Source organism: Amblyomma maculatum, chromosome 5 (genome assembly GCF_055883805.1).
Source record: "Amblyomma maculatum isolate TAMU_Amacu chromosome 5, ASM5588380v1, whole genome shotgun sequence".
Classification (NCBI taxonomy): domain Eukaryota; kingdom Metazoa; phylum Arthropoda; class Arachnida; order Ixodida; family Ixodidae; genus Amblyomma; species Amblyomma maculatum.
In genome coordinates, this window is record NC_139348.1 from 7,074,378 (window position 1) to 7,211,629 (window position 137,252).

Sequence of the window (137,252 nt, forward strand, 5' to 3'; positions counted from 1 at the left end):
TTCGAGCTCCTTTTCCCGTTTTAAAGTAGCCCATAGACGACGGTTCCAGTTTCGCTTTCTAGCTGCGTTTTCGTTTTAATGTAGCCCATAGACGGCGGTTCCAATTTCGCTTTCGAGCTGCTTTTCCCGTTTTAAAGTAGCCCATAGACGACGGTTCCAGTCTCGCTTTTCAGCTGCTTTTGCCGTTTTAAAGTAGCCCATTGACGACGGTTCCAGTCTCGCTTTCGAGCTGCTTTTCCCGTTTTAAAGTACCCCATATACGACGGTTCCAGTCTCCCTTTCGAGCTGCTTTTCCCGCTTTAACGTAGCCCATAGACGACGGTTCCAGTTTCGCTTTCGAGCTCCTTTTCCCGTTTTAAAGTAGCCCATAGACGACGGTTCCAGTTTCGCTTTCTAGCTGCGTTTTCGTTTTAAAGTAGCCCATAGACGGCGGTTCCAATTTCGCTTTCGAGCTGCTTTTCCCGTTTTAAAGTAGCCCATGGACGACGGTTTCAGTTTCGCCTTCGAGTTGCTTTTCCTGTTTTAAAGTAGCCCATGGACGACGGTTCCAGTTTCGCTTTCGAGCTGCTTTTCCTGTTTTAAAGTAGCCCATGGACGATGGTTTCAGTTTCGCCTTTGAGCTGCTTTTCCTGTTTTAAAGTAGCCCATGGACGACGGTTCCAGTCTCGCCTTCGAGCTGTTTTTCCCGTTTTAAATTAGCCCATGGACGATGGTTTCAGTTTCGCCTTCGAGCTGCTTTTCCTGTTAAATTAGCCCATGGACGACGGTTCCAGTTGCACTTTCGAGCTCCTTTTCCTGTTTTAAAGTATCCCATGGACGACTGTTCCAGTTGCGCTTTCGAGCTGCTTTGCCTGTTTTAAAGTAGCCCATGGACGACGGTTCCAGTTGCGCTTTCGAGCTGCTTTGCCTGTTTTAAAGAAGCCCATGGACGATGGTTTCAGTCTCGCTTTCGAGCTGCTTTTCCTGTTTTAAAGTAGCCCATAGACGACGGTTCCAGTCTCGCTTTCGAGCTGGTTTTCCTGTTTTAAAGTAGCCCATAGACGACGGTTCCAGTTTCGCTTTCGAGCTGCTTTTCCCGTTTTAAAGTAGCCCATGGACGACGGTTTCAGTTTCGCCTTCGAGCTGCTTTTCCTGTTTTAAAGTAGTCCATGGACGACGGTTCCAGTTGAGCTTTCAAGCTGCTTTTCCTGTTTTAAAGTATCCCATGGACGACGGTTCCAGTCGCGCTTTCGAGCTGCTTTGCCTGTTTTAAAGTAGCCCATGGACGATGGTTCCAGTCTCGCTTTCGAGCTGCTTTGCCTGTTTTAAAGTAGCCCATGGACGACGGTTCGAGTCTCGCTTTCGAGCTGCTTTTCCTGTTTTAAACTAGCCCATGGACGACGGTTCCAGTTTCGCTTTCGAGCTGCTTTTCCTGTTTTAAAGTAGCCCATGGACGACGGTTTCAGTTTCGCCTTCGAGCTTCTTTTCCTGTTTTAAAGTAGCCCATGGACGATGGTTTCAGTTTCGCCTTCGAGCTGCTTTTCCTGTTTTAAAGTAGCCCATGGATGACGGTTCCAGTCTCGCTTTCGAGCTGCTTTTCCTGTTTTAAAGTAGCCCATGGACGACGGTACCAGTCTCGCTTTCGAGCTGCTTTTCCAGCTTTAAATTAGCCCATGGACGACGGTTCCTGTCTTGTTTTCGAGCTGCTTTTCCCGCTTTAAAGTAGCCCATAGACGACGGTTCCAGTCTCGCTTTCGAGATGCTTTTCCCGTTTTAAAGTAGCCCATAGACGACGGTTCCAGTTTTGCTTTCGAGCTCCTTTTCCCGTTTTAAAGTAGCCCATGGACGACGGTACCAGTCTCGCTTTCGAGCTGCTTTTCCTGCTTTAAATTAGCCCATGGACGACGGTTCCTGTCTCGTTTTCGAGCTGCTTTTCCCGCTTTAAAGTAGCCCATAGACGACGGTTCCAGTCTCGCTTTCGAGATGCTTTTCCCGTTTTAAAGTAGCCCATAGACGACGGTTCCAGTTTCGCTTTCGAGCTCCTTTTCCCGTTTTAAAGTAGCCCATAGACGACGGTTCCAGTTTCGCTTTCTAGCTGCGTTTTCGTTTTAAAGTAGCCCATAGATGGCGGTTCCAATTTCGCTTTCGAGCTGCTTTTCCCGTTTTAAAGTAGCCCATAGACGACGGTTCCAGTCTCGCTTTTCAGCTGCTTTTCCTGTTTTAAAGTAGCCCATGGATGACGGTTCCAGTCTCGCTTTCGAGCTGCTTTTCCTGTTTTAAAGTAGCCCATGGACGACGGTACCAGTCTCGCTTTCGAGCTGCTTTTCCAGCTTTAAATTAGCCCATGGACGACGGTTCCTGTCTTGTTTTCGAGCTGCTTTTCCTGCTTTAAATTAGCCCATGGACGACGGTTCCTGTCTCGTTTTCGAGCTGCTTTTCCCGCTTTAAAGTAGCCCATAGACGACGGTTCCAGTCTCGCTTTCGAGATGCTTTTCCTGTTTTAAAGTAGCCCATGGACGACGGTTCCAGTCTCGCTTTCAAGCTGCTTTTCCTGTTTTAAAGTAGCCCATGGACGACGGTTCCAGTTTCGCTTTCGAGCTGCGTTTTCCGTTTTAAAGTAGCCCATGGACGACGGCTCCAGTTTCACTTTCGAGCTGCTTTTCCCGTTTTAAAGTAGCCCATGGACGACGGTTTCAGTTTCGCCTTCGAGCGTCTTTTCCTGTTTTAAAGTAGCCCATGGACGACGGTTTCAGTTTCGCCTTCGACCTGCTTTTCCTGTTTTAAAGTAGCCCATGGACGACGGTTCCAGTTTCGCTTTCGAGCTGCTTTTCCTGTTTTAAAGTAGCCCATGGACGACGGTTTCAGTTTCACCTTCGAGCTGCTTCTCCTGTTTTAAAGTAGCCCATGGACGACGGTTTCGGTTTCGCCTTCGAGCTTCTTTTCCCGTTTCAAAGTCGCCCATGGACGATGGTTTCAGTTTCGCCTTCGAGCTGCTTTTCCTGTTTTAAAGTAGCCCATGGACGATGGTTTCAGTTTCGCCTTCGAGCTGCTTTTCCTGTTTTAAAGTAGCCCATGGACGACGGTTCCAGTTTCGCTTTCAAGCTGGTTTTCCCGTTTTTAAGTAGCCATAGACGACGGTTCCAGTTTTGCTTTCGAGCTGCGTTTTCCGTTTTAAATTAGCCCATAGACGACGGTTCCAGTTTCGCTTTCAAGCTGCTTTTCCCGTTTTAAAGTAGACCATGGACGATGGTTTCAGTTTCGCCTTCGAGCTGCTTTTCCTGTTTTAAAGTAGATCATGGACGACGGTTTCAGTTTCGCCTTCGAACTGCTTTTCCTGTTTTAAAGTAGCCCATGGACGACGGTTCCAGTTTCGCTTTTGAGCTGCTTTTCCCGTTTTAAAGTAGCCCATAGACGACAGTTCCAGTTTCGCTTTCGAGCTGCGTTTCCGTTTTAAAGTAGCCCATGGACGCCGGCTTCAGTTCCGCCTTCGAGCTGCTTTTCATGTTTTAAAGTAGCCCATGGGCGATGGTTGAGTTTCGCGTTCGAGCTGCTTTTCCTGTTTTAAAGTAGCCATGGACGAAGGTTTCAGTTTTGCTTTCGAGCTGCGTTTTCCGTTTTAAAGTAGCCCATAGAGGACGGTTCCAGTTTCGCTTTCGAGCTGCTTTTCCCGTTTTAACGTAGCCCATAGAGGACGGTTCCAGTTTCGCTTTCGAGCTGCTTTTCCCGTTTTAAAGTAGCCCATAGACGACGGTTCCAGTTCCGCTTTCGAGCTGCGTTTTCCGTTTTAAAGTAGCCCATAGACGACGGTTCCAGTTTCGCTTTCGAGCTGCGTTTCCCGTTTTAAAGTAGCCCATGGACGACGGTTTCAGTTTCGCCTTCGAGCTGCTTTTCCTGTTTTAAAGTAGCCCACGGACGACGGTTTCAGTTTCGCTTTCGAGCTGCTTTTCCTGTTTTAAGGTAGCCCATTGACGACGGTTCAAGTCTCGCTTTCGAGCCGCTTTTCCCGTTTTAAATTAGCCCATAGACGGCGGTTTCAGTCTCGCTTTCGAGCTGCTGTTCCCATTTTAAATAGGCCATAGATGACGGTTCCAGTCTCGCTTTCGAGCTGCTTTTCCTGTTTTAAAGTAGCCCATAGACGACGGTTCCAGTCTCACTTTCGAGCTGCTTTTCCTGTTTTAAAGTAGCCCATAGACGACGGTTCCAGTCTCGCTTTTCAGCTGCTTATGCCGTTTTAAAGTAGCCCATAGACGACGGCTCCAGTCTCGCGTTCGAGCTGCTTTTCCCGTTTTAAAGTACCCCATATACGACGGTTCCAGTCTCCCTTTCGAGCTGCTTTTCCCGTTTTAACGTAGCCCATAGACGACGGTTCCAGTTTCGCTTTCGAGCTGCTTTTCCCGTTTTAAAGTAGCCCGTAGACGACGGTTCCAGTTTCGCTTTCGAGCTGCGTTTTCCGTTTTAAAGTAGCCCATAGACGACGGCTCCTGTTTCGCTTTCGAGCTGCTTTTCCCGCTTTAAAGTAGCCCATGGACGACGGTTTCAGTTTCGCCTTCGAGCTGCTTTTCCTGTTTTAAAGTAGCCCATGGACGACGGTTTCAGTTTCGCCTTCGAGCTGCTTTTCCTGTTTTAAAGTAGCCCATGGACGACGGTTCCAGTTTCGCTTTCGAGCTGCTTTTCCTGTTTTAAAGTAGCCCATGGACGACGGTTTCAGTTTCACCTTCGAGCTGGTTCTCCTGTTTTAAAGTAGCCCATGGACGACGGTTTCGGTTTCGCCTTCGAGCTTCTTTTCCCGTTTTAAAGTCGCCCATGGACGATGGTTTCAGTTTCGCCTTCGAGCTGCTTTTCCTGTTTTAAAGTAGCCCACGGACGACGGTTCCAGTCTCGCCTACGAGCTGTTTTTCCCGTTTTAAATTAGCCCCTGGACGATGGTTTCAGTTTCGCCTTCGAGCTGCTTTTCCTGTTAAATTAGCCCATGGACGACGGTTCCAGTTGCACTTTCGAGCTGCTTTTCCTGTTTTAAAGTATCCCATGGACAACGGTTCCAGTTGCGCTTTCGAGCTGCTTTGCCTGTTTTAAAGTATCCCATGGACGACGGTTCCAGTTGCGCTTTCGAGCTGCTTTGCCTGTTTTAAAGAAGCCCATGGACGATGGTTTCAGTCTCGCTTTCGAGCTGCTTTTCCTGTTTTAAAGTAGCCCATAGACGACAGTTCCAGTCTCGCTTTCGAGCTGGTTTTCCTGATTTAAATTAGCCCATAGACGACGGTTCCAGTCTCGCTTTCGAGATGCTTTTCCCGTTTTAAAGTAGCCCATAGACGACGGTTCCAGTTTCGCTTTCGAGCTGCTTTTCCCGTTTTAAAGTAGCCCATGGACGACGGTTTCAGTTTCGCCTTCGAGCTGCTTTTCCTGTTTTAAAGTAGCCCATGGACGACGGTTCCAGTTGAGCTTTCAAGCTGCTTTTCCTGTTTTAAAGTATCCCATGGACGACGGTTCCAGTTGCGCTTTCGAGCTGCTTTGCCTGTTTTAAAGTAGCCCATGGACGATGGTTCCAGTCTCGCTTTCGAGCTGCTTTGCCTGTTTTAAAGTAGCCCATGGACGACGGTTCCAGTCTCGCTTTCGAGCTGCTTTTCCTGTTTTAAAGTAGCCCATGGACGACGGTTCCAGTTTCGCCTTCGAGCTGCTTTTCCTGTTTTAAAGTAGCCCATGGACGATGGTTTCAGTTTCGCCTTCGAGCTGCTTTTCCTGTTTTAAAGTAGCCCATGGACGACGGTTCCAGTCTCGCTTTCGAGCTGCTTTTCCTGTTTTAAAGTAGCCCATGGACGACGGTACCAGTCTCGCTTTCGAGCTGCTTTTCCTGCTTTAAATTAGCCCATGGGCGACGGTTCCTGTCTTGTTTTCGAGCTGCTTTCCCCGCTTTAAAGTAGCCCATAGACGACGGTTCCAGTCTCGCTTTCGAGATGCTTTTCCCGTTTTAAAGTAGCCCATAGACGACGGTTCCAGTTTCGCTTTCGAACTCCTTTTCCCGTTTTAAAGTAGCCCATGGACGACGGTACCAGTCTCGCTTTCGAGCTGCTTTTCCTGCTTTAAATTAGCCCATGGACGACGGTTCCTGTCTCATTTTCGATCTGCTTTTCCCGCTTTAAAGTAGCCCATAGACGACGGTTCCAGTCTCGCTTTCGAGATGCTTTTCCCGTTTTAAAGTAGCCCATGGACGACGGTTCCAGTTTCGCTTTCGAGCTGCTTTTCCTGTTTTAAAGTAGCCCATGGACGACGGTTTCAGTTTCGCCTTCGAGCTGCTTTTCCTGTTTTAAAGTAGCCCATGGACGACGGTTTCAGTTTCGCCTTCGAGCTGCTTTTCCTGTTTTAAAGTAGCCCATGGACGACGGTTTCAGTTTCGCCTTCGAGCTTCTTTTCCTGTTTTAATTAGCCCATGGACGATGGTTTCAGTTTCGCCTTCGAGCTGCTTTTCCTGTTTTAAAGTAGCCCATGGACGACGGTTCCAGTCTCGCTTTCGAGCTGCTTTTCCTGTTTTAAAGTAGCCCATGGACGACGGTACCAGTCTCGCTTTCGAGCTGCTTTTCCTGCTTTAATTTAGCCCATGGACGACGGTTCCTGTCTTGTTTTCGAGCTGCTTTTCCCGCTTTAAAGTAGCCCATAGACGACGGTTCCAGTCTCGCTTTCGAGATGCTTTTCCCGTTTTAAAGTAGCCCATAGACGACGGTTCCAGTTTCGCTTTCGAGCTCCTTTTCCCGTTTTAAAGTAGCCCATGGACGACGGTACCAGTCTCGCTTTCGAGCTGCTTTTATTGCTTTAAATTAGCTCATGGACGACGGTTCCTGTCTCGTTTTCGAGCTGCTTTTCCCGCTTTAAAGTAGCCCATAGACGACGGTTCCAGTCTCGCTTTCGAGATGCTTTTCCCGTTTTAAAGTAGCCCATAGACAACGGTTCCAGTTTCGCTTTCGAGCTCCTTTTCCCGTTTTAAAGTAGCCCATAGACGGCGGTTCCAATTTCGCTTTCTAGCTGCTTTTCCCGTTTTAAAGTAGCCCATAGACGACGGTTCCAGTCTCGCTTTTCAGCTGCTTTTGCCGTTTTAAAGTAGCCCATAGACGACGGTTCCAGTCTCGCTTTCGAGCTGCTTTTCCCGTTTTAAAGTACCCCATATACGACGGTTCCAGTCTCCCTTTCGAGCTGCTTTTCCCGCTTTAACGTAGCCCATAGACGACGGTTCCAGTTTCGCTTTCGAGCTGCGTTTTCCGTTTTGAAGTAGCCCATAGACGACGGCTCCAGTTTCACTTTCGAGCTGCTTTTCCCGTTTTAAAGTAGCCCATGGACGACGGTTTCAGTTTCGCCTTCGAGCGTCTTTTCCTGTTTTAAAGTAGCCCATGGACGACGGTTTCAGTTTCGCCTTCGAGCTGCTTTTCCTGTTTTAAAGTAGCCCATGGACGACGGTTCCAGTTTCGCTTTCGAGCTGCTTTTCCTGTTTTAAAGTAGCCCATGGACGACGGTTTCGGTTTCGCCTTCGAGCTTCTTTTCCCGTTTTAAAGTCGCCCATGGACGATGGTTTCAGTTTCGCCTTCGAGCTGCTTTTCCTGTTTTAAAGTAGCCCATGGACGATGGTTTCAGTTTCGCCTTCGAGCTGCTTTTCCTGTTTTAAAGTAGCCCATGGACGACGGTTCCAGTTTCGCTTTCGAGCTGCGTTTCCGTTTTAAAGTAGCCCATGGACGCCGGTTTCAGTTTCGCCTTCGAGCTGCTTTTCATGTTTTAAATTAGCCCATGGGCGATGGTTTGAGTTTCGCGTTCGAGCTGTTTTTCTTGTTTTAAAGTAGCCCATGGACGAAGGTTTCAGTTTTGCTTTCGAGCTGCGTTTTCCGTTTTAAAGTAGCCCATAGAGGACGGTTCCAGTTTCGCTTTCGAGCTGCTTTTCCCGTTTTAACATAGCCAATAGAGGACGGTTCCAGTTTCGCTTTCGAGCTGCTTTTCCCGTTTTAAAGTAGCCCATAGACGACGGTTCCAGTTTCGCTTTCGAGCTGCGTTTTCCGTTTTAAAGTAGCCCATAGACGACGGTTCCAGTTTCGCTTTCGAGCTGCGTTTCCCGTTTTAAAGTAGCCCATGGACGACGGTTTCAGTTTCGCCTTCGAGCTGCTTTTCCTGTTTTAAAGTAGCCCACGGACGACGGTTTCAGTTTCGCTTTCGAGCTGCTTTTCCTGTTTTAAAGTAGCCCATTGACGACGGTTCCAGTCTCGCTTTCGAGCCGCTTTTCCCGTTTTAAATTAGCCCATAGACGACGGTTTCAGTCTCGCTTTCGAGCTGCTGTTCCCATTTTAAATAGCCCATATACGACGGTTCCAGTCTCCCTTTCGAGCTGCTTTTCCCGTTTTAACGTAGCCCATAGACGACGGTTCCAGTTTCGCTTTCGAGCTGCTTTTCCCGTTTTAAAGTAGCCCGTAGACGACGGTTCCAGTTTCGCTTTCGAGCTGCGTTTTCCGTTTTAAAGTAGCCCATAGACGACGGCTCCAGTTTCGCTTTCGAGCTGCCTTTCCCGCTTTAAAGTAGCCCATGGACGACGGTTTCAGTTTCGCCTTCGAGCTGCTTTTCCTGTTTTAAAGTAGCCCATGGACGACGGTTTCAGTTTCGCCTTCGAGCTGCTTTTCCTGTTTTAAAGTAGCCCATGGACGACGGTTTCAGTTTCACCTTCGAGCTGGTTCTCCTGTTTTAAAGTAGCCCATGGACGACGGTTTCGGTTTCGCCTTCGAGCTTCTTTTCGCGTTTTAAAGTCGCCCATGGACGATGGTTTCAGTTTCGCCTTCGAGCTGCTTTTCCTGTTTTAAAGTAGCCCATGGACGATGGTTTCAGTTTCGCCTTCGAGCTGCTTTTCCTGTTTTAAAGTAGCCCATGGACGATGGTTTCGGTTTCGCCTTCGAGCTGCTTTTCCTGTTTTAAAGTAGCCCATGGACGACGGTTCCAGTTTCGCTTTCGAGCTGCGTTTCCGTTTTAAAGTAGCCCATGGACGCCGGTTTCAGTTTCGCCTTCGAGCTGCTTTTCATGTTTTAAATTAGCCCATGGGCGATGGTTTGAGTTTCGCGTTCGAGCTGCTTTTCTTGTTTTAAAGTAGCCCATGGACGAAGGTTTCAGTTTTGCTTTCGAGCTGCGTTTTCCGTTTTAAAGTAGCCCATAGAGGACGGTTCCAGTTTCGCTTTCGAGCTGCTTTTCCCGTTTTAACATAGCCAATAGAGGACGGTTCCAGTTTCGCTTTCGAGCTGCTTTTCCCGTTTTAAAGTAGCCCATAGACGACGGTTCCAGTTTCGCTTTCGAGCTGCGTTTTCCGTTTTAAAGTAGCCCATAGACGACGGTTCCAGTTTCGCTTTCGAGCTGCGTTTCCCGTTTTAAAGTAGCCCATGGACGACGGTTTCAGTTTCGCCTTCGAGCTGCTTTTCCTGTTTTAAAGTAGCCCACGGACGACGGTTTCAGTTTCGCTTTCGAGCTGCTTTTCCTGTTTTAAAGTAGCCCATTGACGACGGTTCCAGTCTCGCTTTCGAGCCGCTTTTCCCGTTTTAAATTAGCCCATAGACGACGGTTTCAGTCTCGCTTTCGAGCTGCTGTTCCCATTTTAAATAGCCCATATACGACGGTTCCAGTCTCCCTTTCGAGCTGCTTTTCCCGTTTTAACGTAGCCCATAGACGACGGTTCCAGTTTCGCTTTCGAGCTGCTTTTCCCGTTTTAAAGTAGCCCGTAGACGACGGTTCCAGTTTCGCTTTCGAGCTGCGTTTTCCGTTTTAAAGTAGCCCATAGACGACGGCTCCAGTTTCGCTTTCGAGCTGCCTTTCCCGCTTTAAAGTAGCCCATGGACGACGGTTTCAGTTTCGCCTTCGAGCTGCTTTTCCTGTTTTAAAGTAGCCCATGGACGACGGTTTCAGTTTCGCCTTCGAGCTGCTTTTCCTGTTTTAAAGTAGCCCATGGACGACGGTTTCAGTTTCACCTTCGAGCTGGTTCTCCTGTTTTAAAGTAGCCCATGGACGACGGTTTCGGTTTCGCCTTCGAGCTTCTTTTCGCGTTTTAAAGTCGCCCATGGACGATGGTTTCAGTTTCGCCTTCGAGCTGCTTTTCCTGTTTTAAAGTAGCCCATGGACGATGGTTTCAGTTTCGCCTTCGAGCTGCTTTTCCTGTTTTAAAGTAGCCCATGGACGATGGTTTCGGTTTCGCCTTCGAGCTGCTTTTCCTGTTTTAAAGAAGCCCATGGACGACGGTTCCAGTTTCGCTTTCGAGCTGCGTTTCCGTTTTAAAGTAGCCCATGGACGCCGGTTTCAGTTTCGCCTTCGAGCTGCTTTTCATGTTTTAAATTAGCCCATGGGCGATGGTTTGAGTTTCGCGTTCGAGCTGCTTTTCTTGTTTTAAAGTAGCCCATGGACGAAGGTTTCAGTTTTGCTTTCGAGCTGCGTTTTCCGTTTTAAAGTAGCCCATAGAGGACGGTTCCAGTTTCGCTTTCGAGCTGCTTTTCCCGTTTTAACATAGCCAATAGAGGACGGTTCCAGTTTCGCTTTCGAGCTGCTTTTCCCGTTTTAAAGTAGCCCATAGACGACGGTTCCAGTTTCGCTTTCGAGCTGCGTTTTCCGTTTTAAAGTAGCCCATAGACGACGGTTCCAGTTTCGCTTTCGAGCTGCGTTTCCCGTTTTAAAGTAGCCCATGGACGACGGTTTCAGTTTCGCCTTCGAGCTGCTTTTCCTGTTTTAAAGTAGCCCACGGACGACGGTTTCAGTTTCGCTTTCGAGCTGCTTTTCCTGTTTTAAAGTAGCCCATTGACGACGGTTCCAGTCTCGCTTTCGAGCCGCTTTTCCCGTTTTAAATTAGCCCATAGACGACGGTTTCAGTCTCGCTTTCGAGCTGCTGTTCCCATTTTAAATAGCCCATATACGACGGTTCCAGTCTCCCTTTCGAGCTGCTTTTCCCGTTTTAACGTAGCCCATAGACGACGGTTCCAGTTTCGCTTTCGAGCTGCTTTTCCCGTTTTAAAGTAGCCCGTAGACGACGGTTCCAGTTTCGCTTTCGAGCTGCGTTTTCCGTTTTAAAGTAGCCCATAGACGACGGCTCCAGTTTCGCTTTCGAGCTGCCTTTCCCGCTTTAAAGTAGCCCATGGACGACGGTTTCAGTTTCGCCTTCGAGCTGCTTTTCCTGTTTTAAAGTAGCCCATGGACGACGGTTTCAGTTTCGCCTTCGAGCTGCTTTTCCTGTTTTAAAGTAGCCCATGGACGACAGTTCCAGTTTCGCTTTCGAGCTGCTTTTCCTGTTTTAAAGTAGCCCATGGACGACGGTTTCAGTTTCACCTTCGAGCTGGTTCTCCTGTTTTAAAGTAGCCCATGGACGACGGTTTCGGTTTCGCCTTCGAGCTTCTTTTCGCGTTTTAAAGTCGCCCATGGACGATGGTTTCAGTTTCGCCTTCGAGCTGCTTTTCCTGTTTTAAAGTAGCCCATGGACGATGGTTTCAGTTTCGCCTTCGAGCTGCTTTTCCTGTTTTAAAGTAGCCCATGGACGACGGTTCCAGTTTCGCTTTCGAGCTGCTTTTCCCCTTTTAATGTAGCCCATAGACGACAGTTCCAGTTTCGCTTTCGAGCTGCGTTTCCGTTTTAAAGTACGCCATGGATGCCGGTTTCAGTTTCGCCTTCGAGCTGCTTTTCATGTTTTAAAGTAGCCCATAGAGGACGGTTCCAGTTTCGCTTTCGAGCTGCTTTTCCCGTTTTAAAGTAGCCCATAGACGACGGTTCCAGTTTCGCTTTCGAGCAGCGTTTCCCGTTTTAAAGTAGCCCATGGACGACGGTTTCAGTTTCGCCTTCGAGCTGCTTTTCCTGTTTTAAAGTAGCCCACGGACGACGGTTTCAGTTTCGCTTTCGAGCTGCTTTTCCTGTTTTAAAGTAGCCCATTGACGACGGTTCCAGTCTCGCTTTCGAGCCGCTTTTCCCGTTTTAAATTAGCCCATAGACGACGGTTTCAGTCTCGCTTTCGAGCTGCTGTTCCCATTTTAAATAGCCCATATACGATGGTTCCAGTCTCCCTTTCGAGCTGCTTTTCCCGTTTTAACGTAGCCCATAGACGACGGTTCCAGTTTCGCTTTCGAGCTGCTTTTCCCGTTTTAAAGTAGCCCGTAGACGACGGTTCCAGTTTCGCTTTCGAGCTGCGTTTTCCGTTTTAAAGTAGCCCATAGACGACGGCTCCAGTTTCGCTTTCGAGCTGCCTTTCCCGCTTTAAAGTAGCCCATGGACGACGGTTTCAGTTTCGCCTTCGAGCTGCTTTTCCTGTTTTAAAGTAGCCCATGGACGACGGTTTCAGTTTCGCCTTCGAGCTGCTTTTCCTGTTTTAAAGTAGCCCATGGACGACGGTTCCAGTTTCGCTTTCGAGCTGCTTTTCCTGTTTTAAAGTAGCCCATGGACGACGGTTTCAGTTTCACCTTCGAGCTGGTTCTCCTGTTTTAAAGTAGCCCATGGACGACGGTTTCGGTTTCGCCTTCGAGCTTCTTTTCGCGTTTTAAAGTCGCCCATGGACGATGGTTTCAGTTTCGCCTTCGAGCTGCTTTTCCTGTTTTAAAGTAGCCCATGGACGATGGTTTCAGTTTCGCCTTCGAGCTGCTTTTCCTGTTTTAAAGTAGCCCATGGACGACGGTTCCAGTTTCGCTTTCGAGCTGCTTTTCCCCTTTTAATGTAGCCCATAGACGACAGTTCCAGTTTCGCTTTCGAGCTGCGTTTCCGTTTTAAAGTACTCCATGGATGCCGGTTTCAGTTTCGCCTTCGAGCTGCTTTTCATGTTTTAAAGTAGCCCATAGAGGACGGTTCCAGTTTCGCTTTCGAGCTGCTTTTCCCGTTTTAAAGTAGCCCATAGACGACGGTTCCAGTTTCGCTTTCGAGCAGCGTTTCCCGTTTTAAAGTAGCCCATGGACGACGGTTTCAGTTTCGCCTTCGAGCTGCTTTTCCTGTTTTAAAGTAGCCCACAGACGACGGTTTCAGTTTCGCTTTCGAGCTGCTTTTCCTGTTTTAAAGTAGCCCATTGACGACGGTTCCAGTCTCGCTTTCGAGCCGCTTTTCCCGTTTTAAATTAGCCCATAGACGACGGTTTCAGTCTCGCTTTCGAGCTGCTGTTCCCATTTTAAATAGCCCATATACGATGGTTCCAGTCTCCCTTTCGAGCTGCTTTTCCCGTTTTAACGTAGCCCATAGACGACGGTTCCAGTTTCGCTTTCGAGCTGCTTTTCCCGTTTTAAAGTAGCCCGTAGACGACGGTTCCAGTTTCGCTTTCGAGCTGCGTTTTCCGTTTTAAAGTAGCCCATAGACGACGGCTCCAGTTTCGCTTTCGAGCTGCCTTTCCCGCTTTAAAGTAGCCCATGGACGACGGTTTCAGTTTCGCCTTCGAGCTGCTTTTCCTGTTTTAAAGTAGCCCATGGACGACGGTTTCAGTTTCGCCTTCGAGCTGCTTTTCCTGTTTTAAAGTAGCCCATGGACGACGGTTCCAGTTTCGCTTTCGAGCTGCTTTTCCTGTTTTAAAGTAGCCCATGGACGACGGTTTCAGTTTCACCTTCGAGCTGGTTCTCCTGTTTTAAAGTAGCCCATGGACGACGGTTTCGGTTTCGCCTTCGAGCTTCTTTTCGCGTTTTAAAGTCGCCCATGGACGATGGTTTCAGTTTCGCCTTCGAGCTGCTTTTCCTGTTTTAAAGTAGCCCATGGACGATGGTTTCAGTTTCGCCTTCGAGCTGCTTTTCCTGTTTTAAAGTAGCCCATGGACGACGGTTCCAGTTTCGCTTTCGAGCTGCTTTTCCCCTTTTAATGTAGCCCATAGACGACAGTTCCAGTTTCGCTTTCGAGCTGCGTTTCCGTTTTAAAGTACTCCATGGATGCCGGTTTCAGTTTCGCCTTCGAGCTGCTTTTCATGTTTTAAAGTAGCCCATAGACGACGGTTCCAGTTTCGCTTTCGAGCAGCGTTTTCCGTTTTAAAGTAGCCCATAGACGACGGTTCCAGTTTCGCTTTCGAGCTGCTTTTCCTGTTTTAAAGTAGCCCACGGACGACGGTTTCAGTTTCGCTTTCGAGCTGCTTTTCCTGTTTTAAAGTAGCCCATTGACGACGGTTCCACTCTCGCTTTCGAGCCGCTTTTCCCGTTTTAAATTAGCCCATAGACGACGGTTTCAGTCTCGCTTTTCAGCTGCTTTTGCCGTTCTAAAGTAGCCCATAGACGACGGTTCCAGTCTCGCTTTCGAGCTGCTTTTCCCGTTTTAAAGTACCTCATATACGACGGTTCCAGTCTCCCTTTCGAGCTGCTTTTCCCGTTTTAACGTAGCCCGTAGACGACGGTTCCAGTTTCGCTTTCGAGCTGCGTTTTCCGTTTTAAAGTAGCCCATAGACGACGGCTCCAGTTTCGCTTTCGAGCTGCTTTTCCCGTTTTAAAGTAGCCCATGGACGACGGTTTCAGTTTCGCTTTCGAGCTGCTTTTCCTGTTTTAAAGTAGCCCATGGACGACGGTTTCAGTTTCGCCTTCGAGCTGCTTTTCCTGTTTTAAAGTAGCACATGGACGACGGTTCCAGTTTCGCTTTCGAGCTGCTTTTCCTGTTTTAAAGTAGCCCATGGACGACGGTTTCAGTTTCACCTTCGAGCTGGTTCTCCTGTTTTAAAGTAGCCCATGGACGACGGTTTCGGTTTCGCCTTCGAGCTTCTTTTCCCGTTTTAAAGTCGCCCATGGACGATGGTTTCAGTTTCGCCTTCGAGCTGCTTTTCCTGTTTAAAGTAGCCCATGGACGATGGTTCCAGTTTCGCTTTCGAGCTGCTTTTCCCGTTTTAATGTCGCCCATAGACGACGGTTCCAGTTTCGCTTTCGAGCTGCGTTTTCTGTTTTAAATTAGCCCATAGACGACGGTTCCAGTTTCGCTTTCAAGCTGCTTTTCCCGTTTTAAAGTAGACCATGGACGATGGTTTCAGTTTCGCCTTCGAGCTGCTTTTCCTGTTTTAAAGTAGCCCATGGTCGATGGTTTCAGTTTCGCCTTCGAGCTGCTTTTCCTGTTTTAAAGTATATCATGGACGACGGTTTCAGTTTCGCCTTCGAGCTGCTTTTCCTCTTTTAAAGTAGCAAATGGAAGACTGTTTCAGTTTCGCCTTCGAGCTGCTTTTCCTGTTTTAAAGTAGCCCATGGACGACGGTTCCAGTTTCGCTTTCGAGCTGCTTTTCCCGTTTTAAAGTAGCCCATAGACGACAGTTCCAGTTTAGCTTTCGAGCTGCGTTTCCGTTTTAAAGTAGCCCATGGACGCCGGTTTCAGTTTCGCCTTCGAGCTGCTTTTCCTATTTTAAAGTAGCCCATGGGCGATGGTTTGAGTTTCGCGTTCGAGCTACTTTTCCTGTTTTAAAGTAGCCCATGGACGATGGTTTCAGTTTTGCTTTCGAGCTTCGTTTTCCGTTTTAAAGTAGCCCATAGAGGACGGTTCCAGTTTCGCTTTCGAGCTGCTTTTCCCGTTTTAAAGTAGCCCATAGAGGACGGTTCCAGTTTCGCTTTCGAGCTGCTTTTCCCGTTTTAAAGTAGCCCATAGACGACGGTTCCAGTTTCCCTTTCGAGCTGCGTTTTCCGTTTTAAAGTAGCCCATAGACGAAGGTTCCAGTTTCGCTTTCGAGGTGCGTTTCCCGTTTTAAATTAGCCCATGGACGACGGTTTCAGTTTCGCCTTCGAGCTGCTTTTCCTGTTTTAAAGTAGCCCATGGACGACGGTTTCAGTTTCGCTTTCGAGCTGCTTTTCCTGTTTTAAAGTAGCCCATTGACGACGGTTCCAGTCTCGCTTTCGAGCCGCTTTTCCAGTTTTACAGTAGCCCATAGACGACGGTTTCAGTCTCGCTTTCGAGCTGCTGTTCCCATTTTAAATAGCCCATAGATGATGGTTCCAGTCTCGCTTTCGAGCTGTTTTCCCGTTTTAAAGTAGCCCATAAACGACGGTTCCAGTTTCGCTTTCGAGCTGGTTTTCCCGTTTTGAAATAGCCCATGGACGACGGTTCCAGTTTCGCCTTCGAGCTACTTTCCCTGTTTTAAAGTAGCCCATGAAACGACGGTTTCAGTTTCGCCTTCGAGCTGCTTTTCCTGTTTTAAAGTAGCCCATGAAACGATGGTTTCAGTTTCGCCTTCGAGCTGCTTTTCCTGTTTTAAAGTAGCCCATGGATGACGGTTCCAGTTTCGCTTTCGAGCTGCTTTTCCTGAGTTAAAGTAGCCCATTGACGACGGTTCCAGTCTCGCTTTCGAGCCGCTTTTCCCATTTTAAAGTAGCCCATAGACGACGGTTTCAGTCTCGCTTTCGAGCTGCTGTTCCCATTTTAAATAGCGATTAGATGACGGTTCCAGTTTCGCCTTCGAGCTGCTTTTCCTGTTTTAAAGTAGCCCATGGACGCCGGTTCCAGTCTCGCCTTCGAGCTGCTTTTCCCGTTTTAAAGTAGCCCATGGACGATGGTTTCAGTTTCGCCTTCGAGCTGCTTTTCCTGTTAAAGTAGCCCATTGACGACGGTTTCAGTTTCGCCTTCGAGCTGCTTTTCCTGTTTTAAAGTAGCCCATGGACGACGGTTTCAGTTTCGTCTTGGAGCTGTTTTTCCTGTTTTAAAGTAGTCCATGGACGACAATTCCAGTTGCGCTTTCGAGCTGCTTTTCCTGTTTTAAAGTATCCCATGGACAACGGTTCCAGTTGCGCTTTAAAGCTGCTTTGCCTGTTTTAAAGTAGCCCAAGGACGACGGTTCCAGTCTCGCTTTCGAGCTGCTTTTCCCGTTTTAAAGTACCCCATATACGACGGTTCCAGTCTCCCTTTCGAGCTGCTTTTCCCGCTTTAACGTAGCCCATAGACGACGGTTCCAGTTTCGCTTTCGAGCTGCGTTTTCCGTTTTGAAGTAGCCCATAGACGACGGCTCCAGTTTCACTTTCGAGCAGCTTTTCCCGTTTTAAAGTAGCCCATGGACGACGGTTTCAGTTTCGCCTTCGAGCGTCTTTTCCTGTTTTAAAGTAGCCCATGGACGACGGTTTCAGTTTCGCCTTCGAGCTGCTTTTCCTGTTTTAAAGTAGCCCATGGACGACGGTTCCAGTTTCGCTTTCGAGCTGCTTTTCCTGTTTTAAAGTAGCCCATGGACGACGGTTTCGGTTTCGCCTTCGAGCTTCTTTTCCCGTTTTAAAGTCGCCCATGGACGATGGTTTCAGTTTCGCCTTCGAGCTGCTTTTCCTGTTTTAAAGTAGCCCATGGACGATGGTTTCAGTTTCGCCTTCGAGCTGCTTTTCCTGTTTTAAAGTAGCCCATGGACGACGGTTCCAGTTTCGCTTTCGAGCTGCGTTTCCGTTTTAAAGTAGCCCATGGACGCCGGTTTCAGTTTCGCCTTCGAGCTGCTTTTCATGTTTTAAATTAGCCCATGGGCGATGGTTTGAGTTTCGCGTTCGAGCTGCTTTTCTTGTTTTAAAGTAGCCCATGGACGAAGGTTTCAGTTTTGCTTTCGAGCTGCGTTTTCCGTTTTAAAGTAGCCCATAGAGGACGGTTCCAGTTTCGCTTTCGAGCTGCTTTTCCCGTTTTAACATAGCCAATAGAGGACGGTTCCAGTTTCGCTTTCGAGCTGCTTTTCCCGTTTTAAAGTAGCCCATAGACGACGGTTCCAGTTTCGCTTTCGAGCTGCGTTTTCCGTTTTAAAGTAGCCCATAGACGACGGTTCCAGTTTCGCTTTCGAGCTGCGTTTCCGTTTTAAAGTAGCCCATGGACGATGGTTTCAGTTTCGCCTTCGAGCTGCTTTTCCTGTTTTAAAGTAGCCCATGGACGATGGTTTCAGTTTCGCCTTCGAGCTGCTTTTCCTGTTTTAAAGTAGCCCATGGACGACGGTTCCAGTTTCGCTTTCGAGCTGCTTTTCCCCTTTTAATGTAGCCCATAGACGACAGTTCCAGTTTCGCTTTCGAGCTGCGTTTCCGTTTTAAAGTACTCCATGGATGCCGGTTTCAGTTTCGCCTTCGAGCTGCTTTTCATGTTTTAAAGTAGCCCATAGAGGACGGTTCCAGTTTCGCTTTCGAGCTGCTTTTCCCGTTTTAAAGTAGCCCATAGACGACGGTTCCAGTTTCGCTTTCGAGCAGCGTTTCCCGTTTTAAAGTAGCCCATGGACGACGGTTTCAGTTTCGCCTTCGAGCTGCTTTTCCTGTTTTAAAGTAGCCCACAGACGACGGTTTCAGTTTCGCTTTCGAGCTGCTTTTCCTGTTTTAAAGTAGCCCATTGACGACGGTTCCAGTCTCGCTTTCGAGCCGCTTTTCCCGTTTTAAATTAGCCCATAGACGACGGTTTCAGTCTCGCTTTCGAGCTGCTGTTCCCATTTTAAATAGCCCATATACGATGGTTCCAGTCTCCCTTTCGAGCTGCTTTTCCCGTTTTAACGTAGCCCATAGACGACGGTTCCAGTTTCGCTTTCGAGCTGCTTTTCCCGTTTTAAAGTAGCCCGTAGACGACGGTTCCAGTTTCGCTTTCGAGCTGCGTTTTCCGTTTTAAAGTAGCCCATAGACGACGGCTCCAGTTTCGCTTTCGAGCTGCCTTTCCCGCTTTAAAGTAGCCCATGGACGACGGTTTCAGTTTCGCCTTCGAGCTGCTTTTCCTGTTTTAAAGTAGCCCATGGACGACGGTTTCAGTTTCGCCTTCGAGCTGCTTTTCCTGTTTTAAAGTAGCCCATGGACGACGGTTCCAGTTTCGCTTTCGAGCTGCTTTTCCTGTTTTAAAGTAGCCCATGGACGACGGTTTCAGTTTCACCTTCGAGCTGGTTCTCCTGTTTTAAAGTAGCCCATGGACGACGGTTTCGGTTTCGCCTTCGAGCTTCTTTTCGCGTTTTAAAGTCGCCCATGGACGATGGTTTCAGTTTCGCCTTCGAGCTGCTTTTCCTGTTTTAAAGTAGCCCATGGACGATGGTTTCAGTTTCGCCTTCGAGCTGCTTTTCCTGTTTTAAAGTAGCCCATGGACGACGGTTCCAGTTTCGCTTTCGAGCTGCTTTTCCCCTTTTAATGTAGCCCATAGACGACAGTTCCAGTTTCGCTTTCGAGCTGCGTTTCCGTTTTAAAGTACTCCATGGATGCCGGTTTCAGTTTCGCCTTCGAGCTGCTTTTCATGTTTTAAAGTAGCCCATAGAGGACGGTTCCAGTTTCGCTTTCGAGCTGCTTTTCCCGTTTTAAAGTAGCCCATAGACGACGGTTCCAGTTTCGCTTTCGAGCAGCGTTTTCCGTTTTAAAGTAGCCCATAGACGACGGTTCCAGTTTCGCTTTCGAGCTGCTTTTCCTGTTTTAAAGTAGCCCACGGACGACGGTTTCAGTTTCGCTTTCGAGCTGCTTTTCCTGTTTTAAAGTAGCCCATTGACGACGGTTCCAGTCTCGCTTTCGAGCCGCTTTTCCCGTTTTAAATTAGCCCATAGACGACGGTTTCAGTCTCGATTTTCAGCTGCTTTTGCCGTTCTAAAGTAGCCCATAGACGACGGTTCCAGTCTCGCTTTCGAGCTGCTTTTCCCGTTTTAACGTAGCCCGTAGACGACGGTTCCAGTTTCGCTTTCGAGCTGCGTTTTCCGTTTTAAAGTAGCCCATAGACGACGGCTCCAGTTTCGCTTTCGAGCTGCTTTTCCCGTTTTAAAGTAGCCCATGGACGACGGTTTCAGTTTCGCTTTCGAGCTGCTTTTCCTGTTTTAAAGTAGCCCATGGACGACGGTTTCAGTTTCGCCTTCGAGCTGCTTTTCCTGTTTTAAAGTAGCACGTGGACGACGGTTCCAGTTTCGCTTTCGAGCTGCTTTTCCTGTTTTAAAGTAGCCCATGGACGACGGTTTCAGTTTCACCTTCGAGCTGGTTCTCCTGTTTTAAAGTAGCCCATGGACGACGGTTTCGGTTTCGCCTTCGAGCTTCTTTTCCCGTTTTAAAGTCGCCCATGGACGATGGTTTCAGTTTCGCCTTCGAGCTGCTTTTCCTGTTTAAAGTAGCCCATGGACGATGGTTCCAGTTTCGCTTTCGAGCTGCTTTTCCCGTTTTAATGTCGCCCATAGACGACGGTTCCAGTTTCGCTTTCGAGCTGCGTTTTCTGTTTTAAATTAGCCCATAGACGACGGTTCCAGTTTCGCTTTCAAGCTGCTTTTCCCGTTTTAAAGTAGACCATGGACGATGGTTTCAGTTTCGCCTTCGAGCTGCTTTTCCTGTTTTAAAGTAGCCCATGGTCGATGGTTTCAGTTTCGCCTTCGAGCTGCTTTTCCTGTTTTAAAGTATATCATGGACGACGGTTTCAGTTTCGCCTTCGAGCTGCTTTTCCTCTTTTAAAGTAGCAAATGGAAGACTGTTTCAGTTTCGCCTTCGAGCTGCTTTTCCTGTTTTAAAGTAGCCCATGGACGACGGTTCCAGTTTCGCTTTCGAGCTGCTTTTCCCGTTTTAAAGTAGCCCATAGACGACAGTTCCAGTTTAGCTTTCGAGCTGCGTTTCCGTTTTAAAGTAGCCCATGGACGCCGGTTTCAGTTTCGCCTTCGAGCTGCTTTTCCTGTTTTAAAGTAGCCCACAGACGACGGTTTCAGTTTCGCTTTCGAGCTGCTTTTCCTGTTTTAAAGTAGCCCATTGACGACGGTTCCAGTCTCGCTTTCGAGCCGCTTTTCCCGTTTTAAATTAGCCCATAGACGACGGTTTCAGTCTCGCTTTCGAGCTGCTGTTCCCATTTTAAATAGCCCATATACGATGGTTCCAGTCTCCCTTTCGAGCTGCTTTTCCCGTTTTAACGTAGCCCATAGACGACGGTTCCAGTTTCGCTTTCGAGCTGCTTTTCCCGTTTTAAAGTAGCCCGTAGACGACGGTTCCAGTTTCGCTTTCGAGCTGCGTTTTCCGTTTTAAAGTAGCCCATAGACGACGGCTCCAGTTTCGCTTTCGAGCTGCCTTTCCCGCTTTAAAGTAGCCCATGGACGACGGTTTCAGTTTCGCCTTCGAGCTGCTTTTCCTGTTTTAAAGTAGCCCATGGACGACGGTTTCAGTTTCGCCTTCGAGCTGCTTTTCCTGTTTTAAAGTAGCCCATGGACGACGGTTCCAGTTTCGCTTTCGAGCTGCTTTTCCTGTTTTAAAGTAGCCCATGGACGACGGTTTCAGTTTCACCTTCGAGCTGGTTCTCCTGTTTTAAAGTAGCCCATGGACGACGGTTTCGGTTTCGCCTTCGAGCTTCTTTTCGCGTTTTAAAGTCGCCCATGGACGATGGTTTCAGTTTCGCCTTCGAGCTGCTTTTCCTGTTTTAAAGTAGCCCATGGACGATGGTTTCAGTTTCGCCTTCGAGCTGCTTTTCCTGTTTTAAAGTAGCCCATGGACGACGGTTCCAGTTTCGCTTTCGAGCTGCTTTTCCCCTTTTAATGTAGCCCATAGACGACAGTTCCAGTTTCGCTTTCGAGCTGCGTTTCCGTTTTAAAGTACTCCATGGATGCCGGTTTCAGTTTCGCCTTCGAGCTGCTTTTCATGTTTTAAAGTAGCCCATAGAGGACGGTTCCAGTTTCGCTTTCGAGCTGCTTTTCCCGTTTTAAAGTAGCCCATAGACGACGGTTCCAGTTTCGCTTTCGAGCAGCGTTTTCCGTTTTAAAGTAGCCCATAGACGACGGTTCCAGTTTCGCTTTCGAGCTGCTTTTCCTGTTTTAAAGTAGCCCACGGACGACGGTTTCAGTTTCGCTTTCGAGCTGCTTTTCCTGTTTTAAAGTAGCCCATTGACGACGGTTCCAGTCTCGCTTTCGAGCCGCTTTTCCCGTTTTAAATTAGCCCATAGACGACGGTTTCAGTCTCGATTTTCAGCTGCTTTTGCCGTTCTAAAGTAGCCCATAGACGACGGTTCCAGTCTCGCTTTCGAGCTGCTTTTCCCGTTTTAACGTAGCCCGTAGACGACGGTTCCAGTTTCGCTTTCGAGCTGCGTTTTCCGTTTTAAAGTAGCCCATAGACGACGGCTCCAGTTTCGCTTTCGAGCTGCTTTTCCCGTTTTAAAGTAGCCCATGGACGACGGTTTCAGTTTCGCTTTCGAGCTGCTTTTCCTGTTTTAAAGTAGCCCATGGACGACGGTTTCAGTTTCGCCTTCGAGCTGCTTTTCCTGTTTTAAAGTAGCACGTGGACGACGGTTCCAGTTTCGCTTTCGAGCTGCTTTTCCTGTTTTAAAGTAGCCCATGGACGACGGTTTCAGTTTCACCTTCGAGCTGGTTCTCCTGTTTTAAAGTAGCCCATGGACGACGGTTTCGGTTTCGCCTTCGAGCTTCTTTTCCCGTTTTAAAGTCGCCCATGGACGATGGTTTCAGTTTCGCCTTCGAGCTGCTTTTCCTGTTTAAAGTAGCCCATGGACGATGGTTCCAGTTTCGCTTTCGAGCTGCTTTTCCCGTTTTAATGTCGCCCATAGACGACGGTTCCAGTTTCGCTTTCGAGCTGCGTTTTCTGTTTTAAATTAGCCCATAGACGACGGTTCCAGTTTCGCTTTCAAGCTGCTTTTCCCGTTTTAAAGTAGACCATGGACGATGGTTTCAGTTTCGCCTTCGAGCTGCTTTTCCTGTTTTAAAGTAGCCCATGGTCGATGGTTTCAGTTTCGCCTTCGAGCTGCTTTTCCTGTTTTAAAGTATATCATGGACGACGGTTTCAGTTTCGCCTTCGAGCTGCTTTTCCTCTTTTAAAGTAGCAAATGGAAGACTGTTTCAGTTTCGCCTTCGAGCTGCTTTTCCTGTTTTAAAGTAGCCCATGGACGACGGTTCCAGTTTCGCTTTCGAGCTGCTTTTCCCGTTTTAAAGTAGCCCATAGACGACAGTTCCAGTTTAGCTTTCGAGCTGCGTTTCCGTTTTAAAGTAGCCCATGGACGCCGGTTTCAGTTTCGCCTTCGAGCTGCTTTTCCTGTTTTAAAGTAGCCCATGGACGACGGTTCCAGTTTCGCTTTCGAGCTGCTTTTCCTGTTTTAAAGTAGCCCATGGACGACGGTTTCAGTTTCACCTTCGAGCTGGTTCTCCTGTTTTAAAGTAGCCCATGGACGACGGTTTCGGTTTCGCCTTCGAGCTTCTTTTCGCGTTTTAAAGTCGCCCATGGACGATGGTTTCAGTTTCGCCTTCGAGCTGCTTTTCCTGTTTTAAAGTAGCCCATGGACGATGGTTTCAGTTTCGCCTTCGAGCTGCTTTTCCTGTTTTAAAGTAGCCCATGGACGACGGTTCCAGTTTCGCTTTCGAGCTGCTTTTCCCCTTTTAATGTAGCCCATAGACGACAGTTCCAGTTTCGCTTTCGAGCTGCGTTTCCGTTTTAAAGTACTCCATGGATGCCGGTTTCAGTTTCGCCTTCGAGCTGCTTTTCATGTTTTAAAGTAGCCCATAGAGGACGGTTCCAGTTTCGCTTTCGAGCTGCTTTTCCCGTTTTAAAGTAGCCCATAGACGACGGTTCCAGTTTCGCTTTCGAGCAGCGTTTTCCGTTTTAAAGTAGCCCATAGACGACGGTTCCAGTTTCGCTTTCGATCTGCTTTTCCTGTTTTAAAGTAGCCCACGGACGACGGTTTCAGTTTCGCTTTCGAGCTGCTTTTCCTGTTTTAAAGTAGCCCATTGACGACGGTTCCAGTCTCGCTTTCGAGCCGCTTTTCCCGTTTTAAATTAGCCCATAGACGACGGTTTCAGTCTCGCTTTTCAGCTGCTTTTGCCGTTCTAAAGTAGCCCATAGACGACGGTTCCAGTCTCGCTTTCGAGCTGCTTTTCCCGTTTTAACGTAGCCCGTAGACGACGGTTCCAGTTTCGCTTTCGAGCTGCGTTTTCCGTTTTAAAGTAGCCCATAGACGACGGCTCCAGTTTCGCTTTCGAGCTGCTTTTCCCGTTTTAAAGTAGCCCATGGACGACGGTTTCAGTTTCGCTTTCGAGCTGCTTTTCCTGTTTTAAAGTAGCCCATGGACGACGGTTTCAGTTTCGCCTTCGAGCTGCTTTTCCTGTTTTAAAGTAGCACATGGACGACGGTTCCAGTTTCGCTTTCGAGCTGCTTTTCCTGTTTTAAAGTAGCCCATGGACGACGGTTTCAGTTTCACCTTCGAGCTGGTTCTCCTGTTTTAAAGTAGCCCATGGACGACGGTTTCGGTTTCGCCTTCGAGCTTCTTTTCCCGTTTTAAAGTCGCCCATGGACGATGGTTTCAGTTTCGCCTTCGAGCTGCTTTTCCTGTTTAAAGTAGCCCATGGACGATGGTTCCAGTTTCGCTTTCGAGCTGCTTTTCCCGTTTTAATGTCGCCCATAGACGACGGTTCCAGTTTCGCTTTCGAGCTGCGTTTTCTGTTTTAAATTAGCCCATAGACGACGGTTCCAGTTTCGCTTTCAAGCTGCTTTTCCCGTTTTAAAGTAGACCATGGACGATGGTTTCAGTTTCGCCTTCGAGCTGCTTTTCCTGTTTTAAAGTAGCCCATGGTCGATGGTTTCAGTTTCGCCTTCGAGCTGCTTTTCCTGTTTTAAAGTATATCATGGACGACGGTTTCAGTTTCGCCTTCGAGCTGCTTTTCCTCTTTTAAAGTAGCAAATGGAAGACTGTTTCAGTTTCGCCTTCGAGCTGCTTTTCCTGTTTTAAAGTAGCCCATGGACGACGGTTCCAGTTTCGCTTTCGAGCTGCTTTTCCCGTTTTAAAGTAGCCCATAGACGACAGTTCCAGTTTAGCTTTCGAGCTGCGTTTCCGTTTTAAAGTAGCCCATGGACGCCGGTTTCAGTTTCGCCTTCGAGCTGCTTTTCCTATTTTAAAGTAGCCCATGGGCGATGGTTTGAGTTTCGCGTTCGAGCTACTTTTCCTGTTTTAAAGTAGCCCATGGACGATGGTTTCAGTTTTGCTTTCGAGCTTCGTTTTCCGTTTTAAAGTAGCCCATAGAGGACGGTTCCAGTTTCGCTTTCGAGCTGCTTTTCCCGTTTTAAAGTAGCCCATAGAGGACGGTTCCAGTTTCGCTTTCGAGCTGCTTTTCCCGTTTTAAAGTAGCCCATAGACGACGGTTCCAGTTTCCCTTTCGAGCTGCGTTTTCCGTTTTAAAGTAGCCCATAGACGAAGGTTCCAGTTTCGCTTTCGAGGTGCGTTTCCCGTTTTAAAGTAGCCCATGGACGACGGTTTCAGTTTCGCCTTCGAGCTGCTTTTCCTGTTTTAAAGTAGCCCATGGACGACGGTTTCAGTTTCGCTTTCGAGCTGCTTTTCCTGTTTTAAAGTAGCCCATTGACGACGGTTCCAGTCTCGCTTTCGAGCCGCTTTTCCAGTTTTAAAGTAGCCCATAGACGACGGTTTCAGTCTCGCTTTCGAGCTGCTGTTCCCATTTTAAATAGCCCATAGATGACGGTTCCAGTCTCGCTTTCGAGCTGCTTTTCCCGTTTTAAAGTAGCCCATTAACGACGGTTCCAGTTTCGCTTTCGAGCTGGTTTTCCCGTTTTGAAATAGCCCATGGACGACGGTTCCAGTTTCGCCTTCGAGCTACTTTCCCTGTTTTAAAGTAGCCCATGAAACGACGGTTTCAGTTTCGCCTTCGAGCTGCTTTTCCTGTTTTAAAGTAGCCCATGAAACGATGGTTTCAGTTTCGCCTTCGAGCTGCTTTTCCTGTTTTAAAGTAGCCCATGGATGACGGTTCCAGTTTCGCTTTCGAGCTGCTTTTCCTGAGTTAAAGTAGCCCATTGACGACGGTTCCAGTCTCGCTTTCGAGCCGCTTTTCCCATTTTAAAGTAGCCCATAGACGACGGTTTCAGTCTCGCTTTCGAGCTGCTGTTCCCATTTTAAATAGCGATTAGATGACGGTTCCAGTTTCGCCTTCGAGCTGCTTTTCCTGTTTTAAAGTAGCCCATGGACGCCGGTTCCAGTCTCGCCTTCGAGCTGCTTTTCCCGTTTTAAAGTAGCCCATGGACGATGGTTTCAGTTTCGCCTTCGAGCTGCTTTTCCTGTTAAAGTAGCCCATTGACGACGGTTTCAGTTTCGCCTTCGAGCTGCTTTTCCTGTTTTAAAGTAGCCCATGGACGACGGTTTCAGTTTCGTCTTGGAGCTGCTTTTCCTGTTTTAAAGTAGTCCATGGACGACAATTCCAGTTGCGCTTTCGAGCTGCTTTTCCTGTTTTAAAGTATCCCATGGACGACGGTTCCAGTTGCGCTTTAAAGCTGCTTTGCCTGTTTTAAAGTAGCCCAAGGACGACGGTTCCAGTCTCGCTTTCGAGCTGCTTTTCCTGTTTTAAAGTAGCCCATGGACGACGGTACCAGTCTCGCTTTCGAGCTGCTTTTCGTGCTTTAAATTAGCCCATGGACGTCGGTTCCTGTCTTGTTTTCGAGCTGCTTTTCCCGCTTTAAAGTAGCCCATAGACGACGGTTCCAGTCTCGCTTTCGAGATGCTTTTCCCGTTTTAAAGTAGCCCATAGACGACGGTTCCAGTTTCGCTTTCGAGCTCCTTTTCCCGTTTTAAAGTAGCCCATAGACGGCGGTTCCAATTTCGCTTTCGAGCTGCTTTTCCCGTTTTAAAGTAGCCCATGGACGACGGTTTCAGTTTCGCCTTCGAGTTGCTTTTCCTGTTTTAAAGTAGCCCATGGACGACGGTTCCAGTTTCGCTTTCGAGCTGCTTTTCCTGTTTTAAAGTAGCCCATGGACGATGGTTTCAGTTTCGCCTTCGAGCTGCTTTTCCTGTTTTAAAGTAGCCCATGGACGACGGTTCCAGTCTCGCCTTCGAGCTGTTTTTCCCGTTTTAAATTAGCCCATGGACGATGGTTTCAGTTTCGCCTTCGAGCTGCTTTTCCTGTTAAATTAGCCCATGGACGACGGTTCCAGTTGCACTTTCGAGCTGCTTTTCCTGTTTTAAAGTATCCCATGGACGACGGTTCCAGTTGCGCTTTCGAGCTGCTTTGCCTGTTTTAAAGTTCCCATGGACGACGGTTCCAGTTGAGCTTTCAAGCTGCTTTTCCTGTTTTAAAGTATCCCATGGACGACGGTTCCAGTTGCGCTTTCGAGCTGCTTTTCCTGTTTAAAAGTAGCCCATGGACGACGGTTTCAGTTTCGCCTTCGAGCTGCTTTTCCTGTTTTAAAGTAGCCCATGGACGACGGTTCCAGTTTCGCTTTTGAGCTGCTTTTCCCGTTTTAAAGTAGCCCATAGACGACAGTTGCAGTTTAGCTTTCGAGCTGCGTTTCCGTTTTAAAGTAGCCCATGGACGCCGGTTTCAGTTTCGCCTTCGAGCTGCTTTTCCTGTTTTAAAGTAGCCCACGGACGACGGTTTCAGTTTCGCTTTCGAGCTGCTTTTCCTGTTTTAAAGTAGCCCATCTACGACGGTTCCAGTCTCGCTTTCGAGCCGCTTTTCCCGTTTTAAATTAGCCCATAGACGACGGTTTCAGTCTCGCTTTTCAGCTGCTTTTGCCGTTCTAAAGTAGCCCATAGACGACGGTTCCAGTCTCGCTTTCGAGCTGCTTTTCCCGTTTTAACGTAGCCCGTAGACGACGGTTCCAGTTTCGCTTTCGAGCTGCGTTTTCCGTTTTAAAGTAGCCCATAGACGACGGCTCCAGTTTCGCTTTCGAGCTGCTTTTCCCGTTTTAAAGTAGCCCATGGACGACGGTTTCAGTTTCGCTTTCGAGCTGCTTTTCCTGTTTTAAAGTAGCCCATGGACGACGGTTTCAGTTTCGCCTTCGAGCTGCTTTTCCTGTTTTAAAGTAGCACATGGACGACGGTTCCAGTTTCGCTTTCGAGCTGCTTTTCCTGTTTTAAAGTAGCCCATGGACGACGGTTTCAGTTTCACCTTCGAGCTGGTTCTCCTGTTTTAAAGTAGCCCATGGACGACGGTTTCGGTTTCGCCTTCGAGCTTCTTTTCCCGTTTTAAAGTCGCCCATGGACGATGGTTTCAGTTTCGCCTTCGAGCTGCTTTTCCTGTTTAAAGTAGCCCATGGACGATGGTTCCAGTTTCGCTTTCGAGCTGCTTTTCCCGTTTTAATGTCGCCCATAGACGACGGTTCCAGTTTCGCTTTCGAGCTGCGTTTTCTGTTTTAAATTAGCCCATAGACGACGGTTCCAGTTTCGCTTTCAAGCTGCTTTTCCCGTTTTAAAGTAGACCATGGACGATGGTTTCAGTTTCGCCTTCGAGCTGCTTTTCCTGTTTTAAAGTAGCCCATGGTCGATGGTTTCAGTTTCGCCTTCGAGCTGCTTTTCCTGTTTTAAAGTATATCATGGACGACGGTTTCAGTTTCGCCTTCGAGCTGCTTTTCCTCTTTTAAAGTAGCAAATGGAAGACTGTTTCAGTTTCGCCTTCGAGCTGCTTTTCCTGTTTTAAAGTAGCCCATGGACGACGGTTCCAGTTTCGCTTTCGAGCTGCTTTTCCCGTTTTAAAGTAGCCCATAGACGACAGTTCCAGTTTAGCTTTCGAGCTGCGTTTCCGTTTTAAAGTAGCCCATGGACGCCGGTTTCAGTTTCGCCTTCGAGCTGCTTTTCCTATTTTAAAGTAGCCCATGGGCGATGGTTTGAGTTTCGCGTTCGAGCTACTTTTCCTGTTTTAAAGTAGCCCATGGACGATGGTTTCAGTTTTGCTTTCGAGCTTCGTTTTCCGTTTTAAAGTAGCCCATAGAGGACGGTTCCAGTTTCGCTTTCGAGCTGCTTTTCCCGTTTTAAAGTAGCCCATAGAGGACGGTTCCAGTTTCGCTTTCGAGCTGCTTTTCCCGTTTTAAAGTAGCCCATAGACGACGGTTCCAGTTTCCCTTTCGAGCTGCGTTTTCCGTTTTAAAGTAGCCCATAGACGAAGGTTCCAGTTTCGCTTTCGAGGTGCGTTTCCCGTTTTAAAGTAGCCCATGGACGACGGTTTCAGTTTCGCCTTCGAGCTGCTTTTCCTGTTTTAAAGTAGCCCATGGACGACGGTTTCAGTTTCGCTTTCGAGCTGCTTTTCCTGTTTTAAAGTAGCCCATTGACGACGGTTCCAGTCTCGCTTTCGAGCCGCTTTTCCAGTTTTAAAGTAGCCCATAGACGACGGTTTCAGTCTCGCTTTCGAGCTGCTGTTCCCATTTTAAATAGCCCATAGATGACGGTTCCAGTCTCGCTTTCGAGCTGCTTTTCCCGTTTTAAAGTAGCCCATTAACGACGGTTCCAGTTTCGCTTTCGAGCTGGTTTTCCCGTTTTGAAATAGCCCATGGACGACGGTTCCAGTTTCGCCTTCGAGCTACTTTCCCTGTTTTAAAGTAGCCCATGAAACGACGGTTTCAGTTTCGCCTTCGAGCTGCTTTTCCTGTTTTAAAGTAGCCCATGAAACGATGGTTTCAGTTTCGCCTTCGAGCTGCTTTTCCTGTTTTAAAGTAGCCCATGGATGACGGTTCCAGTTTCGCTTTCGAGCTGCTTTTCCTGAGTTAAAGTAGCCCATTGACGACGGTTCCAGTCTCGCTTTCGAGCCGCTTTTCCCATTTTAAAGTAGCCCATAGACGACGGTTTCAGTCTCGCTTTCGAGCTGCTGTTCCCATTTTAAATAGCGATTAGATGACGGTTCCAGTTTCGCCTTCGAGCTGCTTTTCCTGTTTTAAAGTAGCCCATGGACGCCGGTTCCAGTCTCGCCTTCGAGCTGCTTTTCCCGTTTTAAAGTAGCCCATGGACGATGGTTTCAGTTTCGCCTTCGAGCTGCTTTTCCTGTTAAAGTAGCCCATTGACGACGGTTTCAGTTTCGCCTTCGAGCTGCTTTTCCTGTTTTAAAGTAGCCCATGGACGACGGTTTCAGTTTCGTCTTGGAGCTGCTTTTCCTGTTTTAAAGTAGTCCATGGACGACAATTCCAGTTGCGCTTTCGAGCTGCTTTTCCTGTTTTAAAGTATCCCATGGACGACGGTTCCAGTTGCGCTTTAAAGCTGCTTTGCCTGTTTTAAAGTAGCCCAAGGACGACGGTTCCAGTCTCGCTTTCGAGCTGCTTTTCCTGTTTTAAAGTAGCCCATGGACGACGGTACCAGTCTCGCTTTCGAGCTGCTTTTCGTGCTTTAAATTAGCCCATGGACGTCGGTTCCTGTCTTGTTTTCGAGCTGCTTTTCCCGCTTTAAAGTAGCCCATAGACGACGGTTCCAGTCTCGCTTTCGAGATGCTTTTCCCGTTTTAAAGTAGCCCATAGACGACGGTTCCAGTTTCGCTTTCGAGCTCCTTTTCCCGTTTTAAAGTAGCCCATAGACGGCGGTTCCAATTTCGCTTTCGAGCTGCTTTTCCCGTTTTAAAGTAGCCCATGGACGACGGTTTCAGTTTCGCCTTCGAGTTGCTTTTCCTGTTTTAAAGTAGCCCATGGACGACGGTTCCAGTTTCGCTTTCGAGCTGCTTTTCCTGTTTTAAAGTAGCCCATGGACGATGGTTTCAGTTTCGCCTTCGAGCTGCTTTTCCTGTTTTAAAGTAGCCCATGGACGACGGTTCCAGTCTCGCCTTCGAGCTGTTTTTCCCGTTTTAAATTAGCCCATGGACGATGGTTTCAGTTTCGCCTTCGAGCTGCTTTTCCTGTTAAATTAGCCCATGGACGACGGTTCCAGTTGCACTTTCGAGCTGCTTTTCCTGTTTTAAAGTATCCCATGGACGACGGTTCCAGTTGCGCTTTCGAGCTGCTTTGCCTGTTTTAAAGTTCCCATGGACGACGGTTCCAGTTGAGCTTTCAAGCTGCTTTTCCTGTTTTAAAGTATCCCATGGACGACGGTTCCAGTTGCGCTTTCGAGCTGCTTTTCCTGTTTAAAAGTAGCCCATGGACGACGGTTTCAGTTTCGCCTTCGAGCTGCTTTTCCTGTTTTAAAGTAGCCCATGGACGACGGTTCCAGTTTCGCTTTTGAGCTGCTTTTCCCGTTTTAAAGTAGCCCATAGACGACAGTTGCAGTTTAGCTTTCGAGCTGCGTTTCCGTTTTAAAGTAGCCCATGGACGCCGGTTTCAGTTTCGCCTTCGAGCTGCTTTTCCTGTTTTAAAGTAGCCCACGGACGACGGTTTCAGTTTCGCTTTCGAGCTGCTTTTCCTGTTTTAAAGTAGCCCATCTACGACGGTTCCAGTCTCGCTTTCGAGCCGCTTTTCCCGTTTTAAATTAGCCCATAGACGACGGTTTCAGTCTCGCTTTCGAGCTGCTGTTCCCATTTTAAATAGCCCATATACGACGGTTCCAGTCTCCCTTTCGAGCTGCTTTTCCCGTTTTAACGTAGCCCATAGACGACGGTTCCAGTTTCGCTTTCGAGCTGCTTTTCCCGTTTTAAAGTAGCCCGTAGACGACGGTTCCAGTTTCGCTTTCGAGCTGCGTTTTCCGTTTTAAAGTAGCCCATAGACGACGGCTCCTGTTTCGCTTTCGAGCTGCCTTTCCCGCTTTAAAGCAGCCCATGGACGACGGTTTCAGTTTCGCCTTCGAGCTGCTTTTCCTGTTTTAAAGTAGCCCATGGACGACAGTTTCAGTTTCGCCTTCGAGCTGCTTTTCCTGTTTTAAAGTAGCCCATGGACGACGGTTCCAGTTTCGCTTTCGAGCTGCTTTTCCTGTTTTAAAGTAGCCCATGGACGACGGTTTCAGTTTCACCTTCGAGCTGGCTCTCCTGTTTTAAAGTAGCCCATGGACGACGGTTTCGGTTTCGCCTTCGAGCTTCTTTTCGCGTTTTAAAGTCGCCCATGGACGATGGTTTCAGTTCCGCCTTCGAGCTGCTTTTCCTGTTTTAAAGTAGCCCATGGACGATGGTTTCAGTTTCGCCTTCGAGCTGCTTTTCCTGTTTTAAAGTAGCCCATGGACGACGGTTTCAGTTTCGCCTTCGAGTTGCTTTTCCTGTTTTAAAGTAGCCCATGGACGACGGTTCCAGTTTCGCTTTCGAGCTGCTTTTCCTGTTTTAAAGTAGCCCATGGACGATGGTTTCAGTTTCGCCTTCGAGCTGCTTTTCCTGTTTTAAAGTAGCCCATGGACGACGGTTCCTGTCTTGTTTTCGAGCTGCTTTTCCCGCTTTAAAGTAGCCCATAGACGACGGTTCCAGTCTCGCTTTCGAGATGCTTTTCCCGTTTTAAAGTAGCCCATAGACGACGGTTCCAGTTTCGCTTTCGAGCTCCTTTTCCCGTTTTAAAGTAGCCCATAGACGGCGGTTCCAATTTCGCTTTCGAGCTGCTTTTCCCGTTTTAAAGTAGCCCATGGACGACGGTTTCAGTTTCGCCTTCGAGTTGCTTTTCCTGTTTTAAAGTAGCCCATGGACGACGGTTCCAGTTTCGCTTTCGAGCTGCTTTTCCTGTTTTAAAGTAGCCCATGGTCGATGGTTTCAGTTTCGCCTTCGAGCTGCTTTTCCTGTTTTAAAGTAGCCCATGGACGACGGTTCCAGTCTCGCCTCCGAGCTGTTTTTCCCGTTTTAAATTAGCCCATGGACGATGGTTTCAGTTTTGCCTTCGAGCTGCTTTTCCTGTTAAATTAGCCCATGGACGACGGTTCCAGTTGCACTTTCGAGCTGCTTTTCCTGTTTTAAAGTATCCCATGGACGACGGTTCCAGTTGCGCTTTCGAGCTGCTTTGCCTGTTATAAAGTTCCCATGGACGACGGTTCCAGTTGAGCTTTCAAGCTGCTTTTCCTGTTTTAAAGTATCCCATGGACGACGGTTCCAGTTGCGCTTTCGAGCTGCTTTTCCTGTTTTAAAGTAGCCCATGGACGACTGTTTCAGTTTCGCCTTCGAGCTGCTTTTCCTGTTTTAAAGTAGCCCATGGACGACGGTTCCAGTTTCGCTTTTGAGCTGCTTTTCCCGTTTTAAAGTAGCCCATAGACGACAGTTGCAGTTTCGCTTTCGAGCTGCGTTTCCGTTTTAAAGTAGCCCATGGACGCCGGTTTCAGTTTCGCCTTCGAGCTGCTTTTCATGTTTTAAAGTAGCCCATGTGCGATGGTTTGAGTTTCGCGTTCGAGCTGCTTTTCTTGTTTTAAAGTAGCCCATGGACGAAGGTTTCAGTTTTGCTTTCGAGCTGCGTTTTCCGTTTTAAAGTAGCCCGTAGAGGACGGTTCCAGTTTCGCTTTCGAGCTGCTTTTCCCGTTTTAACATAGCCCATAGAGGACGGTTCCAGTTTCGCTTTCGAGCTGCTTTTCCCGTTTTAAAGTAGCCCATAGACGACGGTTCCAGTTTCGCTTTCGAGCTGCGTTTTCCGTTTTAAAGTAGCCCATAGACGACGGTTCCAGTTTCGCTTTCGAGCTGCGTTTCCCGTTTTAATGTAGCCCATGGACGACGGTTTCAGTTTCGCCTTCGAGCTGCTTTTCCTGTTTTAAAGTAGCCCACGGACGACGGTTTCAGTTTCGCTTTCGAGCTGCTTTTCCTGTTTTAAAGTAGCCCATTGACGACGGTTCCAGTCTCGCTTTCGAGCCGCTTTTCCCGTTTTAAATTAGCCCATAGACGACGGTTTCAGTCTCGCTTTCGAGCTGCTGTTCCCATTTTAAATAGCCCATATACGACGGTTCCAGTCTCCCTTTCGAGCTGCTTTTCCCGTTTTAACGTAGCCCATAGACGACGGTTCCAGTTTCGCTTTCGAGCTGCTTTTCCCGTTTTAAAGTAGCCCATAGACGACGGTTCCAGTTTCGCTTTCGAGCTGCGTTTTCCGTTTTAAAGTAGCCCATAGACGACGGCTCCAGTTTCGCTTTCGAGCTGCCTTTCCCGCTTTAAAGTAGCCCATGGACGACGGTTTCAGTTTCGCCTTCGAGCTGCTTTTCCTGTTTTAAAGTAGCCCATGGACGACGGTTTCAGTTTCGCCTTCGAGCTGCTTTTCCTGTTTTAAAGTAGCCCATGGACGACGGTTCCAGTTTCGCTTTCGAGCTGCTTTTCCTGTTTTAAACTAGCCCATGGACGACGGTTTCAGTTTCACCTTCGAGCTGGTTCTCCTGTTTTAAAGTAGCCCATGGACGACGGTTTCGGTTTCGCCTTCGAGCTTCTTTTCGCGTTTTAAAGTCGCCCATGGACGATGGTTTCAGTTTCGCCTTCGAGCTGCTTTTCCTGTTTTAAAGTAGCCCATGGACGATGGTTTCAGTTTCGCCTTCGAGCTGCTTTTCCTGTTTTAAAGTAGCCCATGGACGACGGTTCCAGTTTCGCTTTCGAGCTGCTTTTCCCCTTTTAATGTAGCCCATAGACGACAGTTCCAGTTTCGCTTTCGAGCTGCGTTTCCGTTTTAAAGTACTCCATGGATGCCGGTTTCAGTTTCGCCTTCGAGCTGCTTTTCATGTTTTAAAGTAGTCCATGGGCAATGGTTTGAGTTTCGCGTTCGAGCTGCTTTTCCTGTTTTAAAGTAGGCCATGGACGATGGTTTCAGTTTTGCTTTCGAGCTGCGTTTTCCGTTTTAAAGTAGCCCATAGAGGACGGTTCCAGTTTCGCTTTCGAGCTGCTTTTCCCGTTTTAAAGTAGCCCATACAGGAAGGTTCCAGTTTCGCTTTCGAGCTGCTTTTCCCGTTTTAAAGTAGCCCATAGACGACGGTTCCAGTTTCGCTTTCGAGCTGCGTTTTCCGTTTTAAAGTAGCCCATAGACGACGGTTCCAGTTTCGCTTTCGAGCTGCTTTTCCTGTTTTAAAGTAGCCCACGGACGACGGTTTCAGTTTCGCTTTCGAGCTGCTTTTCCTGTTTTAAAGTAGCCCATTGACGATGGTTCCAGTCTCGCTTTCGAGCCGCTTTTCCCGTTTTAAATTAGCCCATAGACGACGGTTTCAGTCTCGCTTTCGAGCTGCTGTTCCCATTTTAAATAGCCCATAGATGACGGTTCCAGTCTCGCTTTCGAGCTGCTTTTCCTGTTTTAAAGTAGCCCATAGACGACGGTTCCAGTCTCGCTTTTCAGCTGCTTTTGCCGTTCTAAAGTAGCCCATAGACGACGGTTCCAGTCTCGCTTTCGAGCTGCTTTTCCCGTTTTAAAGTACCTCATATACGACGGTTCCAGTCTCCCTTTCGAGCTGCTTTTCCCGTTTTAACGTAGCCCGTAGACGACGGTTCCAGTTTCGCTTTCGAGCTGCGTTTTCCGTTTTAAAGTAGCCCATAGACGACGGCTCCAGTTTCGCTTTCGAGCTGCTTTTCCCGTTTTAAAGTAGCCCATGGACGACGGTTTCAGTTTCGCTTTCGAGCTGCTTTTCCTGTTTTAAAGTAGCCCATGGACGACGGTTTCAGTTTCGCCTTCGAGCTGCTTTTCCTGTTTTAAAGTAGCACATGGACGACGGTTCCAGTTTCGCTTTCGAGCTGCTTTTCCTGTTTTAAAGTAGCCCATGGACGACGGTTTCAGTTTCACCTTCGAGCTGGTTCTCCTGTTTTAAAGTAGCCCATGGACGACGGTTTCGGTTTCGCCTTCGAGCTTCTTTTCCCGTTTTAAAGTCGCCCATGGACGATGGTTTCAGTTTCGCCTTCGAGCTGCTTTTCCTGTTTTAAAGTAGCCCATGGACGATGGTTTCAGTTTCGCCTTCGAGCTGCTTTTCCTGTTTTAAAGTAGCCCATGGACGACGGTTCCAGTTTCGCTTTCGAGCTGCTTTTCCCGTTTTAATGTAGCCCATAGACGACGGTTCCAGTTTCGCTTTCGAGCTGCGTTTTCTGTTTTAAATTAGCCCATAGACGACGGTTCCAATTTCGCTTTCAAGCTGCTTTTCCCGTTTTAAAGTAGACCATGGACGATGGTTTCAGTTTCGCCTTCGAGCTGCTTTTCCTCTTTTAAAGTAGCAAATGGAAGACGGTTTCAGTTTCGCCTTCGAGCTGCTTTTCCTGTTTTAAAGTAGCCCATGGACGACGGTTCCAGTTTCGCTTTCGAGCTGCTTTTCCCGTTTTAAAGTAGCCCATAGACGACAGTTCCAGTTTCGCTTTCGAGCTGCGTTTCCGTTTTAAAGTAGCTCATGGACGACGGTTTCAGTTTCGCCTTCGAGCTGCTTTTCCTGTTTTAAAGTAGCCCATGGACGATGGTTTCAGTTTTGCTTTCGAGCTTCGTTTTCCGTTTTAAAGTAGCCCATAGAGGACGGTTCCAGTTTCGCTTTCGAGCTGCTTTTCCCGTTTTAAAGTAGCCCATAGAGGACGGTTCCAGTTTCGCTTTCGAGCTGCTTTTCCCGTTTTAAAGTAGCCCATGGATGACGGTTCCAGTTTCCCTTTCGAGCTGCGTTTTCCGTTTTAAAGTAGCCCATAGACGAAGGTTCCAGTTTCGCTTTCGAGCTGCGTTTCCCGTTTTAAAGTAGCCCATGGACGACGGTTTCAGTTTCGCCTTCGAGCTGCTTTTCCTGTTTTAAAGTAGCCCATGGACGATGGTTTCAGTTTCGCCTTCGAGCTGCTTTTCCTGTTTTAAAGTAGCCCATGGACGACGGTTCCAGTTTCGCTTTCGAGCTGCTTTTCCCCTTTTAATGTACCCCGCCGGGGTGGCGCAGTGGTTACGGCGCTCGACTACTGTTCCCAAGGACGCGGGATCGAATCCCGGCCTCGGCGGCAGCTTTTCGATGGAGGCGAAAAGCAAGGCGCCCTGTGTGCTGTGCGATGTCAGTGCACGTTAAAGAACCCCAGGTGGTCGAAATTTCCGGAGTCCTCCACTACGGCGTCTCTCATAGCCTGAGTTGCTTTGGGACGTTAAACCCCACAAACCAACCAACCAATCTTTTAATGTAGCCCATAGACGACAGTTCCAGTTTCGCTTTCGAGCTGCGTTTCCGTTTTAAAGTACTCCATGGATGCCGGTTTCAGTCTCGCTTTCGAGCTGCTTTTCCTGCTTTAAATTAGCCCATGGACGACGGTTCCTGTCTTGTTTTCGAGCTGCTTTTCCCGCTTTAAAGTAGCCCATAGACGACGGTTCCAGTCTCGCTTTCGAGATGCTTTTCCCGTTTTAAAGTAGCCCATAGACGACGGTTCCAGTTTCGCTTTCGAGCTCCTTTTCCCGTTTTAAAGTAGCCCATAGACGGCGGTTCCAATTTCGCTTTCGAGCTGCTTTTCCCGTTTTAAAGTAGCCCATGGACGACGGTTTCAGTTTCGCCTTCGAGTTGCTTTTCCTGTTTTAAAGTAGCCCATGGACGACGGTTCCAGTTTCGCTTTCGAGCTGCTTTTCCTGTTTTAAAGTAGCCCATGGACGATGGTTTCAGTTTCGCCTTCGAGCTGCTTTTCCTGTTTTAAAGTAGCCCATGGACGACGGTTCCAGTCTCGCCTTCGAACTGTTTTTCCCGTTTTAAATTAGCCCATGGACGATGGTTTCAGTTTCGCCTTCGAGCTGCTTTTCCTGTTAAATTAGCCCATGGACGACGGTTCCAGTTGCACTTTCGAGCTGCTTTTCCTGTTTTAAAGTAGGCCATGGACGATGGTTTCAGTTTTGCTTTCGAGCTGCGTTTTCCGTTTTAAAGTAGCCCATAGAGGACGGTTCCAGTTTCGCTTTCGAGCTGCTTTTCCCGTTTTAAAGTAGCCCATAGAGGATGGTTCCAGTTTCGCTTTCGAGCTGCTTTTCCCGTTTTAAAGTAGCCCATAGACGACGGTTCCAGTTTCGCTTTCGAGCTGCGTTTTCCGTTTTAAAGTAGCCCATAGACGACGGTTCCAGTTTCGCTTTCGAGCTGCTTTTCCTGTTTTAAAGTAGCCCACGGACGACGGTTTCAGTTTCGCTTTCGAGCTGCTTTTCCTGTTTTAAAGTAGCCCATTGACGATGGTTCCAGTCTCGCTTTCGAGCCGCTTTTCCCGTTTTAAATTAGCCCATAGACGACGGTTTCAGTCTCGCTTTCGAGCTGCTGTTCCCATTTTAAATAGCCCATAGATGACGGTTCCAGTCTCGCTTTCGAGCTGCTTTTCCTGTTTTAAAGTAGCCCATAGACGACGGTTCCAGTCTCGCTTTTCAGCTGCTTTTGCCGTTCTAAAGTAGCCCATAGACGACGGTTCCAGTCTCGCTTTCGAGCTGCTTTTCCCGTTTTAAAGTACCTCATATACGACGGTTCCAGTCTCCCTTTCGAGCTGCTTTTCCCGTTTTAACGTAGCCCGTAGACGACGGTTCCAGTTTCGCTTTCGAGCTGCGTTTTCCGTTTTAAAGTAGCCCATAGACGACGGCTCCAGTTTCGCTTTCGAGCTGCTTTTCCCGTTTTAAAGTAGCCCATGGACGACGGTTTCAGTTTCGCTTTCGAGCTGCTTTTCCTGTTTTAAAGTAGCCCATGGACGACGGTTTCAGTTTCGCCTTCGAGCTGCTTTTCCTGTTTTAAAGTAGCACATGGACGACGGTTCCAGTTTCGCTTTCGAGCTGCTTTTCCTGTTTTAAAGTAGCCCATGGACGACGGTTTCAGTTTCACCTTCGAGCTGGTTCTCCTGTTTTAAAGTAGCCCATGGACGACGGTTTCGGTTTCGCCTTCGAGCTTCTTTTCCCGTTTTAAAGTCGCCCATGGACGATGGTTTCAGTTTCGCCTTCGAGCTGCTTTTCCTGTTTTAAAGTAGCCCATGGACGATGGTTTCAGTTTCGCCTTCGAGCTGCTTTTCCTGTTTTAAAGTAGCCCATGGACGACGGTTCCAGTTTCGCTTTCGAGCTGCTTTTCCCGTTTTAATGTAGCCCATAGACGACGGTTCCAGTTTCGCTTTCGAGCTGCGTTTTCTGTTTTAAATTAGCCCATAGACGACGGTTCCAATTTCGCTTTCAAGCTGCTTTTCCCGTTTTAAAGTAGACCATGGACGATGGTTTCAGTTTCGCCTTCGAGCTGCTTTTCCTGTTTTAAAGTAGCCCATGGCCGATGGTTTCAGTTTCGCCTTCGAGCTGCTTTTCCTGTTTTAAAGTATATCATGGACGACGGTTTCAGTTTCGCCTTCGAGCTGCTTTTCCTCTTTTAAAGTAGCAAATGGAAGACGGTTTCAGTTTCGCCTTCGAGCTGCTTTTCCTGTTTTAAAGTAGCCCATGGACGACGGTTCCAGTTTCGCTTTCGAGCTGCTTTTCCCGTTTTAAAGTAGCCCATAGACGACAGTTCCAGTTTCGCTTTCGAGCTGCGTTTCCGTTTTAAAGTAGCTCATGGACGACGGTTTCAGTTTCGCCTTCGAGCTGCTTTTCCTGTTTTAAAGTAGCCCATGGACGATGGTTTCAGTTTTGCTTTCGAGCTTCGTTTTCCGTTTTAAAGTAGCCCATAGAGGACGGTTCCAGTTTCGCTTTCGAGCTGCTTTTCCCGTTTTAAAGTAGCCCATAGAGGACGGTTCCAGTTTCGCTTTCGAGCTGCTTTTCCCGTTTTAAAGTAGCCCATGGACGACGGTTCCAGTTTCCCTTTCGAGCTGCGTTTTCCGTTTTAAAGTAGCCCATAGACGAAGGTTCCAGTTTCGCTTTCGAGCTGCGTTTCCCGTTTTAAAGTAGCCCATGGACGACGGTTTCAGTTTCGCCTTCGAGCTGCTTTTCCTGTTTTAAAGTAGCCCATGGACGACGGTTTCAGTTTCGCTTTCGAGCTGGTTTTCCTGTTTAAAAGTAGCCCATTGACGACGGTTCCAGTCTCGCTTTCGAGCCGCTTTTCCCGTTTTAAAGTAGCCCATAGACGACGGTTTCAGTCTCGCTTTCGAGCTGCTGTTCCCATTTTAAACAGCCCATAGATGACGGTTCCAGTCTCGCTTTCGAGCTGCTTTTCCCGTTTTAAAGTAGCCCATAAACGACGGTTCCAGTTTCGCTTTCGAGCTGGTTTTCCCGTTTTGAAATAGCCCATGGACGACGGTTCCAGTTTCGCCTTCGAGCTGCTTTCCCTGTTTTAAAGTAGCCCATGAAACGACGGTTTCAGTTTCGCCTTCGAGCTGCTTTTCCTGTTTTAAAGTAGCCCATGAAACGACGGTTTCAGTTTCGCCTTCGAGCTGCTTTTCCTGTTTTAAAGTAGCCCATGGATGACGGTTCAAGTTTCGCTTTCGAGCTGCTTTTCCTGGGTTAAAGTAGCCCATTGACGACGGTTCCAGTCTCGCTTTCGAGCCGCTTTTCCCGTTTTAAAGTAGCCCATAGACGACGGTTTCAGTCTCGCTTTCGAGCTGCTGTTCCCATTTTAAATAGCGATTAGATGACGGTTCCAGTCTCGCTTTCGAGCTGCTTTTCCCGTTTTAAAGTAGCCCATGGACGACGGTTCCAGTTTCGCCTTCGAGCTGCTTTTCCTGTTTTAAAGTAGCCCATGGACGCCGGTTCCAGTCTCGCCTTCGAGCTGCTTTTCCCGTTTTAAAGTAGCCCATGGACGATGGTTTCAGTTTCGCCTTCGAGCTGCTTTTCCTGTTAAAGTAGCCCATTTACGACGGTTTCAGTTTCGCCTTCGAGCTGCTTTTCCTGTTTTAAAGTAGCCCATGTACGACGGTTTCAGTTTCGCCTTCGAGCTGCTTTTCCTGTTTTAAATTAGTCCATGGACGACAATTCCAGTTGCGCTTTCGAGCTGCTTTTCCTGTTTTAAAGTATCCCATGGACGACGGTTCCAGTTGCGCTTTAAAGCTGCTTTGCCTGTTTTAAAGTAGCCCATGGACGACGGTTCCAGTCTCGCTTTCGAGCTGCTTTTCCTGTTTTAAAGTAGCCCATGGACGACGGTACCAGTCTCGCTTTCGAGCTGCTTTTCCTGCTTTAAATTAGCCCATGGACGACGGTTCCTGTCTTGTTTTCGAGCTGCTTTTCCCGCTTTAAAGTAGCCCATAGACGACGGTTCCAGTCTCGCTTTCGAGATGCTTTTCCCGTTTTAAAGTAGCCCATAGACGACGGTTCCAGTTTCGCTTTCGAGCTCCTTTTCCCGTTTTAAAGTAGCCCATAGACGGCGGTTCCAATTTCGCTTTCGAGCTGCTTTTCCCGTTTTAAAGTAGCCCATGGACGACGGTTTCAGTTTCGCCTTCGAGTTGCTTTTCCTGTTTTAAAGTAGCCCATGGACGACGGTTCCAGTTTCGCTTTCGAGCTGCTTTTCCTGTTTTAAAGTAGCCCATGGACGATGGTTTCAGTTTCGCCTTCGAGCTGCTTTTCCTGTTTTAAAGTAGCCCATGGACGACGGTTCCAGTCTCGCCTTCGAACTGTTTTTCCCGTTTTAAATTAGCCCATGGACGATGGTTTCAGTTTCGCCTTCGAGCTGCTTTTCCTGTTAAATTAGCCCATGGACGACGGTTCCAGTTGCACTTTCGAGCTGCTTTTCCTGTTTTAAAGTATCCCATGGACGACGGTTCCAGTTGCGCTTTCGAGCTGCTTTGCCTGTTTTAAAGTTCCCATGGACGACGGTTCCAGTTGAGCTTTCAAGCTGCTTTTCCTGTTTTAAAGTATCCCATGGACGACGGTTCCAGTTGTGCTTTCGAGCTGCTTTTCCTGTTTTAAAGTAGCCCATGGACGACGGTTTCAGTTTCGCCTTCGAGCTGCTTTTCCTGTTTTAAAGTATCCCATGGACGACGGTTCCAGTTGCGCTTTCGAGCTGCTTGTCCTGTTTTAAAGTTCCCACGGACGACGGTTCCAGTTGAGCTTTCAAGCTGCTTTTCCCGTTTTAAAGTAGCCCATAGACGACGGTTCCAGTTTCGCTTTCGAGCTGCTTTTCCCGTTTTAAAGTAGCCCATGGACGACGGTTTCAGTTTCGCCTTCGAGCTGCTTTTCCTGTTTTAAAGTAGCCCATGGACGACGGTTCCAGTTGAGCTTTCAAGCTGCTTTTCCTGTTTTAAAGTATCCCATGGACGACGGTTCCAGTTGCGCTTTCGAGCTGCTTTTCCTGTTTTAAAGTAGCCCATGGACGACGGTTCCAGTCTCGCTTTCGAGCTGCTTTTCCTGTTTTAAAGTAGCCCATGGACGACGGTTTCAGTTTCGCCTTCGAGCTGCTTTTCCTGTTTTAAAGTAGCCCATGGACGACGGTTCCAGTTTCGCTTTCGAGCTGCTTTTCCTGTTTTAAAGTAGCCCATGGACGACGGTTTCAGTTTCGCCTTCGAGCTGCTTTTCCTGTTTTAAAGTAGCCCATGGACGACGGTTTCAGTTTAGCCTTCGAGCTGCTTTTCCTCTTTTAAAGTAGTCCATGGACGACGGTTTCAGTTTCGCCTTCGAGCTTCTTTTCCTGTTTTAAAGTAGCCCATGGACGACGGTTCCAGTCTCGCTTTCGAGCTGCTTTTCCTGTTTTAAAGTAGCCCATGGACGACGGTACCAGTCTCGCTTTCGAGCTGCTTTTCCTGCTTTAAATTAGCCCATGGACGACGGTTCCTGTCTCGTTTTCGAGCTGCTTTTCCCGCTTTAAAGTAGCCCATAGACGACGGTTCCAGTCTCGCTTTCGAGATGCTTTTCCCGTTTTAAAGTAGCCCATAGACGACGGTTCCAGTTTCGCTTTCGAGCTCCTTTTCCCGTTTTAAAGTAGCCCATGGACGACGGTACCACCCACGAAACACATAACGTCTAATAAACTTCTTTAAACAGCTCTGGAAGGCTACAAACATCTTGTTCTGGAACAAAACCTCTCACAGACGTCGACGGAAAGAAGTTTCTTGGAAAACTTCGTTAGCACGTCTATACTAAGACGCCTTTTCAAAGACGTCTCAGATGTGTTTTTTAGAGACAACAATTAGATATTTTTCCAAAGCCCTCTCAGTGATGTTTATTCAGAAATGTTTCACAAATATATTGTAGAAAGGGTTTACTAACTTCTAAAAGTCCACAAAAAAATACTCCACGTTTCCCCTGTTCAGCATGTTGAATCCCTATTCAAAGAATGTTCACGAATCACAGCAAACATTTTCTACGCATGGTTTATTGCAGCCACGAAATTAAGCAATAATTACGGCACAAATTATTAGACAGCTTTGCATTAAACTCCAATGTCTCAACTTGAATATTTGATAATCAGGAACAGAAGGTAAGAGACCGCTTTAAAATAACCTCGAACTTTGAAACTGCGGTTCGTTCTAGCGGGAACCAAAGCCCCGTCATTTACGGTCCAGCTAACCTACCGCTCCTAAGGCTGCACTGGGTTTCACACCGGTCCTGAAAGACGAGGGGAGGCGCGCGAATGACAACACTTTTTTATGCTACGAATGCCTCTTCATTCCAGCTTGCCTGGCCAACACCAGAAAACCACCGTATTGCTGCTCGTAAGGCCGCACTGGGGTAGCATACGGGTCCTGAAAGAAGACGGGAGGCACGCGAATGACATGCTTCTACTCCGGCTTGCTTGGGAGCACGAGAAAAGCACCGCACTGCCGGAAATTTGTTGCTTGGGCAAGAGAACAGTCAGCAGGAGAGCCGATCGTACGCACAAACATCGTTCCGCGCGCTGAATCCTGCTGCGTGGTGGCGCTCTGCTCGATGCCGATGCAATTTACAATTTGTCAACATTGCTTTATTATTTCAAGTTTTTTTCTTGTTTCTTTGCAAACATAAGGTTAAATTGAAAAACAAAAAATAAAATTAAACTCATAATTGTTATTGTATTAGTAGGGTTTTGTAGGCAGTTATTGCTTTATTAGCATTTTGGCATTGCAGTCGCTAGCGACTGCTTGCTACCCGCGCGCACCGATCGTTCAACTCATCTTTTCTCGTCTTTCGACATGCTCAACGGTTGCTCAACGTGCTCTCGATGGTGTGTGTTCGGTGTGCTGTCTTTGTTTCCCGCGCTTGGACATCTACGCTGATTTTGCAGCTTTCCCGCGCTGTATTTTACAACCACTGCTGCGCTGTGATATGGAGCTCATACTTCTCAACAGTAAGTAACTTTCCACTTCTCTTGTATGGTGAATGCAGCGCGCCGAAGTTGAACCGCAGATGCGTCTGACTAGCGCTCTAGAAACACGGGTAGATAGCAATGCGTGTTTGTCTTTCTATCTGTCCATGTTTCTAGCGCTGTTTTAACGTACTACTGTCCAACCAACTCGCCCAACAAGCAACTTAGCTGTATTGTATTGGCTTTGTTAACTTCACTGATGCGTGCTAAGTATGTGCGGTAGCAAATGTAGAACTGAAGTAATATATCTGAGTTAATTTGTTGCTAATGGTCGTGTTGAAGATGTGGAACTATATGAGTCTGTTTGAAAAACTTCCGGCACTTCACTGGCATCAGATGTAGAATATTCGTGTTTTCTTTTAATAAATATTTGGTAGTTGTGCGCATATGGTGTCCTATTCGTTTTTGTTGTCATCTTTGCACCGTAGCGTTTTGAAATCAGTAATCTCAGCTCACTTTAAGGTTTTCTGTGTATGCACATGGTGAATAAAACTTTCTTCTCTTAAGACACACTAGAAAAGACTGTTCTTTCAGTGCACGGTAGGTCAATGCCCGAAGCATAAGGCCACCGCCTCGACCTCGTTTTGTGGTGCGAGCTATGAGGGATTTTTTTTTTCATGCATGGGTGGGAGGGATGGGGGGGGGGGCTACTAGGTGAATGATTTCAATGGCGTTCATGGTAGGTCCGGGCATTTTGAATAGATGCTAGTGATATCACGTATTTTGGTGTTTCCTTTCTCCGTGCATATTTTTCTTTAAAAACCCCACAAAACTCAGGCACGTAGCTCAACTGCCACTGCCTTTGGCTCGTTTGATTATTTTGAGCTTTTTTTGTGTCTTTGCAGGTTGCTGGAATCTTGTCTGTCTTAAAGACCCCTGGAAAAGGCAGAACCTGGAGCTTACGATAAGCCATTGAATTTAGCTCATCAGCCAATGCCTTGAGTGTGCATTAATTTTATATATCTATGCAAGTTATTAAAAAAAATATTTTTATGCAGAACTTTCTGGGTGGATGGTTCCAGTGAGTTTACACCAGTGCATTTGCATGCATGCCTGTAACTTAACTTTTTTGCCAGTGCAGGTTGTTTGGAATTTACTTTTGCAGAAGAACGTTCAAAAAAGGATTCTCAAATCCATATTGTCAACAAGTTTATTTGCTGAGTGCTTTTACTTTTGTAGATGGAGTGCAATAAAAATTCGGACTGGAGAAGCATGTTTTCTTTATACATTCAGCATATGCATTCACTATTGAGTGTAGCAATTTGTAGTTTGTGCTCATTGTCCTCAATTCTGTATGTGAGATCACACAATAGTCTGCTTTGAGAGCATTTTTTTCTAAATATTAAATTACAGTTAACTGGGGAGAGGGTGAATTTTGAAGGCTTGCATTTTCTACAGCACAATAAGAAACAGCTAGAGATGGCACATAATCGGTGGGGTGTTAAAGGAGTAAAATTGAAAATTCTATAAAAAAAATTAAAATTTTAATTCTCTTCAGCCCAACTGATTTTTCGCCATCTCTAGCTGTGTCTTATTGTGTTGTACAAAGTTCAAGCCTTCATCAATTCGCCTTCTCCCCAGTTAACTGTGTGATTTCATTAAATTTATAAAAAAATGCTCTCAAAGCAGAGCACTGTGACCTCACATGCAGAATTGAGGACAATGAGCACAAACTGCAAATCGTTACACATCTAAAACAAGAATAGAAACGTTCTAGCCAAGAGGGTTTAAAGATGTCTACTAGCACAGCTATAGCAGAGCTACAGCTAGAAGCAATGTCTAGAACAAGTATAAAAATTTTCTAGGCGAGAAGTTTTCAAGACTTCTACTGGCGTAGCGTTAGCAGAGCTAAATCGGAGCTACAGGAAGGCTTGTAGCTCTTGGGTCTACAGAACGTCTCAAATGAGTCTTCTTTTAGAAGTGCCCATTTCTTGGCCGAGACATATTGTAGATGTCAGTTAGCTCTTTTTGTGTTTCGTGGGCAGTCTCGCTTTCGAGCTGCTTTTCCTGCTTTAAATTAGCCCATGGACGACGGTTCCTGTCTCGTTTTCGAGCTGCTTTTCCCGCTTTAAAGTAGCCCATAGACGACGATTCCAGTTTCGCTTTCTAGCTGCGTTTTCGTTTTAAAGTAGCCCATAGACGGCGGTTCCAATTTCGCTTTCGAGCTGCTTTTCCCGTTTTAAAATAGCCCATGGACGATGGTTTCAGTTTCGCCTTCGAGCTGCTTTTCTTGTTTTAAAGTAGCCCATGGACGACGGTTCCAGTCTCGCCTCCGAGCTGTTTTTCCCGTTTTAAATTAGCCCATGGACGATGGTTTCAGTTTCGCCTTCGAGCTGCTTTTCCTGTTAAATTAGCCCATGGACGACGGTTCCAGTTGCACTTTCGAGCTGCTTTTCCTGTTTTAAAGTATCCCATGGACGACGGTTCCAGTTGCGCTTTCGAGCTGCTTTGCCTGTTTTAAAGTATCCCATGGACGACGGTTCCAGTTGCGCTTTCGAGCTGCTTTGCCTCTTTTAAAGTAGCCCATGGACGATGGTTCCAGTCTCGCTTTCGAGCTGCTTTGCCTGTTTTAAAGTAGCCCATGGACGACGGTTCCAGTCTCGCTTTCGAGCTGCTTTTCCTGTTTTAAAGTAGCCCATGGACGACGGTTCCAGTTTCGCTTTCGAGCTGCTTTTCCTGTTTTAAAGTAGCCCATGGACGACGGTTTCAGTTTCGCCTTCGAGCTGCTTTTCCTGTTTTAAAGTAGCCCATGGACGACGGTTCCAGTCTCGCTTTCGAGCTGCTTTGCCTGTTTTAAAGTAGCCCATGGACGACGGTTCCAGTCTCGCTTTCGAGCTGCTTTTCCTGTTTTAAAGTAGCCCATGGACGACGGTTCCAGTTGCGCTTTCGAGCTGCTTTGCCTGTTTTAAAGTAGCCCATGGACGACGGTTCCAGTCTCGCTTTCGAGCTGCTTTTCCTGTTTTAAAGTAGCACATGGACGACGGTTCCAGTTTTGCTTTCGAGCTGCTTTTCCTGTTTTAAAGAGCCCATTGACGACGGTTCCAGTTTCGCCTTCCAGCTGCTTTTCCTGTTTTAAAGTAGCCCATGGACGACGGTTCCAGTTTCGCCTTCGAGCTGCTTTTCCTGTTTTAAAGTAGCCCATGGACGAGGGTTTCAGTTTCGCCTTCGAGCTGCTTTTCCTGTTTTAAAGTAGCCCATGGACGACGGTTTCAGTTTCGCCTTCGAGCTGCTTTTCCTGATTTAAAGTAGCCCATGGACGACGGTTCCAGTTTCGCTTTCGAGCTGCTTTTCCTGTTTTAAAGTAGCCCATGGACGACGGTTCCAGTTTCGAATTCGAGCTCCTTTTCCTGTTTTAAAGTAGCCCATGGACGACGGTTCCAGTTTCGCCTTCCAGCTGCTTTTCCTGTTTTAAAGTAGCCCATGGACGACGGTTCCAGTTTCGCCTTCGAGCTGCTTTTCCTGTTTTAAAGTAGCCCATTTACGACGGTTTCAGTTTCGCCTTCGAGCTGCTTTTCCTGTTTTAAAGTAGCCCATGGACGACGGTTCCAGTTTCGCCTTCCAGCTGCTTTTCCTGTTTTAAAGTAGCTCATGGATGACGGTTCCAGTTTCGCCTTCGAGCTGCTTTTCCTGTTTTAAAGTAGCCCATGGACGACGGTTTCAGTTTCGCCTTCGAGCTGCTTTTCCTGTTTTAATGTAGCCCATGGACGACGGCTCCAGTTTCGCCTTCGAGCTGCTTTTCCTGTTTTAAAGTAGCCCATTTACGACGGTTTCAGTTTCGCCTTCGAGCTGCTTTTCCTGTTTTAAAGTAGCCCATGGACGACGGTTCCAGTTTCGCCTTCCAGCTGCTTTTCCTGTTTTAAAGTAGCTCATGGATGACGGTTCCAGTTTCGCCTTCGAGCTGCTTTTCCTGTTTTAAAGTAGCCCATGGACGACGGTTTCAGTTTCGCCTTCGAGCTGCTTTTCCTGTTTTAATGTAGCCCATGGACGACGGTTCCAGTTTCGCCTTCGAGCTGCTTTTCCTGTTTTAAAGTAGCCCATGGACGATGGTTTCAGTTTCGCCTTCGAGCTGCTTTTCCTGTTTTAAAATAGCCCATAGACGACGGTTTCAGTTTCGCCTTCGAGCTGCTTTTCCTGTTTTAAAGTAGCCCATGGACGACGGTTTCAGTTTCGCATTCGAGCTGCTTTTCCTGTTTTAAAGTAGCACATGGACGACGGTTTTAGTTTCGCCTTGAGCTGCTTTTCTTGTTTTAAAGTAGCACATGGACGACGGTTCCAGTTCCGCCTTCGAGCTGCTTTTCTTGTTTTAAAGTAGCCTATGGACGACGGTTCCAGTTCCGCTTTCGAGCTGCTTTTCCTGCTTTAAAGTAGCCCATAGACAACGGTTCCAGTCTCGCTTTTGTGCTGCTTTTGCCGTTTTAAAGTAGCCCATGGACGACAGTTCCAGTTTCGCTTTCGACCTGCTTTTCCTGATTTAAAGTAGCCCATGGACGACGGTTCCAGTTTCGCCTTCGAGCTGCTTTTCCTGTTTTAAAGTAGCCCTTGGACGACGGTTCCAGTTTCGCCTTCGAGCTGCTTTTCCTGTTTTAAAGTAGCCCATGGATGACGGTTTCAGTTTCGCGTTCGAGCTGCTTTTGTTTTAAAGTAGCCCATGGACGACGGTTTCAGTTTCGCCTTCGAGCTGCTTTTCCTGTTTTAAAGTAGCCCATGGACGACGGTTCCAGTTTCGCCTTCCAGCTGCTTTTCCTGTTTTAAAGTAGCCCATGGACGACGGTTCCAGTTTCGCCTTCGAGCTGCTTTTCCTGTTTTAAAGTAGCCCATTTACGACGGTTTCAGTTTCGCCTTCGAGCTGCTTTTCCTGTTTTAAAGTAGCCCATGGACGACGGTTCCAGTTTCGCCTTCCAGCTGCTTTTCCTGTTTTAAAGTAGCTCATGGATGACGGTTCCAGTTTCGCCTTCGAGCTGCTTTTCCTGTTTTAAAGTAGCCCATGGACGACGGTTTCAGTTTCGCCTTCGAGCTGCTTTTCCTGTTTTAATGTAGCCCATGGACGACGGTTCCAGTTTCGCCTTCGAGCTGCTTTTCCTGTTTTAAAGTAGCCCATGGACGATGGTTTCAGTTTCGCCTTCGAGCTGCTTTTCCTGTTTTAAAATAGCCCATGGACGACGGTTTCAGTTTCGCCTTCGAGCTGCTTTTCCTGTTTTAAAGTAGCCCATGGACGACGGTTTCAGTTTCGCATTCGAGCTGCTTTTCCTGTTTTAAAGTAGCACATGGACGACGGTTTTAGTTTCGCCTTGAGCTGCTTTTCTTGTTTTAAAGTAGCACATGGACGACGGTTCCAGTTCCGCCTTCGAGCTGCTTTTCTTGTTTTAAAGTAGCCTATGGACGACGGTTCCAGTTCCGCTTTCGAGCTGCTTTTCCTGCTTTAAAGTAGCCCATAGACAACGGTTCCAGTCTCGCTTTTGTGCTGCTTTTGCCGTTTTAAAGTAGCCCATGGACGACAGTTCCAGTTTCGCTTTCGACCTGCTTTTCCTGATTTAAAGTAGCCCATGGACGACGGTTCCAGTTTCGCCTTCGAGCTGCTTTTCCTGTTTTAAAGTAGCCCTTGGACGACGGTTCCAGTTTCGCCTTCGAGCTGCTTTTCCTGTTTTAAAGTAGCCCATGGACGACGGTTTCAGTTTCGCGTTCGAGCTGCTTTTGTTTTAAAGTAGCCCATGGACGACGGTTTCAGTTTCGCCTTCGAGCTGCTTTTCCTGTTTTAAAGTAGCCCATGGACGACGGTTCCAGTTTCGCCTTCCAGCTGCTTTTCCTGTTTTAAAGTAGCCCGTGGACGACGGTTCCAGTTTCGCCTTCGAGCTGCTTTTCCTGTTTTAAAGTAGCCCATGGACGGCGGTTTTTGTTTCGCCTTCGAGCTGCTTTTCCTCTTTTAATGTAGCCCATGGACGACGGTTTCCATTTCGCCTTCGAGCTGCTTTTCCTGCTTTAAATTAGCCCATGGACGACGGTTCCTGTCCCGTTTTCGAGCTGCTTTTCCCGCTTTAAAGTAGCCCATAGACGACGGTTCCAGTCTCGCTTTCGAGATGCTTTTCCCGTTTTAAAGTAGCCCATAGACGACGGTTCCAGTTTCGCTTTCGAGCTCCTTTTCCCGTTTTAAAGTAGCCCATAGACGACGATTCCAGTCTCGCTTTCGAGCTGCTTTTCCTGCTTTAAATTAGCCCATGGACGACGGTTCCTGTCTCGTTTTCGAGCTGCTTTTCCCGCTTTAAAGTAGCCCATAGACGACGGTTCCGGTGTCGCTTTCGAGATGCTTTTCCCGTTTTAAAGTAGCCCATAGACGACGGTTCCAGTTTCGCTTTCGAGCTCCTTTTCCCGTTTTAAAGTAGCCCATAGACGACGATTCCAGTTTCGCTTTCTAGCTGCGTTTTCGTTTTAAAGTAGCCTATAGACGGCGGTTCCAATTTCGCTTTCGAGCTGCTTTTCCCGTTTTAAAGTAGCCCATGGACGACGGTTCCAGTCTCGCTTTCGAGCTGCTTTTCCTGTTTTAAAGTAGCCCATGGACGACGGTTACAGTTTCGCTTTCGAACTGCTTTTCCTGTTTTAAAGTAGCCCATGGACGACGGTTTCAGTTTCGCCTTCGAGCTGCTTTTCCTGTTTTAAAGTAGCCCATGGACGACGGTTCCAGTCTAGCTTTCGAGCTGCTTTGCCTGTTTTAAAGTAGCCCATGGACGACGGTTCCAGTCTCGCTTTCGAGCTGCTTTTCCTGTTTTAAAGTAGCCCATGGACGACGGTTCCAGTTGCGCTTTCGAGCTGCTTTGCCTGTTTTAAAGTAGCCCATGGACGACGGTTCCAGTCTCGCTTTCGAGCTGCTTTTCCTGTTTTAAAGTAGCACATGGACGACGGTTCCAGTTTTGCTTTCGAGCTGCTTTTCCTGTTTTAAAGAGCCCATTGACGACGGTTCCAGTTTCGCCTTCCAGCTGCTTTTCCTGTTTTAAAGTAGCCCATGGACGACGGTTCCAGTTTCGCCTTCGAGCTGCTTTTCCTGTTTTAAAGTAGCCCATGGACGACGGTTTCAGTTTCGCCGTCGAGCTGCTTTTCCTGTCTTAAAGTAGCCCATGGACGACGGTTTCAGTTTCGCCTTCGAGCTGCTTTTCCTGATTTAAAGTAGCCCATGGACGACGGTTCCAGTTTCGCTTTCGAGCTGCTTTTCCTGTTTTAAAGTAGCCCATGGACGACGGTTTCAGTTTCGCCTTCGAGCTCCTTTTCCTGTTTTAAAGTAGCCCATGGACGACAGTTCCAGTTTCGCCTTCCAGCTGCTTTTCCTGTTTTAAAGTAGCCCATGGACGACGGTTCCAGTTTCGCCTTCGAGCTGCTTTTCCTGTTTTAAAGTAGCCCATGGACGACGGTTCCAGTTTCGCCTTCGAGCTCCTTTTCCTGTTTTAAAGTAGCCCATGGACGACAGTTCCAGTTTCGCCTTCGAGCTCCTTTTCCTGTTTTAAAGTAGCCCATGGACGACGGTTCCAGTTTCGCCTTCGAGCTGCTTTTCCTGTTTTAAAGTAGCCCATGGACGACGGTTTCAGTTTCGCCTTCGAGCTGCTTTTCCTGTTTTAAAGTAGCCCATGGTCGACGGTTTCAGTTTCGCCCTCGAGCTGCTTTTCCTGTTTTAATGTAGCCCATTGACGATGGTTTCAGTTTCGCCTTCGAGCTGCTTTTCCTGTTTTAAAGTAGCCCATGAACGACGGTTTCAGTTTCGCCTTGGAGCTGCTTTTCCTGTTGAAAGTAGCCCATGGACGACGGTTCCAGTTGCGCTTTCGAGCTGCTTTGCCTGTTTTAAAGTAGCCCATGGACGACGGTTCCAGTCTCGCTTTCGAGCTGCTTTTCCTGTTTTAAAGTAGCCCATGGACGACGATTCCAGTTTCGCTTTCGAGCTGCTTTTCCTGTTTTAAAGTAGCCCATGGACGAAGGTTTCAGTTTCGCCTTCGAGCTGCTTTTCCTGTTTTAAAGTAGCCCATGGACGACGGTTTCAGTTTCGCCTTCGAGCTGCTTTTCCTGTTTTAAAGTAGCCCATGGACGACGGTTTCAGTTTCGCCTTCGAGCTGCTTTTCCTGATTTAAAGTAGCCCATGGACGACGGTTCCAGTTTCGCTTTCGAGCTGCTTTTCCTGTTTTAATGTAGCCCATGGACGACGGTTCCAGTTTCGCCTTCGAGCTGCTTTTCCTGTTTTAAAGTAGCCCATGGACGACGGTTCCAGTTGCGCCTTCGAGCTGCTTTTCCTGTTTTAAAGTAGCCCATGGACGACGGTTTCAGTTTCGCCTTCGAGCTGCTTTTCCTGTTTTAAAGTAGCCCATGGACGACGGTTCCAGTTTCGCCTTCCAGCTGCTTTTCCTGTTTTAAAGTAGCTCATGGATGACGGTTCCAGTTTCGCCTTCGAGCTGCTTTTCCTGTTTTAAAGTAGCCCATGGACGACGGTTTCAGTTTCGCCTTTGAGCTGCTTTTCCTGTTTTAATGTAGCCCATGGACGACGGTTCCAGTTTCGCCTTCGAGCTGCTTTTCCTGTTTTAAAGTAGCCCATGGACGATGGTTTCAGTTTCGCCTTCGAACTGCTTTTCCTGTTTTAAAGTAGCCCATGGACGACGGTTCCAGTTTCGCCTTCCAGCTGCTTTTCCTGTTTTAAAGTAGCCCATGGACGACGGTTCCAGTTTCGCCTTCGAGCTGCTTTTCCTGTTTTAAAGTAGCCCATGGACGACGGTTCCAGTTTCGCCTTCGAGCTGCTTTTCCTGTTTTAAAGTAGCCCATGGACGACGGTTTCAATTTCGCCTTCGAGCTGCTTTTCCTGTTTTAAAGTAGCCCATGGACGACGGTTTCAGTTTCGCCTTCGAGCTGCTATTCCTGCTTTAAAGTAGCCCATGGACGACTGTTCCAGTTTCGCTTTCGAGCTGCGTTTCCTGATTTAAAGTAGCCCATGGACGACGGTTCCAGTTTCGCTTTCGAGCTGCTTTTCCTGTTTTAAAGTAGCCCATGGACGACGGTTCCAGTTTCGCCTTCGAGCTGCTTTTCCTGTTTTAAAGTAGCCCATGGACGACGGTTCCAGTTTCGCCTTCGAGCTACTTTTCCTGTTTTAAAGTACCCCATGGACGACGGTTTCAGTTTCACCTTCGAGCTGCTTTTCCTGTTTTAAAGTAGCCCATGGACGACGGTTTCAGTTTCGCCTGCGAGCTGCTTTTCTGCTTTAAAGTAGCCCATCGACGATGGTTTCAGTTTCGCCTTGGAGCTGCTTTTCCTGTTGAAAGTAGCCCATAGAAGACGGTTTCAGTTTCGCCTTCGAGTTGCTTTTCCTGTTGAAAGTAGCCCATGAACGACGGTTCCAGTTTCGCCTTCGAGCTGCTTTTCCTGTTTTAAAGTAGCTCATGGACGACGGTTTCAGTTTCGCCTTTGAGCTGCTTTTCCTGTTTTAAAGTAGCACATGGACAACGGTTTTAGTTTCGCCTTGAGCTGCTTTTCCTGTTTTAAAGTAGCACATGGACGACGGTTCCAGTTCTGCCTTCGAGCTGATTTTCCTGTTTTAAAGTATCCCATGGACGACGGTTCCAGTTTCGCCTTCCAGCTGCTTTTCCTGTTTTAAAGTAGCCCATGGACGACGGTTCCAGTTTCGCCTTCGAGCTGCTTTTCCTGTTTTAAAGTAGCCCATGGACGATGGTTTCAGTTTCGCCTTCGAGCTGCTTTTCCTGTTTTAAAGTAGCCCATGGACGACGGTTTCAGTTTCGCCTTGGAGCTGCTTTTCCTGTTTTAAAGTAGCCCATGGACGACGGTTTCAGTTTCGCCTTGGAGCTGCTTTTCCTGTTGAAAGTAGCCCATGGAAGACGGTTTCAGTTTCGCCTTCGAGTTGCTTTTCCTGTTGAAAGTAGCCCATGGACGACGGTTCCAGTTTCGCCTTCGAGCTGCTTTTCCTGTTTTAAAGTAGCCCATGGACGACGGTTTCAGTTTCGCATTCGAGCTGCTTTTCCTGTTTTAAAGTAGCACATGGACGACGGTTTTAGTTTCGCCTTGAGCTGCTTTTCTTGTTTTAAAGTAGCACATGGACGACGGTTCCAGTTCCGCTTTCGAGCTGCTTTTCCTGCTTTAAAGTAGCCCATAGACGACGGTTCCAGTCTCGCTTTCGTGCTGCTTTTGCCGTTTAAAGTAGCCCATGGACGACGGTTCCAGTTTCGCTTTCAAGCTGCTTTGCCTGTTTTAAAGCAGCCCATGGACGACGGTTCCTGTCTCGTTTTCGAGCTGCTTTTCCCGCTTTAAAGTAGCCCATAGACGACGGTTCCAGTCTCGCTTTCGAGATGCTTTTCCCGTTTTAAAGTAGCCCATAGACGACGGTTCCAGTTTCGCTTTCGAGCTCCTTTTCCCGTTTTAAAGTAGCCCATGGACGACGGTACCAGTCTCGCTTTCGAGCTGCTTTTCCTGCTTTAAATTAGCCCATGGACGACGGTTCCTGTCTCGTTTTCGAGCTGCTTTTCCCGCTTTAAAGTAGCCCATAGACGACGGTTCCGGTCTCGCTTTCGAGATGCTTTTCCCGTTTTAAAGTAGCCCATAGACGACGGTTCTAGTTTCGCTTTCGAGCTCCTTTTCCCGTTTTAAAGTAGCCCATAGACGACGATTCCAGTTTCGCTTTCTAGCTGCGTTTTCGTTTTAAAGTAGCCTATAGACGGCGGTTCCAATTTCGCTTTCGAGCTGCTTTTCCCGTTTTAAAGTAGCCCATGGACGATGGTTTCAGTTTCGCCTTCGAGTTGCTTTTATTGTTTTAGAGTAGTCCATGGACGACGGTTCCAGTTTCGCTTTCGAGCTGCTTTTCCTGTTTTAAAATAGCCCATGGACGATGGTTTCAGTTTCGCCTTCGAGCTGCTTTTCTTGTTTAAAGTAGCCCATGGAAAAACAGCTCGAGCTGCTTTGCCTGTTTTAAAGCAGCCCATGGACGACGGTTTCAGTCTCGCTTTCGAGCTGCTTTTCCTGTTTTAAAGTAGCCCATAGACGACGGTTCCAGTCTCGCTTTCGAGATGCTTTTCCCGTTTTAAAGTAGCCCATAGACGACGGTTCCAGTTTCGCTTTCGAGCTGCTTCTCCCGTTTTAAAGCAGCCCATAGACGACGGTTCCAATTTCGCTTTCTAGCCGCGTTTTCGTTTTAAAGTAGCCCATAGACGACGGTTCCAATTTCGCTTTCGAGCTGCTTTTCCCGTTTTAAAGTAGCCCATGGACGACGGTTTCAGTTTCGCCTTCGATCTGCTTTTCCTGTTTTAAAGTAGCCCATGGACGACGGTTCCAGTCTCGCTTTCGAGCTGCTTTTCCTGTTTTAAAGTAGCCCATGGACGACGGTTCCAGTTTCGCTTTCGAGCTGCTTTTCCTGTTTTAAAGTAGCCCATAGACGACGGTTTCAGCTTCGCCTTCCAGCTGCTTTTCCTGTTTCAAAGTAGCCCATGGACGACGGTTTCAGCTTCGCCTTCGAGCTGCTTTTCCTGTTTTAAAGTAGCCCATGGTCGACGGTTTCAGTTTCGCCTTCGAGCTGCTTTTCCTGTTTCAAAGTAGCCCATGGACGACGGTTTCAGTTTGGCCTCCGAGCTGCTTTCCTGTTTTAAAGTAGCCCATGGTCGACGGTTTCAGTTTCGCCTTCGAGCTGCTTTCCTGTTTTAAAGTAGCCCATGGTCGACGGTTTCAGTTTCGCCTTCGAGCTGCTTTTCCTGTTTCAAAGTATCCCATGGACGACGGTTTCAGCTTCGCCTTCGAGCTGCTTTTCCTGTTTTAAAGTAGCCCATGGTCGACGGTTTCAGTTTCGCTTTCGAGCTGCTTTTCCTGTTTTAAAGTAGCCCATGGACGACGGTTTCAGTTTCGCCTTCGAGCTGCTTTTCCTGTTTCAAAGTAGCCCATGGACGACGGTTTCAGTTTCGCCTTCGAGCTGCTTTTCCTGTTTCAAAATAGCCCATGGACGACGGTTTCAGCTTCGCCTTCGAGCTGCTTTTCCTGTTTTAAAGTAGCCCATAGACGACGGTTTCAGTTTCGCCTTCGAGCTGCTTTCCTGTTTTAAAGTAGCCCATAGACGACGGTTTCAGTTTCGCCTTCGAGCCCCTTTTCCTGTTTCAAAGCAGCCCATGGACGACGGTTTCAGTTTCGCCTTCGAGCCGCTTTTCCTGTTTTAAAGTAGCCCTTGGTCGACGGTTCCAGTTTCGCTTTCGAGCTGCTTTCCCGTTTTAAAGTAGCCCATAGACGACGGTTCCAGTTTCGCTTTCGAGCTGCTTTTCCCGTTTTAATGTAGCCCATGGGCGGCGGTTTCAGTTTCGCTTTCGAGCTGCTTTTCCCGTTTTAAAGTAGCCCATGGACGACGGTTTCAGTTTCGCCTTCGAGCTGCTTTTCCCGTTTTAAAGTAGCCCATAGACGACGGTTCCATTCTCGCTTTCGAACTGCTTTTGCCGTTTTAAATTAGCCCATAGACGACGGTTCCATTCTCGCTTTCGAGCTGCTTTTGCCGTTTTAAATTAGCCCATAGACGACGGTTCCAGTCTCGCTTTCGAGCTGCTCTTCCCGTTTTAATGTAGCCCATAGACGACGATTCCAGTTTCGCTTTCGAGCTGCGTTTTCCGTTTTAAAGTAGCCCATAGACGACGGTTCCAGTTTCGCTTTCGAGCTGCTTTTCCCGTTTTAAAGTAGCCCATGGACGACGGTTTCAGTTTCGCCTTCGAGCTGCTTTTTCTGTTTCAAAGTAGCCCATGGACGATGGTTCCAGTTTCGCTTTCGAGCTGCTTTTCCTGTTTTAAAGTAGCCCATGGACGACGGTTTCAGTTTCGCCTTCGAGCTGCTTTTCCTGTTTTAAAGTAGCCCATGGACGACGGTTTCAGTTTCGCCTTCGAGCTGCTTTTCCTGTTTTAAAGTAGCCCATGGACGACGGTTTCAGTTTCGCCTTCGAGCTGCTTTTCCTGTTTTAAAGTAGCCCATGGACGATGGTTCCAGTTTCGCTTTCGAGCTGCTTTTCCTGATTTAAAGTAGCCCATGGACGATGGTTCCAGTTTCGCCTTCTAGCTGCTTTTCCCGTTTTAAAGTAGCCCATGGACGACGGTTTCAGTTTCGCCTTCGAGCTGCTTTTCCTGTTTTAAAGTAGCCCATGGACGACGGTTTCAGTTTCGCCTTCGAGCTGCTTTTCCTGTTTCAAAGTAGCCCATGGACGACGGTTTCAGTTTCGCCTTCGAGCTGCTTTTCCTGTTTTAAAGTGGCCCATGGTCGACGGTTTTAGTTTCGCCTTCGAGCTGCTTTTCCTGTTTTAAAGTAGCCCATGGACCACGGTTTCAGTTTCGCCTTTGAGCTGCTTTTCCTGTTTTAAAGTAGCCCATAGACGATGGTTCCAGTCTCGCTTTCGAGCTGCTTTTCCCGTTTTAAAGTAGCCCATAGACGACGGTTCCAGTCTCGCTTTCGAGCTGCTTTTCCTGTTTTAAAGTAGCCCATGGTCGACGGTTCCAGTTGCGCTTTCGAGCTGCTTTTCCTGCTTTAAAGTAGCCCATCGACGACGGTTCCATTCTCGCTTTCGAGCTGCTTTTGCCGTTTTAAATTAGCCCATAGACGACGGTTCCATTCTCGCTTTCGAGCTGCTTTTCCCGTTTTAAAGTAGCCCATAGACGACGGTTCCAGTCTCGCTTTCGAGCTGCTTTTCCCGTTTTAAAGTAGCCCATAGACGACGGTTCCAGTTTCGCTTTCGAGCTGCTTTTCCCGTTTTAAAGTAGCCCATAGACGACGGTTCCAGTCTCGCTTTCGAGCTGCTTTTCCCGTTTTAAAGTAGCCCATGGACGACGGTTTCAGTCTCGCTTTCGAGCTGCTTTTCCCGTTTTAAAGTAGCCCATGGACGGCGGTTCCAGTTTCGCTTTCGAGCTGCTTTTGCCGTTTTAAATTAGCCCATGGACGACGGTTCCAGTTTCGCTTTCGAGCAGCTTTTCCCGTTTTAAATTAGCCCATGGACGACGGTTTCAGTCTCGCTTTCGAGCTGCTTTTCCCGTTTTAAAGTAGCAAATGGACGACGGTTTCAGTTTCGCTTTCGAGCTGCTTTTCCCGTTTTAAAGTAGCCCATGGACGACGGTTTCAGTTTCGCCTTCGAGCTGCTTTTTCTGTTTCAAAGTAGCCCATGGACGACGGTTCCAGTTTCGCTTTCGAGCTGCTTTTCCTGTTTTAAAGTAGCCCATGGACGACGGTTTCAGTTTCGCCTTCGAGCTGCTTTTCCTGTTTTAAAGTAGCCCATGGACGACGGTTTCAGCTTCGCCTTCGAGCTGCTTTTCCTGTTTTAAAGTAGCCCATGGACGACGGTTTCAGTTTCGCCTTCGAGCTGCTTTTCCTGTTTTAAAGTAGCCCATGGACGATGGTTCCAGTTTCGCTTTCGAGCTGCTTTTCCTGATTTAAAGTAGCCCATGGACGATGGTTCCAGTTTCGCCTTCGAGCTGCTTTTCCTGTTTTAAAGTAGCCCATGGTCGACGGTTCCAGTTTCGCTTTCGAGCTGCTTTTCCTGTTTTAAAGTAGCCCATGGACGACGGTTTCAGTTTCGCCTTCGAGCTGCTTTTCCTGTTTCAAAGTAGCCCATGGACGACGGTTTCAGTTTCGCCTTCGAGCTGCTTTTCCTGTTTCAAAGTAGCCCATGGACGACGGTTTCAGCTTCGCCTTCGAGCTGCTTTTCCTGTTTCAAAGTAGCCCATGGACGACGGTTTCAGCTTCGCCTTCGAGCTGCTTTTCCTGTTTTAAAGTAGCCCATGGTCGACGGTTTCAGTTTCGCCTTCGAGCTGCTTTTCCTGTTTCAAAGTAGCCCATGGACGACGGTTTCAGTTTGGCCTCCGAGCTGCTTTCCTGTTTTAAAGTAGCCCATGGTCGACGGTTTCAGTTTCGCCTTCGAGCTGCTTTCCTGTTTTAAAGTAGCCCATGGTCGACGGTTTCAGTTTCGCCTTCGAGCTGCTTTTCCTGTTTCAAAGTATCCCATGGACGACGGTTTCAGCTTCGCCTTCGAGCTGCTTTTCCTGTTTTAAAGTAGCCCATGGTCGACGGTTCCAGTTTCGCTTTCGAGCTGCTTTTCCTGTTTTAAAGTAGCCCATGGACGACGGTTTCAGTTTCGCCTTCGAGCTGCTTTTCCTGTTTCAAAGTAGCCCATGGACGACGGTTTCAGTTTCGCCTTCGAGCTGCTTTTCCTGTTTCAAAATAGCCCATGGACGACGGTTTCAGCTTCGCCTTCGAGCTGCTTTTCCTGTTTTAAAGTAGCCCATAGACGACGGTTTCAGTTTCGCCTTCGAGCTGCTTTCCTGTTTTAAAGTAGCCCATAGACGACGGTTTCAGTTTCGCCTTCGAGCCGCTTTTCCTGTTTCAAAGCAGCCCATGGACGACGGTTTCAGTTTCGCCTTCGAGCCGCTTTTCCTGTTTTAAAGTAGCCCTTGGTCGACGGTTCCAGTTTCGCTTTCGAGCTGCTTTCCCGTTTTAAAGTAGCCCATAGACGACGGTTCCAGTTTCGCTTTCGAGCTGCTTTTCCCGTTTTAATGTAGCCCATGGGCGACGGTTTCAGTTTCGCTTTCGAGCTGCTTTTCCCGTTTTAAAGTAGCCCATGGACGACGGTTTCAGTTTCGCCTTCGAGCTGCTTTTCCCGTTTTAAAGTAGCCCATAGACGACGGTTCCATTCTCGCTTTCGAACTGCTTTTGCCGTTTTAAATTAGCCCATAGACGACGGTTCCATTCTCGCTTTCGAGCTGCTTTTGCCGTTTTAAATTAGCCCATAGACGACGGTTCCAGTCTCGCTTTCGAGCTGCTCTTCCCGTTTTAAAGTAGCCCATAGACGACGATTCCAGTTTCGCTTTCGAGCTGCGTTTTCCGTTTTAAATTAGCCCATAGACGACGGTTCCAGTTTCGCTTTCGAGCTGCTTTTCCCGTTTTAAAGTAGCCCATGGACGACGGTTTCAGTTTCGCCTTCGAGCTGCTTTTTCTGTTTCAAAGTAGCCCATGGACGACGGTTCCAGTTTCGCTTTCGAGCTGCTTTTCCTGTTTTAAAGTAGCCCATGGACGACGGTTTCAGTTTCGCCTTCGAGCTGCTTTTCCTGTTTTAAAGTAGCCCATGGACGACGGTTTCAGTTTCGCCTTCGAGCTGCTTTTCCTGTTTTAAAGTAGCCCATGGACGACGGTTTCAGTTTCGCCTTCGAGCTGCTTTTCCTGTTTTAAAGTAGCCCATGGACGATGGTTCCAGTTTCGCTTTCGAGCTGCTTTTCCTGATTTAAAGTAGCCCATGGACGATGGTTCCAGTTTCGCCTTCTAGCTGCTTTTCCCGTTTTAAAGTAGCCCATGGACGACGGTTTCAGTTTCGCCTTCGAGCTGCTTTTCCTGTTTTAAAGTAGCCCATGGACGACGGTTTCAGTTTCGCCTTCGAGCTGCTTTTCCTGTTTCAAAGTAGCCCATGGACTACGGTTTCAGTTTCGCCTTCGAGCTGCTTTTCCTGTTTTAAAGTGGCCCATGGTCGACGGTTTTAGTTTCGCCTTCGAGCTGCTTTTCCTGTTTTAAAGTAGCCCATGGACCACGGTTTCAGTTTCGCCTTTGAGCTGCTTTTCCTGTTTTAAAGTAGCCCATGGACCACGGTTTTAGTTTCGCCTTCGAGCTGCTTTTCCTGTTTTAAATTAGCCTATGGACGACAGTTCCAGTTCCGCCTTCGAGCTGCTTTTCCTGTTTTAAAGTAGCCCATGGACGACGGTTTCAGTTTCGCCTCCGAGCTGCTTTTCCTGTTTTAAAGTAGCCCATGGACGACGGTTTCAGTTTCGCCTCCGAGCTGCTTTGCCTGTTTTAAAGTAGCCCATGGACGGCGGTTTCAGTTTCGCCTTCGAGCTGCTTTGCCTGTTTTAAAGTAGCCCATGGACGACGGTTCCAGTCTCGCTTTCGAGCTGCTTTTCCTGTTTAAAGTAGCCCATGGACGACAGTTCCTGTCTCGCTTTCGAGCTGCTTTTCCTGCTTTAAACTGGCCCATCGACGACGGTTCCATTCTCGCTTTCGAGCTGCTTTTGCCGTTTTAAATTAGCCCATAGACGACGGTTCCATTCTCGCTTTCGAGCTGCTTTTCCCGTTTTAAAGTAGCCCATAGACGACGGTTCCAGTCTCGCTTTCGAGCTGCTTTTCCCGTTTTAAAGTAGCCCATAGACGACGGTTCCAGTTTCGCTTTCGAGCTGCTTTTCCCGTTTTAAAGTAGCCCATAGACGACGGTTCCAGTCTCGCTTTCGAGCTGCTTTTCCCGTTTTAAAGTAGCCCATGGACGACGGTTTCAGTCTCGCTTTCGAGCTGCTTTTCCCGTTTTAAAGTAGCCCATGGACGGCGGTTCCAGTTTCGCTTTCGAGCTGCTTCTGCCGTTTTAAATTAGCCCATGGACGACGGTTCCAGTTTCGCTTTCGAGCAGCTTTTCCCGTTTTAAATTAGCCCATGGACGACGGTTTCAGTCTCGCTTTCGAGCTGCTTTTCCCGTTTTAAAGTAGCAAATGGACGACGGTTTCAGTTTCGCTTTCGAGCTGCTTTTCCCGTTTTAAAGTAGCCCATGGACGACGGTTTCAGTTTCGCCTTCGAGCTGCTTTTTCTGTTTCAAAGTAGCCCATGGACGACGGTTCCAGTTTCGCTTTCGAGTTGCTTTTCCTGTTTTAAAGTAGCCCATGGACGACGGTTTCAGTTTCGCCTTCGAGCTGCTTTTCCTGTTTTAAAGTAGCCCATGGACGACGGTTTCAGTTTCGCCTTCGAGCTGCTTTTCCTGTTTTAAAGTAGCCCATGGACGACGGTTTCAGTTTCGCCTTCGAGCTGCTTTTCCTGTTTTAAAGTAGCCCATGGACGATGGTTCCAGTTTCGCTTTCGAGCTGCTTTTCCTGATTTAAAGTAGCCCATGGACGATGGTTCCAGTTTCGCCTTCGAGCTGCTTTTCCTGTTTTAAAGTAGCCCATGGTCGACGGTTCCAGTTTCGCTTTCGAGCTGCTTTTCCTGTTTTAAAGTAGCCCATGGACGACGGTTTCAGTTTCGCCTTCGAGCTGCTTTTCCTGTTTCAAAGTAGCCCATGGACGACGGTTTCAGCTTCGCCTTCGAGCTGCTTTTCCTGTTTCAAAGTAGCCCATGGACGACGGTTTCAGCTTCGCCTTCGAGCTGCTTTTCCTGTTTTAAAGTAGCCCATAGACGACGGTTTCAGTTTCGCCTTCGAGCTGCTTTTCCTGTTTTAAAGTAGCCCATAGACAACGGTTCCAGTCTCGCTTTTGTGCTGCTTTTGCCGTTTTAAAGTAGCCCATGGACGACAGTTCCAGTTTCGCTTTCGACCTGCTTTTCCTGATTTAAAGTAGCCCATGGACGACGGTTCCAGTTTCGCCTTCGAGCTGCTTTTCCTGTTTTAAAGTAGCCCTTGGACGACGGTTCCAGTTTCGCCTTCGAGCTGCTTTTCCTGTTTTAAAGTAGCCCATGGATGACGGTTTCAGTTTCGCGTTCGAGCTGCTTTTGTTTTAAAGTAGCCCATGGACGACGGTTTCAGTTTCGCCTTCGAGCTGCTTTTCCTGTTTTAAAGTAGCCCATGGACGACGGTTCCAGTTTCGCCTTCCAGCTGCTTTTCCTGTTTTAAAGTAGCCCATGGACGACGGTTCCAGTTTCGCCTTCGAGCTGCTTTTCCTGTTTTAAAGTAGCCCATTTACGACGGTTTCAGTTTCGCCTTCGAGCTGCTTTTCCTGTTTTAAAGTAGCCCATGGACGACGGTTCCAGTTTCGCCTTCCAGCTGCTTTTCCTGTTTTAAAGTAGCTCATGGATGACGGTTCCAGTTTCGCCTTCGAGCTGCTTTTCCTGTTTTAAAGTAGCCCATGGACGACGGTTTCAGTTTCGCCTTCGAGCTGCTTTTCCTGTTTTAATGTAGCCCATGGACGACGGTTCCAGTTTCGCCTTCGAGCTGCTTTTCCTGTTTTAAAGTAGCCCATGGACGATGGTTTCAGTTTCGCCTTCGAGCTGCTTTTCCTGTTTTAAAATAGCCCATGGACGACGGTTTCAGTTTCGCCTTCGAGCTGCTTTTCCTGTTTTAAAGTAGCCCATGGACGACGGTTTCAGTTTCGCATTCGAGCTGCTTTTCCTGTTTTAAAGTAGCACATGGACGACGGTTTTAGTTTCGCCTTGAGCTGCTTTTCTTGTTTTAAAGTAGCACATGGACGACGGTTCCAGTTCCGCCTTCGAGCTGCTTTTCTTGTTTTAAAGTAGCCTATGGACGACGGTTCCAGTTCCGCTTTCGAGCTGCTTTTCCTGCTTTAAAGTAGCCCATAGACAACGGTTCCAGTCTCGCTTTTGTGCTGCTTTTGCCGTTTTAAAGTAGCCCATGGACGACAGTTCCAGTTTCGCTTTCGACCTGCTTTTCCTGATTTAAAGTAGCCCATGGACGACGGTTCCAGTTTCGCCTTCGAGCTGCTTTTCCTGTTTTAAAGTAGCCCTTGGACGACGGTTCCAGTTTCGCCTTCGAGCTGCTTTTCCTGTTTTAAAGTAGCCCATGGACGACGGTTTCAGTTTCGCGTTCGAGCTGCTTTTGTTTTAAAGTAGCCCATGGACGACGGTTTCAGTTTCGCCTTCGAGCTGCTTTTCCTGTTTTAAAGTAGCCCATGGACGACGGTTCCAGTTTCGCCTTCCAGCTGCTTTTCCTGTTTTAAAGTAGCCCGTGGACGACGGTTCCAGTTTCGCCTTCGAGCTGCTTTTCCTGTTTTAAAGTAGCCCATGGACGGCGGTTTTTGTTTCGCCTTCGAGCTGCTTTTCCTCTTTTAATGTAGCCCATGGACGACGGTTTCCATTTCGCCTTCGAGCTGCTTTTCCTGCTTTAAATTAGCCCATGGACGACGGTTCCTGTCCCGTTTTCGAGCTGCTTTTCCCGCTTTAAAGTAGCCCATAGACGACGGTTCCAGTCTCGCTTTCGAGATGCTTTTCCCGTTTTAAAGTAGCCCATAGACGACGGTTCCAGTTTCGCTTTCGAGCTCCTTTTCCCGTTTTAAAGTAGCCCATAGACGACGATTCCAGTCTCGCTTTCGAGCTGCTTTTCCTGCTTTAAATTAGCCCATGGACGACGGTTCCTGTCTCGTTTTCGAGCTGCTTTTCCCGCTTTAAAGTAGCCCATAGACGACGGTTCCGGTGTCGCTTTCGAGATGCTTTTCCCGTTTTAAAGTAGCCCATAGACGACGGTTCCAGTTTCGCTTTCGAGCTCCTTTTCCCGTTTTAAAGTAGCCCATAGACGACGATTCCAGTTTCGCTTTCTAGCTGCGTTTTCGTTTTAAAGTAGCCTATAGACGGCGGTTCCAATTTCGCTTTCGAGCTGCTTTTCCCGTTTTAAAGTAGCCCATGGACGACGGTTCCAGTCTCGCTTTCGAGCTGCTTTTCCTGTTTTAAAGTAGCCCATGGACGACGGTTACAGTTTCGCTTTCGAACTGCTTTTCCTGTTTTAAAGTAGCCCATGGACGACGGTTTCAGTTTCGCCTTCGAGCTGCTTTTCCTGTTTTAAAGTAGCCCATGGACGACGGTTCCAGTCTAGCTTTCGAGCTGCTTTGCCTGTTTTAAAGTAGCCCATGGACGACGGTTCCAGTCTCGCTTTCGAGCTGCTTTTCCTGTTTTAAAGTAGCCCATGGACGACGGTTCCAGTTGCGCTTTCGAGCTGCTTTGCCTGTTTTAAAGTAGCCCATGGACGACGGTTCCAGTCTCGCTTTCGAGCTGCTTTTCCTGTTTTAAAGTAGCACATGGACGACGGTTCCAGTTTTGCTTTCGAGCTGCTTTTCCTGTTTTAAAGAGCCCATTGACGACGGTTCCAGTTTCGCCTTCCAGCTGCTTTTCCTGTTTTAAAGTAGCCCATGGACGACGGTTCCAGTTTCGCCTTCGAGCTGCTTTTCCTGTTTTAAAGTAGCCCATGGACGACGGTTTCAGTTTCGCCGTCGAGCTGCTTTTCCTGTCTTAAAGTAGCCCATGGACGACGGTTTCAGTTTCGCCTTCGAGCTGCTTTTCCTGATTTAAAGTAGCCCATGGACGACGGTTCCAGTTTCGCTTTCGAGCTGCTTTTCCTGTTTTAAAGTAGCCCATGGACGACGGTTTCAGTTTCGCCTTCGAGCTCCTTTTCCTGTTTTAAAGTAGCCCATGGACGACAGTTCCAGTTTCGCCTTCCAGCTGCTTTTCCTGTTTTAAAGTAGCCCATGGACGACGGTTCCAGTTTCGCCTTCGAGCTGCTTTTCCTGTTTTAAAGTAGCCCATGGACGACGGTTCCAGTTTCGCCTTCGAGCTCCTTTTCCTGTTTTAAAGTAGCCCATGGACGACAGTTCCAGTTTCGCCTTCGAGCTCCTTTTCCTGTTTTAAAGTAGCCCATGGACGACGGTTCCAGTTTCGCCTTCGAGCTGCTTTTCCTGTTTTAAAGTAGCCCATGGACGACGGTTTCAGTTTCGCCTTCGAGCTGCTTTTCCTGTTTTAAAGTAGCCCATGGTCGACGGTTTCAGTTTCGCCCTCGAGCTGCTTTTCCTGTTTTAATGTAGCCCATTGACGATGGTTTCAGTTTCGCCTTCGAGCTGCTTTTCCTGTTTTAAAGTAGCCCATGAACGACGGTTTCAGTTTCGCCTTGGAGCTGCTTTTCCTGTTGAAAGTAGCCCATGGACGACGGTTCCAGTTGCGCTTTCGAGCTGCTTTGCCTGTTTTAAAGTAGCCCATGGACGACGGTTCCAGTCTCGCTTTCGAGCTGCTTTTCCTGTTTTAAAGTAGCCCATGGACGACGATTCCAGTTTCGCTTTCGAGCTGCTTTTCCTGTTTTAAAGTAGCCCATGGACGAAGGTTTCAGTTTCGCCTTCGAGCTGCTTTTCCTGTTTTAAAGTAGCCCATGGACGACGGTTTCAGTTTCGCCTTCGAGCTGCTTTTCCTGTTTTAAAGTAGCCCATGGACGACGGTTTCAGTTTCGCCTTCGAGCTGCTTTTCCTGATTTAAAGTAGCCCATGGACGACGGTTCCAGTTTCGCTTTCGAGCTGCTTTTCCTGTTTTAATGTAGCCCATGGACGACGGTTCCAGTTTCGCCTTCGAGCTGCTTTTCCTGTTTTAAAGTAGCCCATGGACGACGGTTCCAGTTGCGCCTTCGAGCTGCTTTTCCTGTTTTAAAGTAGCCCATGGACGACGGTTTCAGTTTCGCCTTCGAGCTGCTTTTCCTGTTTTAAAGTAGCCCATGGACGACGGTTCCAGTTTCGCCTTCCAGCTGCTTTTCCTGTTTTAAAGTAGCTCATGGATGACGGTTCCAGTTTCGCCTTCGAGCTGCTTTTCCTGTTTTAAAGTAGCCCATGGACGACGGTTTCAGTTTCGCCTTTGAGCTGCTTTTCCTGTTTTAATGTAGCCCATGGACGACGGTTCCAGTTTCGCCTTCGAGCTGCTTTTCCTGTTTTAAAGTAGCCCATGGACGATGGTTTCAGTTTCGCCTTCGAACTGCTTTTCCTGTTTTAAAGTAGCCCATGGACGACGGTTCCAGTTTCGCCTTCCAGCTGCTTTTCCTGTTTTAAAGTAGCCCATGGACGACGGTTCCAGTTTCGCCTTCGAGCTGCTTTTCCTGTTTTAAAGTAGCCCATGGACGACGGTTCCAGTTTCGCCTTCGAGCTGCTTTTCCTGTTTTAAAGTAGCCCATGGACGACGGTTTCAATTTCGCCTTCGAGCTGCTTTTCCTGTTTTAAAGTAGCCCATGGACGACGGTTTCAGTTTCGCCTTCGAGCTGCTATTCCTGCTTTAAAGTAGCCCATGGACGACTGTTCCAGTTTCGCTTTCGAGCTGCGTTTCCTGATTTAAAGTAGCCCATGGACGACGGTTCCAGTTTCGCTTTCGAGCTGCTTTTCCTGTTTTAAAGTAGCCCATGGACGACGGTTCCAGTTTCGCCTTCGAGCTGCTTTTCCTGTTTTAAAGTAGCCCATGGACGACGGTTCCAGTTTCGCCTTCGAGCTACTTTTCCTGTTTTAAAGTACCCCATGGACGACGGTTTCAGTTTCACCTTCGAGCTGCTTTTCCTGTTTTAAAGTAGCCCATGGACGACGGTTTCAGTTTCGCCTGCGAGCTGCTTTTCTGCTTTAAAGTAGCCCATCGACGATGGTTTCAGTTTCGCCTTGGAGCTGCTTTTCCTGTTGAAAGTAGCCCATAGAAGACGGTTTCAGTTTCGCCTTCGAGTTGCTTTTCCTGTTGAAAGTAGCCCATGAACGACGGTTCCAGTTTCGCCTTCGAGCTGCTTTTCCTGTTTTAAAGTAGCTCATGGACGACGGTTTCAGTTTCGCCTTTGAGCTGCTTTTCCTGTTTTAAAGTAGCACATGGACAACGGTTTTAGTTTCGCCTTGAGCTGCTTTTCCTGTTTTAAAGTAGCACATGGACGACGGTTCCAGTTCTGCCTTCGAGCTGATTTTCCTGTTTTAAAGTATCCCATGGACGACGGTTCCAGTTTCGCCTTCCAGCTGCTTTTCCTGTTTTAAAGTAGCCCATGGACGACGGTTCCAGTTTCGCCTTCGAGCTGCTTTTCCTGTTTTAAAGTAGCCCATGGACGATGGTTTCAGTTTCGCCTTCGAGCTGCTTTTCCTGTTTTAAAGTAGCCCATGGACGACGGTTTCAGTTTCGCCTTGGAGCTGCTTTTCCTGTTTTAAAGTAGCCCATGGACGACGGTTTCAGTTTCGCCTTGGAGCTGCTTTTCCTGTTGAAAGTAGCCCATGGAAGACGGTTTCAGTTTCGCCTTCGAGTTGCTTTTCCTGTTGAAAGTAGCCCATGGACGACGGTTCCAGTTTCGCCTTCGAGCTGCTTTTCCTGTTTTAAAGTAGCCCATGGACGACGGTTTCAGTTTCGCATTCGAGCTGCTTTTCCTGTTTTAAAGTAGCACATGGACGACGGTTTTAGTTTCGCCTTGAGCTGCTTTTCTTGTTTTAAAGTAGCACATGGACGACGGTTCCAGTTCCGCTTTCGAGCTGCTTTTCCTGCTTTAAAGTAGCCCATAGACGACGGTTCCAGTCTCGCTTTCGTGCTGCTTTTGCCGTTTAAAGTAGCCCATGGACGACGGTTCCAGTTTCGCTTTCAAGCTGCTTTGCCTGTTTTAAAGCAGCCCATGGACGACGGTTCCTGTCTCGTTTTCGAGCTGCTTTTCCCGCTTTAAAGTAGCCCATAGACGACGGTTCCAGTCTCGCTTTCGAGATGCTTTTCCCGTTTTAAAGTAGCCCATAGACGACGGTTCCAGTTTCGCTTTCGAGCTCCTTTTCCCGTTTTAAAGTAGCCCATGGACGACGGTACCAGTCTCGCTTTCGAGCTGCTTTTCCTGCTTTAAATTAGCCCATGGACGACGGTTCCTGTCTCGTTTTCGAGCTGCTTTTCCCGCTTTAAAGTAGCCCATAGACGACGGTTCCGGTCTCGCTTTCGAGATGCTTTTCCCGTTTTAAAGTAGCCCATAGACGACGGTTCTAGTTTCGCTTTCGAGCTCCTTTTCCCGTTTTAAAGTAGCCCATAGACGACGATTCCAGTTTCGCTTTCTAGCTGCGTTTTCGTTTTAAAGTAGCCTATAGACGGCGGTTCCAATTTCGCTTTCGAGCTGCTTTTCCCGTTTTAAAGTAGCCCATGGACGATGGTTTCAGTTTCGCCTTCGAGTTGCTTTTATTGTTTTAGAGTAGTCCATGGACGACGGTTCCAGTTTCGCTTTCGAGCTGCTTTTCCTGTTTTAAAATAGCCCATGGACGATGGTTTCAGTTTCGCCTTCGAGCTGCTTTTCTTGTTTAAAGTAGCCCATGGAAAAACAGCTCGAGCTGCTTTGCCTGTTTTAAAGCAGCCCATGGACGACGGTTTCAGTCTCGCTTTCGAGCTGCTTTTCCTGTTTTAAAGTAGCCCATAGACGACGGTTCCAGTCTCGCTTTCGAGATGCTTTTCCCGTTTTAAAGTAGCCCATAGACGACGGTTCCAGTTTCGCTTTCGAGCTGCTTCTCCCGTTTTAAAGCAGCCCATAGACGACGGTTCCAATTTCGCTTTCTAGCCGCGTTTTCGTTTTAAAGTAGCCCATAGACGACGGTTCCAATTTCGCTTTCGAGCTGCTTTTCCCGTTTTAAAGTAGCCCATGGACGACGGTTTCAGTTTCGCCTTCGATCTGCTTTTCCTGTTTTAAAGTAGCCCATGGACGACGGTTCCAGTCTCGCTTTCGAGCTGCTTTTCCTGTTTTAAAGTAGCCCATGGACGACGGTTCCAGTTTCGCTTTCGAGCTGCTTTTCCTGTTTTAAAGTAGCCCATAGACGACGGTTTCAGCTTCGCCTTCCAGCTGCTTTTCCTGTTTCAAAGTAGCCCATGGACGACGGTTTCAGCTTCGCCTTCGAGCTGCTTTTCCTGTTTTAAAGTAGCCCATGGTCGACGGTTTCAGTTTCGCCTTCGAGCTGCTTTTCCTGTTTCAAAGTAGCCCATGGACGACGGTTTCAGTTTGGCCTCCGAGCTGCTTTCCTGTTTTAAAGTAGCCCATGGTCGACGGTTTCAGTTTCGCCTTCGAGCTGCTTTCCTGTTTTAAAGTAGCCCATGGTCGACGGTTTCAGTTTCGCCTTCGAGCTGCTTTTCCTGTTTCAAAGTATCCCATGGACGACGGTTTCAGCTTCGCCTTCGAGCTGCTTTTCCTGTTTTAAAGTAGCCCATGGTCGACGGTTTCAGTTTCGCTTTCGAGCTGCTTTTCCTGTTTTAAAGTAGCCCATGGACGACGGTTTCAGTTTCGCCTTCGAGCTGCTTTTCCTGTTTCAAAGTAGCCCATGGACGACGGTTTCAGTTTCGCCTTCGAGCTGCTTTTCCTGTTTCAAAATAGCCCATGGACGACGGTTTCAGCTTCGCCTTCGAGCTGCTTTTCCTGTTTTAAAGTAGCCCATAGACGACGGTTTCAGTTTCGCCTTCGAGCTGCTTTCCTGTTTTAAAGTAGCCCATAGACGACGGTTTCAGTTTCGCCTTCGAGCCCCTTTTCCTGTTTCAAAGCAGCCCATGGACGACGGTTTCAGTTTCGCCTTCGAGCCGCTTTTCCTGTTTTAAAGTAGCCCTTGGTCGACGGTTCCAGTTTCGCTTTCGAGCTGCTTTCCCGTTTTAAAGTAGCCCATAGACGACGGTTCCAGTTTCGCTTTCGAGCTGCTTTTCCCGTTTTAATGTAGCCCATGGGCGGCGGTTTCAGTTTCGCTTTCGAGCTGCTTTTCCCGTTTTAAAGTAGCCCATGGACGACGGTTTCAGTTTCGCCTTCGAGCTGCTTTTCCCGTTTTAAAGTAGCCCATAGACGACGGTTCCATTCTCGCTTTCGAACTGCTTTTGCCGTTTTAAATTAGCCCATAGACGACGGTTCCATTCTCGCTTTCGAGCTGCTTTTGCCGTTTTAAATTAGCCCATAGACGACGGTTCCAGTCTCGCTTTCGAGCTGCTCTTCCCGTTTTAATGTAGCCCATAGACGACGATTCCAGTTTCGCTTTCGAGCTGCGTTTTCCGTTTTAAAGTAGCCCATAGACGACGGTTCCAGTTTCGCTTTCGAGCTGCTTTTCCCGTTTTAAAGTAGCCCATGGACGACGGTTTCAGTTTCGCCTTCGAGCTGCTTTTTCTGTTTCAAAGTAGCCCATGGACGATGGTTCCAGTTTCGCTTTCGAGCTGCTTTTCCTGTTTTAAAGTAGCCCATGGACGACGGTTTCAGTTTCGCCTTCGAGCTGCTTTTCCTGTTTTAAAGTAGCCCATGGACGACGGTTTCAGTTTCGCCTTCGAGCTGCTTTTCCTGTTTTAAAGTAGCCCATGGACGACGGTTTCAGTTTCGCCTTCGAGCTGCTTTTCCTGTTTTAAAGTAGCCCATGGACGATGGTTCCAGTTTCGCTTTCGAGCTGCTTTTCCTGATTTAAAGTAGCCCATGGACGATGGTTCCAGTTTCGCCTTCTAGCTGCTTTTCCCGTTTTAAAGTAGCCCATGGACGACGGTTTCAGTTTCGCCTTCGAGCTGCTTTTCCTGTTTTAAAGTAGCCCATGGACGACGGTTTCAGTTTCGCCTTCGAGCTGCTTTTCCTGTTTCAAAGTAGCCCATGGACGACGGTTTCAGTTTCGCCTTCGAGCTGCTTTTCCTGTTTTAAAGTGGCCCATGGTCGACGGTTTTAGTTTCGCCTTCGAGCTGCTTTTCCTGTTTTAAAGTAGCCCATGGACCACGGTTTCAGTTTCGCCTTTGAGCTGCTTTTCCTGTTTTAAAGTAGCCCATAGACGATGGTTCCAGTCTCGCTTTCGAGCTGCTTTTCCCGTTTTAAAGTAGCCCATAGACGACGGTTCCAGTCTCGCTTTCGAGCTGCTTTTCCTGTTTTAAAGTAGCCCATGGTCGACGGTTCCAGTTGCGCTTTCGAGCTGCTTTTCCTGCTTTAAAGTAGCCCATCGACGACGGTTCCATTCTCGCTTTCGAGCTGCTTTTGCCGTTTTAAATTAGCCCATAGACGACGGTTCCATTCTCGCTTTCGAGCTGCTTTTCCCGTTTTAAAGTAGCCCATAGACGACGGTTCCAGTCTCGCTTTCGAGCTGCTTTTCCCGTTTTAAAGTAGCCCATAGACGACGGTTCCAGTTTCGCTTTCGAGCTGCTTTTCCCGTTTTAAAGTAGCCCATAGACGACGGTTCCAGTCTCGCTTTCGAGCTGCTTTTCCCGTTTTAAAGTAGCCCATGGACGACGGTTTCAGTCTCGCTTTCGAGCTGCTTTTCCCGTTTTAAAGTAGCCCATGGACGGCGGTTCCAGTTTCGCTTTCGAGCTGCTTTTGCCGTTTTAAATTAGCCCATGGACGACGGTTCCAGTTTCGCTTTCGAGCAGCTTTTCCCGTTTTAAATTAGCCCATGGACGACGGTTTCAGTCTCGCTTTCGAGCTGCTTTTCCCGTTTTAAAGTAGCAAATGGACGACGGTTTCAGTTTCGCTTTCGAGCTGCTTTTCCCGTTTTAAAGTAGCCCATGGACGACGGTTTCAGTTTCGCCTTCGAGCTGCTTTTTCTGTTTCAAAGTAGCCCATGGACGACGGTTCCAGTTTCGCTTTCGAGCTGCTTTTCCTGTTTTAAAGTAGCCCATGGACGACGGTTTCAGTTTCGCCTTCGAGCTGCTTTTCCTGTTTTAAAGTAGCCCATGGACGACGGTTTCAGCTTCGCCTTCGAGCTGCTTTTCCTGTTTTAAAGTAGCCCATGGACGACGGTTTCAGTTTCGCCTTCGAGCTGCTTTTCCTGTTTTAAAGTAGCCCATGGACGATGGTTCCAGTTTCGCTTTCGAGCTGCTTTTCCTGATTTAAAGTAGCCCATGGACGATGGTTCCAGTTTCGCCTTCGAGCTGCTTTTCCTGTTTTAAAGTAGCCCATGGTCGACGGTTCCAGTTTCGCTTTCGAGCTGCTTTTCCTGTTTTAAAGTAGCCCATGGACGACGGTTTCAGTTTCGCCTTCGAGCTGCTTTTCCTGTTTCAAAGTAGCCCATGGACGACGGTTTCAGTTTCGCCTTCGAGCTGCTTTTCCTGTTTCAAAGTAGCCCATGGACGACGGTTTCAGCTTCGCCTTCGAGCTGCTTTTCCTGTTTCAAAGTAGCCCATGGACGACGGTTTCAGCTTCGCCTTCGAGCTGCTTTTCCTGTTTTAAAGTAGCCCATGGTCGACGGTTTCAGTTTCGCCTTCGAGCTGCTTTTCCTGTTTCAAAGTAGCCCATGGACGACGGTTTCAGTTTGGCCTCCGAGCTGCTTTCCTGTTTTAAAGTAGCCCATGGTCGACGGTTTCAGTTTCGCCTTCGAGCTGCTTTCCTGTTTTAAAGTAGCCCATGGTCGACGGTTTCAGTTTCGCCTTCGAGCTGCTTTTCCTGTTTCAAAGTATCCCATGGACGACGGTTTCAGCTTCGCCTTCGAGCTGCTTTTCCTGTTTTAAAGTAGCCCATGGTCGACGGTTCCAGTTTCGCTTTCGAGCTGCTTTTCCTGTTTTAAAGTAGCCCATGGACGACGGTTTCAGTTTCGCCTTCGAGCTGCTTTTCCTGTTTCAAAGTAGCCCATGGACGACGGTTTCAGTTTCGCCTTCGAGCTGCTTTTCCTGTTTCAAAATAGCCCATGGACGACGGTTTCAGCTTCGCCTTCGAGCTGCTTTTCCTGTTTTAAAGTAGCCCATAGACGACGGTTTCAGTTTCGCCTTCGAGCTGCTTTCCTGTTTTAAAGTAGCCCATAGACGACGGTTTCAGTTTCGCCTTCGAGCCGCTTTTCCTGTTTCAAAGCAGCCCATGGACGACGGTTTCAGTTTCGCCTTCGAGCCGCTTTTCCTGTTTTAAAGTAGCCCTTGGTCGACGGTTCCAGTTTCGCTTTCGAGCTGCTTTCCCGTTTTAAAGTAGCCCATAGACGACGGTTCCAGTTTCGCTTTCGAGCTGCTTTTCCCGTTTTAATGTAGCCCATGGGCGACGGTTTCAGTTTCGCTTTCGAGCTGCTTTTCCCGTTTTAAAGTAGCCCATGGACGACGGTTTCAGTTTCGCCTTCGAGCTGCTTTTCCCGTTTTAAAGTAGCCCATAGACGACGGTTCCATTCTCGCTTTCGAACTGCTTTTGCCGTTTTAAATTAGCCCATAGACGACGGTTCCATTCTCGCTTTCGAGCTGCTTTTGCCGTTTTAAATTAGCCCATAGACGACGGTTCCAGTCTCGCTTTCGAGCTGCTCTTCCCGTTTTAAAGTAGCCCATAGACGACGATTCCAGTTTCGCTTTCGAGCTGCGTTTTCCGTTTTAAATTAGCCCATAGACGACGGTTCCAGTTTCGCTTTCGAGCTGCTTTTCCCGTTTTAAAGTAGCCCATGGACGACGGTTTCAGTTTCGCCTTCGAGCTGCTTTTTCTGTTTCAAAGTAGCCCATGGACGACGGTTCCAGTTTCGCTTTCGAGCTGCTTTTCCTGTTTTAAAGTAGCCCATGGACGACGGTTTCAGTTTCGCCTTCGAGCTGCTTTTCCTGTTTTAAAGTAGCCCATGGACGACGGTTTCAGTTTCGCCTTCGAGCTGCTTTTCCTGTTTTAAAGTAGCCCATGGACGACGGTTTCAGTTTCGCCTTCGAGCTGCTTTTCCTGTTTTAAAGTAGCCCATGGACGATGGTTCCAGTTTCGCTTTCGAGCTGCTTTTCCTGATTTAAAGTAGCCCATGGACGATGGTTCCAGTTTCGCCTTCTAGCTGCTTTTCCCGTTTTAAAGTAGCCCATGGACGACGGTTTCAGTTTCGCCTTCGAGCTGCTTTTCCTGTTTTAAAGTAGCCCATGGACGACGGTTTCAGTTTCGCCTTCGAGCTGCTTTTCCTGTTTCAAAGTAGCCCATGGACTACGGTTTCAGTTTCGCCTTCGAGCTGCTTTTCCTGTTTTAAAGTGGCCCATGGTCGACGGTTTTAGTTTCGCCTTCGAGCTGCTTTTCCTGTTTTAAAGTAGCCCATGGACCACGGTTTCAGTTTCGCCTTTGAGCTGCTTTTCCTGTTTTAAAGTAGCCCATGGACCACGGTTTTAGTTTCGCCTTCGAGCTGCTTTTCCTGTTTTAAATTAGCCTATGGACGACAGTTCCAGTTCCGCCTTCGAGCTGCTTTTCCTGTTTTAAAGTAGCCCATGGACGACGGTTTCAGTTTCGCCTCCGAGCTGCTTTTCCTGTTTTAAAGTAGCCCATGGACGACGGTTTCAGTTTCGCCTCCGAGCTGCTTTGCCTGTTTTAAAGTAGCCCATGGACGGCGGTTTCAGTTTCGCCTTCGAGCTGCTTTGCCTGTTTTAAAGTAGCCCATGGACGACGGTTCCAGTCTCGCTTTCGAGCTGCTTTTCCTGTTTAAAGTAGCCCATGGACGACAGTTCCTGTCTCGCTTTCGAGCTGCTTTTCCTGCTTTAAACTGGCCCATCGACGACGGTTCCATTCTCGCTTTCGAGCTGCTTTTGCCGTTTTAAATTAGCCCATAGACGACGGTTCCATTCTCGCTTTCGAGCTGCTTTTCCCGTTTTAAAGTAGCCCATAGACGACGGTTCCAGTCTCGCTTTCGAGCTGCTTTTCCCGTTTTAAAGTAGCCCATAGACGACGGTTCCAGTTTCGCTTTCGAGCTGCTTTTCCCGTTTTAAAGTAGCCCATAGACGACGGTTCCAGTCTCGCTTTCGAGCTGCTTTTCCCGTTTTAAAGTAGCCCATGGACGACGGTTTCAGTCTCGCTTTCGAGCTGCTTTTCCCGTTTTAAAGTAGCCCATGGACGGCGGTTCCAGTTTCGCTTTCGAGCTGCTTCTGCCGTTTTAAATTAGCCCATGGACGACGGTTCCAGTTTCGCTTTCGAGCAGCTTTTCCCGTTTTAAATTAGCCCATGGACGACGGTTTCAGTCTCGCTTTCGAGCTGCTTTTCCCGTTTTAAAGTAGCAAATGGACGACGGTTTCAGTTTCGCTTTCGAGCTGCTTTTCCCGTTTTAAAGTAGCCCATGGACGACGGTTTCAGTTTCGCCTTCGAGCTGCTTTTTCTGTTTCAAAGTAGCCCATGGACGACGGTTCCAGTTTCGCTTTCGAGTTGCTTTTCCTGTTTTAAAGTAGCCCATGGACGACGGTTTCAGTTTCGCCTTCGAGCTGCTTTTCCTGTTTTAAAGTAGCCCATGGACGACGGTTTCAGTTTCGCCTTCGAGCTGCTTTTCCTGTTTTAAAGTAGCCCATGGACGACGGTTTCAGTTTCGCCTTCGAGCTGCTTTTCCTGTTTTAAAGTAGCCCATGGACGATGGTTCCAGTTTCGCTTTCGAGCTGCTTTTCCTGATTTAAAGTAGCCCATGGACGATGGTTCCAGTTTCGCCTTCGAGCTGCTTTTCCTGTTTTAAAGTAGCCCATGGTCGACGGTTCCAGTTTCGCTTTCGAGCTGCTTTTCCTGTTTTAAAGTAGCCCATGGACGACGGTTTCAGTTTCGCCTTCGAGCTGCTTTTCCTGTTTCAAAGTAGCCCATGGACGACGGTTTCAGCTTCGCCTTCGAGCTGCTTTTCCTGTTTCAAAGTAGCCCATGGACGACGGTTTCAGCTTCGCCTTCGAGCTGCTTTTCCTGTTTTAAAGTAGCCCATAGACGACGGTTTCAGTTTCGCCTTCGAGCTGCTTTCCTGTTTTAAAGTAGCCCATAGACGACGGTTTCAGTTTCGCCTTCGAGCCGCTTTTCCTGTTTCAAAGTAGCCCATGGACGACGGTTTCAGTTTCGCCTTCGAGCCGCTTTTCCTGTTTTAAAGTAGCCCTTGGTCGACGGTTCCAGTTTCGCTTTCGAGCTGCTTTCCCGTTTTAAAGTAGCCCATAGACGACGGTTCCAGTTTCGCTTTCGAGCTGCTTTTCCCGTTTTAATGTAGCCCATGGGCGACGGTTTCAGTTTCGCTTTCGAGCTGCTTTTCCCGTTTTAAAGTAGCCCATGGACGACGGTTTCAGTTTCGCCTTCGAGCTGCTTTTCCCGTTTTAAAGTAGCCCATAGACGACGGTTCCATTCTCGCTTTCCAACTGCTTTTGCCGTTTTAAATTAGCCCATAGACGACGCTTCCATTCTCGCTTTCGAGCTGCTTTTGCCGTTTTAAATTAGCCCATAGACGACGGTTCCAGTCTCGCTTTCGAGCTGCTCTTCCCGTTTTAAAGTAGCCCATAGACGACGGTTCCAGTTTCGCTTTCGAGCTGCGTTTTCCGTTTTAAAGTAGCCCATAGACGACGGTTCCAGTTTCGCTTTCGAGCTGCTTTTCCCGTTTTAAAGTAGCCCATGGACGACGGTTTCAGTTTCGCCTTCGAGCTGCTTTTTCTGTTTCAAAGTAGCCCATGGACGACGGTTCCAGTTTCGCTTTCGAGCTGCTTTTCCTGTTTTAAAGTAGCCCATGGACGACGGTTTCAGTTTCGCCTTCGAGCTGCTTTTCCTGTTTTAAAGTAGCCCATGGACGACGGTTTTAGTTTCGCCTTCGAGCTGCTTTTCCTGTTTTAAAGTAGCCCATGGACGACGGTTCCAGTTTTGCTTTCGAGCTGCTTTTCCTGATTTAAAGTAGCCCATGGACGATGGTTCCAGTTTCGCCTTCGAGCTGCTTTTCCTGTTTTAAAGTAGCCCATGGACGACGGTTTCAGTTTCGCCTTCGAGCTGCTTTTCCTGTTTTAAAGTAGCCCATGGACGACGGTTTCAGTTTCGCCTTCGAGCTGCTTTTCCTGTTTCAAAGTAGCCCATGGACGACGGTTTCAGTTTCGCCTTCGAGCTGCTTTTCCTGTTTTAAAGTGGCCCATGGTCGACGGTTTCAGTTTCGCCTTCGAGCTGCTTTTCCTGTTTTAAAGTAGCCCATGGACACCGGTTTCAGTTTCGCCTTCGAGCTGCTTTTCCTGTTTTAAAGTAGCCCATGGACCACGGTTTTAGTTTCGCCTTCGAGCTGCTTTTCCTGTTTTAAATTAGCCTATGGACGACAGTTCCAGTTCCGCCTTCGAGCTGCTTTTCCTGTTTTAAAGTAGCCCATGGACGACGGTTTCAGTTTCGCCTCCGAACTGTTTTTCCTGTTTTAAAGTAGCCCATGGACGACGGTTTCAGTTTCGCCTCCGAGCTGCTTTGCCTGTTTTAAAGTAGCCCATGGACGGCGGTTTCAGTTTCGCCTTCGAGCTGCTTTGCCTGTTTTAAAGTAGCCCATGGACGACGGTTCCAGTCTCGCTTTCAAGCTGCTTTTCCTGTTTAAAGTAGCCCATGGACGACGGTTCCTGTCTCGTTTTCGAGCTGCTTTTTCTGCTTTAAAGTAGCCCATGGACGACGGTTCCAGTCTCGCTTTCGAGCTGCTTTTCCTGTTTTAAAGTAGCCCATCGACGACGGTTCCAGTCTCGCTTTCGAGCTGCTTTTCCTGCTTTAAAGTAGCCCATCGACGACGGTTCCATTCTCGCTTTCGAGCTGCTTTTGCCGTTTTAAATTAGCCCATAGACGACGGTTCCAGTTTCGCTTTCGAGCTGCTTTTCCTGTTTTAAAGTAGCCCATGGATGACGGTTTCAGTTTCGCCTTCGAGCTGCTTTTCCTGTTTTAAAGTAGCCCATGGACGACGGTTTCAGTTTCGCCTTCGAGCTGCTTTTCCTGTTTTAAAGTAGCCCATTGACGACGGTTCCAGTTTCGCTTTCGAGCTGCTTTTCCTGATCTAAAGTAGCCCATGGACGACGGTTCCAGTTTCGCTTTCGAGCTGCTTTTCCTGTTTTAAAGTAGCCCATGGACGACGGTTTCAGTTTCGCCTTCGAGCTGCTTTTCCTGTTTTAAAGTAGCCCATTGACGACGGTTCCAGTTTCGCTTTCGAGCTGCTTTTCCTGATTTAAAGTAGCCCATGGACGACGGTTCCAGTTTCGCTCTCGAGCTGCTTTTCCTGTTTTAAAGTAGCCCATGGACGACGGTTTCAGTTTCGCCTTCGAGCTGCTTTTCCTGTTTTAAAGTAGCCCATTGACGACGGTTCCAGTTTCGCTTTCGAGCTGCTTTTCCTGTTTTAAAGTAGCCCATGGACGACGGTTCCAGTTTCGCCTTCGAGCTGCTTTTCCTGTTTTAAAGTAGCCCATGGACGACGGTTTCAGTCTCGCTTTCGAGATGCTTTTCTCGTTTTAAAGTAGCCCATGGACGACGGTTTCAGTTTCGCCTTCGAGCTGCTTTTCCCGTTTTAAAGTAGCGCATAGACGACGGTTCGATTCTCGCTTTCGAGCTGCTTTTGCCCTTTTAAATTAGCCCATAGACGACGGTTCCATTCTCGCTTTCGAGCTGCTTTTGCCGTTTTAAATTAGCCCATAGACGACGGTTCCAGTCTCGCTTTCGAGCTGCTTTTCCCGTTTTAAAGTAGCCCATAGACGACGGTTACAGTTTCGCTTTCGAGCTGCGTTTTCCGTTTTAAAGTAGCCCATAGACGACGGTTCCAGTTTCGCTTTCGAGCTGCTTTTCCCGTTTTAAAGTACTTCATGGACGACGGTTTCAGTTTCGCCTTCGAGCTGCTTTTTCAGTTTTAAAGTAGCCCATGGACGACGGTTTCAGTTTCGCCTTCGAGCTGCTTTTTCTGTTTCAAAGTAGCCCATGGACGACGGTTCCAGTTTCGCTTTCGAGCTGCTTTTCCTGTTTTAAAGTAGCCCATAGACGACGGTTTCAGTTTCGCCTTCGAACTGCTTTTCCTGTTTTCAAGTAGCCCATGGACGACGGTTTCAGTTTCGCCTTCGAGCTGCTTTTCCTGTTTCAAAGTAGCCCATGGACGACGGTTTCAATTTCGCCTTCGAGCTGCTTTTCCTGTTTTAAAGTAGCCCATGGTCGACGGTTTCAGTTTCGCCTTCGAGCTGCTTTTCCTGTTTTAAAGTAGCCCATGGACGACGGTTTCAGTTTCGCCTTCGAGCTGCTTTTCCTGTTTCAAAGTAGCCCATGGACGACGGTTCCTGTCTCGTTTTCGAGCTGCTTTTCCTGCTTCAAAGTAGCCCATGGACGACGGTTCCAGTCTCGCTTTCGAGCTGCTTTTCCTGTTTTAAAGTAGCCCATCGACGACGGTTCCAGTCTCGCTTTCGAGCTGCTTTTCCTGCTTTAAAGTAGCCCATCGACGACGGTTCCATTCTCGCTTTCGAGCTGCTTTTGCCGTTTTAAATTAGCCCATAGACGACGGTTCCATTCTCGCTTTCGAGCTGCTTTTCCCGTTTTAAAGTAGCCCATAGGCGACGGTTCCAGTCTCGCTTTCGAGCTGCTTTTCCCGTTTTAAAGTAGCCCATAGACGACGGTTCCAGTTTCGCTTTCGAGCTGCTTTTCCCGTTTTAAAGTAGCCCATAGACGACGGTTCCAGTCTCGCTTTCGAGCTGCTTTTCCCGTTTTAAAGTAGCCCATGGACGACGGTTTCAGTCTCGCTTTCGAGCTGCTTTTCCCGTTTTAAAGTAGCCCATGGACGGCGGTTCCAGTTTCGCTTTCGAGCTGCTTTTGCCGTTTTAAATTAGCCCATGGACGACGGCTCCAGTTTCGCTTTCGAGCAGCTTTTCCCGTTTTAAATTAGCCCATGGACGACGGTTTCAGTCTCGCTTTCGAGCTGCTTTTCCCGTTTTAAAGTAGCAAATGGACGACGGTTTCAGTTTCGCCTTCGAGCTGCTTTTCCCGTTTTAAAGTAGCCCACGACGGTTCCATTCTCGCTTTCGAGCTGCTTTTGCCGTTTTAAATTAGCCCATAGACGACGGTTCCATTCTCGCTTTCGAGCTGCTTTTGCCGTTTTAAACTAGCCCATAGACGACGGTTCCAGTCTCGCTTTCGAGCTGCTTTTCCCGTTTTAAAGTAGCCCATAGACGACGGTTCCAGTTTCGCTTTCGAGCTGCGTTTTCCGTTTTAAAGTAGCCCATAGACGACGGTTCCAGTTTCGCTTTCGAGCTGCTTTTCCCGTTTTAAAGTAGCCCATGGACGACGGTTTCAGTTTCGCCTTCGAGCTGCTTTTCCCGTTTTAAAGTAGCCCATGGACGGCGGTTCCAGTTTCGCTTTCGAGCTGCTTTTGCCGTTTTAAATTAGCCCATGGACGACGGTTCCAGTTTCGCTTTCGAGCAGCTTTTCCTGTTTTAAAGTAGCCCATGGTCGACGGTTTCAGTTTCGCCTTCGAGCTGCTTTTCCTGTTTTAAAGTAGCCCATGGACGACGGTTTCAGTTTCGCCTTCGAGCTGCTTTTCCTGTTTCAAAGTAGCCCATGGACGACGGTTCCTGTCTCGTTTTCGAGCTGCTTTTCCTGCTTTAAAGTAGCCCATGGACGACGGTTCCAGTCTCGCTTTCGAGCTGCTTTTCCTGTTTTAAAGTAGCCCATCGACGACGGTTCCAGTCTCGCTTTCGAGCTGCTTTTCCTGCTTTAAAGTAGCCCATCGACGACGGTTCCATTCTCGCTTTCGAGCTGCTTTTGCCGTTTTAAATTAGCCCATAGACGACGGTTCCATTCTCGCTTTCGAGCTGCTTTTCCCGTTTTAAAGTAGCCCATAGGCGACGGTTCCAGTCTCGCTTTCGAGCTGCTTTTCCCGTTTTAAAGTAGCCCATAGACGACGGTTCCAGTTTCGCTTTCGAGCTGCTTTTCCCGTTTTAAAGTAGCCCGTAGACGACGGTTCCAGTCTCGCTTTCGAGCTGCTTTTCCCGTTTTAAAGTAGCCCATGGACGACGGTTTCAGTCTCGCTTTCGAGCTGCTTTTCCCGTTTTAAAGTAGCCCATGGACGGCGGTTCCAGTTTCGCTTTCGAGCTGCTTTTGCCGTTTTAAATTAGCCCATGGACGACGGTTCCAGTTTCGCTTTCGAGCAGCTTTTCCCGTTTTAAATTAGCCCATGGACGACGGTTTCAGTCTCGCTTTCGAGCTGCTTTTCCCGTTTTAAAGTAGCAAATGGACGACGGTTTCAGTTTCGCCTTCGAGCTGCTTTTCCCGTTTTAAAGTAGCCCACGACGGTTCCATTCTCGCTTTCGAGCTGCTTTTGCCGTTTTAAATTAGCCCATAGACGACGGTTCCATTCTCGCTTTCGAGCTGCTTTTGCCGTTTTAAACTAGCCCATAGACGACGGTTCCAGTCTCGCTTTCGAGCTGCTTTTCCCGTTTTAAAGTAGCCCATAGACGACGGTTCCAGTTTCGCTTTCGAGCTGCGTTTTCCGTTTTAAAGTAGCCCATAGACGACGGTTCCAGTTTCGCTTTCGAGCTGCTTTTCCCGTTTTAAAGTAGCCCATGGACGACGGTTTCAGTTTCGCCTTCGAGCTGCTTTTCCCGTTTTAAAGTAGCCCATGGACGGCGGTTCCAGTTTCGCTTTCGAGCTGCTTTTGCCGTTTTAAATTAGCCCATGGACGACGGTTCCAGTTTCGCTTTCGAGCAGCTTTTCCCGTTTTAAATTAGCCCATGGACGACGGTTTCAGTCTCGCTTTCGAGCTGCTTTTCCCGTTTTAAAGTAGCAAATGGACGACGGTTTCAGTTTCGCTTTCGAGCTGCTTTTCCCGTTTTAAAGTAGCCCATGGACGACGGTTTCAGTTTCGCCTTCGAGCTGCTTTTTCTGTTTCAAAGTAGCCCATGGACGACGGTTCCAGTTTCGCTTTCGAGCTGCTTTTCCTGTTTTAAAGTAGCCCATGGACGACGGTTTCAGTTTCGCCTTCGAGCTGCTCTTCCTGTTTTAAAGTAGCCCATGGACGACGGTTTCAGTTTCGCCTTCGAGCTGCTTTTCCTGTTTTAAAGTAGCCCATGGACGACGGTTTCAGTTTCGCCTTCGAGCTGCTTTTCCTGCTTTAAAGTAGCCCATCGACGACGGTTCCATTCTCGCTTTCGAGCTGCTTTTGCCGTTTTAAATTAGCCCATAGACGACGGTTCCATTCTCGCTTTCGAGCTGCTTTTCCCGTTTTAAAGTAGCCCATAGGCGACGGTTCCAGTCTCGCTTTCGAGCTGCTTTTCCCGTTTTAAAGTAGCCCATAGACGACGGTTCCAGTTTCGCTTTCGAGCTGCTTTTCCCGTTTTAAAGTAGCCCATAGACGACGGTTCCAGTCTCGCTTTCGAGCTGCTTTTCGCGTTTTAAAGTAGCCCATGGACGACGGTTTCAGTCTCGCTTTCGAGCTGCTTTTCCCGTTTTAAAGTAGCCCATGGACGGCGGTTCCAGTTTCGCTTTCGAGCTGCTTTTGCCGTTTTAAATTAGCCCATGGACGACGGTTCCAGTTTCGCTTTCGAGCAGCTTTTCCCGTTTTAAATTAGCCCATGGACGACGGTTTCAGTCTCGCTTTCGAGCTGCTTTTCCCGTTTTAAAGTAGCAAATGGACGACGGTTTCAGTTTCGCCTTCGAGCTGCTTTTCCCGTTTTAAAGTAGCCCACGACGGTTCCATTCTCGCTTTCGAGCTGCTTTTGCCGTTTTAAATTAGCCCATAGACGACGGTTCCATTCTCGCTTTCGAGCTGCTTTTGCCGTTTTAAACTAGCCCATAGACGACGGTTCCAGTCTCACTTTCGAGCTGCTTTTCCCGTTTTAAAGTAGCCCATAGACGACGGTTCCAGTTTCGCTTTCGAGCTGCGTTTTCCGTTTTAAAGTAGCCCATAGACGACGGTTCCAGTTTCGCTTTCGAGCTGCTTTTCCCGTTTTAAAGTAGCCCATGGACGACGGTTTCAGTTTCGCCTTCGAGCTGCTTTTCCCGTTTTAAAGTAGCCCATGGACGGCGGTTCCAGTTTCGCTTTCGAGCTGCTTTTGCCGTTTTAAATTAGCCCATGGACGACGGTTCCAGTTTCGCTTTCGAGCAGCTTTTCCCGTTTTAAATTAGCCCATGGACGACGGTTTCAGTCTCGCTTTCGAGCTGCTTTTCCCGTTTTAAAGTAGCAAATGGACGACGGTTTCAGTTTCGCTTTCGAGCTGCTTTTCCCGTTTTAAAGTAGCCCATGGACGACGGTTTCAGTTTCGCCTTCGAGCTGCTTTTTCTGTTTCAAAGTAGCCCATGGACGACGGTTCCAGTTTCGCTTTCGAGCTGCTTTTCCTGTTTTAAAGTAGCCCATGGACGACGGTTTCAGTTTCGCCTTCGAGCTGCTTTTCCTGTTTTAAAGTAGCCCATGGACGACGGTTTCAGTTTCGCCTTCGAGCTGCTTTTCCTGTTTTAAAGTAGCCCATGGACGACGGTTTCAGTTTCGCCTTCGAGCTGCTTTTCCTGTTTTAAAGTAGCCCATGGACGATGGTTCCAGTTTCGCTTTCGAGCTGCTTTTCCTGATTTAAAGTAGCCCATGGACGATGGTTCCAGTTTCGCCTTCGAGCTGCTTTTCCTGTTTTAAAGTAGCCCATGGTCGACGGTTCCAGTTTCGCTTTCGAGCTGCTTTTCCTGTTTTAAAGTAGCCCATGGACGACGGTTTCAGTTTCGCCTTCGAGCTGCTTTTCCTGTTTCAAAGTAGCCCATGGACGACGGTTTCAATTTCGCCTTCGAGCTGCTTTTCCTGTTTTAAAGTAGCCCATGGTCGACGGTTTCAGTTTCGCCTTCGAGCTGCTTTTCCTGTTTTAAAAAAGCCCATGGACGACGGTTTCAGTTTCGCCTTCGAGCTGCTTTTCCTGTTTCAAAGTAGCCCATGGACGACGGTTCCTGTCTCGTTTTCGAGCTGCTTTTCCTGCTTTAAAGTAGCCCATGGACGACGGTTCCAGTCTCGCTTTCGAGCTGCTTTTCCTGTTTTAAAGTAGCCCATCGACGACGGTTCCAGTCTCGCTTTCGAGCTGCTTTTCCTGCTTTAAATTAGCCCATCGACGACGGTTCCATTCTCGCTTTCGAGCTGCTTTTCCTGTTTTAAAGTAGCCCATTGACGACGGTTCCAGTTTCGCTTTCGAGCTGCTTTTCCTGATCTAAAGTAGCCCATGGACGACGGTTCCAGTTTCGCTTTCGAGCTGCTTTTCCTGTTTTAAAGTAGCCCATGGACGACGGTTTCAGTTTCGCCTTCGAGCTGCTTTTCCTGTTTTAAAGTAGCCCATTGACGACGGTTCCAGTTTCGCTTTCGAGCTGCTTTTCCTGATTTAAAGTAGCCCATGGACGACGGTTCCAGTTTCGCTTTCGAGCTGCTTTTCCTGTTTTAAAGTAGCCCATGGACGACGGTTTCAGTTTCGCCTTCGAGCTGCTTTTCCTGTTTTAAAGTAGCCCATTGACGACGGTTCCAGTTTCGCTTTCGAGCTGCTTTTCCTGTTTTAAAGTAGCCCATGGACGACGGTTCCAGTTTCGCCTTCGAGCTGCTTTTCCTGTTTTAAAGTAGCCCATGGACGACGGTTTCAGTCTCGCTTTCGAGCTGCTTTTCTCGTTTTAAAGTAGCCCATGGACGACGGTTTCAGTTTCGCCTTCGAGCTGCTTTTCCCGTTTTAAAGTAGCGCATAGACGACGGTTCGATTCTCGCTTTCGAGCTGCTTTTGCCCTTTTAAATTAGCCCATAGACGACGGTTCCATTCTCGCTTTCGAGCTGCTTTTGCCGTTTTAAATTAGCCCATAGACCACGGTTCCAGTCTCGCTTTCGAGCTGCTTTTCCCGTTTTAAAGTAGCCCATAGACGACGGTTACAGTTTCGCTTTCGAGCTGCGTTTTCCGTTTTAAAGTAGCCCATAGACGACGGTTCCAGTTTCGCTTTCGAGCTGCTTTTCCCGTTTTAAAGTACTTCATGGACGACGGTTTCAGTTTCGCCTTCGAGCTGCTTTTTCAGTTTTAAAGTAGCCCATGGACGACGGTTTGAGTTTCGCCTTCGAGCTGCTTTTTCTGTTTCAAAGTAGCCCATGGACGACGGTTCCAGTTTCGCTTTCGAGCTGCTTTTCCTGTTTTAAAGTAGCCCATAGACGACGGTTTCAGTTTCGCCTTCGAACTGCTTTTCCTGTTTTAATGTAGCCCATGGACGACGGTTTCAGTTTCGCCTTCGAGCTGCTTTTCCTGTTTCAAAGTAGCCCATGGACGACGGTTTCAATTTCGCCTTCGAGCTGCTTTTCCTGTTTTAAAGTAGCCCATGGTTGACGGTTTCAGTTTCGCCTTCGAGCTGCTTTTCCTGTTTTAAAGTAGCCCATGGACGACGGTTTCAGTTTCGCCTTCGAGCTGCTTTTCCTGTTTCAAAGTAGCCCATGGACGACGGTTCCTGTCTCGTTTTCGAGCTGCTTTTCCTGCTTTAAAGTAGCCCATGGACGACGGTTCCAGTCTCGCTTTCGAGCTGCTTTTCCTGTTTTAAAGTAGCCCATCGACGACGGTTCCAGTCTCGCTTTCGAGCTGCTTTTCCTGCTTTAAAGTAGCTTATCGACGACGGTTCCATTCTCGCTTTCGAGCTGCTTTTGCCGTTTTAAATTAGCCCATAGACGACGGTTGCATTCTCGCTTTCGAGCTGCTTTTCCCGTTTTAAAGTAGCCCATAGGCGACGGTTCCAGTCTCGCTTTCGAGCTGCTTTTCCCGTTTTAAAGTAGCCCATAGACGACGGTTCCAGTTTCGCTTTCGAGCTGCTTTTCCCGTTTTAAAGTAGCCCATAGACGACGGTTCCAGTCTCGCTTTCGAGCTGCTTTTCCCGTTTTAAAGTAGCCCATGGACGGCGGTTCCAGTTTCGCTTTCGAGCTGCTTTTGCCGTTTTAAATTAGCCCATGGACGACGGTTCCAGTTTCGCTTTCGAGCAGCTTTTCCCGTTTTAAATTAGCCCATGGACGACGGTTTCAGTCTCGCTTTCGAGCTGCTTTTCCCGTTTTAAAGTAGCAAATGGACGACGGTTTCAGTTTCGCCTTCGAGCTGCTTTTCCCGTTTTAAAGTAGCCCACGACGGTTCCATTCTCGCTTTCGAGCTGCTTTTCCCGTTTTAAAGTAGCCCATGGACGGCGGTTCCAGTTTCGCTTTCGAGCTGCTTTTGCCGTTTTAAATTAGCCCATGGACGACGGTTCCAGTTTCGCTTTCGAGCAGCTTTTCCCGTTTTAAATTAGCCCATGGACGACGGTTTCATTCTCGCTTTCGAGCTGCTTTTCCCGTTTTAAAGTAGCAAATGGACGACGGTTTAAGTTTCGCTTTCGAGCTGCTTTTCCCGTTTTAAAGTAGCCCATGGACGACGGTTTCAGTTTCGCCTTCGAGCTGCTTTTTCTGTTTCAAAGTAGCCCATGGACGACGGTTCCAGTTTCGCTTTCGAGCTGCTTTTCCTGTTTTAAAGTAGCCCATGGACGACGGTTTCAGTTTCGCCTTCGAGCTGCTTTTCCTGTTTTAAAGTAGCCCATGGACGACGGTTTCAGTTTCGCCTTCGAGCTGCTTTTCCTGTTTTAAAGTAGCCCATGGACGACGGTTTCAGTTTCGCCTTCGAGCTGCTTTTCCTGTTTTAAAGTAGCCCATGGACGATGGTTCCAGTTTCGCTTTCGAGCTGCTTTTCCTGATTTAAAGTAGCCCATGGACGATGGTTCCAGTTTCGCCTTCGAGCTGCTTTTCCTGTTTTAAAGTAGCCCATGGTCGACGGTTCCAGTTTCGCTTTCGAGCTGCTTTTCCTGTTTTAAAGTAGCCCATGGACGACGGTTTCAGTTTCGCCTTCGAGCTGCTTTTCCTGTTTCAAAGTAGCCCATGGACGACGGTTTCAGTTTCGCCTTCGAGCTGCTTTTCCTGTTTCAAAGTAGCCCATGGACGACGGTTTCAGCTTCGCCTTCGAGCTGCTTTTCCTGTTTTAAAGTAGCCCATAGACGACGGTTTCAGTTTCGCCTTCGAGCTGCTTTCCTGTTTTAAAGTAGCCCATAGACGACGGTTTCAGTTTCGCCTTCGAGCCGCTTTTCCTGTTTCAAAGTAGCCCATGGACGACGGTTTCAGTTTCGCCTTCGAGCCGCTTTTCCTGTTTTAAAGTAGCCCTTGGTCGACGGTTCCAGTTTCGCTTTCGAGCTGCTTTCCCGTTTTAAAGTAGCCCATAGACGACGGTTCCAGTTTCGCTTTCGAGCTGCTTTTCCCGTTTTAATGTAGCCCATGGGCGACGGTTTCAGTTTCGCTTTCGAGCTGCTTTTCCCGTTTTAAAGTAGCCCATGGACGACGGTTTCAGTTTCGCCTTCGAGCTGCTTTTCCCGTTTTAAAGTAGCCCATAGACGACGGTTCCATTCTCGCTTTCCAACTGCTTTTGCCGTTTTAAATTAGCCCATAGACGACGCTTCCATTCTCGCTTTCGAGCTGCTTTTGCCGTTTTAAATTAGCCCATAGACGACGGTTCCAGTCTCACTTTCGAGCTGCTCTTCCCGTTTTAAAGTAGCCCATAGACGACGGTTCCAGTTTCGCTTTCGAGCTGCGTTTTCCGTTTTAAAGTAGCCCATAGACGACGGTTCCAGTTTCGCTTTCGAGCTGCTTTTCCCGTTTTAAAGTAGCCCATGGACGACGGTTTCAGTTTCGCCTTCGAGCTGCTTTTTCTGTTTCAAAGTAGCCCATGGACGACGGTTCCAGTTTCGCTTTCGAGCTGCTTTTCCTGTTTTAAAGTAGCCCATGGACGACGGTTTCAGTTTCGCCTTCGAGCTGCTTTTCCTGTTTTAAAGTAGCCCATGGACGACGGTTTTAGTTTCGCCTTCGAGCTGCTTTTCCTGTTTTAAAGTAGCCCATGGACGACGGTTTCAGTTTTGCCTTCGAGCTGCTTTTCCTGTTTTAAAGTAGCCCATGGACGATGGTTCCAGTTTCGCTTTCGAGCTGCTTTTCCTGATTTAAAGTAGCCCATGGACGACGGTTCCAGTTTCGCCTTCGAGCTGCTTTTCCTGTTTTAAAGTAGCCCATGGACGACGGTTTCAGTTTCGCCTTCGAGCTGCTTTTCCTGTTTTAAAGTAGCCCATGGACGACGGTTTCAGTTTCGCCTTCGAGCTGCTTTTCCTGTTTCAAAGTAGCCCATGGACGACGGTTTCAGTTTCGCCTTCGAGCTGCTTTTCCTGTTTTAAAGTGGCCCATGGTCGACGGTTTCAGTTTCGCCTTCGAGCTGCTTTTCCTGTTTTAAAGTAGCCCATAGACGACGGTTCCATTCTCGCTTTCCAACTGCTTTTGCCGTTTTAAATTAGCCCATAGACGACGCTTCCATTCTCGCTTTCGAGCTGCTTTTGCCGTTTTAAATTAGCCCATAGACGACGGTTCCAGTCTCACTTTCGAGCTGCTCTTCCCGTTTTAAAGTAGCCCATAGACGACGGTTCCAGTTTCGCTTTCGAGCTGCGTTTTCCGTTTTAAAGTAGCCCATAGACGACGGTTCCAGTTTCGCTTTCGAGCTGCTTTTCCCGTTTTAAAGTAGCCCATGGACGACGGTTTCAGTTTCGCCTTCGAGCTGCTTTTTCTGTTTCAAAGTAGCCCATGGACGACGGTTCCAGTTTCGCTTTCGAGCTGCTTTTCCTGTTTTAAAGTAGCCCATGGACGACGGTTTCAGTTTCGCCTTCGAGCTGCTTTTCCTGTTTTAAAGTAGCCCATGGACGACGGTTTTAGTTTCGCCTTCGAGCTGCTTTTCCTGTTTTAAAGTAGCCCATGGACGACGGTTTCAGTTTTGCCTTCGAGCTGCTTTTCCTGTTTTAAAGTAGCCCATGGACGATGGTTCCAGTTTCGCTTTCGAGCTGCTTTTCCTGATTTAAAGTAGCCCATGGACGACGGTTCCAGTTTCGCCTTCGAGCTGCTTTTCCTGTTTTAAAGTAGCCCATGGACGACGGTTTCAGTTTCGCCTTCGAGCTGCTTTTCCTGTTTTAAAGTAGCCCATGGACGACGGTTTCAGTTTCGCCTTCGAGCTGCTTTTCCTGTTTCAAAGTAGCCCATGGACGACGGTTTCAGTTTCGCCTTCGAGCTGCTTTTCCTGTTTTAAAGTGGCCCATGGTCGACGGTTTCAGTTTCGCCTTCGAGCTGCTTTTCCTGTTTTAAAGTAGCCCATGGACCACGGTTTCAGTTTCGCCTTCGAGCTGCTTTTCCTGTTTTAAAGTAGCCCATGGACCACGGTTTTAGTTTCGCCTTCGAGCTGCTTTTCCTGTTTTAAATTAGCCTATGGACGACAGTTCCAGTTCCGCCTTCGAGCTGCTTTTCCTGTTTTAAAGTAGCCCATGGACGACGGTTTCAGTTTCGCTTTCGAGCTGCTTTTCCTGTTTCAAAGTAGCCCATGGACGACGGTTTCAGTTTCGCCTCCGAGCTGTTTTTCCTGTTTTAAAGTAGCCCATGGACCACGGTTTCAGTTTCGCCTTCGAGCTGCTTTTCCTGTTTTAAAGTAGCCCATGGACCACGGTTTTAGTTTCGCCTTCGAGCTGCTTTTCCTGTTTTAAATTAGCCTATGGACGACAGTTCCAGTTTCGCCTTCGAGCTGCTTTTCCTGTTTTAAAGTAGCCCATGGACGACGGTTTCAGTCTCGCTTTCGAGCTGCTTTTCTCGTTTTAAAGTAGCCCATGGACGACGGTTTCAGTTTCGCCTTCGAGCTGCTTTTCCCGTTTTAAAGTAGCGCATAGACGACGGTTCGATTCTCGCTTTCGAGCTGCTTTTGCCCTTTTAAATTAGCCCATAGACGACGGTTCCATTCTCGCTTTCGAGCTGCTTTTGCCGTTTTAAATTAGCCCATAGACGACGGTTCCAGTCTCGCTTTCGAGCTGCTTTTCCCGTTTTAAAGTAGCCCATAGACGACGGTTACAGTTTCGCTTTCGAGCTGCGTTTTCCGTTTTAAAGTAGCCCATAGACGACGGTTCCAGTTTCGCTTTCGAGCTGCTTTTCCCGTTTTAAAGTACTTCATAGACGACGGTTTCAGTTTTGCCTTCGAGCTGCTTTTTCAGTTTTAAAGTAGCCCATGGACGACGGTTTCAGTTTCGCCTTCGAGCTGCTTTTTCTGTTTCAAAGTAGCCCATGGACGACGGTTCCAGTTTCGCTTTCGAGCTGCTTTTCCTGTTTTAAAGTAGCCCATAGACGACGGTTTCAGTTTCGCCTTCGAACTGCTTTTCCTGTTTTAAAGTAGCCCATGGACGACGGTTTCAGTTTCGCCTTCGCGCTGCTTTTCCTGTTTCAAAGTAGCCCATGGACGACGGTTTCAATTTCGCCTTCGAGCTGCTTTTCCTGTTTTAAAGTAGCCCATGGTCGACGGTTTCAGTTTCGCCTTCGAGCTGCTTTTCCTGTTTTAAAGTAGCCCATGGACGACGGTTTCAGTTTCGCCTTCGAGCTGCTTTTCCTGTTTCAAAGTAGCCCATGGACGACGGTTCCTGTCTCGTTTTCGAGCTGCTTTTCCTGCTTTAAAGTAGCCCATGGACGACGGTTCCAGTCTCGCTTTCGAGCTGCTTTTCCTGTTTTAAAGTAGCCCATCGACGACGGTTCCAGTCTCGCTTTCGAGCTGCTTTTCCTGCTTTAAAGTAGCCCATCGACGACGGTTCCATTCTCGCTTTCGACCTGCTTTTGACGTTTTAAATTAGCCCATAGACGACGGTTCCATTCTCACTTTCGAGCTGCTTTTCCCGTTTTAAAGTAGCCCATAGGCGACGGTTCCAGTCTCGCTTTCGAGCTGCTTTTCCCGTTTTAAAGTAGCCCATAGACGACGGTTCCAGTTTCGCTTTCGAGCTGCTTTTCCCGTTTTAAAGTAGCCCATAGACGACGGTTCCAGTCTCGCTTTCGAGCTGCTTTTCCCGTTTTAAAGTAGCCCATGGACGACGGTTTCAGTCTCGCTTTCGAGCTGCTTTTCCCGTTTTAAAGTAGCCCATGGACGGCGGTTCCAGTTTCGCTTTCGAGCTGCTTTTGCCGTTTTAAATTAGCCCATGGACGACGGTTCCAGTTTCGCTTTCGAGCAGCTTTTCCCGTTTTAAATTAGCCCATGGACGACGGTTTCAGTCTCGCTTTCGAGCTGCTTTTCCCGTTTTAAAGTAGCAAATGGACGACGGTTTCAGTTTCGCCTTCGAGCTGCTTTTCCCGTTTTAAAGTAGCCCACGACGGTTCCATTCTCGCTTTCGAGCTGCTTTTGCCGTTTTAAATTAGCCCATAGACGACGGTTCCATTCTCGCTTTCGAGCTGCTTTTGCCGTTTTAAACTAGCCCATAGACGACGGTTCCAGTCTCGCTTTCGAGCTGCTTTTCCCGTTTTAAAGTAGCCCATAGAGGACGGTTCCAGTTTCGCTTTCGAGCTGCGTTTTCCGTTTTAAAGTAGCCCATAGACGACGGTTCCAGTTTCGCTTTCGAGCTGCTTTTCCCGTTTTAAAGTAGCCCATGGACGACGGTTTCAGTTTCGCCTTCGAGCTGCTTTTCCCGTTTTAAAGTAGCCCATGGACGGCGGTTCCAGTTTCGCTTTCGAGCTGCTTTTGCCGTTTTAAATTAGCCCATGGACGACGGTTCCAGTTTCGCTTTCGAGCAGCTTTTCCCGTTTTAAATTAGCCCATGGACGACGGTTTCAGTCTCGCTTTCGAGCTGCTTTTCCCGTTTTAAAGTAGCAAATGGACGACGGTTTCAGTTTCGCTTTCGAGCTGCTTTTCCCGTTTTAAAGTAGCCCATGGACGACGGTTTCAGTTTCGCCTTCGAGCTGCTTTTTCTGTTTCAAAGTAGCCCATGGACGACGGTTCCAGTTTCGCTTTCGAGCTGCTTTTCCTGTTTTAAAGTAGCCCATGGACGACGGTTTCAGTTTCGCCTTCGAGCTGCTTTTCCTGTTTTAAAGTAGCCCATGGACGACGGTTTCAGTTTCGCCTTCGAGCTGCTTTTCCTGTTTTAAAGTAGCCCATGGACGACGGTTTCAGTTTCGCCTTCGAGCTGCTTTTCCTGTTTTAAAGTAGCCCATGGACGATGGTTCCAGTTTCGCTTTCGAGCTGCTTTTCCTGATTTAAAGTAGCCCATGGACGATGGTTCCAGTTTCGCCTTCGAGCTGCTTTTCCTGTTTTAAAGTAGCCCATGGTCGACGGTTCCAGTTTCGCTTTCGAGCTGCTTTTCCTGTTTTAAAGTAGCCCATGGACGACGGTTTCAGTTTCGCCTTCGAGCTGCTTTTCCTGTTTCAAAGTAGCCCATGGACGACGGTTTCAATTTCGCCTTCGAGCTGCTTTTCCTGTTTTAAAGTAGCCCATGGTCGACAGTTTCAGTTTCGCCTTCGAGCTGCTTTTCCTGTTTTAAAGTAGCCCATGGACGACGGTTTCAGTTTCGCCTTCGAGCTGCTTTTCCTGTTTCAAAGTAGCCCATGGACGACGGTTCCTGTCTCGTTTTCGAGCTGCTTTTCCTGCTTTAAAGTAGCCCATGGACGACGGTTCCAGTCTCGCTTTCGAGCTGCTTTTCCTGTTTTAAAGTAGCCCATCGACGACGGTTCCAGTCTCGCTTTCGAGCTGCTTTTCCTGCTTTAAAGTAGCCCATCGACGACGGTTCCATTCTCGCTTTCGAGCTGCTTTTCCTGTTTTAAAGTAGCCCATTGACGACGGTTCCAGTTTCGCTTTCGAGCTGCTTTTCCTGATCTAAAGTAGCCCATGGACGACGGTTCCAGTTTCGCTTTCGAGCTGCTTTTCCTGTTTTAAAGTAGCCCATGGACGACGGTTTCAGTTTCGCCTTCGAGCTGCTTTTCCTGTTTTAAAGTAGCCCATTGACGACGGTTCCAGTTTCGCTTTCGAGCTGCTTTTCCTGATTTAAAGTAGCCCATGGACGACGGTTCCAGTTTCGCTTTCGAGCTGCTTTTCCTGTTTTAAAGTAGCCCATGGACGACGGTTTCAGTTTCGCCTTCGAGCTGCTTTTCCTGTTTTAAAGTAGCCCATTGACGACGGTTCCAGTTTCGCTTTCGAGCTGCTTTTCCTGTTTTAAAGTAGCCCATGGACGACGGTTCCAGTTTCGCCTTCGAGCTGCTTTTCCTGTTTTAAAGTAGCCCATGGACGACGGTTTCAGTCTCGCTTTCGAGCTGCTTTTCTCGTTTTAAAGTAGCCCATGGACGACGGTTTCAGTTTCGCCTTCGAGCTGCTTTTCCCGTTTTAAAGTAGCGCATAGACGACGGTTCGATTCTCGCTTTCGAGCTGCTTTTGCCCTTTTAAATTAGCCCATAGACGACGGTTCCATTCTCGCTTTCGAGCTGCTTTTGCCGTTTTAAAGTAGCAAATGGACGACGGTTTCAGTTTCGCTTTCGAGCTGCTTTTCCCGTTTTAAAGTAGCCCATGGACGACGGTTTCAGTTTCGCCTTCGAGCTGCTTTTCCTGTTTTAAAGTAGCCCATGGACGACGGTTCCAGTTTCGCTTTCGAGCTGCTTTTCCTGTTTTAAAGTAGCCCATGGACGACGGTTTCAGTTTCGCCTTCGAGCTGCTTTTCCTGTTTTAAAGTAGCCCATGGACGACGGTTTCAGTTTCGCCTTCGAGCTGCTTTTCCTGTTTTAAAGTAGCCCATGGACGACGGTTTCAGTTTCGCCTTTGAGCTGCTTTTCCTGTTTTAAAGTAGCCCATGGACGATGGTTCCAGTTTCGCTTTCGAGCTGCTTTTCCTGATTTAAAGTAGCCCATGGACGATGGTTCCAGTTTCGCCTTCGAGCTGCTTTTCCTGTTTTAAAGTAGCCCATGGTCGACGGTTCCAGTTTCGCTTTCGAGCTGCTTTTCCTGTTTTAAAGTAGCCCATGGACGACGGTTTCAGTTTCGCCTTCGAGCTGCTTTTCCTGTTTCAAAGTAGCCCATGGACGACGGTTTCAGTTTCGCCTTCGAGCTGCTTTTCCTGTTTCAAAGTAGCCCATGGACGACGGTTTCAGCTTCGCCTTCGAGCTGCTTTTCCTGTTTTAAAGTAGCCCATAGACGACGGTTTCAGTTTCGCCTTCGAGCTGCTTTCCTGTTTTAAAGTAGCCCATAGACGACGGTTTCAGTTTCGCCTTCGAGCCGCTTTTCCTGTTTCAAAGTAGCCCATGGACGACGGTTTCAGTTTCGCCTTCGAGCCGCTTTTCCTGTTTTAAAGTAGCCCTTGGTCGACGGTTCCAGTTTCGCTTTCGAGCTGCTTTCCCGTTTTAAAGTAGCCCATAGACGACGGTTCCAGTTTCGCTTTCGAGCTGCTTTTCCCGTTTTAATGTAGCCCATGGGCGACGGTTTCAGTTTCGCTTTCGAGCTGCTTTTCCCGTTTTAAAGTAGCCCATGGACGACGGTTTCAGTTTCGCCTTCGAGCTGCTTTTCCCGTTTTAAAGTAGCCCATAGACGACGGTTCCATTCTCGCTTTCCAACTGCTTTTGCCGTTTTAAATTAGCCCATAGACGACGCTTCCATTCTCGCTTTCGAGCTGCTTTTGCCGTTTTAAATTAGCCCATAGACGACGGTTCCAGTCTCGCTTTCGAGCTGCTCTTCCCGTTTTAAAGTAGCCCATAGACGACGGTTCCAGTTTCGCTTTCGAGCTGCGTTTTCCGTTTTAAAGTAGCCCATAGACGACGGTTCCAGTTTCGCTTTCGAGCTGCTTTTCCCGTTTTAAAGTAGCCCATGGACGACGGTTTCAGTTTCGCCTTCGAGCTGCTTTTTCTGTTTCAAAGTAGCCCATGGACGACGGTTCCAGTTTCGCTTTCGAGCTGCTTTTCCTGTTTTAAAGTAGCCCATGGACGACGGTTTCAGTTTCGCCTTCGAGCTGCTTTTCCTGTTTTAAAGTAGCCCATTGACGACGGTTCCAGTTTCGCTTTCGAGCTGCTTTTCCTGATTTAAAGTAGCCCATGGACGACGGTTCCAGTTTCGCTTTCGAGCTGCTTTTCCTGTTTTAAAGTAGCCCATGGACGACGGTTTCAGTTTCGCCTTCGAGCTGCTTTTCCTGTTTTAAAGTAGCCCATTGACGACGGTTCCAGTTTCGCTTTCGAGCTGCTTTTCCTGTTTTAAAGTAGCCCATGGACGACGGTTCCAGTTTCGCCTTCGAGCTGCTTTTCCTGTTTTAAAGTAGCCCGTGGACGACGGTTTCAGTCTCGCTTTCGAGCTGCTTTTGCCCTTTTAAATTAGCCCATAGACGACGGTTCCATTCTCGCTTTCGAGCTGCTTTTGCCGTTTTAAAGTAGCAAATGGACGACGGTTTCAGTTTCGCTTTCGAGCTGCTTTTCCCGTTTTAAAGTAGCCCATGGACGACGGTTTCAGTTTCGCCTTCGAGCTGCTTTTCCTGTTTTAAAGTAGCCCATTGACGACGGTTCCAGTTTCGCTTTCGAGCTGCTTTTCTCGTTTTAAAGTAGCCCATGGACGACGGTTTCAGTTTCGCCTTCGAGCTGCTTTTCCCGTTTTAAAGTAGCGCATAGACGACGGTTCGATTCTCGCTTTCGAGCTGCTTTTGCCCTTTTAAATTAGCCCATAGACGACGGTTCCATTCTCGCTTTCGAGCTGCTTTTGCCGTTTTAAAGTAGCAAATGGACGACGGTTTCAGTTTCGCTTTCGAGCTGCTTTTCCCGTTTTAAAGTAGCCCATGGACGACGGTTTCAGTTTCGCCTTCGAGCTGCTTTTCCTGTTTTAAAGTAGCCCATGGACGACGGTTCCAGTTTCGCTTTCGAGCTGCTTTTCCTGTTTTAAAGTAGCCCATGGACGACGGTTTCAGTTTCGCCTTCGAGCTGCTTTTCCTGTTTTAAAGTAGCCCATGGACGACGGTTTCAGTTTCGCCTTCGAGCTGCTTTTCCTGTTTTAAAGTAGCCCATGGACGACGGTTTCAGTTTCGCCTTCGAGCTGCTTTTCCTGTTTTAAAGTAGCCCATGGACGATGGTTCCAGTTTCGCTTTCGAGCTGCTTTTCCTGATTTAAAGTAGCCCATGGACGATGGTTCCAGTTTCGCCTTCGAGCTGCTTTTCCTGTTTTAAAGTAGCCCATGGTCGACGGTTCCAGTTTCGCTTTCGAGCTGCTTTTCCTGTTTTAAAGTAGCCCATGGACGACGGTTTCAGTTTCGCCTTCGAGCTGCTTTTCCTGTTTCAAAGTAGCCCATGGACGACGGTTTCAGTTTCGCCTTCGAGCTGCTTTTCCTGTTTCAAAGTAGCCCATGGACGACGGTTTCAGCTTCGCCTTCGAGCTGCTTTTCCTGTTTTAAAGTAGCCCATAGACGACGGTTTCAGTTTCGCCTTCGAGCTGCTTTCCTGTTTTAAAGTAGCCCATAGACGACGGTTTCAGTTTCGCCTTCGAGCCGCTTTTCCTGTTTCAAAGTAGCCCATGGACGACGGTTTCAGTTTCGCCTTCGAGCCGCTTTTCCTGTTTTAAAGTAGCCCTTGGTCGACGGTTCCAGTTTCGCTTTCGAGCTGCTTTCCCGTTTTAAAGTAGCCCATAGACGACGGTTCCAGTTTCGCTTTCGAGCTGCTTTTCCCGTTTTAATGTAGCCCATGGGCGACGGTTTCAGTTTCGCTTTCGAGCTGCTTTTCCCGTTTTAAAGTAGCCCATGGACGACGGTTTCAGTTTCGCCTTCGAGCTGCTTTTCCCGTTTTAAAGTAGCCCATAGACGACGGTTCCATTCTCGCTTTCCAACTGCTTTTGCCGTTTTAAATTAGCCCATAGACGACGCTTCCATTCTCGCTTTCGAGCTGCTTTTGCCGTTTTAAATTAGCCCATAGACGACGGTTCCAGTCTCGCTTTCGAGCTGCTCTTCCCGTTTTAAAGTAGCCCATAGACGACGGTTCCAATTTCGCTTTCGAGCTGCGTTTTCCGTTTTAAAGTAGCCCATAGACGACGGTTCCAGTTTCGCTTTCGAGCTGCTTTTCCCGTTTTAAAGTAGCCCATGGACGACGGTTTCAGTTTCGCCTTCGAGCTGCTTTTTCTGTTTCAAAGTAGCCCATGGACGACGGTTCCAGTTTCGCTTTCGAGCTGCTTTTCCTGTTTTAAAGTAGCCCATGGACGACGGTTTCAGTTTCGCCTTCGAGCTGCTTTTCCTGTTTTAAAGTAGCCCATGGACGACGGTTTTAGTTTCGCCTTCGAGCTGCTTTTCCTGTTTTAAAGTAGCCCATGGACGACGGTTTCAGTTTCGCCTTCGAGCTGCTTTTCCTGTTTTAAAGTAGCCCATGGACGATGGTTCCAGTTTCGCTTTCGAGCTGCTTTTCCTGATTTAAAGTAGCCCATGGACGATGGTTCCAGTTTCGCCTTCGAGCTGCTTTTCCTGTTTTAAAGTAGCCCATGGACGACGGTTTCAGTTTCGCCTTCGAGCTGCTTTTCCTGTTTTAAAGTAGCCCATGGACGACGGTTTCAGTTTCGCCTTCGAGCTGCTTTTCCTGTTTCAAAGTAGCCCATGGACGACGGTTTCAGTTTCGCCTTCGAGCTGCTTTTCCTGTTTTAAAGTGGCCCATGGTCGACGGTTTCAGTTTCGCCTTCGAGCTGCTTTTCCTGTTTTAAAGTAGCCCATGGACCACGGTTTCAGTTTCGCCTTCGAGCTGCTTTTCCTGTTTTAAAGTAGCCCATGGACCACGGTTTTAGTTTCGCCTTCGAGCTGCTTTTCCTGTTTTAAATTAGCCTATGGACGACAGTTCCAGTTCCGCCTTCGAGCTGCTTTTCCTGTTTTAAAGTAGCCCATGGACGACGGTTTCAGTTTCGCTTTCGAGCTGCTTTTCCTGTTTCAAAGTAGCCCATGGACGACGGTTTCAGTTTCGCCTCCGAGCTGTTTTTCCTCTTTTAAAGTAGCCCATGGACCACGGTTTCAGTTTCGCCTTCGAGCTGCTTTTCCTGTTTTAAAGTAGCCCATGGACCACGGTTTTAGTTTCGCCTTCGAGCTGCTTTTCCTGTTTTAAATTAGCCTATGGACGACAGTTCCAGTTTCGCCTTCGAGCTGCTTTTCCTGTTTTAAAGTAGCCCATGGACGACGGTTTCAGTTTCGCTTTCGAGCTGCTTTTCCTGTTTCAAAGTAGCCCATGGACGACGGTTTCAGTTTCGCCTCCGAGCTGCTTTTCCTGTTTTAAAGTAGCCCATGGACCACGGTTTTAGTTTCGCCTTCGAGCTGCTTTTCCTGTTTTAAATTAGCCTATGGACGACAGTTCCAGTTTCGCCTTCGAGCTGCTTTTCCTGTTTTAAAGTAGCCCATGGACGACGGTTTCAGTTTCGCTTTCGAGCTGCTTTTCCTGTTTCAAAGTAGCCCATGGACGACGGTTTCAGTTTCGCCTCCGAGCTGTTTTTCCTGTTTTAAAGTAGCCCATGGACGACGGTTTCAGTTTCGCCTCCGAGCTGCTTTGCCTGTTTTAAAGTAGCCCATGGACGGCGGTTTCAGTTTCGCCTTCGAGCTGCTTTGCCTGTTTTAAAGTAGCCCATGGACGACGGTTCCAGTCTCGCTTTCGAGCTGCTTTTCCTCTTTAAAGTAGCCCATGGACGACGGTTCCTGTCTCGTTTTCGAGCTGCTTTTCCTGCTTTAAAGTAGCCCATGGACGACGGTTCCAGTCTCGCTTTCGAGCTGCTTTTCCTGTTTTAAAGTAGCCCATCGACGACGGTTCCAGTCTCGCTTTCGAGCTGCTTTTCCTGCTTTAAAGTAGCCCATCGACGACGGTTCCATTCTCGCTTTCGAGCTGCTTTTGCCGTTTTAAATTAGCCCATAGACGACGGTTCCAGTTTCGCTTTCGAGCTGCTTTTCCTGTTTTAAAGTAGCCCATGGATGACGGTTTCAGTTTCGCCTTCGAGCTGCTTTTCCTGTTTTAAAGTAGCCCATGGACGACGGTTTCAGTTTCGCCTTCGAGCTGCTTTTCCTGTTTTAAATAGCCCATTGACGACGGTTCCAGTTTCGCTTTCGAGCTGCTTTTCCTGATCTAAAGTAGCCCATGGACGACGGTTCCAGTTTCGCTTTCGAGCTGCTTTTCCTGTTTTAAAGTAGCCCATGGACGACGGTTTCAGTTTCGCCTTCGAGCTGCTTTTCCTGTTTTAAAGTAGCCCATTGACGACGGTTCCAGTTTCGCTTTCGAGCTGCTTTTCCTGTTTTAAAGTAGCCCATGGACGACGGTTCCAGTTTCGCCTTCGAGCTGCTTTTCCTGTTTTAAAGTAGCCCATGGACGACGGTTTCAGTCTCGCTTTCGAGCTGCTTTTCTCGTTTTAAAGTAGCCCATGGACGACGGTTTCAGTTTCGCCTTCGAGCTGCTTTTCCCGTTTTAAAGTAGCGCATAGACGACGGTTCGATTCTCGCTTTCGAGCTGCTTTTGCCCTTTTAAATTAGCCCATAGACGACGGTTCCATTCTCGCTTTCGAGCTGCTTTTGCCGTTTTAAATTAGCCCATAGACGACGGTTCCAGTCTCGCTTTCGAGCTGCTTTTCCCGTTTTAAAGTAGCCCATAGACGACGGTTACAGTTTCGCTTTCGAGCTGCGTTTTCCGTTTTAAAGTAGCCCATAGACGACGGTTCCAGTTTCGCTTTCGAGCTGCTTTTCCCGTTTTAAAGTAGCCCATGGACGACGGTTTCAGTTTCGCCTTCGAGCTGCTTTTTCAGTTTTAAAGTAGCCCATGGACGACGGTTTCAGTTTCGCCTTCGAGCTGCTTTTTCTGTTTCAAAGTAGCCCATGGACGACGGTTCCAGTTTCGCTTTCGAGCTGCTTTTCCTGTTTTAAAGTAGCCCATAGACGACGGTTTCAGTTTCGCCTTCGAACTGCTTTTCCTGTTTTAAAGTAGCCCATGGACGACGGTTTCAGTTTCGCCTTCGAGCTGCTTTTCCTGTTTCAAAGTAGCCCATGGACGACGGTTTCAATTTCGCCTTCGAGCTGCTTTTCCTGTTTTAAAGTAGCCCATGGTCGACGGTTTCAGTTTCGCCTTCGAGCTGCTTTTCCTGTTTTAAAGTAGCCCATGGACGACGGTTTCAGTTTCGCCTTCGAGCTGCTTTTCCTGTTTCAAAGTAGCCCATGGACGACGGTTCCTGTCTCGTTTTCGAGCTGCTTTTCCTGCTTTAAAGAAGCCCATGGACGACGGTTCCAGTCTCGCTTTCGAGCTGCTTTTCCTGTTTTAAAGTAGCCCATCGACGACGGTTCCAGTCTCGCTTTCGAGCTGCTTTTCCTGCTTTAAAGTAGCCCATCGACGACGGTTCCATTCTCGCTTTCGAGCTGCTTTTGCCGTTTTAAATTAGCCCATAGACGACGGTTCCATTCTCGCTTTCGAGCTGCTTTTCCCGTTTTAAAGTAGCCCATAGACGACGGTTCCAGTCTCGCTTTCGAGCTGCTTTTCCCGTTTAAAGTAGCCCATAGACGACGGTTCCAGTTTCGCTTTCGAGCTGCTTTTCCCGTTTTAAAGTAGCCCATAGACGACGCTTCCAGTCTCGCTTTCGAGCTGCTTTTCCCGTTTTAAAGTAGCCCATGGACGACGGTTTCAGTCTCGCTTTCGAGCTGCTTTTCCCGTTTTAAAGTAGCCCATGGACGGCGGTTCCAGTTTCGCTTTCGAGCTGCTTTTGCCGTTTTAAATTAGCCCATGGACGACGGTTCCAGTTTCGCTTTCGAGCAGCTTTTCCCGTTTTAAATTAGCCCATGGACGACGGTTTCAGTCTCGCTTTCGAGCTGCTTTTCCCGTTTTAAAGTAGCAAATGGACGACGGTTTCAGTTTCGCCTTCGAGCTGCTTTTCCCGTTTTAAAGTAGCCCACGACGGTTCCATTCTCGCTTTCGAGCTGCTTTTGCCGTTTTAAATTAGCCCATAGACGACGGTTCCATTCTCGCTTTCGAGCTGCTTTTGCCGTTTTAAACTAGCCCATAGACGACTGTTCCAGTCTCGCTTTCGAGCTGCTTTTCCCGTTTTAAAGTAGCCCATAGACGACGGTTCCAGTTTCGCTTTCGAGCTGCGTTTTCCGTTTTAAAGTAGCCCATAGACGACGGTTCCAGTTTCGCTTTCGAGCTGCTTTTCCCGTTTTAAAGTAGCCCATGGACGACGGTTTCAGTTTCGCCTTCGAGCTGCTTTTTCTGTTTCAAAGTAGCCCATGGACGACGGTTCCAGTTTCGCTTTCGAGCTGCTTTTCCTGTTTTAAGTAGCCCATGGACGACGGTTTCAGTTTCGCCTTCGAGCTGCTTTTCCTGTTTTAAAGTAGCCCATGGACGACGGTTTCAGTTTCGCCTTCGAGCTGCTTTTCCTGTTTTAAAGTAGCCCATGGACGACGGTTTCAGTTTCGCCTTCGAGCTGCTTTTCCTGTTTTAAAGTAGCCCATGGACGATGGTTCCAGTTTCGCTTTCGAGCTGCTTTTCCTGATTTAAAGTAGCCCATGGACGATGGTTCCAGTTTCGCCTTCGAGCTGCTTTTCCTGTTTTAAAGTAGCCCATGGACGACGGTTTCAGTTTCGCCTTCGAGCTGCTTTTCCTGTTTTAAAGTAGCCCATGGACGACGGTTTCAGTTTCGCCTTCGAGCTGCTTTTCCTGTTTCAAAGTAGCCCATGGACGACGGTTTCAGTTTCGCCTTCGAGCTGCTTTTCCTGTTTTAAAGTGGCCCATGGTCGACGGTTTCAGTTTCGCCTTCGAGCTGCTTTTCCTGTTTTAAAGTAGCCCATGGACCACGGTTTCAGTTTCGCCTTCGAGCTGCTTTTCCTGTTTTAAAGTAGCCCATGGACCACGGTTTTAGTTTCGCCTTCGAGCTGCTTTTCCTGTTTTAAATTAGCCTATGGACGACAGTTCCAGTTCTGCCTTCGAGCTGCTTTTCCTGTTTTAAAGTAGCCCATGGACGACGGTTTCAGTTTCGCCTCCGAGCTGTTTTTCCTGTTTTAAAGTAGCCCATGGACGACGGTTTCAGTTTCGCCTCCGAGCTGCTTTGCCTGTTTTAAAGTAGCCCATCGACGGCGGTTTCAGTTTCGCCTTCGAGCTGCTTTGCCTGTTTTAAAGTAGCCCATGGACGACGGTTCCAGTCTCGCTTTCGAGCTGCTTTTCCTGTTTAAAGTAGCCCATGGACGACGGTTCCTGTCTCGTTTTCGAGCTGCTTTTCCTGCTTTAAAGTAGCCGATGGACGACGGTTCCAGTCTCGCTTTCGAGCTGCTTTTCCTGTTTTAAAGTAGCCCATCGACGACGGTTCCAGTCTCGCTTTCGAGCTGCTTTTCCTGCTTTAAAGTAGCCCATCGACGACGGTTCCATTCTCGCTTCCGAGCTGCTTTTGCCGTTTTAAATTAGCCCATAGACGACGGTTCCAGTTTCGCTTTCGAGCTGCTTTTCCCGTTTTAAAGTAGCCCATAGACGACGGTTCCAGTTTCGCTTTCGAGCTGCTTTTCCCTTTTTAAAGTAGCCCCATGGACGACGGTTTCAGTCTCGCTTTCGAGCTGCTTTTCCCGTTTTAAAGTAGCCCATGGACGGCGGTTCCAGTTTCGCTTTCGAGCTGCTTTTGCCGTTTTAAATTAGCCCATGGACGACGGTTCCATTCTCGCTTTCGAGCTGCTTTTGCCGTTTTAAATTAGCCCATAGACGACGGTTCCATTCTCGCTTTCGAGCTGCTTTTTCTGTTTCAAAGTAGCCCATCGACGACGGTTTCAGTTTCGCCTTCGAGCTGCTTTTTCTGTTTCAAAGTAGCCCATGGACGACGGTTACAGTTTCGCTTTCGAGCTGCTTTTCCTGTTTTAAAGTAGCCCATAGACGACGGTTTCAGTTTCGCCTTCGAGCTGCTTTTCCTGTTTTAAAGTAGCCCATGGACGACGTTTTCAGTTTCGCCTTCGAGCTGCTTTTCCTGTTTTAAAGTAGCCCATGGACGACGGTTTCAGTTTCGCCTTCGAGCTGCTTTTCCTGTTTTAAAGTAGCCCATGGACGACGGTTTCAGTTTCGCCTTCGAGCTGCTTTTCCTGTTTTAAATAGCCCATTGACGACGGTTCCAGTTTCGCTTTCGAGCTGCTTTTCCTGATCTAAAGTAGCCCATGGACGACGGTTCCAGTTTCGCTTTCGAGCTGCTTTTCCTGTTTTAAAGTAGCCCATGGACGACGGTTTCAGTTTCGCCTTCGAGCTGCTTTTCCTGTTTTAAAGTAGCCCATTGACGACGGTTCCAGTTTCGCTTTCGAGCTGCTTTTCCTGATTTAAAGTAGCCCATGGACGACGGTTCCAGTTTCGCTTTCGAGCTGCTTTTCCTGTTTTAAAGTAGCCCATGGACGACGGTTTCAGTTTCGCCTTCGAGCTGCTTTTCCTGTTTTAAAGTAGCCCATTGACGACGGTTCCAGTTTCGCTTTCGAGCTGCTTTTCCTGTTTTAAAGTAGCCCATGGACGACGGTTCCAGTTTCGCCTTCGAGCTGCTTTTCCTGTTTTAAAGTAGCCCATGGACGACGGTTTCAGTCTCGCTTTCGAGCTGCTTTTCTCGTTTTAAAGTAGCCCATGGACGACGGTTTCAGTTTCGCCTTCGAGCTGCTTTTCCCGTTTTAAAGTAGCGCATAGACGACGGTTCGATTCTCGCTTTCGAGCTGCTTTTGCCCTTTTAAATTAGCCCATAGACGACGGTTCCATTCTCGCTTTCGAGCTGCTTTTGCCGTTTTAAATTAGCCCATAGACGACGGTTCCAGTCTCGCTTTCGAGCTGCTTTTCCCGTTTTAAAGTAGCCCATAGACGACGGTTACAGTTTCGCTTTCGAGCTGCGTTTTCCGTTTTAAAGTAGCCCATAGACGACGGTTCCAGTTTCGCTTTCGAGCTGCTTTTCCCGTTTTAAAGTAGCCCATGGACGACGGTTTCAGTTTCGCCTTCGAGCTGCTTTTTCAGTTTTAAAGTAGCCCATGGACGACGGTTTCAGTTTCGCCTTCGAGCTGCTTTTTCTGTTTCAAAGTAGCCCATGAACGACGGTTCCAGTTTCGCTTTCGAGCTGCTTTTCCTGTTTTAAAGTAGCCCATAGACGACGGTTTCAGTTTCGCCTTCGAACTGCTTTTCCTGTTTTAAAGTAGCCCATGGACGACGGTTTCAGTTTCGCCTTCGAGCTGCTTTTCCTGTTTCAAAGTAGCCCATGGACGACGGTTTCAATTTCGCCTTCGAGCTGCTTTTCCTGTTTTAAAGTAGCCCATGGTCGACGGTTTCAGTTTCGCCTTCGAGCTGCTTTTCCTGTTTTAAAGTAGCCCATGGACGACGGTTTCAGTTTCGCCTTCGAGCTGCTTTTCCTGTTTCAAAGTAGCCCATGGACGACGGTTTCAGTTGCGCCTTCGAGCTGCTTTTCCTGTTTTAAAGTAGCCCATGGTCGGCGGTTCCAGTTTCGCCTTCGAGCTGCTTTTCCTGTTTTAAAGTGGCCCATGGTCGACGGTTTCATTTTCGCCTTCGAGCTGCTTTTCCTCTTTTAAAGTAGCCCATGGACCACGGTTTCAGTTTCGCCTTCGAGCTGCTTTTCCTGTTTTAAAGTAGCCCATGGACCACGGTTTTAGTTTCGCCTTCTAGCTGCTTTTCCTGTTTTAAATTAGCCTATGGACGACAGTTCCAGTTCCGCCTTCGAGCTGCTTTTCCTGTTTTAAAGTAGCCCATGGACGACGGTTTCAGTTTCGCCTCCGAGCTGCTTTGCCTGTTTTAAAGTAGCCCATGGACGGCGGTTTCAGTTTCGCCTTCGAGCTGCTTTGCCTGTTTTAAAGTAGCCCATGGACGACGGTTCCAGTCTCGCTTTCGAGCTGCTTTTCCTGTTTAAAGTAGCCCATGGACGATGGTTCCTGTCTCGTTTTCGAGCTGCTTTTCCTGCTTTAAAGTAGACCATGGACGACGGTTCCAGTCTCGCTTTCGAGCTGCTTTTCCTGTTTTAAAGTAGCCCATCGACGACGGTTCCAGTCTCGCTTTCGAGCTGCTTTTGCCGTTTTAAATTAGCCCATAGACGACGGTTCCATTCTCGCTTTCGAGCTGCTTTTCCCGTTTTAAAGTAGCCCATAGACGACGGTTCCAGTCTCGCTTTCGAGCTGCTTTTCCCGTTTTAAAGTAGCCCATAGACGACGGTTCCAGTTTCGCTTTCGAGCTGCTTTTCCCGTTTTAAAGTAGCCCATAGACGACGGTTCCAGTCTCGCTTTCGAGCTGCTTTTCCCGTTTTAAAGTAGCCCATGGACGACGGTTTCAGTCTCGCTTTCGAGCTGCTTTTCCCGTTTTAAAGTAGCCCATGGACGGCGGTTCCAGTTTCGCTTTCGAGCTGCTTTTGCCGTTTTAAATTAGCCCATGGACGACGGTTCCAGCTTCGCTTTCGAGCAGCTTTTCCCATTTTAAATTAGCCCATGGACGACGGTTTCAGTCTCGCTTTCGAGCTGCTTTTCCCGTTTTAAAGTAGCCCATGGACGAAGGTTTCAGTTTCGCCTTCGAGCTGCTTTTTCTGTTTCAAAGTAGCCCATGGACGACGGTTCCAGTTTCGCTTTCGAGCTGCTTTTCCTGTTTTAAAGTAGCCCATGGACGACGGTTTCAGTTTCGCCTTCGAGCTGCTTTTCCTGTTTTAAAGTAGCCCATGGACGACGGTTTCAGTTTCGCCTTCGAGCTGCTTTTCCTGTTTTAAAGTAGCCCATGGATGACGGTTTCAGTTTCGCCTTCGAGCTGCTTTTCCTGTTTTAAAGTAGCCCGTGGACGATGGTTCCAGTTTCGCTTTCGAGCTGCTTTTCCTGATTTAAAGTAGCCCATGGACGATGGTTCCAGTTTCGCCTTCGAGCTGCTTTTCCTGTTTTAAAGTAGCCCATGGACGACGGTTTCAGTTTCGCCTTCGAGCTGCTTTTCCTGTTTTAAAGTAGCCCATGGACGACGGTTTCAGTTTCGCCTTCGAACTGCTTTTCCTGTTTCAAAGTAGCCCATGGACGACGGTTTCAGTTTCGCCTTCGAGCTGCTTTTCCTGTTTTAAAGTGGCCCATGGTCGACGGTTTCAGTTTCGCCTTCGAGCTGCTTTTCCTGTTTTAAAGTAGCCCATGGACCACGGTTTCAGTTTCGCCTTCGAGCTGCTTTTCCTGTTTTAAAGTAGCCCATGGACCACGGTTTTAGTTTCGCCTTCGAGCTGTTTTTCCTGTTTTAAATTAGCCTATGGACGACAGTTCCAGTTCCGCCTTCGAGCTGCTTTTCCTGTTTTAAAGTAGCCCATGGACGACGGTTTCAGTTTCGCCTCCGAGCTGTTTTTCCTGTTTTAAAGTAGCCCATGGACGACGGTTTCAGTTTCGCCTCCGAGCTGCTTTGCCTGTTTTAAAGTAGCCCATGGACGGCGGTTTCAGTTTCGCCTTCGAGCTGCTTTGCCTGTTTTAAAGTAGCCCATGGACGACGGTTCCAGTCTCGCTTTCGAGCTGCTTTTCCTGTTTAAAGTAGCCCATGGACGACGGTTCCTGTCTCGTTTTCGAGCTGCTTTTGCCGTTTTAAATTAGCCCATAGACGACGGTTCCAGTTTCGCTTTCGAGCTGCTTTTCCCTTTTTAAAGTAGCCCATGGACGACGGTTTCAGTCTCGCTTTCGAGCTGCTTTTCCCGTTTTAAAGTAGCCCATGGACGGCGGTTCCAGTTTCGCTTTCGAGCTGCTTTTCCCGTTTTAAATTAGCCCATGGACGACGGTTTCAGTTTCGCCTTCGAGCTGCTTTGCCTGTTTTAAAGTAGCCCATGGACAACGGTTCCAGTCTCGCTTTCGAGCTGCTTTTCCTGTTTAAAGTAGCCCATGGACGACGGTTCCTGTCTCGTTTTCGAGCTGCTTTTGCCGTTTTAAATTAGCCCATAGACGACGGTTCCAGTTTCGCTTTCGAGCTGCTTTTCCCTTTTTAAAGTAGCCCATGGACGACGGTTTCAGTCTCGCTTTCGAGCTGCTTTTCCCGTTTTAAAGTAGCCCATGGACGGCGGTTCCAGTTTCGCTTTCGAGCTGCTTTTCCCGTTTTAAATTAGCCCATGGACGACGGTTCCAGTTTCGCTTTCGAGCAGCTTTTCCCGTTTTAAATTAGCCCATGGACGACGGTTTCCGTCTCGCTTTCGAGCTGCTTTTCCCGTTTTAAAGTAGCAAATGGACGACGGTTTCAGTTTCGCCTTCGAGCTGCTTTTCCCGTTTTAAAGTAGCCCATGGACGACGGTTCCATTCTCGCTTTCGAGCTGCTTTTGCCATTTTAAATTAGCCCATAGACGACGGTTCCATTCTCGCTTTCGAGCTGCTTTTTCTGTTTCAAAGTAGCCTATCGACGACGGTTTCAGTTTCGCCTTCGAGCTGCTTTTTCTGTTTCAAAGTAGCCCATGGACGACGGTTCCAGTTTCGCTTTCGAGCTGCTTTTCCTGTTTTAAAGTAGCCCATAGACGACGGTTTCAGTTTCGCCTTCGAGCTGCTTTTCCTGTTTTAAAGTAGCCCATGGACGACGGTTTCAGTTTCGCCTTCGAGCTGCTTTTCCTGTTTTAAAGTAGCCCATGGACGACGGTTTCAGTTTCGCCTTCGAGCTGCTTTTCCTGTTTTAAAGTAGCCCATGGACGACGGTTTCAGTTTCGCCTTCGAGCTGCTTTTCCTGTTTTAAAGTAGCCCATTGACGACGGTTTCAGTTTCGCCTTCGAGCTGCTTTTCCTGTTTTAAAGTAGCCCATGGTCGGCGGTTCCAGTTTCGCCTTCGAGCTGCTTTTCCTGTTTTAAAGTGGCCCATGGTCGACGGTTTCAGTTTCGCCTTCGAGCTGCTTTTCCTCTTTTAAAGTAGCCCATGGACCACGGTTTCAGTTTCGCCTTCGAGCTGCTTTTCCTGTTTTAAAGTAGCCCATTGACGACGGTTTTAGTTTCGCCTTCTAGCTGCTTTTCCTGTTTTAAATTAGCCTATGGACGACAGTTCCAGTTCCGCCTTCGAGCTGCTTTTCCTGTTTTAAAGTAGCCCATGGACGACGGTTTCAGTTTCGCCTCCGAGCTGCTTTGCCTGTTTTAAAGTAGCCCATGGACGACGGTTCCAGTCTCGCTTTCGAGCTGCTTTTCCTGTTTAAAGTAGCCCATGGACGACGGTTCCTGTCTCGTTTTCGAGCTGCTTTTCTGCTTTAAAGTAGCCCATGGACGACGGTTCCAGTCTCGCTTTCGAGCTGCTTTTCCTGTTTTAAAGTAGCCCATCGACGACGGTTCCAGTCTCGCTTTCGAGCTGCTTTTCCTGCTTTAAAGTAGCCCATCGACGACGGTTCCATTCTCGCTTTCGAGCTCCTTTTGCCGTTTTAAATTAGCCCATAGACGACGGTTCCATTCTCGCTTTCGAGCTGCTTTTCCCGTTTTAAAGTAGCCCATAGACGACGGTTCCAGTCTCGCTTTCGAGCTGCTTTTCCCGTTTTAAAGTAGCCCATAGACGACGGTTCCAGTTTCGCTTTCGAGCTGCTTTTCCCGTTTTAAAGTAGCCCATAGACGACGGTTCCAGTCTCGCTTTCGAGCTGCTTTTCCCGTTTTAAAGTAGCCCATGGACGACGGTTTCAGTCTCGCTTTCGAGCTGCTTTTCCCGTTTTAAAGTAGCCCATGGACGGCGGTTCCAGTTTCGCTTTCGAGCTGCTTTTGCCGTTTTAAATTAGCCCATGGACGACGGTTCCAGCTTCGCTTTCGAGCAGCTTTTCCCGTTTTAAATTAGCCCATGGACGACGGTTTCAGTCTCGCTTTCGAGCTGCTTTTCCCGTTTTAAAGTAGCAAATGGACGACGGTTTCAGTTTCGCCTTCGAGCTGCTTTTCCCGTTTTAAAGTAGCCCATGGATGACGGTTCCATTCTCGCTTTCGAGCTGCTTTTGCCGTTTTAAATTAGCCCATAGACGACGGTTCCATTCTCGCTTTCGAGCTGCTTTTGCCGTTTTAAATTAGCCCATAGACGACGGTTCCAGTCTCGCTTTCGAGCTGCTTTTCCCGTTTTAAAGTAGCCCATAGACGACGGTTCCAGTTTCGCTTTCGAGCTGCGTTTTCCGTTTTAAAGTAGCCCATAGACGATGGTTCCAGTTTCGCTTTCGAGCTGCTTTTCCCGTTTTAAAGTAGCCCATGGACGACGGTTTCAGTTTCGCCTTCGAGCTGCTTTTTCTGTTTCAAAGTAGCCCATGGACGACGGTTCCAGTTTCGCTTTCGAGCTGCTTTTCCTGTTTTAAAGTAGCCCATGGACGACGGTTTCAGTTTCGCCTTCGAGCTGCTTTTCCTGTTTTAAAGTAGCCCATGGACGACGGTTTCAGTTTCGCCTTCGAGCTGCATTTCCTGTTTTAAAGTAGCCCATGGACGACGGTTTCAGTTTCGCCTTCGAGCTGCTTTTCCTGTTTTAAAGTAGCCCATGGACGATGGTTCCAGTTTCGCTTTCGAGCTGCTTTTCCTGATTTAAAGTAGCCCATGGACGATGGTTCCAGTTTCGCCTTCGAGCTGCTTTTCCTGTTTTAAAGTAGACCATGGACGACGGTTTCAGTTTCGCCTTCGAGCTGCTTTTCCTGTTTTAAAGTAGCCCATGGACGACGGTTTCAGTTTCGCCTTCGAACTGCTTTTCCTGTTTCAAAGTAGCCCATGGACGACGGTTTCAGTTTCGCCTTCGAGCTGCTTTTCCTGTTTTAAAGTGGCCCATGGTCGACGGTTTCAGTTTCGCCTTCGAGCTGCTTTTCCTGTTTTAAAGTAGCCCATGGACCACGGTTTCAGTTTCGCCTTCGAGCTGCTTTTCCTGTTTTAAAGTAGCCCATGGACCACGGTTTTAGTTTCGCCTTCGAGCTGTTTTTCCTGTTTTAAATTAGCCTATGGACGACAGTTCCAGTTCCGCCTTCGAGCTGCTTTTCCTGTTTTAAAGTAGCCCATGGACGACGGTTTCAGTTTCGCCTCCGAGCTGTTTTTCCTGTTTTAAAGTAGCCCATGGACGACGGTTTCAGTTTCGCCTCCGAGCTGCTTTGCCTGTTTTAAAGTAGCCCATGGACGGCGGTTTCAGTTTCGCCTTCGAGCTGCTTTGCCTGTTTTAAAGTAGCCCATGGACGACGGTTCCAGTCTCGCTTTCGAGCTGCTTTTCCTGTTTAAAGTAGCCCATGTACGACGGTTCCTGTCTCGTTTTCGAGCTGCTTTTCCTGCTTTAAAGTAGCCCATGGACGACGGTTCCAGTCTCGCTTTCGAGCTGCTTTTCCTGTTTTAAAGTAGCCCATCGACGACGGTTCCAGTCTCGCTTTCGAGCTGCTTTTCCTGCTTTAAAGTAGCCCATCGACGACGGTTCCATTCTCGCTTTCGAGCTGCTTTTGCCGTTTTAAATTAGCCCATAGACGACGGTTCCAGTTTCGCTTTCGAGCTGCTTTTCCCGTTTTAAAGTAGCCCATAGACGACGGTTCCAGTTTCGCTTTCGAGCTGCTTTTCCCTTTTTAAAGTAGCCCATGGACGACGGTTTCAGTCTCGCTTTCGAGCTGCTTTTCCCGTTTTAAAGTAGCCCATGGACGGCGGTTCCAGTTTCGCTTTCGAGCTGCTTTTGCCGTTTTAAATTAGCCCATGGACGACGGTTCCAGTTTCGCTTTCGAGCAGGTTTTCCCGTTTTAAATTAGCCCATGGACGACGGTTTCAGTCTCGCTTTCGAGCTGCTTTTCCCGTTTTAAAGTAGCAAATGGACGACGGTTTCAGTTTCGCCTTCGAGCTGCTTTTCCCGTTTTAAAGTAGCCCATGGACGACGGTTCCATTCTCGCTTTCGAGCTGCTTTTGCCGTTTTAAATTAGCCCATAGACGACGGTTCCATTCTCGCTTTCGAGCTGCTTTTTCTGTTTCAAAGTAGCCCATCGACGACGGTTTCAGTTTCGCCTTCGAGCTGCTTTTTCTGTTTCAAAGTAGCCCATGGACGACGGTTCCAGTTTCGCTTTCGAGCTGCTTTTCCTGTTTTAAAGTAGCCCATAGACGACGGTTTCAGTTTCGCCTTCGAGCTGCTTTTCCTGTTTTAAAGTAGCCCATGGACGACGGTTTCAGTTTCGCCTTCGAGCTGCTTATCCTGTTTTAAAGTAGCCCATGGACGACGGTTTCAGTTTCGCCTTCGAGCTGCTTTTCCTGTTTTAAAGTAGCCCATGGACGATGGTTTCAGTTTCGCCTTCGAGCTGCTTTTCCTGTTTTAAAGTAGCCCATTGACGACGGTTCCAGTTTCGCTTTCGAGCTGCTTTTCCTGATCTAAAGTAGCCCATGGACGACGGTTCCAGTTTCGCTTTCGAGCTGCTTTTCCTGTTTTAAAGTAGCCCATGGACGACGGTTTCAGTTTCGCCTTCGAGCTGCTTTTCCTGTTTTAAAGTAGCCCATTGACGACGGTTCCAGTTTCGCTTTCGAGCTGCTTTTCCTGATTTAAAGTAGCCCATAGACGACGGTTCCAGTTTCGCTTTCGAGCTGCTTTTCCTGTTTTAAAGTAGCCCATGGACGACGGTTTCAGTTTCGCCTTCGAGCTGCTTTTCCTGTTTTAAAGTAGCCCATTGACGACGGTTCCAGTTTCGCTTTCGAGCTGCTTTTCCTGTTTTAAAGTAGCCCATGGACGACGGTTCCAGTTTTGCCTTCGAGCTGCTTTTCCTGTTTTAAAGTAGCCCATGGACGACGGTTTCAGTCTCGCTTTCGAGCTGCTTTTCTCGTTTTAAAGTAGCCCATGGACGACGGTTTCAGTTTCGCCTTCGAGCTGCTTTTCCCGTTTTAAAGTAGCGCATAGACGACGGTTCCATTCTCGCTTTCGAGCTGCTTTTGCCGTTTTAAATTAGCCCATAGACGACGGTTCCATTCTCGCTTTCGAGCTGCTTTTGCCGTTTTAAATTAGCCCATAGACGACGGTTCCAGTCTCGCTTTCGAGCTGCTTTTCCCGTTTTAAAGTAGCCCATAGACGACGGTTACAGTTTCGCTTTCGAGCTGCGTTTTCCGTTTTAAAGTAGCCCATAGACGATGGTTCCAGTTTCGCTTTCGAGCTGCTTTTCCCGTTTTAAAGTAGCCCATGGACGACGGTTTCAGTTTCGCCTTCGAGCTGCTTTTTCTGTTTCAAAGTAGCCCATGGACGACGGTTCCAGTTTCGCTTTCGAGCTGCTTTTCCTGTTTTAAAGTAGCCCATGGACGACGGTTTCAGTTTCGCCTTCGAGCTGCTTTTCCTGTTTTAAAGTAGCCCATGGACGACGGTTTCAGTTTCGCCTTCGAGCAGCATTTCCTGTTTTAAAGTAGCCCATGGACGACGGTTTCAGTTTCGCCTTCGAGCTGCTTTTCCTGTTTTAAAGTAGCCCATGGACGATGGTTCCAGTTTCGCTTTCGAGCTGCTTTTCCTGATTTAAAGTAGCCCATGGACGATGGTTCCAGTTTCGCCTTCGAGCTGCTTTTCCTGTTTTAAAGTAGCCCATGGACGACGGTTTCAGTTTCGCCTTCGAGCTGCTTTTCCTGTTTTAAAGTAGCCCATGGACGACGGTTTCAGTTTCGCCTTCGAACTGCTTTTCCTGTTTCAAAGTAGCCCATGGACGACGGTTTCAGTTTCGCCTTCGAGCTGCTTTTCCTGTTTTAAAGTGGCCCATGGTCGACGGTTTCAGTTTCGCCTTCGAGCTGCTTTTCCTGTTTTAAAGTAGCCCATGGACCACGGTTTCAGTTTCGCCTTCGAGCTGCTTTTCCTGTTTTAAAGTAGCCCATGGACCACGGTTTTAGTTTCGCCTTCGAGCTGTTTTTCCTGTTTTAAATTAGCCTATGGACGACAGTTCCAGTTCCGCCTTCGAGCTGCTTTTCCTGTTTTAAAGTAGCCCATGGACGACGGTTTCAGTTTCGCCTCCGAGCTGTTTTTCCTGTTTTAAAGTAGCCCATGGACGACGGTTTCAGTTTCGCCTCCGAGCTGCTTTGCCTGTTTTAAAGTAGCCCATGGACGGCGGTTTCAGTTTCGCCTTCGAGCTGCTTTGCCTGTTTTAAAGTAGCCCATGGACGACGGTTCCAGTCTCGCTTTCGAGCTGCTTTTCCTGTTTAAAGTAGCCCATGTACGACGGTTCCTGTCTCGTTTTCGAGCTGCTTTTCCTGCTTTAAAGTAGCCCATGGACGACGGTTCCAGTCTCGCTTTCGAGCTGCTTTTCCTGTTTTAAAGTAGCCCATCGACGACGGTTCCAGTCTCGCTTTCGAGCTGCTTTTCCTGCTTTAAAGTAGCCCATCGACGACGGTTCCATTCTCGCTTTCGAGCTGCATTTGCCGTTATAAATTAGCCCATAGACGACGGTTCCAGTTTCGCTTAAGAGCTGCTTTTCCCGTTTTAAAGTAGCCCATAGACGACGGTTCCAGTTTCGCTTTCGAGCTGCTTTTCCCTTTTTAAAGTAGCCCATGGACGACGGTTTCAGTCTCGCTTTCGAGCTGCTTTTCCCGTTTTAAAGTAGCCCATGGACGGCGGTTCCAGTTTCGCTTTCGAGCAGCTTTTCCCGTTTTAAATTAGCCCATGGACGACGGTTTCAGTCTCGCTTTCGAGCTGCTTTTCCCGTTTTAAAGTAGCAAATGGACGACGGTTTCAGTTTCGCCTTCGAGCTGCTTTTCCCGTTTTAAAGTAGCCCATGGACGACGGTTCCATTCTCGCTTTCGAGCTGCTTTTGCCGTTTTAAATTAGCCCATAGACGACGGTTCCATTCTCGCTTTCGAGCTGCTTTTTCTGTTTCAAAGTAGCCCATCGACGACGGTTTCAGTTTCGCCTTCGAGCTGCTTTTTCTGTTTCAAAGTAGCCCATGGACGACGGTTCCAGTTTCGCTTTCGAGCTGCTTTTCCTGTTTTAAAGTAGCCCATAGACGACGGTTTCAGTTTCGCCTTCGAGCTGCTTTTCCTGTTTTAAAGTAGCCCATGGACGACGGTTTCAGTTTCGCCTTCGAGCTGCTTTTCCTGTTTTAAAGTAGCCCATGGACGACGGTTTCAGTTTCGCCTTCGAGCTGCTTTTCCTGTTTTAAAGTAGCCCATGGACGACGGTTTCAGTTTCGCCTTCGAGCTGCTTTTCCTGTTTTAAAGTAGCCCATTGACGACGGTTCCAGTTTCGCTTTCGAGCTGCTTTTCCTGATCTAAAGTAGCCCATGGACGACGGTTCCAGTTTCGCTTTCGAGCTGCTTTTCCTGTTTTAAAGTAGCCCATGGACGACGGTTTCAGTTTCGCCTTCGAGCTGCTTTTCCTGTTTTAAAGTAGCCCATTGACGACGGTTCCAGTTTCGCTTTCGAGCTGCTTTTCCTGATTTAAAGTAGCCCATAGACGACGGTTCCAGTTTCGCTCTCGAGCTGCTTTTCCTGTTTTAAAGTAGCCCATGGACGACGGTTTCAGTTTCGCCTTCGAGCTGCTTTTCCTGTTTTAAAGTAGCCCATTGACGACGGTTCCAGTTTCGCTTTCGAGCTGCTTTTCCTGTTTTAAAGTAGCCCATGGACGACGGTTCCAGTTTTGCCTTCGAGCTGCTTTTCCTGTTTTAAAGTAGCCCATGGACGACGGTTTCAGTCTCGCTTTCGAGCTGCTTTTCTCGTTTTAAAGTAGCCCATGGACGACGGTTTCAGTTTCGCCTTCGAGCTGCTTTTCCCGTTTTAAAGTAGCGCATAGACGACGGTTCCATTCTCGCTTTCGAGCTGCTTTTGCCGTTTTAAATTAGCCCATAGACGACGGTTCCATTCTCGCTTTCGAGCTGCGTTTTCCGTTTTAAAGTAGCCCATAGCCGATGGTTCCAGTTTCGCTTTCGAGCTGCTTTTCCCGTTTTAAAGTAGCCCATGGACGACAGTTTCAGTTTCGCCTTCGAGCTGCTTTTTCTGTTTCAAAGTAGCCCATGGACGACGGTTCCAGTTTCGCTTTCGAGCTGCTTTTCCTGTTTTAAAGTAGCCCATGGACGACGGTTTCAGTTTCGCCTTCGAGCTGCTTTTCCTGTTTTAAAGTAGCCCATGGACGACGGTTTCAGTTTCGCCTTCGAGCAGCATTTCCTGTTTTAAAGTAGCCCATGGACGACGGTTTCAGTTTCGCCTTCGAGCTGCTTTTCCTGTTTTAAAGTAGCCCATGGACGATGGTTCCAGTTTCGCTTTCGAGCTGCTTTTCCTGATTTAAAGTAGCCCATGGACGATGGTTCCAGTTTCGCCTTCGAGCTGCTTTTCCTGTTTTAAAGTAGCCCATGGACGACGGTTTCAGTTTCGCCTTCGAGCTGCTTTTCCTGTTTTAAAGTAGCCCATGGACGACGGTTTCAGTTTCGCCTTCGAACTGCTTTTCCTGTTTCAAAGTAGCCCATGGACGACGGTTTCAGTTTCGCCTTCGAGCTGCTTTTCCTGTTTTAAAGTGGCCCATGGTCGACGGTTTCAGTTTCGCCTTCGAGCTGCTTTTCCTGTTTTAAAGTAGCCCATGGACCACGGTTTCAGTTTCGCCTTCGAGCTGCTTTTCCTGTTTTAAAGTAGCCCATGGACCACGGTTTTAGTTTCGCCTTCGAGCTGTTTTTCCTGTTTTAAATTAGCCTATGGACGACAGTTCCAGTTCCGCCTTCGAGCTGCTTTTCCTGTTTTAAAGTAGCCCATGGACGACGGTTTCAGTTTCGCCTCCGAGCTGTTTTTCCTGTTTTAAAGTAGCCCATGGACGACGGTTTCAGTTTCGCCTCCGAGCTGCTTTGCCTGTTTTAAAGTAGCCCATGGACGGCGGTTTCAGTTTCGCCTTCGAGCTGCTTTGCCTGTTTTAAAGTAGCCCATGGACGACGGTTCCAGTCTCGCTTTCGAGCTGCTTTTCCTGTTTAAAGTAGCCCATGTACGACGGTTCCTGTCTCGTTTTCGAGCTGCTTTTCCTGCTTTAAAGTAGCCCATGGACGACGGTTCCAGTCTCGCTTTCGAGCTGCTTTTCCTGTTTTAAAGTAGCCCATCGACGACGGTTCCAGTCTCGCTTTCGAGCTGCTTTTCCTGCTTTAAAGTAGCCCATCGACGAAGGTTCCATTCTCGCTTTCGAGCTGCTTTTGCCGTTATAAATTAGCCCATAGACGACGGTTCCAGTTTCGCTTAAGAGCTGCTTTTCCCGTTTTAAAGTAGCCCATAGACGACGGTTCCAGTTTCGCTTTCGAGCTGCTTTTCCCTTTTTAAAGTAGCCCATGGACGACGGTTTCAGTCTCGCTTTCGAGCTGCTTTTCCCGTTTTAAAGTAGCCCATGGACGGCGGTTCCAGTTTCGCTTTCGAGCAGCTTTTCCCGTTTTAAATTAGCCCATGGACGACGGTTTCAGTCTCGCTTTCGAGCTGCTTTTCCCGTTTTAAAGTAGCAAATGGACGACGGTTTCAGGTTCGCCTTCGAGCTGCTTTTCCGTTTTAAAGTAGCCCATGGACGACGGTTCCATTCTCGCTTTCGAGCTGCTTTTGCCGTTTTAAATTAGCCCATAGACGACGGTTCCATTCTCGCTTTCGAGCTGCTTTTTCTGTTTCAAAGTAGCCCATCGACGACGGTTTCAGTTTCGCCTTCGAGCTGCTTTTTCTGTTTCAAAGTAGCCCATGGACGACGGTTCCAGTTTCGCTTTCGAGCTGCTTTTCCTGTTTTAAAGTAGCCCATAGACGACGGTTTCAGTTTCGCCTTCGAGCTGCTTTTCCTGTTTTAAAGTAGCCCATGGACGACGGTTTCAGTTTCGCCTTCGAGCTGCTTTTCCTGTTTTAAAGTAGCCCATGGACGACGGTTTCAGTTTCGCCTTCGAGCTGCTTTTCCTGTTTTAAAGTAGCCCATGGACGACGGTTTCAGTTTCGCCTTCGAGCTGCTTTTCCTGTTTTAAAGTAGCCCATTGACGACGGTTCCAGTTTCGCTTTCGAGCTGCTTTTCCTGATCTAAAGTAGCCCATGGACGACGGTTCCAGTTTCGCTTTCGAGCTGCTTTTCCTGTTTTAAAGTAGCCCATGGACGACGGTTTCAGTTTCGCCTTCGAGCTGCTTTTCCTGTTTTAAAGTAGCCCATTGACGACGGTTCCAATTTCGCTTTCGAGCTGCTTTTCCTGATTTAAAGTAGCCCATAGACGACGGTTCCAGTTTCGCTTTCGAGCTGCTTTTCCTGTTTTAAAGTAGCCCATGGACGACGGTTTCAGTTTCGCCTTCGAGCTGCTTTTCCTGTTTTAAAGTAGCCCATTGACGACGGTTCCAGTTTCGCTTTCGAGCTGCTTTTCCTGTTTTAAAGTAGCCCATGGACGACGGTTCCAGTTTTGCCTTCGAGCTGCTTTTCCTGTTTTAAAGTAGCCCATGGACGACGGTTTCAGTCTCGCTTTCGAGCTGCTTTTCTCGTTTTAAAGTAGCCCATGGACGACGGTTTCAGTTTCGCCTTCGAGCTGCTTTTCCCGTTTTAAAGTAGCGCATAGACGACGGTTCCATTCTCGCTTTCGAGCTGCTTTTGCCGTTTTAAATTAGCCCATAGACGACGGTTCCATTCTCGCTTTCGAGCTGCTTTTGCCGTTTTAAATTAGCCCATAGACGACGGTTCCAGTCTCGCTTTCGAGCTGCTTTTCCCGTTTTAAAGTAGCCCATAGACGACGGTTACAGTTTCGCTTTCGAGCTGCGTTTTCCGTTTTAAAGTAGCCCATAGACGACGGTTCCAGTTTCGCTTTCGAGCTGCTTTTCCCGTTTTAAAGTACCCCATGGACGACGGTTTCAGTTTCGCCTTCGAGCTGCTTTTTCAGTTTTAAAGTAGCCCATGGACGACGGTTTCAGTTTCGCCTTCGAGCTGCTTTTTCTGTTTCAAAGTAGCCCATGGACGACGGTTCCAGTTTCGCTTTCGAGCTGCTTTTCCTGTTTTAAAGTAGCCCATAGACGACGGTTTCAGTTTCGCCTTCGAACTGCTTTTCCTGTTTTAAAGTAGCCCATGGACGACGGTTTCAGTTTCGCCTTCGAGCTGCTTTTCCTGTTTCAAAGTAGCCCATGGACGACGGTTTCAATTTCGCCTTCGAGCTGCTTTTCCTGTTTTAAAGTAGCCCATGGTCGACGGTTTCAGTTTCGCCTTCGAGCTGCTTTTCCTGTTTTAAAGTAGCCCATGAACGACGGTTTCAGTTCCGCCTTCGAGCTGCTTTTCCTGTTTCAAAGTAGCCCATGGACGACGGTTTCAGTTTCGCCTTCGAGCTGCTTTTCCTGTTTTAAAGTAGCCCATGGTCGGCGGTTCCAGTTTCGCCTTCGAGCTGCTTTTCCCTTTTTAAAGTAGCCCATGGACGACGGTTTCAGTCTCGCTTTCGAGCTGCTTTTCCCGTTTTAAAGTAGCCCATGGACGGCGGTTCCAGTTTCGCTTTCGAGCGCCTTTTGCCGTTTTAAATTAGCCCATGGACGACGGTTCCAGTTTCGCTTTCGAGCAGCTTTTCCCGTTTTAAATTAGCCCATGGACGACGGTTTCAGTCTCGCTTTCGAGCTGCTTTTCCCGTTGTAAAGTAGCAAATGGACGACGGTTTCAGTTTCGCCTTCGAGCTGCTTTTCCCGTTTTAAAGTAGCCCATGGACGACGGTTCCATTCTCGCTTTCGAGCTGCTTTTCCTGTTTTAAAGTAGCCCATAGACGACGGTTTCAGTTTCGCCTTCGAGCTGCTTTTCCTGTTTTAAAGTAGCCCATGGACGACGGTTTCAGTTTCGCCTTCGAGCTGCTTATCCCGTTTTAAAGTAGCCCATGGACGACGGTTTCAGTTTCGCCTTCGAGCTGCTTTTCCTGTTTTAAAGTAGCCCAGGACGATGGTTTCAGTTTCGCCTTCGAGCTGCTTTTCCTGTTTTAAAGTAGCCCATTGACGACGGTTCCAGTTTCGCTTTCGAGCTGCTTTTTCTGATCTAAAGTAGCCCATGGACGACGGTTCCAGTTTCGCTTTCGAGCTGCTTTTCCTGTTTTAAAGTAGCCCATGGACGACGGTTTCAGTTTCGCCTTCGAGCTGCTTTTCCTGTTTTAAAGTAGCCCATTGACGACGGTTCCAGTTTCGCTTTCGAGCTGCTTTTCCTGATTTAAAGTAGCCCATAGACGACGGTTCCAGTTTCGCTTTCAAGCTGCTTTTCCTGTTTTAAAGTAGCCCATGGACGACGGTTTCAGTTTCGCCTTCGAGCTGCTTTTCCTGTTTTAAAGTAGCCCATTGACGACGGTTCCAGTTTCGCTTTCGAGCTGCTTTTCCTGTTTTAAAGTAGCCCATGGACGACGGTTCCAGTTTTGCCTTCGAGCTGCTTTTCCTGTTTTAAAGTAGCCCATGGACGACGGTTTCAGTCTCGCTTTCGAGCTGCTTTTCTCGTTTTAAAGTAGCCCATGGACGACTGTTTCAGTTTCGCCTTCGAGCTGCTTTTCCCGTTTTAAAGTAGCGCATAGACGACGGTTCCATTCTCGCTTTCGAGCTGCTTTTGCCGTTTTAAATTAGCCCATAGACGACGGTTCCATTCTCGCTTTCGAGCTGCTTTTGCCGTTTTAAATTAGCCCATAGACGACGGTTCCAGTCTCGCTTTCGAGCTGCTTTTCCCGTTTTAAAGTAGCCCATAGACGACGGTTACAGTTTCGCTTTCGAGCTGCGTTTTCCGTTTTAAAGTAGCCCATAGACGATGGTTCCAGTTTCGCTTTCGAGCTGCTTTTCCCGTTTTAAAGTAGCCCATGGACGACGGTTTCAGTTTCGCCTTCGAGCTGCTTTTTCTGTTTCCAAGTAGCCCATGGACGACGGTTCCAGTTTCGCTTTCGAGCTGCTTTTCCTGTTTTAAAGTAGCCCATGGACGACGGTTTCAGTTTCGCCTTCGAGCTGCTTTTCCTGTTTTAAAGTAGCCCATGGACGACGGTTTCTGTTTCGCCTTCGAGCAGCATTTCCTGTTTTAAAGTAGCCCATGGACGACGGTTTCAGTTTCGCCTTCGAGCTGCTTTTCCTGTTTTAAAGTAGCCCATGGACGATGGTTCCAGTTTCGCTTTCGAGCTGCTTTTCCTGATTTAAAGTAGCCCATGGACGATGGTTCCAGTTTCGCCTTCGAGCTGCTTTTCCTGTTTTAAAGTAGCCCATGGACGACGGTTTCAGTTTCGCCTTCGAGCTGCTTTTCCTGTTTTAAAGTGGCCCATGGTCGACGGTTTCAGTTTCGCCTTCGAGCTGCTTTTCCTGTTTTAAAGTAGCCCATGGACCACGGTTTCAGTTTCGCCTTCGAGCTGCTTTTCCTGTTTTAAAGTAGCCCATGGACCACGGTTTTAGTTTCGCCTTCGAGCTGTTTTTCCTGTTTTAAATTAGCCTATGGACGACAGTTCCAGTTCCGCCTTCGAGCTGCTTTTCCTGTTTTAAAGTAGCCCATGGACGACGGTTTCAGTTTCACCTCCGAGCTGTTTTTCCTGTTTTAAAGTAGCCCATGGACGACGGTTTCAGTTTCGCCTCCGAGCTGCTTTGCCTGTTTTAAAGTAGCCCATGGACGGCGGTTTCAGTTTCGCCTTCGAGCTGCTTTGCCTGTTTTAAAGTAGCCCATGGACGACGGTTCCAGTCTCGCTTTCGAGCTGCTTTTCCTGTTTAAAGTAGCCCATGTACGACGGTTCCTGTCTCGTTTTCGAGCTGCTTTTCCTGCTTTAAAGTAGCCCATGGACGACGGTTCCAGTCTCGCTTTCGAGCTGCTTTTCCTGTTTTAAAGTAGCCCATCGACGACGGTTCCATTCTCGCTTTCGAGCTGCTTTTCCTGCTTTAAAGTAGCCCATCGACGACGGTTCCATTCTCGCTTTCGAGCTGCTTTTGCCGTTATAAATTAGCCCATAGACGACGGTTCCAGTTTCGCTTAAGAGCTGCTTTTCCCGTTTTAAAGTAGCCCATAGACGACGGTTCCAGTTTCGCTTTCGAGCTGCTTTTCCCTTTTTAAAGTAGCCCATGGACGACGGTTTCAGTCTCGCTTTCGAGCTGCTTTTCCCGTTTTAAAGTAGCCCATGGACGGCGGTTCCAGTTTCGCTTTCGAGCAGCTTTTCCCGTTTTAAATTAGCCCATGGACGACGGTTTCAGTCTCGCTTTCGAGCTGCTTTTCCCGTTTTAAAGTAGCAAATGGACGACGGTTTCAGTTTCGCCTTCGGGCTGCTTTTCCCGTTTTAAAGTAGCCCATGGACGACGGTTCCATTCTCGCTTTCGAGCTGCTTTTGCCGTTTTAAATTAGCCCATAGACGACGGTTCCATTCTCGCTTTCGAGCTGCTTTTTCTGTTTCAAAGTAGCCCATCGACGACGGTTTCAGTTTCGCCTTCGAGCTGCTTTTCCTGTTTCAAAGTAGCCCATGGACGACGGTTTCAGTTTCGCCTTCGAGCTGCTTTTCCTGTTTTAAAGTAGCCCATGGCTGACGGTTTCAGTTTCGCCTTCGAGCTGCTTTTCCTGTTTTAAAGTAGCCCATTGACGACGGTTCCAGTTTCGCTTTCGAGCTGCTTTTCCTGATCTAAAGTAGCCCATGGACGACGGTTCCAGTTTCGCTTTCGAGCTGCTTTTCCTGTTTTAAAGTAGCCCATGGACGACGGTTTCAGTTTCGCCTTCGAGCTGCTTTTCCTGTTTTAAAGTAGCCCATTGACGACGGTTCCAGTTTCGCTTTCGAGCTGCTTTTCCTGTTTTAAAGTAGCCCATGGACGACGGTTTCAGTTTCGCCTTCGAGCTGCTTTTCCTGTTTTAAAGTAGCCCATTGACGACGGTTCCAGTTTCGCTTTCGAGCTGCTTTTCCTTTTTTAAAGTAGCCCATGGACGACGGTTCCAGTTTTGCCTTCGAGCTGCTTTTCCTGTTTTAAAGTAGCCCATGGACGACGGTTTCAGTCTCGCTTTCGAGCTGCTTTTCTCGTTTTAAAGTAGCCCATGGACGACGGTTTCAGTTTCGCCTTCGAGCTGCTTTTCCCGTTTTAAAGTAGCGCATAGACGACGGTTCCATTCTCGCTTTCGAGCTGCTTTTGCCGTTTTAAATTAGCCCATAGACGACGGTTCCATTCTCGCTTTCGAGCTGCTTTTGCCGTTTTAAATTAGCCCATAGACGACGGTTCCAGTCTCGCTTTCGAGCTGCTTTTCCCGTTTTAAAGTAGCCCATAGACGACGGTTACAGTTTCGCTTTCGAGCTGCGTTTTCCGTTTTAAAGTAGCCCATAGACGACGGTTCCAGTTTCGCTTTCGAGCTGCTTTTCCCGTTTTAAAGTACCCCATGGACGACGGTTTCAGTTTCGCCTTCGAGCTGCTTTTTCAGTTTTAAAGTAGCCCATGGACGACGGTTTCAGTTTCGCCTTCGAGCTGCTTTTTCTGTTTCAAAGTAGCCCATGGACGACGGTTCCAGTTTCGCTTTCGAGCTGCTTTTCCTGTTTTAAAGTAGCCCATAGACGACGGTTTCAGTTTCGCCTTCGAACTGCTTTTCCTGTTTTAAAGTAGCCCATGGACGACGGTTTCAGTTTCGCCTTCGAGCTGCTTTTCCTGTTTCAAAGTAGCCCATGGACGACGGTTTCAATTTCGCCTTCGAGCTGCTTTTCCTGTTTTAAAGTAGCCCATGGTCGACGGTTTCAGTTTCGCCTTCGAGCTGCTTTTCCTGTTTTAAAGTAGCCCATGAACGACGGTTTCAGTTCCGCCTTCGAGCTGCTTTTCCTGTTTCAAAGTAGCCCATGGATGACGGTTTCAGTTTCGCCTTCGAGCTGCTTTTCCTGTTTTAAAGTAGCCCATGGTCGGCGGTTCCAGTTTCGCCTTCGAGCTGCTTTACTGTTTTAAAGTAGCCCATAGACGACGGTTCCAGTTTCGCTTTCAAACTGCTTTTCCCGTTTTAAAGTAGCCCATGGACGACGGTTTCAGTCTCGCTTTCGAGCTGCTTTTCCCGTTTTAAAGTAGCCCATGGACGACGGTTTCAGTTTCGCCTTCGAGCTGCTTTTCCCGTTTTAAAGTAGCCCATTGACGACGGTTCCAGTTTCGCTTTCGAGCTGCGTTTTCCGTTTTAAAGTAGCCCATAGACGACGGTTCCAGTTTCGCTTTCGAGCTGCTTTTCCCGTTTTAAAGTAGCCCATGGACGACGGTTTCAGTTTCGCCTTCGAGCTGCTTTTTCAGTTTTAAAGTAGCCCATCGACGACGGTTTCAGTTTCGCCTTCGAGCTGCTTTTTCTGTTTCAAAGTAGCCCATGGACGACGGTTCCAGTTTCGCTTTCGAGCTGCTTTTCCTGTTTTAAAGTAGCCCATAGACGACGGTTTCAGTTTCGCCTTCGAGCTGCTTTTCCTGTTTTAAAGTAGCCCATGGACGACGGTTTCAGTTTCGCCTTCGAGCTGCTTTTGCTGTTTTAAAGTAGCCCATGGACGACGGTTTCAGTTTCGCCTTCGAGCTGCTTTTCCTGTTTTAAAGTAGCCCATGGACGACGGTTTCAGTTTCGCCTTCGAGCTGCTTTTCCTGTTTTAAAGTAGCCCATTGGCGACGGTTCCAGTTTCGCTTTCGAGCTGCTTTTCCTGATCTAAAGTAGCCCATAGACGACGGTTCCAGTTTCGCTTTCGAGCTGCTTTTCCTGTTTTAAAGTAGCCCATGGACGACGGTTTCAGTTTCGCCTTCGAGCTGCTTTTCCTGTTTTAAAGTAGCCCATTGACGACGGTTCCAGTTTCGCTTTCGAGCTGCTTTTCCTGATTTAAAGTATCCCATGGACGACGGTTCCAGTTTCGCTTTCGAGCTGCTTTTCCTGTTTTAAAGTAGCCCGTGGACGACGGTTTCAGTTTCGCCTTCGAGCTGCTTTTCCTGTTTTAAAGTAGCCCATTGACGACGGTTCCAGTTTCGCTTTCGAGCTGCTTTTCCTGTTTTAAAGTAGCCCATGGACGACGGTTCCAGTTTCGCCTTCGAGCTGCTTTTCCTGTTTTAAAGTAGCCCATGGACGACGGTTTCAGTCTCACTTTCGAGCTGCTTTTCTCGTTTTAAAGTAGCCCATGGACGACGGTTTCAGTATCGCCTTCGAGCTGCTTTTCCCGTTTTAAAGTAGCGCATAGACGACGGTTCCATTCTCGCTTTCGAGCTGCTTTTGCCGTTTTAAATTAGCCCATAGACGACGGTTCCATTCTCGCTTTCGAGCTGCTTTTGCCGTTTTAAATTAGCCCATAGACGACGGTTCCAGTTTCGCCTTCGAACTGCTTTTCCTGTTTTAAAGTAGCCCATGGACGACGGTTTCAGTTTCGCCTTCGAGCTGCTTTTCCTGTTTCAAAGTAGCCCATGGAGACGGTTTCAATTTCGCCTTCGAGCTGCTTTTCCTGTTTTAAAGTAGCCCATGGTCGACGGTTTCAGTTTCGCCTTCGAGCTGCTTTTCCTGTTTTAAAGTAGCCCATGGACGACGGTTTCAGTTTCGCCTTCGAGCTGCTTTTCCTGTTCCAAAGTAGCCCATGGACGACGGTTTCAGTTTCGCCTTCGAGCTGCTTTTCCTGTTTTAAAGTAGCCCATGGTCGGCGGTTCCAGTTTCGCCTTCGAGCTGCTTTCCTGTTTTAAAGTAGCCCATAGACGACGGTTCCAGTTTCGCTTTCAAACTGCTTTTCCCGTTTTAAAGTAGCCCATGGACGACGGTTTCAGTCTCGCTTTCGAGCTGCTTTTCCCGTTTTAAAGTAGCCCATGGACGACGGTTTCAGTTTCGCCTTCGAGCTACTTTTCCCGTTTTAAAGTAGCGCATAGACGACGGTTCCATTCTCGCTTTCGAGCTGCTTTTGCCGTTTTAAATTAGCCCATAGACGACGGTTCCATTCTCGCTTTCGAGCTGCTTTTGCCGTTTTAAATTAGCCCATAGACGACGGTTCCAGTCTCGCTTTCGAGCTGCTTTTCCCGTTTTAAAGTAGCCCATAGACGACGGTTCCAGTTTCGCTTTCGAGCTGCGTTTTCCGTTTTAAAGTAGCCCATAGACGACGGTTCCAGTTTCGCTTTCGAGCTGCTTTTCCCGTTTTAAAGTAGCCCATGGACGACGGTTTCAGTTTCGCCTTCGAGCTGCTTTTTCAGTTTTAAAGTAGCCCATGGACGACGGTTTCAGTTTCGCCTTCGAGCTGCTTTTCCTGTTTCAAAGTAGCCCATGGACGACGGTTCCAGTTTCGCTTTCGAGCTGCTTTTCCTGTTTAAAGTAGCCCATAGACGACGGTTTCAGTTTCGCCTTCGAGCTGCTTTTCCTGTTTTAAAGTAGCCCATGGACGACGGTTTCAGTTTCGCCTTCGAGCTGCTTTTCCTGTTTTAAAGTAGCCCATGGACGACGGTTTCAGTTTCGTCTTCGAGCTGCTTTTCTTGTTTTAAAGTAGCCCATGGACGACGGTTTCAGTTTCGCCTTCGAGCTGCTTTTCCTGTTTTAAAGTAGCCCATTGACGACGGTTCCAGTTTCGCTTTCGAGCTGCTTTTCCTGATTTAAAGTAGCCCATGGACGACGGTTCCAGTTTCGCTTTCGAGCTGCTTATCCTGTTTTAAAGTAGCCCATGGACGACGGTTTCAGTTTCGCCTTTGAGCTGCTTTTCCTGTTTTAAAGTAGCCCATTGACGACGGTTCCAGTTTCGCTTTCGAGCTGCTTTTCCTGATTTAAAGTAGCCATGGACGACGGTTCCAGTTTCGCTTTCGAGCTGCTTTTCCTGTTTTAAAGTAGCCCATTGACGACGGTTCCAGTTTCGCTTTCGAGCTGCTTTTCCTGATTTAAAGTATCCCATGGACGACGGTTCCAGTTTCGCTTTCGAGCTGCTTTTCCTGTTTTAAAGTAGCCCGTGGACGACGGTTTCAGTTTCGCCTTCGAGCTGCTTTTCCTGTTTTAAAGTAGCCCATTGACGACGGTTCCAGTTTCGCTTTCGAGCTGCTTTTCCTGTTTTAAAGTAGCCCATGGACGACGGTTCCAGTTTCGCCTTCGAGCTGCTTTTCCTGTTTTAAAGTAGCCCATGGACGACGGTTTCAGTCTCACTTTCGAGCTGCTTTTCTCGTTTTAAAGTAGCCCATGGACGACGGTTTCAGTATCGCCTTCGAGCTGCTTTTCCCGTTTTAAAGTAGCGCATAGACGACGGTTCCATTCTCGCTTTCGAGCTGCTTTTGCCGTTTTAAATTAGCCCATAGACGACGGTTCCATTCTCGCTTTCGAGCTGCTTTTGCCGTTTTAAATTAGCCCATAGACGACGGTTCCAGTTTCGCCTTCGAACTGCTTTTCCTGTTTTAAAGTAGCCCATGGACGACGGTTTCAGTTTCGCCTTCGAGCTGCTTTTCCTGTTTCAAAGTAGCCCATGGAGACGGTTTCAATTTCGCCTTCGAGCTGCTTTTCCTGTTTTAAAGTAGCCCATGGTCGACGGTTTCAGTTTCGCCTTCGAGCTGCTTTTCCTGTTTTAAAGTAGCCCATGGACGACGGTTTCAGTTTCGCCTTCGAGCTGCTTTTCCTGTTCCAAAGTAGCCCATGGACGACGGTTTCAGTTTCGCCTTCGAGCTGCTTTTCCTGTTTTAAAGTAGCCCATGGTCGGCGGTTCCAGTTTCGCCTTCGAGCTGCTTTCCTGTTTTAAAGTAGCCCATAGACGACGGTTCCAGTTTCGCTTTCAAACTGCTTTTCCCGTTTTAAAGTAGCCCATGGACGACGGTTTCAGTCTCGCTTTCGAGCTGCTTTTCCCGTTTTAAAGTAGCCCATGGACGACGGTTTCAGTTTCGCCTTCGAGCTACTTTTCCCGTTTTAAAGTAGCGCATAGACGACGGTTCCATTCTCGCTTTCGAGCTGCTTTTGCCGTTTTAAATTAGCCCATAGACGACGGTTCCATTCTCGCTTTCGAGCTGCTTTTGCCGTTTTAAATTAGCCCATAGACGACGGTTCCAGTCTCGCTTTCGAGCTGCTTTTCCCGTTTTAAAGTAGCCCATAGACGACGGTTCCAGTTTCGCTTTCGAGCTGCGTTTTCCGTTTTAAAGTAGCCCATAGACGACGGTTCCAGTTTCGCTTTCGAGCTGCTTTTCCCGTTTTAAAGTAGCCCATGGACGACGGTTTCAGTTTCGCCTTCGAGCTGCTTTTTCAGTTTTAAAGTAGCCCATGGACGACGGTTTCAGTTTCGCCTTCGAGCTGCTTTTCCTGTTTCAAAGTAGCCCATGGACGACGGTTCCAGTTTCGCTTTCGAGCTGCTTTTCCTGTTTAAAGTAGCCCATAGACGACGGTTTCAGTTTCGCCTTCGAGCTGCTTTTCCTGTTTTAAAGTAGCCCATGGACGACGGTTTCAGTTTCGCCTTCGAGCTGCTTTTCCTGTTTTAAAGTAGCCCATGGACGACGGTTTCAGTTTCGTCTTCGAGCTGCTTTTCTTGTTTTAAAGTAGCCCATGGACGACGGTTTCAGTTTCGCCTTCGAGCTGCTTTTCCTGTTTTAAAGTAGCCCATTGACGACGGTTCCAGTTTCGCTTTCGAGCTGCTTTTCCTGATTTAAAGTAGCCCATGGACGACGGTTCCAGTTTCGCTTTCGAGCTGCTTATCCTGTTTTAAAGTAGCCCATGGACGACGGTTTCAGTTTCGCCTTTGAGCTGCTTTTCCTGTTTTAAAGTAGCCCATTGACGACGGTTCCAGTTTCGCTTTCGAGCTGCTTTTCCTGATTTAAAGTAGCCATGGACGACGGTTCCAGTTTCGCTTTCGAGCTGCTTTTCCTGTTTTAAAGTAGCCCATGGACGACGGTTCCAGTTTCGCTTTCGAGCTGCTTTTCCTGTTTTAAAGTAGCCCATGGACGACGGTTTCAGTTTCGCCTTCGAGCTGCTTTTTCTGTTTTAAAGTAGCCCATGGACGACGGTTTCAGTTTCGCCTTCGAGCTGCTTTTCCTGTTTCAAAGTAGCCCATGGACGACGGTTTCAGTTTCGCCTTCGAGCTGCTTTTCCTGTTTTAAAGTAGCCCATGGTCGACCGTTTCAGTTTCGCCTTCGAGCTGCTTTTCCTGTTTTAAAGTAGCCCATGGACGACGGTTTCAGTTTCACCTTCGAGCTGCTTTCCTGTTTTAAAGTAGCCCATGGACGACGGTTCCAGTCTCGCTTTCGAGCTGCTTTTCCCGTTTTAAAGTAGCCCATAGACGACGGTTACAGTTTCGCTTTCGAGCTGCGTTTTCCGTTTTAAAGTAGCCCATAGACGACGGTTCCAGTTTCGCTTTCGAGCTGCTTTTCCCGTTTTAAAGTAGCCCATGGACGACGGTTTCAGTTTCGCCTTCGAGCTGCTTTTTCTGTTTCAAAGCAGCCCATGGACGACGGTTTCAGTTTCGCCTTCGAGCTGCTTTTCCTGTTTTAAAGTAGCCCATGGTCGACGGTTCCAGTTTCGCCTTCGAGCTGCTTTCCTGTTTTAAAGTAGCCCATGGACGACGGTTCCAGTTTCGCCTTCGAGCTGCTTTTCCTGTTTTAAAGTAGCCCATGGACCATAGTTTTAGTTTCGCCTTCGAGCTGCTTTTCCTGTTTTAAAGTAGCCCATAGACGACGGTTCCAGTTTCACTTTCGAGCTGCTTTTCCTATTTTAATGTAGCCCATGGACGACGGTTACAGGTTCGCCTTAGAGCTGCTTTTCCTGTTTTAAAGTAGCCCATGGACGACGGTTTCAGTTTTGCCTTCGAGCTGCTTTTTCTGTTTTAAAGAAGCCCATAGAAGACGGTTCCAGTTTCGCTTTCGAGCTGCTTTTCCCGTTTCAAAGTAGCCCATAGACGACGGTTTCAGTTTCGCCTTCGAGCTGCTTTTCCTGTTTTAAAGTAGCCCATGGTCGACGGTTTCAGTTTCGCCTTCGAGCTGCTTTCCTGTTTTAAAGTAGCCCATGGACGACGGTTTCAGTTTCGCCTTCGAGCTGCTTTTCCTGTTTCAAAGTAGCGCATGGACGACGGTTTCTGTTTCGCCTTCGAGCTGCTTTTCCTGTTTTAAAGTAGCCCATGGTCGACGGTTCCAGTTTCGCCTTCGAGCTGCTTTCCTGTTTTAAAGTAGCCCATAGACGACGGTTCTAATTTCGCTTTCGAGCTGCTTTTCCTGTTTTAAAGTAGCCCATGGACGACGGTTCCAGTTTTGCCTTCGAGCTGCTTTTCCTGTTTTAAAGTAGCCCATGGACGACGGTTTCAGTCTCGCTTTCGAGCTGCTTTTCTCGTTTTAAAGTAGCCCATGGACGACGGTTTCAGTTTCGCCTTCGAGCTGCTTTTCCCGTTTTAAAGTAGCGCATAGACGACGGTTCCATTCTCGCTTTCGAGCTGCTTTTGCCGTTTTAAATTAGCCCATAGACGACGGTTCCATTCTCGCTTTCGAGCTGCTTTTGCCGTTTTAAATTAGCCCATAGACGACGGTTCCAGTCTCGCTTTCGAGCTGCTTTTCCCGTTTTAAAGTAGCCCATAGACGACGGTTACAGTTTCGCTTTCGAGCTGCGTTTTCCGTTTTAAAGTAGCCCATAGACGACGGTTCCAGTTTCGCTTTCGAGCTGCTTTTCCCGTTTTAAAGTACCCCATGGACGACGGTTTCAGTTTCGCCTTCGAGCTGCTTTTTCAGTTTTAAAGTAGCCCATGGACGACGGTTTCAGTTTCGCCTTCGAGCTGCTTTTTCTGTTTCAAAGTAGCCCATGGACGACGGTTCCAGTTTCGCTTTCGAGCTGCTTTTCCTGTTTTAAAGTAGCCCATAGACGACGGTTTCAGTTTCGCCTTCGAACTGCTTTTCCTGTTTTAAAGTAGCCCATGGACGACGGTTTCAGTTTCGCCTTCGAGCTGCTTTTCCTGTTTCAAAGTAGCCCATGGACGACGGTTTCAGTTTCGCCTTCGAGCTGCTTTTCCTGTTTTAAAGTAGCCCATGGTCGGCGGTTCCAGTTTCGCCTTCGAGCTGCTTTACTGTTTTAAAGTAGCCCATAGACGACGGTTCCAGTTTCGCTTTCAAACTGCTTTTCCCGTTTTAAAGTAGCCCATGGACGACGGTTTCAGTCTCGCTTTCGAGCTGCTTTTCCCGTTTTAAAGTAGCCCATGGACGACGGTTTCAGTTTCGCCTTCGAGCTGCTTTTCCCGTTTTAAAGTAGCCCATAGACGACGGTTCCAGTTTCGCTTTCGAGCTGCGTTTTCCGTTTTAAAGTAGCCCATAGACGACGGTTCCAGTTTCGCACTCGAGCTGCTTTTCCCGTTTTAAAGTAGCCCATGGACGACGGTTTCAGTTTCGCCTTCGAGCTGCTTTTTCAGTTTTAAAGTAGCCCATCGACGACGGTTTCAGTTTCGCCTTCGAGCTGCTTTTTCTGTTTCAAAGTAGCCCATGGACGACGGTTCCAGTTTCGCTTTCGAGCTGCTTTTCCTGTTTTAAAGTAGCCCATAGACGACGGTTTCAGTTTCGCCTTCGAGCTGCTTTTCCTGTTTTAAAGTAGCCCATGGACGACGGTTTCAGTTTCGCCTTCGAGCTGCTTTTGCTGTTTTAAAGTAGCCCATGGACGACGGTTTCAGTTTCGCCTTCGAGCTGCTTTTCCTGTTTTAAAGTAGCCCATGGACGACGGTTTCAGTTTCGCCTTCGAGCTGCTTTTCCTGTTTTAAAGTAGCCCATTGACGACGGTTCCAGTTTCGCTTTCGAGCTGCTTTTCCTGATCTAAAGTAGCCCATAGACGACGGTTCCAGTTTCGCTTTCGAGCTGCTTTTCCTGTTTTAAAGTAGCCCATGGACGACGGTTTCAGTTTCGCCTTCGAGCTGCTTTTCCTGTTTTAAAGTAGCCCATTGACGACGGTTCCAGTTTCGCTTTCGAGCTGCTTTTCCTGATTTAAAGTATCCCATGGACGACGGTTCCAGTTTCGCTTTCGAGCTGCTTTTCCTGTTTTAAAGTAGCCCATGGACGACGGTTTCAGTTTCGCCTTCGAGCTGCTTTTCCTGTTTTAAAGTAGCCCATTGACGACGGTTCCAGTTTCGCTTTCGAGCTGCTTTTCCTGTTTTAAAGTAGCCCATGGACGACGGTTCCAGTTTTGCCTTCGAGCTGCTTTTCCTGTTTTAAAGTAGCCCATGGACGACGGTTTCAGTCTCGCTTTCGAGCTGCTTTTCTCGTTTTAAAGTAGCCCATGGACGACGGTTTCAGTTTCGCCTTCGAGCTGCTTTTCCCGTTTTAAAGTAGCCCATAGACGACGGTTACAGTTTCGCTTTCGAGCTGCGTTTTCCGTTTTAAAGTAGCCCATAGACGACGGTTCCAGTTTCGCTTTCGAGCTGCTTTTCCCGTTTTAAAGTACCCCGTGGACGACGGTTTCAGTTTCGCCTTCGAGCTGCTTTTTCAGTTTTAAAGTAGCCCATGGACGACGGTTTCAGTTTCGCCTTCGAGCTGCTTTTTCTGTTTCAAAGTAGCCCATGGACGACGGTTCCAGTTTCGCTTTCGAGCTGCTTTTCCTGTTTTAAAGTAGCCCATAGACGACGGTTTCAGTTCCGCCTTCGAGCTGCTTTTCCTGTTTCAAAGTAGCCCATGGACGACGGTTTCAGTTTCGCCTTCGAGCTGCTTTTCCTGTTTTAAAGTAGCCCATGGACGACGGTTTCAGTTTCGCCTTCGAGCTGCTTTTCCTGTTTTAAAGTAGCCCATTAAAGACGGTTCCAGTTTCGCCTTCGAGCTGCTTTTTCAGTTTTAAAGTAGCCCATGGACGACGGTTTCAGTTTCGCCTTCGAGCTGCTTTTTCTGTTTCAAAGTAGCCCATGGACGACGGTTCCAGTTTCGCTTTCGAGCTGCTTTTCCTGTTTTAAAGTAGCCCATGGACGACGGTTCCAGTTTTGCCTTCGAGCTGCTTTTCCTGTTTTAAAGTAGCCCATGGACGACGGTTTCAGTCTCGCTTTCGAGCTGCTTTTCTCGTTTTAAAGTAGCCCATGGACGACGGTTTCAGTTTCGCCTTCGAGCTGCTTTTCCTGTTTTAAAGTAGCCCATGGACGACGGTTTCAGTTTCGCCTTCGAGCTGCTTTTCCTGTTTTAAAGTAGCCCATTGACGACGGTTCCAGTTTTGCTTTCGAGCTGCTTTTCCTGATCTAAAGTAGCCCATAGACGACGGTTCCAGTTTCGCTTTCGAGCTGCTTTTCCTGTTTTAAAGTAGCCCATGGACGACGGTTTCAGTTTCGCCTTCGAGCTGCTTTTCCTGTTTTAAAGTAGCCCATTGACGACGGTTCCAGTTTCGCTTTCGAGCTGCTTTTCCTGATTTAAAGTATCCCATGGACGACGGTTCCAGTTTCGCTTTCGAGCTGCTTTTCCTGTTTTAAAGTAGCCCATGGACGACGGTTTCAGTTTCGCCTTCGAGCTGCTTTTCCTGTTTTAAAGTAGCCCATTGACGACGGTTCCAGTTTCGCTTTCGAGCTGCTTTTCCTGTTTTAAAGTAGCCCATGGACGACGGTTCCAGTTTTGCCTTCGAGCTGCTTTTGCCGTTTTAAATTAGCCCATAGACGACGGTTCCAGTCTCGCTTTCGAGCTGCTTTTCCCGTTTTAAAGTAGCCCATAGACGACGGTTACAGTTTCGCTTTCGAGCTGCGTTTTCCGTTTTAAAGTAGCCCATAGACGACGGTTCCAGTTTCGCTTTCGAGCTGCTTTTCCCGTTTTAAAGTAGCCCATGGACGACGGTTTCAGTTTCGCCTTCGAGCTGCTTTTTCTGTTTCAAAGCAGCCCATGGACGACGGTTTCAGTTTCGCCTTCGAGCTGCTTTTCCTGTTTTAAAGTAGCCCATGGTCGACGGTTCCAGTTTCGCCTTCGAGCTGCTTTCCTGTTTTAAAGTAGCCCATGGACGACGGTTCCAGTTTCGCCTTCGAGCTGCTTTTCCTGTTTTAAAGTAGCCCATGGACCATAGTTTTAGTTTCGCCTTCGAGCTGCTTTTCCTGTTTTAAAGTAGCCCATAGACGACGGTTCCAGTTTCACTTTCGAGCTGCTTTTCCTATTTTAATGTAGCCCATGGACGACGGTTACAGGTTCGCCTTAGAGCTGCTTTTCCTGTTTTAAAGTAGCCCATGGACGACGGTTTCAGTTTTGCCTTCGAGCTGCTTTTTCTGTTTTAAAGAAGCCCATAGAAGACGGTTCCAGTTTCGCTTTCGAGCTGCTTTTCCCGTTTCAAAGTAGCCCATAGACGACGGTTTCAGTTTCGCCTTCGAGCTGCTTTTCCTGTTTTAAAGTAGCCCATGGTCGACGGTTTCAGTTTCGCCTTCGAGCTGCTTTCCTGTTTTAAAGTAGCCCATGGACGACGGTTTCAGTTTCGCCTTCGAGCTGCTTTTCCTGTTTCAAAGTAGCGCATGGACGACGGTTTCTGTTTCGCCTTCGAGCTGCTTTTCCTGTTTTAAAGTAGCCCATGGTCGACGGTTCCAGTTTCGCCTTCGAGCTGCTTTCCTGTTTTAAAGTAGCCCATAGACGACGGTTCTAATTTCGCTTTCGAGCTGCTTTTCCTGTTTTAAAGTAGCCCATGGACGACGGTTCCAGTTTTGCCTTCGAGCTGCTTTTCCTGTTTTAAAGTAGCCCATGGACGACGGTTTCAGTCTCGCTTTCGAGCTGCTTTTCTCGTTTTAAAGTAGCCCATGGACGACGGTTTCAGTTTCGCCTTCGAGCTGCTTTTCCCGTTTTAAAGTAGCGCATAGACGACGGTTCCATTCTCGCTTTCGAGCTGCTTTTGCCGTTTTAAATTAGCCCATAGACGACGGTTCCATTCTCGCTTTCGAGCTGCTTTTGCCGTTTTAAATTAGCCCATAGACGACGGTTCCAGTCTCGCTTTCGAGCTGCTTTTCCCGTTTTAAAGTAGCCCATAGACGACGGTTACAGTTTCGCTTTCGAGCTGCGTTTTCCGTTTTAAAGTAGCCCATAGACGACGGTTCCAGTTTCGCTTTCGAGCTGCTTTTCCCGTTTTAAAGTACCCCATGGACGACGGTTTCAGTTTCGCCTTCGAGCTGCTTTTTCAGTTTTAAAGTAGCCCATGGACGACGGTTTCAGTTTCGCCTTCGAGCTGCTTTTTCTGTTTCAAAGTAGCCCATGGACGACGGTTCCAGTTTCGCTTTCGAGCTGCTTTTCCTGTTTTAAAGTAGCCCATAGACGACGGTTTCAGTTTCGCCTTCGAACTGCTTTTCCTGTTTTAAAGTAGCCCATGGACGACGGTTTCAGTTTCGCCTTCGAGCTGCTTTTCCTGTTTCAAAGTAGCCCATGGACGACGGTTTCAGTTTCGCCTTCGAGCTGCTTTTCCTGTTTTAAAGTAGCCCATGGTCGGCGGTTCCAGTTTCGCCTTCGAGCTGCTTTACTGTTTTAAAGTAGCCCATAGACGACGGTTCCAGTTTCGCTTTCAAACTGCTTTTCCCGTTTTAAAGTAGCCCATGGACGACGGTTTCAGTCTCGCTTTCGAGCTGCTTTTCCCGTTTTAAAGTAGCCCATGGACGACGGTTTCAGTTTCGCCTTCGAGCTGCTTTTCCCGTTTTAAAGTAGCCCATAGACGACGGTTCCAGTTTCGCTTTCGAGCTGCGTTTTCCGTTTTAAAGTAGCCCATAGACGACGGTTCCAGTTTCGCACTCGAGCTGCTTTTCCCGTTTTAAAGTAGCCCATGGACGACGGTTTCAGTTTCGCCTTCGAGCTGCTTTTTCAGTTTTAAAGTAGCCCATCGACGACGGTTTCAGTTTCGCCTTCGAGCTGCTTTTTCTGTTTCAAAGTAGCCCATGGACGACGGTTCCAGTTTCGCTTTCGAGCTGCTTTTCCTGTTTTAAAGTAGCCCATAGACGACGGTTTCAGTTTCGCCTTCGAGCTGCTTTTCCTGTTTTAAAGTAGCCCATGGACGACGGTTTCAGTTTCGCCTTCGAGCTGCTTTTGCTGTTTTAAAGTAGCCCATGGACGACGGTTTCAGTTTCGCCTTCGAGCTGCTTTTCCTGTTTTAAAGTAGCCCATGGACGACGGTTTCAGTTTCGCCTTCGAGCTGCTTTTCCTGTTTTAAAGTAGCCCATTGACGACGGTTCCAGTTTCGCTTTCGAGCTGCTTTTCCTGATCTAAAGTAGCCCATAGACGACGGTTCCAGTTTCGCTTTCGAGCTGCTTTTCCTGTTTTAAAGTAGCCCATGGACGACGGTTTCAGTTTCGCCTTCGAGCTGCTTTTCCTGTTTTAAAGTAGCCCATTGACGACGGTTCCAGTTTCGCTTTCGAGCTGCTTTTCCTGATTTAAAGTATCCCATGGACGACGGTTCCAGTTTCGCTTTCGAGCTGCTTTTCCTGTTTTAAAGTAGCCCATGGACGACGGTTTCAGTTTCGCCTTCGAGCTGCTTTTCCTGTTTTAAAGTAGCCCATTGACGACGGTTCCAGTTTCGCTTTCGAGCTGCTTTTCCTGTTTTAAAGTAGCCCATGGACGACGGTTCCAGTTTTGCCTTCGAGCTGCTTTTCCTGTTTTAAAGTAGCCCATGGACGACGGTTTCAGTCTCGCTTTCGAGCTGCTTTTCTCGTTTTAAAGTAGCCCATGGACGACGGTTTCAGTTTCGCCTTCGAGCTGCTTTTCCCGTTTTAAAGTAGCCCATAGACGACGGTTACAGTTTCGCTTTCGAGCTGCGTTTTCCGTTTTAAAGTAGCCCATAGACGACGGTTCCAGTTTCGCTTTCGAGCTGCTTTTCCCGTTTTAAAGTACCCCGTGGACGACGGTTTCAGTTTCGCCTTCGAGCTGCTTTTTCAGTTTTAAAGTAGCCCATGGACGACGGTTTCAGTTTCGCCTTCGAGCTGCTTTTTCTGTTTCAAAGTAGCCCATGGACGACGGTTCCAGTTTCGCTTTCGAGCTGCTTTTCCTGTTTTAAAGTAGCCCATAGACGACGGTTTCAGTTCCGCCTTCGAGCTGCTTTTCCTGTTTCAAAGTAGCCCATGGACGACGGTTTCAGTTTCGCCTTCGAGCTGCTTTTCCTGTTTTAAAGTAGCCCATGGACGACGGTTTCAGTTTCGCCTTCGAGCTGCTTTTCCTGTTTTAAAGTAGCCCATTAAAGACGGTTCCAGTTTCGCCTTCGAGCTGCTTTTTCAGTTTTAAAGTAGCCCATGGACGACGGTTTCAGTTTCGCCTTCGAGCTGCTTTTTCTGTTTCAAAGTAGCCCATGGACGACGGTTCCAGTTTCGCTTTCGAGCTGCTTTTCCTGTTTTAAAGTAGCCCATGGACGACGGTTCCAGTTTTGCCTTCGAGCTGCTTTTCCTGTTTTAAAGTAGCCCATGGACGACGGTTTCAGTCTCGCTTTCGAGCTGCTTTTCTCGTTTTAAAGTAGCCCATGGACGACGGTTTCAGTTTCGCCTTCGAGCTGCTTTTCCTGTTTTAAAGTAGCCCATGGACGACGGTTTCAGTTTCGCCTTCGAGCTGCTTTTCCTGTTTTAAAGTAGCCCATTGACGACGGTTCCAGTTTCGCTTTCGAGCTGCTTTTCCTGATCTAAAGTAGCCCATAGACGACGGTTCCAGTTTCGCTTTCGAGCTGCTTTTCCTTTTTTAAAGTAGCCCATGGACGACGGTTTCAGTTTCGCCTTCGAGCTGCTTTTCCTGTTTTAAAGTAGCCCATTGACGACGGTTCCAGTTTCGCTTTCGAGCTGCTTTTCCTGATTTAAAGTATCCCATGGACGACGGTTCTAGTTTCGCTTTCGAGCTGCTTTTCCTGTTTTAAAGTAGCCCATGGACGACGGTTTCAGTTTCGCCTTCGAGCTGCTTTTCCTGTTTTAAAGTAGCCCATTGACGACGGTTCCAGTTTCGCTTTCGAGCTGCTTTTCCTGTTTTAAAGTAGCCCATGGACGACGGTTCCAGTTTTGCCTTCGAGCTGCTTTTCCTGTTTTAAAGTAGCCCATGGACGACGGTTTCAGTCTCGCTTTCGAGCTGCTTTTCTCGTTTTAAAGTAGCCCATGGACGACGGTTTCAGTTTCGCCTTCGAGCTGCTTTTTCAGTTTTAAAGTAGCCCATCGACGACGGTTTCAGTTTCGCCTTCGAGCTGCTTTTTCTGTTTCAAAGTAGCCCATGGATGACGGTTCCAGTTTCGCTTTCGAGCTGCTTTTCCTGTTTTAAAGTAGCCCATAGACGACGGTTTCAGTTTCGCCTTCGAGCTGCTTTTCCTGTTTTAAAGTAGCCCATGGACGACGGTTTCAGTTTCGCCTTCGAGCTGCTTTTGCTGTTTTAAAGTAGCCCATGGACGACGGTTTCAGTTTCGCCTTCGAGCTGCTTTTCCTGTTTTAAAGTAGCCCATGGACGACGGTTTCAGTTTCGCCTTCGAGCTGCTTTTCCTGTTTTAAAGTAGCCCATTGACGACGGTTCCAGTTTCGCTTTCGAGCTGCTTTTCCTGATTTAAAGTAGCCCATAGACGACGGTTCCAGTTTCGCTTTCGAGCTGCTTTTCCTGTTTTAAAGTAGCCCATGGACGACGGTTTCAGTTTCGCCTTCGAGCTGCTTTTCCTGTTTTAAAGTAGCCCATTAAAGACGGTTCCAGTTTCGCTTTCGAGCTGCTTTTCCTGATTTAAAGTATCCCATGGACGACGGTTCCAGTTTCGCTTTCGAGCTGCTTTTCCTGTTTTAAAGTAGCCCGTGGACGACGGTTTCAGTTTCGCCTTCGAGCTGCTTTTCCTGTTTTAAAGTAGCCCATTGACGACGGTTCCAGTTTCGCTTTCGAGCTGCTTTTCCTGTTTTAAAGTAGCCCATGGACGACTGTTCCAGTTTCGCCTTCGAGCTGCTTTTCCTGTTTTAAAGTAGCCCATGGACGACGGTTTCAGTCTCGCTTTCGAGCTGCTTTTCTCGTTTTAAAGTAGCCCATGGACGACGGTTTCAGTATCGCCTTCGAGCTGCTTTTCCCGTTTTAAAGTAGCGCATAGACGACGGTTCCATTCTCGCTTTCGAGCTGCTTTTGCCGTTTTAAATTAGCCCAAAAACGACGGTTCCATTCTCGCTTTCGAGCTGCTTTTGCCGTTTTAAATTAGCCCATAGACGACGGTTCCAGTTTCGCCTTCGAACTGCTTTTCCTGTTTTAAAGTAGCCCATGGACGACGGTTTCAGTTTCGCCTTCGAGCTGCTTTTCCTGTTTCAAAGTAGCCCATGGAGACGGTTTCAATTTCGCCTTCGAGCTGCTTTTCCTGTTTTAAAGTAGCCCATGGTCGACGGTTTCAGTTTCGCCTTCGAGCTGCTTTTCCTGTTTTAAAGTAGCCCATGGACGACGGTTTCAGTTTCGCCTTCGAGCTGCTTT